Here is a 131,449-nt window from a genome sequence, read left to right as displayed (position 1 = left end):
TTCCAGTGAACTTCGACAGGATGTGATGAAGGCCATACTCGATGACCTGTCGAACCAAGTCCCTGCCCAACTTCAAGCTATTTTCGAAGGTATGTCCACCCTCCTCTCCCGTACTGATGATGCCAACAAGGGGGAAAATAAAGAGAAAAAGAAGGGGGATACAACGGGCAAGAAAAGGGCAGCAAGTGAACCAGCTGGACCACCTCCAAAAATACCAAGAATAATGAGTAAAGCAATGGAGGATGCCAAAAAGGCGGAAAACCTAAGGGTCCAGCGCACACTGGAAATGGAGAGAAGGAGAGAAGAGGACAGAGAAAGAAGAAGAAAAAGACAAGAACAACAGTCAGAAGAAGAAAGGAAGATAGATCTTCTCATGACAAGCTTTAAGTTTGGGAACAGAGAAGACACTGAACAAATTCTGACCCTGGAGATATTCAAGCTGCTAAAAACCACTGGGATATCTACACACAGCAATATGTCCCCAGAAGAATGCATTGCCTGGTGGAAAGATGGAGTAATTGATGGTGAGTTCGTGGGGGAAGCCTACAGGAACTACCGGCATCTAGATGTCACAGATGAATACTTAAGCCTGGTAAATCCGAAAGACTCCATCAAGACACGAGAAGCCATTAACAAGAAGAGGAAAGCCAACAAGAAGTAAGCTCCCGTGGTCCAAACTCCATCTTATTTCAATGTATTGATGTTTATGTTGTTCTTAACTCCATCTTATTTCAATGTATTGATGTTTATGTTGTTCTTGGTCTTATTTCTTTTAAACTTTTCTACTAAACTCTGCTTTGTAAACTTATTTCTTTTAAACTTTTCTACTAAACTCTGCTTTGTAAACATTCCCTTTTTAAACTTTTCTACTAAACTCTGCTTTGTAAACATTCCCTCTTATAATCATATATATATACTCTGCTTTGTAAACATTCCCTCTTATAATCATATATATATCTTTTGCTGGGGGTGTTGCGTGAGTTCTATTATTCATGTTTTAGTAGAGTATTTGTCAAACTTACCATATGCGCTGAAAAATAAAATCCATGTTGATTATTTCTATCAAATCAGCCATATAGAGTAAGTATAAGTGTTGGCATCATCAAAAAGGGGGAAATTGTTAGGAACATCATGTAATAGGTTTTGATGATACCAACTGTTAAGTAGAAATCCCCAAGTCTCGACACATAGGCAAAACGCTGTAAGTTCGACAAGTAAACCAAGAGCGAAAATACAACCGGGTAACTTTGAGCTCAACTCGGAAAATATTTAAGCTTGAGGGAAATTTGTTTGAACATCTTAGAAGTCTCGTGTGTTGTAATCATATAGACAGATCAGAAGAAAGCATGGGACAACACTGGAGGAATAAGGGTCTGCGAGACATCAACTAAGTCTCGAGACATAAGCAGAGTTCGAGAGGTAGGACCTCTCGATACAGTTATCCAGTTCGAGACATAAACAGAGTTCGAGAGTTAGACCTCTCGATATTTGAGTTCGAGACATCAAGCAATCAAGATATCAACCTTGGTCTCGATACACTAACAATTCTCCAACAAAGCTGAATGACGGTCATACTTAAAGTTTGGAGAAGAAGAATATCATGGAGATGGAATAATGAAGAGGTGCCGAACGTGAAGATTTCAAAATGGGCGGAAATGGATGACACGTCAGATTTCCACCACAAACGGTCAAAAGGTGCACCAATGCTGAAGTGGTCTGATTCCCTACAAACAAGGAATAATGGGAATATAAAAAGAGTAACTTTTACCAAAAGACGAAAGTGGAGCATGGACTCAAGAAAGTGAACTATGGAATATTCACTACAAGACAAAGAGGTTCAAGTTACAAGATCACCACTCCATGAAATATGCTGAAAATATGCAAGACCCATGATCAGCATGGGAGACAAATTTCAAACGGAATAATTTTCCCTCCAACGGAATTATTCCTCTACTCTCATATACAAGGACGTAGAGACACAGAAGAAAAAGAAAAAGGGTGAAGGGGTTCGAAATTCTTAAGAAGTGTCCGTCTAAAACGTTCAAGTGCAAGTACTTAAATTTGGAATATCATCCTGATATTCAAAAACAGCGAGAAAACGCATCTAAGTGTTTAAGAGAGTCACAAAGCTTACACTGTTACACATCTGGAAGGGGACCGAAGCTGCTCTACATCGAAGTTCATTCAACGATAGCTTGTGGTCAGATTGGAGCCTGTTACATTCAACTGTGACAACCAAAAACACCTTGCTTTGGATTAGGCAAGAGAGGTGGAGTAACCTGGCAGCTGTCCGAGTGAAAGAAACCTGAGGCTTGACGCGGGCTTGGTGATCAAAGGGCAAGGGCTCGAGAGGTGGAGTCACAAGAAGCGGGGCGAAAAACCTGAGGCTTGACGCGGGCTTGGTGATCAAAGGGCAAGGGCTCGAGAGGTGGAGTAACAAGAAGCGGGGCGAAAAACCTGAGGCTTGAGGCGGGCTTCGTGATCAAAGCTCAAGCGCTCGATATTGTACTAAAAAGGGGAAGTTTTTAGTGCAATCCTTCCAGGGAGTTTCTGGAAGAAGAGTGGACGTAGGCGGGTTGGCCGAACCACTTAAAAATCTCTCTTGCATTTACTTACTGCTTTTATCTCTCGCTAACATCTCGATTGCACTGCATATAAACGCACTTCTCGAACTAACTTAAACTCGTGCTAACTAAAAGGGGATAACATTTCCGCTGCGCATAAAACTTTGTCTTCACCTCGTGAGGTATCAAACCTAAACATCCTAAGTTCAATACACACGAGAGGTTGAAAAGATTTGCAAAATCTTATACAAGTCTATTCACCCCCCCCCCCTAGACTTGTACCCATCCCCTTGGGACCAACAAAGCAAATTAACCATGAATAAATTGATGGACTTCACTATAAGTTTATATAATTAAATACAATATTAAATATAACATAAAAGTTTATAAATAATAAACTATATTAAAAATACCCTCATTATCAAATTAAACATTTAATGCCAAAGATTTTGTGGTCTAGTGGCACCCGGTGTCCCGATTTACACTCCACATGGACATGGATGATGGAGTGAGTTCGAGCCTCAGTAGAGGCAACTGTTAACTTTTTGTGTGTAATAGATGCACATGACCGGTGCAGGGCCCAAATTTGTAACTGAAAATACAATTTTAGAAAAGAATGACATTACATTTTAATTTGGAGAATAATTTGTATTTAAATATGCACCAAAATGTTACGTTTAAATTACTTTTTTTTTGAATTTTTATTCATTATATTTGAAAATTATTTTATTACATTTTAATTTTTGTCATACAATACAATAACTTGAAGTCCAAATAGATCTGGGCTCAATTAACACAGTTATAAAAATTTTTATATCTTTCAGATATCTTTTGAGATTATACTTCTCACCTCTTTAAATAAATAAGATCCCTATTTTAATGAAAGTGTGTACTAGAAAAGATTGAGAATAGATTCAACTTTTGAATACTATGACTCTGTTACAATGTAGTATTTGTTCATAGCTACTTTCTCAACCTACTAGGCACGAAAAGTCAACACATTTGTTCATATGATTCAGAATACATTCAATTAAATAAAACATATCGTTGAATTCTCGGCGCATGACATTCCACGCCAACACATATGGTTCAACTTGGCTGGTCGACTGGTCGCCTCCTAAGCATCTTCTGGGAAGATACAAAATCCTTGAGTTCACTGCATCCTGACAATTACTAACATTTTCTTAATGTTTTTTCTTATAATTTTCTATTTTGACCAACCCAATCAATGACCATATAGCCAGCATAATTGCTACTAATTAATTAACGAAATTGGAAAAACCAAATTATTACGTTGAATTACGGTACGATGATATATAGTAAACAATAAGGTTTGGTAACAAAATTAAACGACAGCAGATAGTTTATGGTGATAATGTCAAAAACTGAAAAAGACATGTGGCAAAGTAGTCTTGCATGGCGCATGCATGCAAGAAGATGGAGAGTGCTTAATTGACTTTAATTAATTAAATTAGTTAATTAATCTCTAATCACAGTTTTAAACGTTTCTTGCATTCCTTAATCACATGATTTCTCATTTTCTTGGCGTACATATTTTAATCTCCTTGTCTTCACCTCGTGAGGTATCAAACCTAAACATCCTAAGTTCAATACACACGAGAGGTCGAAAAGATTTGCAAAATCTTATACAAGTCTATTCCCCCCCCCCCCCCTCTAGACTTGTACCCCATCCCCTTGGGACCAACAAAAGCAAATTAACCATGAATAAATTGATGGACTTCACTATAAGTTTATATAATTAAATACAATATTAAAATATAACATAAAAGTTTTATATAATAATTAAATACTATATTAAAATATACCCTCATTATCAAATTAAACATTTAATGCCAAAGATTTTGTGGTCTAGTGGCACCCGGTGTCCCGATTTACACTCCACATGGACATGGATGATGTGAGTGAGTTCGAGCCTCAGTAGAGGCAACTGTTAACTTTTTGTGTGTAATAGATGCACATGACCGGTGCAGGGCCCAAATTTGTAACTGAAAATACAATTTTAGAAAGAATTGACATTACATTTTAATTTGGAGAATAATTTTGTATTTAAATATGCACCAAAATGTTACGTTTAAATTACTTTTTTTTTTGAATTTTTATTCATTATATTTGGACAAAATTATTTTATTACATTTTAATTTTTGTCATACAATACAATAACTTGAAGTCCAAATAGATCTGGGCTCAATTAACACAGTTATAAAAATCTTTTATATCTTTCAGATATCTTTTGAGATTATACTTCTCACCTCTTTAAATAAATAAGATCCCTATTTTAATGAAAGTGTGTACTAGAAAAGATTGAGAATAGATTCAACTTTTGAATACTATGACTCTGTTACAATGTAGTATTTGTTCATAGCTACTTTCTCAACCTACTAGGCACGAAAAGTCAACACATTTGTTCATATGATTCAGAATACATTCAATTAAAATAAAACATATCGTTGAATTCTCGGCGCATGACATTCCACGCCTAACACATATGGTTCAACTTGGCCTGGTCGACTGGTCGGCCTCCTAAGCATCTTCTGGGAAGATACAAAATCCTTGAGTTCACTGCATCCTGACAATTACTAACATTTTCTTAATGTTTTTTCTTATAATTTTCTATTTTGACCAACCCAATCAATGACCATATAGCCAGCATAATTGCTACTAATTAATTAACGAAATTGGAAAAACCAAATTATTACGTTGAATTACGGTACGATGATATATAGTAAACAATAAGGTTGGGTAACAAAATTAAACGACAGCAGATAGTTTATGGTGATAATGTCAAAAACTGAAAAAGACATGTGGCAAAGGTAGTCTTGCATGGCGCATGCATGCAAGAAGATGGAGAGTGCTTAATTGACTTTAATTAATTAAATTAGTTAATTAATCTCTAATCACAGTTTTAAACGTTTCTTGCATTCCTTAATCACATGATTTCTCATTTTCTTGGCGTACATATTTTAATCTCCTCCCCCAATACATATATTTTATTCTCGTTTAGGGTATGAGTCTTGAATGGCAACTTTAATTTACTTTACCCACAGGCTTTTTGGTTCCATGCAACAATTCATAAACCTCAAGTTTTTCTTTTTATTATTATTATTTAAAGCTAGTCATGGACAGGTGCTTTGCAAAGACTATCGTACCCAACAACTAAATATAATTATTCAGTATTAATTAAATATTGACCGTGACAATATGAAGATTATGCTTAAAGTGGACAGATTTCTTGTGCGCATCGACATTTGACCATGTCTACTGAACCATTGAGTCCACTTTAACTAAAGCATGTGTGGCCAAATTTGCTAATCTCCATATATGACTCATAATCATCATCATCAAGCTTGTGTATTATTATTATTATTGTTGTTGTTGTATGCATGTTAATGTTATATGTACTATTTACATGTGTATGCACAATATAATATATGTTTATTCGTTAAATATAATATATACACACACTTTGGTAACATTATTATTTGGTTGAACTGCAATTGGAGCAATTTGAGCAATTCATCGCCCCATTGATAGAAATTTTAACTTGATTGGATCGAGTTTGAATTAGTGGCGCTATTTATATTCATCACATAATAAAATGATAGCCACATCAATACCAAATATATATTTTTATAAATAATAAATTAATTATAATTAATTGTTAATTATATATTAACTTTAATAAAAATTTATTTAAATATAAATTAGCATATTTCTTTTTAAGTATTCTAAGAACTTTAATATATCGCATATTATCAACTTAGCACATTAATTGACTATTGCGAATATACACACGCGCACATGGGCCACGCTAATATAATAAGTTTTTTTTTCTTTAAATACAAAGAGTTATAAAACTTTAAACAAACTACTATCATTTAATAATTTTCTTTTTTATAATCTATATTAGCATATATGATTGCAGAGGACCATGTTTGGTAGGTCAATCACCCATTTGCTTAAAATAGAAATCAAAATATGCTAATTTTAGTTAAGCTCAAGCAACTTTAATTGAATAAAATAAAATTTGAAGTGATGGAGTGTGGATAAGATGATATGGTTGTATTTCAATTTAATCCATTTGCTTAAAATAAAAATCAAAATATTCTAATTTTAGTTAAGCTCAAGCAACTTTAATTGAATAAAATAAAATTTGAAGCGATGGAGTGTGGATAAGATGATATGGTTGTATTTCAATTTAAGCAAAGGTCTGATCATATTCAATACTGTTGGATGGAGGCTTGAAAAGTCGAAATCTAGTACGTGACGTGATTGTTACGCAAATATAAAGAGATTAAAATACTTGTGATTAAATTGAAACTTATTAGTCACCAATAAATGTCACTCTGTTTTTCAATAAATGCACTTATCTATAGGTTTGCTTAGTTGTACTTTAAAGTTTAAGTCATTTATAAAAATACAATCTCTCTTTTTTTTTTTTTTTTTTTAATTCTAATTGCTTTAGATCTATTAGATCTTTTCAAATTCATAGCTCTTATTAGTTTCTAGTTTCGGCATGGGGAGTAGTTCTCATAGGATGTGCCTATATAAATAGGGAAACTAATCCCATGTAAATAGGGAGTTAATCCCATGTAATCACCACAAATTTAGGAGTTTTTTTTTTTTGGAATGTCTACGAGGTGTCCTGAGCAGGCCCTTCTAACAGGAGGCACCTTTAAGCCCGTACCATACTCAGACTAATCCCCGCTCGCACCGGGGTTAGCCACCTTAGCTTGTTAATTGATGAGGAATTTTCTCCACCAGACTTTGTTGAGTAACTTCAGGAACCTTTAATCAATATAAGCAGGCGCTCCACAAATGTAGCTCTGTATCTTTTCCATATATTATATTCAATAAAATAAAGATTGAACCAACATATGCCAACAATAAATTAATCAAGTACTGAAATTAATTAAACTAATATAATTATAATCAAATGAATATAATTATAGTACTTTAATTTATTTACGTACTAACAGAAACGGTTAACGGTAGGTATAGAATGTGTTAACTGAAGGTACACTATTTTTGTATCGGGGTTCATAATGGAATATGAGCCCTGGCCCATGGTATAATAATTGTTGCGATAGAACACATGCTTCAATTTAGTATCAGAACTAACCTCATGTCAAATGTTATGAGTTCGAATCTCCACGTCACCCACTCACCTACTATAGAGAGATTATAGTTCGCGTGTTGCTTGGAGCCTATCAAAAAGTAATCGACAGCATACGTGAAAGGACATGTTGAGAATATAATATATAAACATAAATGTAGAATCTAATTATCATTTTAGATAGTTGGATGAAGCAAATACTTCCATTCATCCAACTCCCACATGCATAGAAGAAGGGAAGAAACCTAGAACCCTGCTTTGGTCATTGATGCCCTGATGCGTTATACTTTTCCATTCTAATAACTTCTAGACGACTCGAATAGAAAAATTAGCTAGCTAGATTTTAGAAGCCGCCGAAATAGAAGCGAATAAGTGTAATTTAATAGGAAAGTGCACTACCTCATAAGTGGTTTTGTTTTGCATTCTTTAATAAGTCTATGATTTCCATAATTTTACTTCTTCAATTCTTTTCTTATTATTATTATTATTATTATTATTATTATTATTATTATTATTTATTATTATTATTATTATTAAGTTAAAATGAATTCTATTTGCTTTACACGTGTGGGTTTGTTGTCCAATGATGTTCCTGCTGCCTATAGCGATTTGATTTCACCATTCAACTTCAAAAACATTTCTAGAATAAGATCATCAATAAACAATTTTTACATAAAATTAAATTTAAAATCTTATAATTATCAAGTTAATTATTTAATCAATTTTGTTGAGTTGTCCCCACTTTAATATTATACTAATTATATAAGATATTGCTTTTTATAAAGTAGTTAAATAAACAAGAGGTTAAAAAAAACTAATCTTAACTAATCTTTAAATTAAGTTTAATTTGATTAGTTTATAGTTTTGTTTTAATTTGTGAGTATTTCCAATTAGCATCACTTGATGGTGGGTAAGGTACGCTAGTAAATATAACTACTCTCATTTATGCCCATCTTTAATTATTTTCATAACCCATTTATCTATACGCAAATTATATCATGCGCCAGGGTTAATCATGTTTGTTGTCAATTCTGATCTAAATTATGTGCTGTGAGCATAAATATAATATGTGCAGTCCAACTATCAGTTTAAGCTTTTAGTTGAGATGGAGCACATACTTTAGTTTGGTATCAGAGCCATGCAAAAGATCATGGGTTCGAATCTCCGCGTCACCCTCAAAAAGAGACTTCTACGTGTTGCGCTTGGAATCCACCGCACACGTTGAAGTCCAACTATTAAGCAAAGCTTAAGCTTTGCAAAGCTTAAGCTTTTAGTTGAGATGGAGCACATACTTTAATTTGTGCATACTACTTCTACGTGTTGCGCTTGGAATCCACCGCACACGTTGAGGGGGCTCACAATATGTGCAGTCCAACTATTAAGCAAAGCTTAAGCTTTTAGTTGAGATGGAGCACATACTTTAATTTGTGCATACTACAGTTAATATATTGTATACTAATTTGTGCATACTACAGTTAATATATTGTATACTTTCAATAGGTTGAGAACGTAGTTATGAACAGATACTGCATTGTAATAGAGTTAGTAGTATTCAAAAAAAAATATTGTATACTTTCATTTTACAAATTATGTAAATAACTGAATATAAATAATCTATTAATTGAAATTACATAATATGTTAACTTTATATATATATATATATATATATGGACCAAGGTTCACAATGGACAATTGTTATACCATGGAACATGGTCCCCTTACATTGTTGACTCTAGTTCAAAAGTTATGTAGAAGTTAATATATTGGCTCTGTTTGGTAAATAATTAGCCTATAAGCTAATTTTGGTCTATTTGACCATTATTAGTTATTTGACTTGGTTAAAAAATTAATATAAGTGATTGGTTAATAAGATTATTGTAACTCCAAAATACTAAATTTCAAAAGGCTACTCAAAGCAACCTTTTCAATTAGCCTTTTGAGAAAATAAATTATACCAAGCAACTATCAGCTAATTTACCAAACATTTTTCTACAATCAGCTAATATTATCAATTAATTATACCTTCTAACTCAATCAGCAAACATCCATTTACCAAACATGGCCATTATGTGTCTTCAGTTAATAAATTATGTGCTTGTAAATAAAGTCAAACACATAATTTATTAATTACTACATACACATATTGCAAGCACAGAATATGTTAATTGCATATTATTATATGCTTGCAGTTAACATATGATGTGTATTTAGTTAAATGTATATTTAATTTATAATCACATAACTAATTATACATAAATAACGGGTTGTTGTTGTGAGGTTTTTTTTTTTTAAGTGACGACCGATAAATACATGCCCTAGATAAATTTCAGTATCATGAATTCAGATTCGATCAAAAAAAATTAACTAGAGTTAAACTCGTAACCTTCCATTACCAAAATCATACACACGCACCCACGTAGGGCTCTAAGGAGATCAGATATTGTATATTCATAATCGAATGCCATCATAAAAGATTAAAAGAAACTTGTTTGTTTTTTGTTGAATCCAAAGTACATATTATAGCAAAAGAAGAAAGAGATTTCGTCATCATCATCATCATCATCATTGTACCCCTAAACCGTGGCACATTGGGTAAGCATATGACAATATACATACTAAAATGTACAGAACTCGCCCGCCCGCCCGGCGCTCGGCGGCGAGCATATCGTACGTTATTCGATCAATCCATTCACCTAAGCCACCACGTGCACCGATCCCGGCGCCGCCCACCGAACACGTCGAACACAATAACCTCCTGGTGGCGGTGGAGCTCGTCCAGCGCCGCCGCCCGCGGCGGCTTCACGTGATTCCTACAAAGCGGGCACGTGCTCCGCCCCGTCCCGAGCCACCTATCCAAACAAACCTTGTGAAACACGTGCTCGCACCTCAAATCCCTAACCTCTTCCCCTTCCTCAATCTTGCAAAGACAAACCGCGCACTCAACTTCCCCGGCGCCGCCCTCGAACCGCCGCACCCCCAGCTCCGCCCCGGCGCCGCCGGAAACCGCCGCCACGTCGATCTTGAACAACGCCGCCCCCGGCCGCGCCTGGCAGAAAGATTGCAGCAGGAGAAAATCCCACGCCCATTTCAACTGCGTCGCCACGAAAACGACGTAGTTTAGGAACGTCGACCCGGGAAACATCTTTATGGTTTTTTTGCAGATTAAAGTGCAGATGATCAAGAGGAAGAAGAAGGATAGAGCTTGGGAAGCTGGTCTCATTATTTCTTCTTTCTCTTTAAGGTTTGTGATTCTCAATGGTTTATCTCATGGTGTATATATATATGTGTGTGTGTATAGAGAAGGTAGTAGACCAGAAAGCACCTGGAAGTTGACGTCATCAAAGGATGGGAAAATGGAAAATTATATTCTTTTATGGACCACGTTTTTTCAAAAACTTGTGTGTATACATAGTGGATAATATAAAAAATATTAAATAGTGTTATTTTCGAGTAATTTAATGTACGAGAACTATGTCTGCCGCTGTACAACATGATTTTTCCTCCACCATGGGGGCTGTGATGACTTTTAATAAAGCGAGGCACCCACTCGTGCTTTTTGACTATTTTGTTCACGTCGTGGTCATTATTGTTGTTATTATTATTATTATTATTATTATTATTATTTGAGTAGTCAAGGAAAACTCGTAGCTAAAATTCGAGCAGTTCACAAACCACACACCAGAAGTAAATCGTAATAGGATGACTTTGTGTGACAAGTTTGACTAGGAGGTGTTTGCCAAATAGTTGTTAGCTGATTGGGTTAGTGGGTTTGACTAGTTGATAGCATTAGCTGATTGTAGAAAAGTGTTTGATAATTAGCTGGTAGCTGATTACATGTAAAATGACTTCCTCAAAAAATTTATCGAAAAAGTTGCTTTGAATTTTAACATTTTAGAGCAATAAATTGTTACAAAAGCTAAATAATCAAACTTGTTTAACAAAGCCAAATAGTTAACAGTCGTCAAATAAGCTAAAATTGAATGATAAGCTAACTATGTTACCAAACCGAGCCTAAATTAATTTTAGCAAGAATCAAATTTTTAACTTTTATGTAGGACAAAATTTATGTTGTATCGACTTGGTCAGTGTTTTCTGGGTAGGTTAATTTTTAAACAATGGAAAAATGTAAACAAGGGAAAAAGTGATGGGTTTGGTGAATAAATTCGTGATGGCATTCCTATCACGGAACTTCACATTCAACAATGTAATTCTTAATTTTTATAACTATTTTATGAATAGTGGAGGTGCAAAGAAGAAGGCCACATGCATATTTGAGTTTTTAAATTAACAATAATCAACTTATTCAATAAAATAATTAAGCTTATTGGTGAATTCATAAATTTATTTTCTCATACTTGTTTAACAACCAATACTTCTATGAAAGAATGTTGAATTTGATCCTTCAAACTTTTACCTAATAATCTGTCTCTTATGACCTGTTAACCGACCTCTCTAACACTTACCAGTATATAAAAATTATAATTTAATTAGTAATAAATGTATACTTTTATTTTCTTACAATTACGTAATAATTACCGCTATGATTCGACGGTAAGATAACATGATGGACTATATAGCATATCCTTATATTATTGTATACACTATATAGCATATCCGTATATTATACGGAGTAGATCAATGCATTTTTTGTTATCTTAAGAAAAAAAATAAAAAATCCTAGTTAGCTAGTAGCTAGGTGTAGTTGTAGTTCTATAATATTGGAGATGAAGAAAGTGAACTAACAGTGACAGGACATCTCAATTCAGAAAGAGAAAAATGAGACCATCTTTTTGAATTACCTAACGGTAGAAAATTGACGTTTTAAATTACTTGAATTGGGACTATATGAAGTGTTGAAAATTATTAGTTTGAATAAATGCAAAAGTGAAATTGTGACATGCAAACATTTCCATTTGTTGATATATATAATTTAACTTGCTCTCTGCTCTAATACCGATTAATTGAATTTAGGTCTTAGCTCTAACACAAGCTAGCTAGCTCATAATTGTAGTTTTGATTCAAGTCTTATATATTAAGTTATTTATTAGCACATATTCTTATCAGTAGTCGGTGTGGGATGCATCACTATAGTTGTGATAAAGAAAAAATTGAGTTTTTAACCACTTTAGGTATATGAAAAAATGTCCTTAGATATTACATACTGACCGGCCATCCATAATGGTCATTGTAAAAAATTAGACCTTGTTGCTAGACAATATCCAAATTATAAATTTAAATAATTGAAAGTAGAAGTGTTTAGTAAAATTAGTTGTTAAGGAAACATATAATTATTTTATTTTTTTAAAATACTCATGATTTTTTAAATGACAAAAGAATATATGTATATATACATTAATGATAATTTGAAAAATATATACTCTGTCCATCCTATTTTATATGTCTGGTTTGGTTAACGATACTTGACTGGATATGTTTAGAAACTACATTAAAAGTACTATTAAACACAAAAAAAAAAGTAATTAAACAATACTAAAGAAAATAAGCAAAGAAAAAGAGTTGATTTAACAAATGAATAATAAACATGACATATAAAATGAGACAAAGAGAGTATATATTTCTTGAACACCGTGATTAACTCCTTTATAATCCTGTGGACTTTTTGGAACAGAGATTTTATCTTTTTATGGAGAAGTGAGAGTTAGAAGTTAGAACCCAGTTCCTTTCAACAAAAAAAAAAAAAGTTAGAATCCTGTTTGGCTGATCGTATTTCATCTAACGTGTAAAAGACTGGAATAGAAAAGCGTGGAACATAATACAAAAGAGTCCCAATTATTGAATCAGGTCAATAAAAGTGTTCCCTTCTGGGCATGGGAAATGACAAGGAAAGTGCAGTAGCAGTACGTACGTAGACTCGACAATTATCTCGTACAACATTTATTAATTTTGTCTTGTATTATTACAATTACATAGATTTAAACAATATATATCTGTATAATAAATGTCTTCCATATGAACAAATGAACAATAATGCACTGTACCCCAATGAATTGAAGAAAATTCTCTGATGATAATGACTGGAGCTTGGTTTTTAGTGTGCCAAAATTAAAATCTGCTAGCTCCGAAGCAGCGATTCAAAGCAGGCAACCACTTGCATTGATTGTGACGATATCAAAGTCGTTTAAAGACCATTATGATTGTACATAGTTTAGTTTTGTATTTTGGAGTTTCGTCTTAAATGAACAATCCCGTGTAAGTTTAATTTTGTATTTTGAAGTGTCGTCTTAAAACCAGTCAATTTATCTCTAATTACTAATTAGCATTACATTTTTCATCAAAAGTATTATACTTTTATCGGAACCCGACACATCTCCTATGAGACGGTTTCACAGGATACGTTACTCACCATTTGTTAAGAAGTCAATTTTTTACTAATATGTTTAATATATGATTTTAATTTTGAAATTTCATTTCTTTGATAGACAAGTATGGTACTTACAAATACTTAATGCATCATTTCTTAATATTTAATTCTTAATTTCAGATATTCAATTTAAACTTATTTATTTACTTACTAGTAAAGTAGAATCATCTAGGGAGAAATTGATTTGAAGTTAGTTATTGCTATTATTACTTCAAATAATATATTGAAATTTATTTTTAATTTGCTGATATTAAATCTAATTTAATTTTCATAATTAATTATATTATTTCTTTTTTAGTAATTTTTTAATAATAATCTAGAAAATAGTATAATAACCACCCAAATTGTTTCTTTGAACAAGTTAAAAATCTATATATTGTGATGCTGATTATATTAAACAACATTTATTTTAACTTATATTGATCATATTATCCTTTACTTATTTGATTTAGTTTCACATTTGACATTGATTATTTGCGCAAAGCATGTGTTCTAACTAGTAATTAATATAAGAGTGGATTATGAAAATTAAACCACCCACCCACCTACCAAACTGCCATGAAGGTTTTTCTCTTTCTCTTTGACATTATTGAATTTGACACTGACAGAAACTAGACCTTTGCTTACTGAGTATAAAGAGCCCCCTCACTTTAAGAGGTTGCTCACACACTACTGCTGGTAAAACTCGATTCCGAATCATTGTTTATAAATTTCACCCCTGCTACCAACCGAGTTGTTCATACAGGCTGAATTTGCTTTATATATTGCTCTAATATGTTTTTCAAACCTCATTTACAAATCTTATCAACCAAAGCTCAAACTCAACTTGATGTGTATATATAATTTCAAATCTTAAAATTGCGTGCAATGAGTATTAAGATTCCTGTTGTGTTTTAACTTAAAAATATTTTAAAGACTACCAAATTAAGGCTTCAACATAATACTTAAAGGTGTCTAGTTGAAAAATTAACTTTTATAATCTATAATAAGTATGTTAAAAAATATTTTTTCGTAAATTTATTCACCCTCTCTGATATTTTACTCATTCAAAACCATCAAATTTGACCTAATAAACAAAACAATAATAAACAGAGTGAGTAGTTTTAATACATCAATTCAAATGTTATACAATCAATAATTTATGATTTTTTTTGGTCAAATACGTATGTTGAGAGATAATAATACATTTTTTTCCATCAAATTGGAATATTATACTCTTAAATTTTGGACTTTGAAGCGACACTGCACATGCATTTCTAGCTTGGATGTATGTAGTTTTATACTTTTATACTATTTTATTTGAATAGATTAATGAAAAAAAAAATTAGTTAAATTGCAAGAATAATCTAGTCATAAAACATAAAAATAAATAATTTTTTTAAAAAAAATGAAGACATGGAACTTACTCGAGAGAGTTTGCATGGATATGGAGACCAAGATGAGTCTGATATTATATTTTTTTTTTTTTTTTGTGTTTAAGAAAAGAAAAATTCACAACACATGCATGCATAATGTGCATGTAGATGGAAGAAAATTCATTGATATTGACTTGAGCTTTCTTTTAGCATACCAAAAACAAAAGAGGTAAACCGAGAGGGTGCTTGGAAGATTTAAACTCATAATCTTTAATTACAAAAATCATGTTTCTTCTACTCAGTCACTCTTTTGGAGTATATAAGATGAAGTTTTAGAATTTAATGATACTATAAGAAGAGTGTCATTTTTTTGTTGTTGCTATATACGACATTGAATAGATTTTACAACAAGATCAGATATACTGTCCCGCTGAATTTTCAAAAACAATTTCTCCCAATTTATATTCAATGTATAAAAATAAAAGCTCAATCATTTTTAACCTTCCAAAAAAAAAAAGTTCAGTGATTTTCTGTTAAAATAACGATTTTGCATTATATTGTCATATAAATTGTACATTTAATTTTATTTTAGTTCTATTTGTTGGAAATTATTTTAATCTCTATTTGATATGTCTAAGCAGCTGAAAGCAATTAATTATTAGGAATTGAAAGTTAAAAATTGTTAAACTACTTGCTGATTGAAAATAGAAGTGTTTGATAAAATTAATCGAGTAATAAAGTTAATAAGTGTTAAATAACAAAAAAAAAAGAACATAAGTATATATTAATGATTAGTATATATTAATGAAGTGCACAATTGCACATTTGCAAAATTGTACAGTTGGTCAAATCTAAGCCATTAATCTCAAGTATTCAATGACTCAGATCTGTTCACACGGACTCTATCTTAGGGAAGAGTGGACTCACAAGAACATTTAATATTTAATAAAAATAAATATGGTATTATATTAAATTCTATATATTTAATTTCAAATTAATTTGAGAATCTAATATGATAACTATTGTAATACATTTGTGTAGGTTGCATAAAAAAGTAGATATAAGTTGTGTTATGTAAGTTGATTTTAATAGTTTTAATTATTTAAGTAGGTGTACGAGAATTTAGAATGTTAGTTTAATAATAATAAATTAATAATAATAATAATTAATAATAATAATAATTATTATTATTATTATTATTAATTATTATTATTATTGATAGAAGAATTTGGTTTGAGTACGTATTGTGCCTAGAGCATCTACCACAATGGTTTATATGAGATTTTTTGTACACTTTTAGTTTAGGCGGAGGGGTGAGAAATATGATAGAGAAGAGAGGAGTGTTTGTAGAGGGAAGAGTTTTTTTTTTTTGGTTTTTTTGGTTTTTTTTTTTTTGGTGATAAAGTGGCCTGGGTTAGTTGCACTAGATTTTTTTTAAAAAAAAAAAAAAAAGAAATATGTTGGTGCATGTTTCGCGCACCAATAGCACCCACTAGGCAAGTCGAATAGGCGTCNTTTTTTTTTGGTTTTTTTGGTTTTTTTTTTTTTTGGTGATAAAGTGGCCTGGGTTAGTTGCACTAGATTTTTTTTAATAAAAAAAAAAAAAAGAAATATGTTGGTGCATGTTTCGCGCACCAATAGCACCCACTAGGCAAGTCGAATAGGCGTCCACCCTCTATGTTACTGTTATGTTTTTTTTTTTTTTGATAATTTTTTGGTTTGTTTGTTTGTTTTTTTTTTTTTCTGACATAAAATCACAGCAGTTTTGGGTGGCTCAAGACTAGAAGCTAGGGACTAGAGAGGAGTTGCAATTCATTTCCACTTAATTGCAAGAAGTGAAAAATTACAGAGTTTTGTTGGGCAGAATTGTAATTCTATGAAATTACAAATTAATCAAATATTCAAATATGAAGAATTGCAAATCCCACCACCCCTAAGAATTGCAATTCCATAATACATGGGAAGAAAGTTTGGAGTATGAAAACCAAATTGCCTTCCCTAAAATCATATATACATCTTTATTTGGGAATTGCAATTACTTTTCTTCAAAAATAAAATAAAATAAAATAAAAAGTAATTGCAATTACACGTACAGACACTTACTCATTCCCTTTCAATTCATATATATATATTAAACGTAACACTATAATAAAAATTTTCAGTAATTATATTACTTGCTACCAAATAATGAAATTTGAATTATTCCTACTTTATTCCCATATTGTTTATTGAAATTACATACTATGATAATTGATCTAAGAGTCCGCTTTGTGATCAATACTTTGAATTGAATTGGTTCGTTGTTGTATTAAATCAAATGTACATAGTGAATTTTTGCTTAAATAATAGGAGAATAATGGATTATGAAAATTAAACCACTCATGAAAGCGGCATAAAGCTTCTTTTACATTATTTTGTTTATATATTGCTCCACATCATATACTTCACAAACCTCAGCTCATTTACAGATCTCATCAACCAAAGCTCAAACTCAAATTGATGTGTATTATATATTTCAATTAAAAAAAATAAACCCTTAAAATTGCAACGGGTATTAAGATTGTTGTTGTGTTTTTACTTTAAAAAATATTTTAAAGACGGCCAAGTTAAGATTTCAACATAATACTTAAATGTCTTGTTGAGAAATAATTAAATTTTGTAATCTATAATAAATATGTTAAATAATATTAGTTCGCAAATTTATTCACCCTCTCTGATTACTCACTCAGAACCATCAAATTTGACCTAATAAAAAAATTTTAATACATCAATTCAAATGTTATACAATCAATAATTTATGATTTTTTTGTCAAATATGCATGTTGAGATAATAATACATTTTTACCATCAAATTGGAATATTATACTCTTAAAAATTTTGGCCTTTGAAACGACACTACTGCACATGCATTTCTAGCTTGGATGTATGTAGTTTTATGCTATTTTATTTGAATAGTTTAATGAAAAAAATTAGTTAAATTTAAACATAAAAATAAATTTTAAAAAATCAAAGCACGGAACGTACTCGAAAGAGTTTGCATGGGCATGGAGAACATGATGGGTTCGATATTAGAATTTTTGTTTTAAGAGAAGAAAAAATACCACTACATGCATGAATAATATGCATGTAGATGGAAGAAAATTCATTGATAGTGACTCAAATTTTGTTTTAGTATACCAAAAACTTCTATCCAAGTTGCACTCAAAGGAGGCAATGAATGATAGTGTGAGACCTTGGTAAGGTGCACGTGCAATGACTAAGTCGAGTGTGATAAGGATTATATTTTGGGGTGACGTGGGAAACTTTGGGTGACACAGAATAGGTAAATTGAGAAGGTGTTGATATATAAGAGTCGAGCTCATAACCTTTACGTACAAGAGTTATGTGTTAGAAAAATATATAGCATAAAATGACATTATAAGTGGTTATTTTGTGGCACAAATATATATTGGTACACTTTTGATTTGGATCGGGTCAAAGTGGATTCAGATTCTTCGTAGTTAGACGAAGAGTTTGATATATTGTACGCTCAAACCAAATAATGGGTGAATGAGAAGTTGATTTTCAAACTAGGCTCATTTGAGTTTTAAAAAAATGAAGGGAAAATGCTTTAAAGTAGTTTTTATACAAGAGTCTTTCTAACACTTACTGAATTGTATAGCATAGAGGTTTTCCCTTGCACACAGTGTGTGTGTGAAAATCCTAAAATGAGCTTAGACTTGAATGATGGTAGCTCATTTTGTGAGTACGGAATTTTGAGGTCAAGTGTTACAAGACTAATTTTATTATCAAATTAATGCCATGATTATTTGCTATTAATCCTATAACTCCTATATAACTTGTTGTCGAGTAGCAAATTTTACACAACAAAAATCTTCTTTTTCTCTCTCGAAGCTCTGCTCCTCCTCCTTTCTTAACCTCATGTGTTTATAGCCTTAATTTTGATGTCAGGGGTTACAAGACTAATTTCATTATCAAAAGAATGTCATGATTAATTGTTTTTAATCCTACAACTCCTATATATAACTTCTTGTTGAACAACATATTTTACACAATAAAAATCTTCTTTTTCTCTCTCGAAACTCTACTCGTCCTCCTTTCTTAACATTCTGTGTTTATAGCCTTATTCTTGTTCGCCGAGTTTCATTGTTTGAGTGCTCAAACTTGAAGTTGTAGCTTGTGTTATCCTGTGAAACCTAGGCTATAGCACTCCTAGCACCAAGGGAGGTAGCAAATAAGGTTTTAAGGACAGTGTACTGATTACACAACGACTCAAGCTTACAACATTAATTCCAAATTCATACTTCACCCTTGTGCTTGTTACTTTTTTTAAGAATATTATTTTCGTAGTAATATTTCGTAACATCATGTTTTGCTTACTTAGTCACTCTTTCAAGATAGTGTGATAATGATTATTCAAATGAGTTAAATATTTATAAGATATAATTAAGATAAAGTTTAATTTGATGATACTATAAATAGAGTCACTTTTTCTTTTTCTTTTGCTATATACATTGAATAGAATGTGGCATATTATTCCTCTAAAGCATCTCATCTCAATTTGGAGCAATCAATCATTATCAATTTACCAGTAAGGCAACACCTCACTATTAAATCACATTCTTGTCATCTTAAGTACCTAATTCCTGGCAAGACCTTGTGGTTTAGTGGCACCCGATTGCACTCTCATATAAAAGGGTGTGTTTAAGTCTTAGTGGAGACGATATTGATTCTTTATGCTTCACTGGATTAAGAAAGTAGTTATGAACAAATACTGTATTGTAACAGAGGCAGTAGTACTAAAAAAAAGTTCCTAATTCCTCAATTTTGTGGTGGGTGTGAACAAAAAATTAAAAAAAAATCTATTATTATTATTATTATTATTATTATTATTATATGTGCCTTGTACTTCCAAATGGTACCCTAAAGTATAATTTTCAAGAAATATGATGAAGCAAACTTGTCTTAAAGTTGCTATTTCCCTAATATTATGACATCATAATTGCAAAAAAAAATTTTGATTCGTGAAGAATAAACATTTCTGTTTAATATTTACAACATCTATAGTAATTTGTGCTTTCAAAATTAATTTAATTTTGTTTTGGACAAACAATATAAATTGATTTATTTACTTGTATTTTATTGACCAGAATCACAAAATAAATTTCATTCATCATGTGTACTCAAATAATTGTGGTGTATTTTTTTTTTTTTGTAAATTAAATAATAATAATTCGATTGTGGCAACAAGTCAGCCATTTCCTGGAACATGAATAAACAAATCCATCAACATCAATAGTGGAACCGTTTCATGGTAACGTAGTGCTACAGTCAAATGTTTGTTCTGATCTATGTGTAGGGGATGTGACTTATCGAGTGTCCAAGTTGACAAGTCCATCATTCCTTAGTCAATACTGATGGCCCAACTAAATTTCTAATCTTGAATGCGAGAAAGAAAAGGGAAACTACTATGATTGCATGTATTTAATTCAAGGGGCAAATTAGGAAAATACTACTCCTACTCCTAAATTCTACTTCAACTTTTACTCTCTCATAAAATAAATTTTGATGTTGACATTTACATTGGGACCATATGATGAAGGGTCACACTTGTGTGAGACTGTCTCACGGATCATTGTTCGTGAATTGGATCGGGTCGGGACGAATCAATATGTAAATGTCATACTTATATGTGCAAATATCATGCTTATATGCTCAAATATAATACTAATCATGAATATAATTTTTGTTACTTATAAGAGAAAAAGTATTACATTTTTCATAATAAGTAATGTTGGGTCGGGTCAGGTCGAAGCAACATGTAAATGTCATACTTATAATTTTTTTTGAGGTTTATTTATTAAAAAAATTATTAAAATAATTTTTAAAATAAAAATTAATTTAATTATAATCGGAAGAAATGGAAGGTAAACTACTATCATGTGAAATTTCATACATTTGGAATTGTCAGTGGTCTAATTGTACTTTTTTTTTTCATTCAATGGCCTAATTGCATTTTCAGGTTACATTCATCGGCTAATTTGAACCTTATCCTTTGAAAGTATAGTTGATAATTTGAGTAATAATTATGGTATGATTAATATTATCAAAGTATAGATATGATAAATTACTAAATATACTTATGGTAACATTTAATTAAAATCTAAATTAAATAAAGTTTATTTCTTATATTATTTGAATATATAATTCCAACCTACATTATTACCATGAATAATATAAGAAAAGATATTGAGTATGAATATGTATGGTAATAATAATGGAAAAAGACTACTACTACTGCTACTACTGCTGCGACTGCTGATGCTGCTACTACTGCTGTTGCGACTGCTGCTGCTGCTACTACTGCTACTACTACTGCTGCTACTACTACTGTTGCTACTACTTCTGCTGCTACTACTGCTACTGCTTCTGCTTCTACTTCTACTGCTGCTGCTACTACTACTACTACTCTACTGCGTGTTACTGCTACTGCTACTGATTCTACTGCTGCTGCTGCTACTACTACTACTACTCTACTGCGTGTTACTGTTACTGCTACTGCTACTACTACTTCTACTACTACTCTACTGCTACTGCTGCTACTACTACTGCTGCTGCTGCTTCTGCTGCTGCTGCTACTACTACTACTATTATTATTATTATTATTATTATTATTATTATTTAGGTCATTGGTTTTGGTAATAGGAAAAGACCATTATACCCATTTTATAAAGGGGAAGAAATTTTCGATTGATCTGGTAACTATAAGGTTAAATTGTATTCTAACTCTCCTCAATGCAACTGTTTGTAATTATTTGAGACAACCCAACCAAGTTGGTCTGGTAACTATAAGGTTATAAGTTTGAATTTTAGCGGGAGCGACTTATCTGTCTTCTTGGTTTAAACAGATCATGGGCAATCTAAGGTGGTTTACCTCATTGTGGTCTTTTGCCGACTAGGATCATAAGATTTAATTTATGCAATACCCACCATTGGATAGTGACTGCAAGTTTCTATTGTTACCTAAAAGGAGATGTGAAAATTTAGTTTTGAATCACAATTATTGTGTCAATATCACATTTTATAATCATCTTTTAATTTGACAATATTTCTTTATCACTTGTTTACTCACATATATTATTGCATTTGGTCATTTGAACATTAACTTTTAGAACAATATGATAGTTTCACAACTGTAACTTTATCTTTTGATGGAAAAAAACATTCATAAACAATGTAATAACTAATAAATAACAATTTAATAGACTTTTTCATTAAATCTTATTTCTTTTGAACCGGAATAGAATGCTAAAATTGTTTATTAACAGATTGACTTAGAAATTAACATCAATTGGATACAAATGGTAACATATGATGAAATATGATAACATCAGCAATGTTGTGAGAATAAATACAATTAAATTAATACGTAGTAATTAATAACTAAATATGATAACGTAACGTACACTAACCAAAAAAATTAATAGTAAAATTTTCTACACCTGAAATCATTGTGGTAAAATTAGTCAGCAACGTAATTTCTTTGCTGTCTACCAACATGGAAATTAAAGCTTTGGTTGTTGAAACTTGAATAATTAACCAGGGCAGTAAAAAGAGGCAGTATAACCAGAGAACCAACAAAAATATAATATAAACAATATAGTTAGGATTTAGGAAAATCACAAAAATAAATAAATGGCTTCTTGTCTACATTTAACATATTTTGTACCTGCAACTATCAATTTATATGTCTATAATAATTACCATGTTATGTGCCTTCAATTCGTTTATAAGTACAAAAACACACGGTAGTAATTACCATGTTATGTGCCTTCAATTTGTTTTCAAGTAAAAAAACACAGAAACAGTCAACTACATATATACACAATGTGTTAACTGTAGACACATAACTTTTGAAACTGAGCTCACAATGCAAGGTGGACTCAAGTCCATGCTCACAATTTTAAAACTCTATGTTCACAATTTTAGAACTCTATATACAAAATTATATTACTCAATATTCACAGTTTTTAAACTCTATATTCACAATTTGTTATATAGATTCAAAATTTGTGTTATACTATTGAATATAGAGTTCTGAAATTGTAAACATAAAGTTATGAAATTGTGAATATAAAGCTAGGAAATTGTGAACACAGAGTTCTGTAATTGTGAGTATAGAGTTCTGTAATTGTGAATATATAGTTCAAAAATTGTGAACATAGAGTTCTAAAATTATGAAATTGTGAATATAAAGTTAGGAAATTGTGAACACAAAGTTCTGTAATTGTGAATATAGAGTTCTGTAATTGTGAACATATAGTTCAAAAATTGTGAACATAAAGCTCTAAAATTATGAACATAGAGTTTTAAAATTGTAAACATATACCTGGATCCATCCTACAAGGTGAACCCGGGTCCAGGCATAACAACCGGCTCCATGGTATACCATCAACATCATTTCTTAAGTCTTCTGCTTATAACTCTCAAGTCTTAGGCATTATCCCTATTACCTATGAGTTTTCGAATAGTTCTTACAAGCTTGTACTTTGTTGATATTTTGTCCCAGTCGTTATTTATTTTATTCTGAACTACCCAGTTCCATGGTGGGAATATTTTATTATTATTATTATTTTTTTAACATCATGTTATGTTCAATAACATTAAAATTGTACATTAAAGAAAGAAGGAAAGAAAAGAATAAGACAATCTTGCATTAAAGGATGGAACATTGGTTTATGGTTAGTCCAATCAGCCAAACACCAATCATTATTGTGTGGACCATACTATCAAATAATGTACATTTAATATAAAAATAATGTACATTCAATATAAAAATAATGTACATTGTATTCAAGGAATATACATTATTTGTGTACTGAATGTACATTATTTTTATAATATAAAAATAATATACATTCAGTACAAAAATAATGTATATTTAGTACATTAAAAATGTACATTTTATTATGGTCCACAGGGCTGTGTGGACCATAATCAGCCTAACACCATGTTAGCAAATTAGGCCCAATGTGGCAATCCAAGCTCACCCAATAGTCTAGGGAATCATTTGGCCCACATAACTGTGTTGTGATAAATTAAAAAAAAATACATTATTTGTGTATATAAAGTAAATTATTTGAAAGTATATTATTTTGTATACTATTAAATAATGCACATTCAATACACAAATAATATACTTTTAGTATATATATTAAAAATATACTTTGTATTAAAAAATACATTATTTTAGTATTAAAAATGTACTTTTAGTGTATTAAAAATGTCAAAAAAATTTAATACAAATGGCAGGCTAAGCATAAAGCGCAGGCGCGAGTCATTGTCACTGGGTAATAGACAATAATTTAAGCCATAGCAACTCTCGCAATGTAACCTAACATTTAGTTCAATTGTCATCGAACTAGAGTTCACATTGCATTGTAAATTCTTATTTAAAATGACGTTCAAATTATCAATTATGTATAGTGTTTGCAGTTAACATATTATTACTTTCAGTTGATAAATAATGCATGTACATACTACAATTAAAATATTATATATCTGCAGTTAACATATTATGTACCTATATTTAATAAATTGTGTATCTTCAATTTATTTATAAATACATAATATGTTATGTGCATCAGTGCATGTATATAATTTAAACATCGTTTTGGATGAGGATCATGGTTGAAAAAAGTTGGTAGGCACTGCTCGAGAGCTTAGCACCCTTGTATTTATTTGATTTTTTAAAAAGTTGTTTAAAACTTTTAAATTTTTTAAAGACTAATAATTAAAAACTATTTAATATTTTAATAGTTAATGTTAAAATATTAAATGGTAACCTGAAAATCATTATAGTTTGAATAATTTAGGGTTATTTCGTTTAAAACGATATCTTTTTGAGTAAAATAACTCTTTAAAAAAATAATAGCTAATCGACCATCTAGGCAGCCTAGGAAGCCTAGTTGACACCTAGAAGGCCTAGGCGGTCAGGGCCTAAGTGGCCTAGTTAGTCGCCTAACCAGCCGACCACCTAGACCAACGATTATGGTGATACGCTAGGCGGTCGGCTGGCGCCAGTTGACGAGATTTTTGCAACACTAATCAGGATCGATGCATAATGTAAGGTGAATCTTGATCTGATCTATGGTATAAGTTTCCTATTTAGTTGGGTATACTCTTAATATACTATATACAAATACTAATATAAATAATACGGAGTAGATTTTCATATTGTACATTTGTACGCAAATCGGACTCTTGGCAAATGGCAATTGTACTGCTATTATACTTGTTTATTAGAAAAATTCTATTAGGAATTTAGTATTATTCTCACACACGTTAATAATACTCATACCACACAGATCTACTTTATTATTTCTAACTTCATTAATATAATTCTATTGTGACTTATTTTACGGACCAAAATTAGTATTTCAAATGGAATAGACCCATCACTAACTATTGTACGTGATTGTGAATTTTCATTTTTCCAAGTTTTTCTAGTAAAACATAACGTGCAGTGTTGTTATCTACAACGTAACGTGATTTTAATTTTTTTTTTTTTTCTGTTTGTTTCATGAAGTTTCTAGATAAAAGCAATACAATAATATAGTTTATATTTGCATCGTAAACATAGACACAAAAGTCCAATTTCTGAAATGGCGTGAATCTATTTTTTGAATGCTAGTATCTCTCTTACAAACTCCACTGAAACTCAAACTCAAGACATCTAATATGAGAGAATTACTTTGTGCAATTAAACCATAAAGTTTTGATTGTTGTTACCTGATAGCTAATTATATGCAAAATGATTTTTTTTTAAAAGTTGATTAAAAAAAAGCTACTTTCAGCGGCATTTTTGAATTTTAACGTTTTGAAGCAATATGATGTTACAAAACTAATTAATGAAACACTTATATTGACTGTTCAACCAAGTTAAACAGCTAATAGTAATCAAATAAAACTAAAATTGACTGATAAACTATGTTACCAAACCAGCTATGTATATCAGTATATGATTGAGATATTAAATTATAGTTTCAAAGATCGGACTACTAGAAGAATAAAATACTTCACACAAAAGTATTTAAATAGAGTTTTAACTACTCTCATTATAGTTATCATTAATACAATAATACTACTTAAGAAAACGCTACGACAAAATTGAAGTGTTTTTGTCGCTTTGAAATAATATTTAGGTTATTTAGTACGAGTGTTCTACTTTTCTTAACTTATAAGCCTGATTCGAATAAAACTTCATCTACTCATATTTCAAACGTGTATTAAAAGTTTTATTAAATAAAGATTCTCAAATTTTAAAATTAAGAAAAATATTTAAAGAAAATAAACAGAAAACGTAAAGAGTTAGTTCGATGATGAATAATAAATAAAAATATACACATGTAATAAAGGAAGTAACGTTTAATGTCTTAGGATGCTTTTGTTTTGTTTTTCTTCAATTTTATTATTAGCCCAATTTGAAGGCTTGGCAAACAATGTTAAAGATTAAGAATGGCTGGTTGTCCGATGTTAATTGATTGTGTTTTCTTGACTTCTTTTTAAACGGCAACGAGAAAAACTTACAGTTATTACTTGAGGGTGTGTATAGACAAAAGGATCATGAGGTAAACTAATTTAGACTAGCTATATATAGCTGTCTGATTCAAATTAAGAAGATCAAACTAGCATCTTAACATCAAATGAAATTTGTTTACATAGCGCTAGTCGTCCGGTTCAAAAAAATATATAAAAATAGCGGTAATAGAATAGAATTTTGGCCAAGGACCTTATAGTCCAGTGGCATCAAACCCTTCCCTTTATACGGGAGGGAGGTGGTGGGTTCGAGCCTAGGCAATACTAACTCTTGTGCTTCAATTGGTTGAGAAAGTAGTTATGAACAGATACTCCATTGTAATAGAGTTAGTAATATTCAAAAAAGAATGGAATAAGAAATGAATAGAATATGAATACTATTCTATTATTTGGTTCAATGATAGAATAGTATCTAGATTATTGTATTTGATTGGAGTACTAGAAAATATAAAAGGAATAGCATTTAAATAAACAAATAAAACACATAAAAATATATACATATTCACTCACCACAAAATAACAAAATACAAACATAATAAAAAAAATTATATTTCTTACTGTAAAAATTGAGTTGAATAACAGTATAATAAATCTATTCTACAAAATAACATTCTATTCTCAATGTATTTCACGAACTAAACTTAAAGTTAGGAAAAACTACAATCCCCTCAATGATATGCATTGCATTTTGTAATCTATATGCATTGCATTTTGTAATCTATCCAAACAAATGAAACAACCATGAATTCCACATATCTCAAACTTTCTCCGTAAAAACTGAACTGAACAGGGGTATAATAAATCTATTCTTCAGAATAACATTCTATTCTCAATATATTTCACTAACCAAACTTAAAACTAGGAAAAAATACATTTTCCTCAATGATATGTATGGCACTTTGTAATCTATCCAAACAAATAAAACCATCATAAATCCCACATATCTCAAACTTTCTCCACACCTGCGTTCCAAACACAAAAATCAAGAAAGTGTCACCCACCTGAATCAGCATCACAATCTCCCCATTACACTTTCCTGCGAAGTCCATAGAAGAAGCTTTTCTCATAATTTCCCTATCTTCCAATGGAATGGGAATCATATATTTCCCCCATTCCATTGATTTCTCCAAACCCCAAATCTCCAAACTGCTCAATTGATGATTAACAGTAACGGCGGCTAGCCGACCGGCCACCGCAATCCACGGCGAGCTCAAAATACGATGTCGGAGTTCACACGGAAAAGGTAACGTGCGAAACTCCTCGGCTCCGACGTTAAACGCAATTATTTCCCTTTTAACGGTCCAGTTTATTAAGTAGATAACGCCGTCAATGTGAAGAGTGGTTTCTGGATAGTTTGGGACGGCGGCGGAGATAATCTCCCTCCATGATTCATCCTCTCCAAGAGTTAAAACCCAGTGCTTCTTATTGCCACGGCCGTGGATGCAACGCAGTTCCGACATGAAAACCTTGTACTTTTTCGAAACCGAACCGAAACCCAAGGCCGCGCTGGCGAAGTTTTGCGAGATGGATGGCCGGACAGGATGGGTTCTTGGCAGAGAAACATGTTGTCTTATACTAAGGTTGCAAACCGCGGCTTCTCCGTCGTTGTTGGCCAGACAAATCAGGCCGTTAGTAGACCTGAAATAATTATAGTTAACTTGGACCACATAATAAAGATTATATATAATTTTTAAGAAATATAGCACTTTTGTTAGTTTGTATCTAAGTTACAGGATAATTGTAGAATTCGTCTTTAAAGGTTTGTTTTGCTCACTTTTCGTCCCTAAGTTATCATTAGCATTGCACTTTTCGTCTTTTTACTAACAAAACAGTAGGAATGAAAAGTGAGCATGGGAAGTTAGCTTAGGAACCAAAAGTGAGCATGAGAAGTTAGCTTAGGAACGAAAAGTGCAATATCAATGGCGAAAAGTAAGCAAGACCAACATTTAGGAATGAATTTTATAATTATCATATAGCTTAATTTTTCCTAATTTTTATTTTTGTTCTGAGTTATTAGGTAATTGTTGTTTTTATACATAATATTGCTTTTTTTTTTGTCCCTAATTCTTCCGGTAATTGTTATTTTCTTTTCATCCCTAATTGTTGTACAAAATGTCTAACAATTACCCCAGAATTAAGGATTAAAAATAACAATTATCTAAAAATTAAGGTTGAAAAGATTAATCAAGCCATGATAAAAGTTTATAAGGATAATATAGAGTATGGACTAAAACTAGAGATGAAAATATCAATTACTCAATAAACCAGTGACAAAAATTACAATTTCTCCTATACATAATATATTATACTGGAAAATCTTACCTTAAATGTACCAGGTTGTGAAAGCATTGCTGGTCCATGTACCGGGCACGGTTGGCTTGGAGCTTTCCATTGTTTTCTTCGGTCAAATTTACAGTGTAAAAGATTTGTTGACATGTTTTGGATGGAACACGCAAGAGGATTCTTGTCCCGGGACAGGTTAAGGAACGGTTCCGGTGCACATCAGCGAAAAACGAGTTATTAATAAGAGAGTAAAAGAATTTGGAAACGCACCTGAATTGTACTATAGACTTAACGGGAAGTCTACTGAAAATTTCGTAAAGAATGTCTTGTGGAAGGGAAGTTGCAGAGGTTGTAGAAGTTGAGGTATTCATGTCTTTTCTTGAGATTTCCAGAATTTTAAGAAGGGTTATTGTTGATCTTCTGCAAATCAATCGAGAGTTATAATTATATTAGAATTAGGCAACAATACTTGCCTAAAAATTAGTGCATTAAAAAACGATTTAAGGACACTAAACATAAGGAAATTAGTACGTACACGAATTTTTGGTCTTTTACTTGAAGTCACAATTTGTTTGGTCTTTTACTCAAAAGGTTTTAATAATTGCTTTTGTAGTAAAACACTAAAACTTATCGCCTTTGATGATAGGTTTAACGTGAAGTATACAGAATTTGTTTATATGGATTAAGAAACCACGGCAAATTATATTGTAAACCACGACGCTAAATGCATTCTAAATAATAAAAATCACTTTGATACCCATACCTTATACCTAAACCCACCCTTAATTTATATGATGATATATAATGGATTAGTGGAATACTATCAACACATGTGTCTAAGCTAGTAAGCAGGATCTAGATAGAAAACTTAAATAGTATTAAATAGTCAAACACTTTGTGCTCAAATGACATGTAATGATTCTTTTATATAGGAGGTTATGATATCGCGATATTGACTCTTTGTGTTTCAAACAGGTTGGGAAAGTATAAATGAACAAATATTACAATGTAATAGGATCAGTTGTATTAAAAAAGAAAATAGTATTAAGTAAATAAATAAGGAGTAATTGATACCTAAAGAAGATCTCAAAACGGTGGCATATGTCGTCCGGAGACTACGAAGCATCACCGCCCTCCGGCGAGCCCCCCTTTCTACCTCAAGTCTTGGAATCCGGCGAGAAAACAAAGCACAAACCAAACCGTTTCTTCACTGCAACAACCGTTGTATGTATATATATATATATATATATATATATATATGGTGGTATGTAAATTTGTTGTTTGGAATATTACTATTTGTATCTTTTTGGTAATTAATTGGCAGTTATATATTTATTTGGGAATCGTGTTGTTGGGGTTGTAAGAGTGGGTGATAATAAATTAATGTGTAGAAATGGAAAAAGGTTTTGAGGGAATAATTTAATTTGATACTTATTGTCGTGAGTTGTATTCGGTGTCCAGTCCAGATGAATGCATGTATCGATTCCTGGTAAACTTCTGTTCACACCAGTAATTTAAAGAAGAGAAAATGCTATTTTCCATCACTAAAGATGATTCTTAACTATTTTCGAAAAAAGATGATTCTTAACTCGAAAAGCAACATCATATCATTATATAATTCACCTTAAGAAGGGAAAACATGTACAATGTACATTAAGAAGGAAAATTAAGCACCTAAAGTTTTAGGCCGACGCGCTTAAGTTTTAACAACTGATGCACCTTAAGCACACAAATCACGCATCTTAAGAAGAAAAACCATGCACCTAAAGCTTTAGATTGACGCACTTAAATTTTCAACACCTGACGCACTTTAAGCCACACAGTACAAAAATCACTCACCTTAAAGTACAAAAACCACGCACCTTAAATTTGACCTAGATGCAAAAAGACCATTACCACTGCACGTCTTTTTTTTTTAATGAGTGTTAATCTTGGACGTTTATTTAGGAAACATCAATGGCTTAGAGTTAACCCCACAACCTGAGAGAGGCAACAACACGAGAACTTAATTATATATATACACACACACATCACTGACCTTGTGTCTAGTGACACGAAGTGTCTTTCTCAAATGAGAAGTCATGAATTTGAGCGCAACCAAAATAATTTTCCTTTGTTCGGTTCACGGTTAAATATAAAATTCGGTTCGGGTTTCATGTGTTTGTTCAAATAATTCGATTTACGATTGGATGTACTACGACCTAGCATAATAAGATTCGTTTTGCTGTGTGGTCTTGAGTGTCCAAAGGTTTGGTGGATGCTCTTGAAGTACTTCAAGATTTTGACAATCTTCCAAGTTGAGAATTGTTAACATAGGGAGATGACCCATTACCTTTTCAGACAATAGACAATCCACTATGTAGAGTTGTTCTAGTCTAGGAGGAAATTGAAGTTTTTGAGCGTCTGACATTTGTTCAATTTGATTTTCCATAATTTTGGAAAATGACTTAGTACCTTCCCTGGCAACAAACAATTAGTTGTATTTAATACCCCTAGGCTATGTGAAAATTCTTGAAGCACTTTGAAGTTCTTGCAAATTGCAATCCACCAAACTTAGTCTTTCTAGAGTGTGCAGAAGACAACGGTTAAAGGGTAGGATATCAATTTCCTTCCATTCTTGTTGGACCACCTTCACAACTTCATCGATATACTCTTAATTCAGACCTAATCAATATTTTCAATTTCTTATAAGATAGTGCATTTATTGCCTAATAAATGAATACTAACAACACAAGTAAAATTTACAATCTTAGCGAGTGCATCTTTCCACGCACCAATTCTATCAGCACCAAATCATTTTCCATGTTGAGTGAATGCATCGCCAAAGGCGCCTTTTTGTTTGCGTACCTAAGAAGGATCAACATGGTAGGTAGAATATGAGAAGAATCACTTGGTTTAACTTCTCTTTGCATTCCAAAATCTTCACGAGTTCATCTAGACACCAATTGGAGGAGGCTTAAGTTTTCGAGATTATTAAAATGGAAATCTTAGACCTGTTAATCACCTCTAAGATTTCAATGGGAAAGTAACCCCCTTCGCGGAGCTCTTCGTCATCCTTAAATGTGTAAACACTGCACATCTTCAAAGTAACATAAAGTTGATTTGTAAAGCTTGTTCGCGTGTCATCTCCTCTAAAATTCAGAAAAACATCATATTTGCATATAGTAATTGTGGAAGAAGAAGCCATCTAAAAATTCCCAAAACTAGGCCATATGTATGATGGAAATGGAGGTGCGTGAAGTGGAGGAAGGTTCTGGATGATGACAATGTTTATTGTATTCAGGAAAACTTACACATGAAGTGTGTGAAATGCATTGAGGCTTAGTGTTGCATTTCCAATTTTCCTTTTGCTCCCTTTGTGTGTTTCTAGCTGAGCTCAATTCAGCTCTTTCATCATTCCACTATATATATGATCAAGAAAATAATTTTATCATTCTGCGACGACGTACCTCCTCCACTTCATGAACTTAATTGAAAGGAGTTGTAATTGATGTGGAGTTGTGAACTCGTTTGGAGTGTTTTGATTCTTGGGAAAATTATAATTTATGCCCCTCCATAATATGTCAATTATCAATGTCACCCCTGAATTATTAGTGGTGTAAATGTTGCCCCTTAATTTTCAAAAACGGTACATATATTGCCCCTCCCGTGGTGTAAGTATTGTCCCTCTTTCGTTACGGGAGGGGCAATATATGTACCGTTTTTTAAAATTGAGGGGCAACATTTACACCACTAATAATTCAAGAGTGACATTGATAATTGACATATTATGGAGGAGCAAAAATTACAATTTTCCCATTGAACATTGAAGTTTAGCCTTATGAAACTTTTAAAGTTTTTATTATTTATGTATGAATACAACAATATTTATTATTAATTGCAACATGAATTCAAATAAATCAAATTCGAGCACAAACTCAAGCTCGAGCTTAAAATTGAGTCCGAACTCAAGCTCAAGATCGAGCTCGAGCACAACCATTCTTAACAAGCTTGAGCTCGAGCCAGCCCAAACTCGAGCTCGGCTCGTTTACACCCCCAGTCTCAAATTAAATTTAAAAAGTGTTTAAAATGTGCAATCTGGGAGGGTATTGAATTGGCTTGGAGAAAAGGTTTCAAAAAACTGATCGTGCAAAGTGACTCAAAAAGAGTTATCGATTGGATTGATGGTACGAGCACGCCTAGGGGTTCCATGCGCAACATTATCGAGAAGTGTAAGAGTTGGAAAAAGAACAACTGGGAAATATCTTTCAAACACATTTTTAGAGAGCAAAACATAGTGGCAGACACCTTGGCGAAACACATCAAAGCATCCAATACCACGTGGGTCGAGTGGGAGGAGCCCCCCATAGTGTGGAAGAGGCATTGTTATTTGATTTGAGTGTCGTTCCGTGTGAACGTCTTATCTCAGAGGAATGTATTTTGTAGAACTTCGGGCTTGACCCTCCTCTTAATCCAAAAAAAAAAAATGTGCAATTTGGGCTAAAGTTTGGCTAGTAATAGACTTAGGCTTTAGCAAAATTTTTGGACTTAGAGATTAAAATCATTTGAGCTGAGGGAATATAATTTGGCAAATTATACCGTGCACCACGGTGCACATAGCAATGTGCACCACGTACGTAAACGACGTCGTTTTGAGCATTGTAAACTAATCGTCCATTTTTTTCGAAAATCACGTTTCCCGTTTCAACCGATCTCTGTATTTATGTTAATATTTTGTGTATTCCAGGCAATCATTCTGTGTATTCTAGGCAACCGTTCTGTATATTCTAGGCAACCGTTCTATGTATTCATGTTAGTAACACATGTTGTGATGTGTTTGTGCATTCAAATGTTTAGGAGGATGAGTTCTGTGCATTTTGTGTCAATATTCTGTGTATTCATGTTATTAACACATGTTGTGATGTGTTTGTGCATTCGAATGTTAGGAGGATGAGTTCTGTGTATTTTGTGTCAATATTATGTGTATTCTGGGCAAACATTCTGTGTATTCTAGGCAAACGTTCTGTGTATTCTAGATAATGATTATGTGTATTATAAAGAATGAATTCACTGGAGTCATTCGCGTCCGCATCCACTGACATCTGTGTATTTTGTGTCAATATTCTGTGTATTCTGGGTAAACATTCTGTGTATTATAGGCAAACGTTCTGTGTATTATAGGCAAATGTTCTGTGTATTCTAGATAATGATTATGTGTATTATAGATAATGAATTCTCTGGAGTCATTCGCGTACGCGTCCACTAACATTGAAACGACGTCGTTTACGTACGTGGTGCACATTGCTATGTGCACCGTGGTGCAGGGTATAACGATTGATATAATTTGATACGAGTAAAATGACTTAGTAGGTTCGTCTAAGCTTTTGGGCCAAGATTTTGATAAATAAATATATCATTTAAATAGAGTTTTCAAAATAATAAATAATTATATAAATATTTTGTTTTAAATCATTCAAAATAAAGAGTTTATAATATTTTATTTACAGGCTCGTTATGCAAAATAATCGTAGGAATATAAAATATATTTTTTTATAGTTTTATTTTGAAACTTTATAAAATAGGAATTTTGGTAGAAAAGTATTTTGGGGTCTCACACTAACATACCCTAAAAATAATATCTCTATACTCACATTTGGGGACCGGTAAGCCAATGCATACAAAACATATAATTTATTTTTAATATACTGAAAGTCCATTAACATAAAATTTATTTTTAATATATTGAATATTCATTTTTAATACATTAAATGTTTATTTGTTGTGTATTTAAAATTGATTATTTGGTATAATACTTGAAAATGCATTTTCAATACATTAGATATAATCATTCACTTTGCAATACTAATCATGATCTATACTATAACTTGCCCCAATACATAGGAGTGGGCCTAGGCATGGGCATGGGCCTATTACATAAGAGTGGACAAATTATTGTCCATACAACTGTGTGAATCACAGTTCAAAACGATATTGTTTTGATATTAAAAGAATTTTCTTATTCTACACGTGTATTAGAATAATGAACATTTTAGGGTAAAATAATGTATTTTATGAGTTAGAATAATATACTTTATAAGTTAGAATAATGTATAGTCTTTTATGTGTTAAAATATCGAAATTTCTAGAATAAGATAATATATTTTATGAGTAAGAATAACGTATTTTATGAGTTAAAATAATATTTTTATGTGCTTTTTGACTGTGATCTACACAACCACTATGTGGATGATTGTACCACGGTCCACCTAATAATGATGGTATAAGAGTGGGCAAATTATTGCATGGACCATGGTCCACACAGCTGTGTGGACCAAAAATAAAAAGTACATTATTTTAGTATTGAAGGTACATTAATTTTTTGTACTGTAGGTACATTATTTTAGGGTACATTATTTTTGTACTGAAGGTACATTATTTGATATATACTGTCAAATAATGTACCTACAGTACAAAAATAATGTACGTTCAGTACAAAAATAATGTACTTTTTATTTTTGGTCCACACAGCTGTGTGGACCATGGTCCATGCAATAATGATTGATAAGAGTGAGCATGGGCCAATATGCGAATATAAAGAGTGGGCTTGGGGTTGGAAGCAAATATATTATAACAGAACTTGCTCAATGCATAATTTCTCTAGTCAAAATAATAATAATAATAATAAAACAGGCAAAAAGAACAATAATATCTATATGACATTAATTTCAAAAAAGTTAGTGGTTATCTTGCAACAAAACTAAATTCACCCTAGAATTGAAACACAAAACTATGAACTTTCAAATCTTGTAAGAGCATCCATATCAGCTAAGGTTTTTTCTCTCAATTTTTTGCAGACTTCAATATCCACCATCTCACTCAATTACAAATATATATCTTCCTCAAAAGAATGTTTATAAAATTAAATCTAAAATTTAAAAGAAAAAAAATTCTGACAAAATGCAAACTTTGCAGGAGAACAATTTAACAAACAATCTCACTCCACATCAACAAAAAAATCTATGCAATATTTTTTACGGTTCAAAAAGCCTTTAAAAAATCATTGATATGGTTGCTTTGAAAATTAAATAGTTCAGACATTCTCAATCCCCTCTTTTAGAAGGGTCAAATAAAACCAAAAATCATTCTGAAAATATAGCAATCTCGTCCACCACACCCACAACACCTCTCATATAAGAGAGCAAAAGTGAGTGATTAGGCACCCCACTAATCTCAAACCTCCTCCAAACCCCTCTCCCAAACGAATAAACCAAAACCAAAGGGCACATCTCCTTACCATGCAACAACAACACAATCTCCCCCACACTATTCGAAGCAAACCTCATGGAACTAGCTTCTCCGATCACCGCCCGCTCCTCCTCCGGCGGCGGCGCCACCGCGCGCCTCTCCCACTCCGCCGCCCTCTCCAGCGTCCACACCTCCATCCCCCACTCCGCCCCTCCCCTTGTAGGAACATTAACAAAAGCCAGCCGCCCATTCAGGCTCATCCACGCCCGCCCCGGCTGATACTCCGACGGAAACGCTATTAACGCCGTTAGCCTCTCCGTCTCCACATCCATCGCGGCGATTCTACTCGCTTTGATACGAGGAACCAAATAGACGGTCCCGTTAACGTGGATAACGGCGTCAGTGTACCCGACGGTGTGTATCTCTATCTCTATCTCTATCTCCCGCCATGAATTATCCACTCCCAGAGTCAAAACCCAAAGCCGAGTAAACATCCCCCCGGAATCATAGTACACTGTCGGCTTAAAAACCTTGTACTTCCCCGAAACGGAACCGAACCCTAAAACCGCCACGGAGGAGATTAGCCGGCCGGGGAGGTTCCGGAAGGTGAAAAGGAAGTCAAAACCCAAGAAACCGCAGCTGAGGTAACGAGTTACCGGATGACAAGTTCTGGGGAGAGAAATACTTTGTCGGGTTTCGAGGTCGAAAACGGCGTCGTGTCCCGATTCGTCGCTGAGCAGACAAAGCTTGCCGTCGGCGGAACTCGAGCCGGCCAGACATACTAAATTTTGTGTGTCCAAACGTTGGGCGGTGTCGGCTTGGAGGTTTCCATGGCTGTCTTCGCTGTAATTCACGGTGTATAGGTTTAGTATGGGGCGGATTCCGGATGGGAGAGAGACGAGGATTGTGAACGCGAATCTTGGCTCCGGGATGAGATCATAGAAGAATTTAGAGGTGCATCTGAATCGCACTGCGGATTTGGGAGGAAGACTGGTGAGAATTTTGAGAAGAATCTCTCGTGGAAGAGAGGTTATGGAAGTAGAAGAAGAAGAAGTTGGAGGGTTATTCATTATCTGTCTTTGAAGTTTGATCTTCTGCAAGTTCAATCGAGAATGGTGATTACAGCTTTTTGGATTGATGAATTTGATGTTTATATAGACTTAGGAGTTATGATATAGTCCGTAGTTGATATCAAGTAAAACATGGAGTCATTGTCTCAATCCTATTATGAATCTATTTGTTAGGTAGCTTGTTCATAAAAGGCTAAATATTTTGTTTGGCATTCAAGACTTAGACTGTGTCCTTGTCCAGAAATGTCAATTTGGCTAGTTCTATTGCGCTATAGGGTTTATCAATTTGGGTTATTATGTCAAATTAATTTGGTTGTCAAAGTATGATGAACAGATACTATATTATAACAGAGTCAGTAGTACTAAAAAAAACTATCATATAGTGTGATAGTATTCAAATTACCATTCCAAATTGGTAATCATATATTCGAACCCTCGATAGTGATAGATACTACAAGTAAAAAATCATGATGAGTATTTCAAAAAATATTTTAAACTTCCAATTATAATAAACTATGACATTTACACTAATAAATTAAAATTATACATAACTCAATCAATCTAAATCTTCATTTCCAAACTTCAACTAAAAACAATTAATATATTTAAACTATAATATAATAATTATAGTAAGTTGCTTTTCATTATTTAGTTTCATAAACATACTTTATTTTGTAATAAATTTATTAACATTTTATTTACAAATTTAATAAAATTACTACAACAACAACATATATCAATGTGAGCTTACAAAAAAATATATCAATGTGAATTCTAATTAATTTTGTATTTTGAATGTTTATTGCATTTCTATTTCTTAATCCAACCAGACATTAATATTACTGCTGCACTACTACTACAACATATATACACTAGCGTTTTACCTATGTGATTCACGAAATAAATTATATTATTATAAATTTAAATAAAAATTTAAAAAATGAAAATATGTTAAAATGTATAATATAATAATGTAGTTACACTTTTATATATATATATATATATATATATATATATATATATTGTCAAGTATTTATTTTTTTATCATACAAAATTAAAATTAAAATTTTGTATGCTTACTATAGTCCCTAACCATGTACATACATAGATTAATTTATAGAAAAATTTACATAATTAAATCAATTTATTCTTAATTGTACTTCATATATATTATAATCCCGACAATATGAATAATAAAAGAACGCAAAAAAAAAAAAATAAACGAAAAAATTATATTTAGAAATTTTTAAAAAATGTAAATTTTAAATTTTTTATAAGTAAATTTAAACTCTAATAAAATGTATTTTCTAGGGGTCTTTCTTCGTTGTTGAGGTTGAGGTAAGGGATTTTAAATTTTAATTCTTAGTTTAAGGTGAGAAATCTTAAATCGGCTGAGGCCCCTTTAACGTTCAGCGGCTTCCCTGCTCGGAAGCTAATAAAAGTGGGTCGTTGAAACCTCCTGCGTGGTAACATTACGCTGTTATCAAAAAATAAAATGTGAAAGTGCCTGAGCTCCCCTTATTCAATCTAAGCTTTATAGTAAGTAAGAGAATTCCTTTCCACGTAGGCATATATATCCAACGAAGTCCGTCCCCATTAACTTTTTATTAAATAAAGCAGCGACCCTTCCGCTATAAGGTCAAATTTAGACTTATTGGTTATTAAATAAAGCATCGACCTAGGAAGAATCTAAGTTCGCCTCGGGCTAGCCCTGTACTCTATTACTTACGCGCGAGGTTTGGAACCCCCTACTAAAGAAAGATACGGACCTTGCTGACCTTTCGGAACAAGGAAAACCCTACATAAGCACATGACACCCTTGAATAGGTAATCCGATTCTAGTTCTAGAGGTTCGGCTTTCAAGACAAGAGGTGGACGCATCAAACCAAATAGAGTGATTCTTTGTGTTCAGCTAATCCAATAGAAAATCATACATAAGACCCGCCCACCCTCAAATAGGCAAATTAGATTCCTCTAATCGGACACAAAAATAAGAAAACAACAAGCAGCTACAAAAGCAGCGAACTTCCTATAAAGATATAAGGCTTTTGGACTTGCTTGTTTGACCAAGGGAACGGATACAGCCTTAGAAAGAACTCCCCACGCAAGGGTTGATTTCTATTACGCCTTCCCATCGGACTCACCTCTTGAAACAGGATATCCCTGTTAGATATTCCCTATTGGATAGTAGTCTTTAGTCAGGAACAGATCCACGTCTAACAGCGTCTGCGGATCAAGCAGCTTTTTCGGATGGTCTAGGCTCAAAACCAAGTAACTAATCTGGAAGCGGATGTAAAGTCCAGGGAGAGATTGGAAATCTTCGATTCATAGATGCTGAACGGCAAACTGAGAACAGAGCTCCCGGCCGACTATTTCGGCTAACAGATCAAGAACTTAAACTTTAAAAGTTTACTCCTTTCCAAATGGCAGGTTAGTAATAGTAATGTGGGAAAGTGGACTAGTACTCCTAAAGTGAGATTCTCCCCTGATCTTCCCCTGGATTGGTGCCCCCCTTCTGCTATAAGGGAGCTGGTTCGGTTTCTTTGGCTTAGTTTGTATCTGTTGAAAGACGGGTTCGGGGAATAGATATAGATACCAGAAAGGCATTTCATATTTCCGTATCTATACATAAAGAGTAACGAATAAGTATATATATTTTCTCTATATGCATAAGGGAAAAGTAAAAGTCTCAGTCTCAAATGATAGATCTTAAAAAGAAGCCCTTGCTTGGTCTGTAGCGGCAGGGGGCTCTGCCCTTGCTGTTTGCTTTCTAGTGAGGGGTCCGGCGTGGGTTAGTTCAAGGGCTTGTCATTGGCTTCGGAGTTAGTCCCTAATCTCTCTATTAAGAGTGGCCCAGGAGATATTCTAAATCTGGCTTCCTTGGGTTAGGAGGGCTACCAAGAAAACGAAAGACTATCATTCCAACAAATTCAAGTTAAAAAGAAGAATTCTCCTCCAACTAGGCTAGGGCGTGGAATTCCCACGAGCAACGGAGCGAGCAAGCAATGCCATTGGAAATGACATGATCCCTTTGAGAAGAATAAAATCTCTAAAGCATGCCTTCGTAAACACTTTAAAATTCTTTCAGGCGATGAACACAGCTTAGGATTGATCCCCTCTCGGGGAAACTCCACAAGAGAAGCGAGGGCGGAACCCTTCACGTACCTGTCGGTCTCTAGGTACTCAAAAGAGGCGACTCCACTTTCTTTTACGACGGAGCTCGTATACTGAATTTCGGATTTCTCTTAAACTCTCTTCTTCTTCGGTTTTAGCGGGGACAGAGGCTTCGGATTCGGCTTTAGCTTCTGGCTAGACCGAGCGCTTTTGGTACGACCGAGCGAGCGTAATATTATATGTATGTCCGTCCGAGCGCCTTTTTTCACCCTTGTCTCAAACCTTTCTCCTTTTTACAAGCCGAAGTCTTCCCTGATGCCAATTGTATAATACATTGTATATGCACACAATATTTATTAATTTGTATTTGGATAAGGGGAACTCTTACATTGGAGTAGTTAAATACTTGACTATGTGTCTTTATTCTGGGATGCCAAGCTTTTATCGATTTGAGTTAGTCCTATCGGGTTGCCAGTCTTATCGATTTGAGTAAATTAAGTTTAAAATTCATGGCTTTAATAACATTACGACTGGATTAACTAAAACTTTTAACATATTCAAATTAGTATTCTAAAATTTCAATTTTAACAAACTATACAACATAAACTTATACATCAATCATTCAATCAATCTAAATATCCATTTCTAAATTTCAACTAAAAATAATTAATATATTTAAACTATAAAATAATAATTGTAGTAAGTTTTTTTTTAATTATTAATTCAAAAAAATATTCTGTAATAAATTTATTCAAATTTTATTTATAAATTTAATAAAAAATTACTAAAGATGAGCTTAGATATGAAATTTCCCATCAAAATTCATAAACGTTTTGTTATGGTAAGCTTTCTATGATCCCGGCCTTGAGAAAGTGAGAAGTATTGGTTTTATTTGACACACCTAGCTGAAAGCTAAAAAACTAGTAGTTAATAAACTAACTAATTGTAATTAAAGTATTTAGTAAAATTAATTGTTGAATTAGTTGATATATGTAAAAAACATAAAAGTATAAACATGCATTAGAATTTTGATTAATGAATGGTAGATGGTGTCATTTTTGTAAATCAATAAAGAAAAAGTAAAAGATGTGAAAAAATCAAAGAGCTTATTTTGAGATATCATTTCAAAATAAGCTAGCTTATTTGTAGTTTAAAATAAGTTATAAAATCTATCACACAGAGTTGTATGCAACAAGTGAACAAGCTAAGCATTGGGTTTTGATATTTGAGGGAGGAAGTTATTAGCTCAAGATAACTATAAAATTGAAGGAAAATATTTAATGTAAAAGAAAATGAAATAGTGAATTGCTTATATTTGGTAATATTGCTAATTGCTTTGAGAGTACAAGAATAAATATGTGAATAATCTTTTTGTCCTTTACAGAGTAGCTTGAATAATCGAGAATAAGAGAAATTATCACACAATTGCTTGAAAAAAAACCCAATCCTTAAGTTGGTCATAATTTCCAATTTTCCATAATATAATTCATTTTGCATTCATCGGACTTACATGAACATGAAATAAATAAACAAATAAAAATTATGTGCATAATGATTTATTGTACTGCGTGGTAAAATTCATAATTTTTCATTTAACATACCAAATTAAATAACACAACAAAACATGCAATAATATAATTTTATTATAACATTAAAAGATAAAATTATAAAATTTGGACTTCAAATTATCAAGATAGAACCTAACTCCATCCCTGGAATAAATAAAATCAAAATTCTTCATTCCAAAAAAGATGCAATCTCATCCCCCACATACACAATACTTCTCCTATATGAGGAATGAAATGAATAATTACAAACTCCATGTATCTCAAACCTTCTCCAAACCTCTCTTCCAAATGAATAAACTAAAAGCAAAGGAGACATCATCCTCTTCCTTCCAATCAAGAAGGCAATCTCCCCAATACTATTAGCCGTAAACTCCATGAAAGTAGCTTCTCCAATCATCTCCCTCTCCTCCAATGGTAGAATCACCGAGTACTCTATTGACCCCTCCAAGGTCCATATATCTATCCTGTCGGGCCAGGGTAAAGGAATCCCAGAGGCCAGGGATTTTCCCTTTTGTGAGTTAAGAATGTTAATGAAAGCTAGGCGACCATTCAACTTTATCCATGGCAACTTTATCCATGGCAGTTGATGCTGCTGTGTGGACCGACACTCGGATGGAAATGGTATGGACCTGATAAAACTCTCCGTTGCAAGATCGATTGCAACTATTTTACTCGAAGAATCAAATAGACTCTTGACCGGGTGAGAGTGACGAGTTATCAAATAGATAATCCCATTAATGCAAATGGCAACCCGGGCGTATCTAATGATGGCGAAGTCTATCTCCCTCCATGACTTATCCACTCCCACGGTTAAAACCCACAACTTATTCAACACCCGCTGGTAACCCGAATCATAGTACGCGGTGGACTTGAAAACCTTGTACCTTCTCGAAACCGAGTCAAACCCCAAGACCGCAGAGGACCAGTTAAGGCTCGACGGCACACGACTGGGCGGCCAACCAATAATGCTTGGCAGCCAAATATGCCGTCCGGTACTAAGGTCGAAGATGGCATTATCGTCCACCAATTCGCGGCTGAGCAGACACATCTTGTCATCGGCGGAACATAGTAAACCTAGTACATCCAAACGCTGGGCAATGTCGGCTTGGAGGTTTCCATGGTTGTCTTCACGGTAACTCACGGAGTATAAATTTGATTCGGATGGGAGAGAGACGAGGATTGTGAACTCGAATCTTGGCTCGGGTATGAAGGAATAGAAGAATTTGGAGGTGCATCTGAATCGCACTGTGGATTTGGCAGGAAGACCAGTGAGAATTCTGAGAAGAATCTCACGTGGAAGAGCGGTTATGGAAGTTGAAGGGTTCATCGTCAGTCTTTTTCAATCGAGAATGACGATTACAGCTTTTTGGGATATTAGGTGTGATATAGTGGTTGATATCAAGTAAAACTCAGAGTCATTGACTCAATCCTATTATAAATCTATTTCTTAGGGACTTTGTTTGCCCCATAAAATTCAGATTAAGGGGAACTTGTATTGATGTTGTCAACACTTGATTATATGTCATTATAGATCTAAGAATATTAATTGAGTCAGTCTATTCGATTTGAATTGTAAGATTTATCAGATTGAGTTAATTATCGTTAAAATTCTTGACTTTAATCTTAAAACTTTATAGCTGACACTAGTAATCAACATAAACTTATACATCATTTAATTAATCTAAACTTCATTTCCAAATTTCAACTAAAATTAATTAATATATTTAAACTATAATATAGTAATTATAGTATTTTTTTATTTTCATAAAAATATTTTATTTTCTAATAAATTAATTAACATTTTATTTATAAATTTAATAAAAATTACTAAAGATGAGCTTAAATATAAAATCTCTATGTACAATTAGTAATACTACATCGTCACCCATTTTGCAAGGGTTTAACTCACTGGTTCAATGGCACCTGGTGTCCCGGTTTACACTCCTACATGGATGATGGGAGTGGGTACATTGTAACAGAGTCAGTAGGTTTGAACCTCGATAGCAGCACTGTCGAATTATACCCAAATTGGACAGATCCCTATCATATCCCTTGTGCACACTGACATTTGGCCCTATATTGAATGTTTATTGCATTTTTATTCCTTAATCCAATCAAACACTAATACTACTACTACATATATGCATATATCAATGTGAATGGTAATTTTGTCTTTTGAATGTTTATTGCATTTCTATTCCTTTTTTTTTTAATTACATTTCTATTCCTTAATCCAACCAAATACTACAATGCCTTTCCTAAATGTATTTTTTACACGGACCCAACAATGAAATTGAATTCCTATTCTATTCCCAGTGGAATAGAATTTCTTTTCTCTCAATTTATTCCATGAACCAAATATATTATTAGTGGTAAGGTTTCTATTACCCCTTGAGAAAGTGAGAAATGTTGTATGCAACAAGTCAACAAGCTAAACATTGGCTTTAGATATTTGAGGGAGGAAATTAGCTCCAAGATATTTAATGTAAAAGGAAATGAAACAATGAATTTGTTATATTTCGCAATATTGCTTTAAGAAATTGAGAGTACAACAATAAGTATGTGAATAAGATAAAAGGTCCCTCTATAAGGTATGGATCAACCTATTTATATAATGAGAAGTTTAATGGCTAATTCAGTAATGCTTCTCATGATCCAAACATTTTCCAATAAAGTGAGTACTTGTAACAATTGTAATGATCGTAAGGGCTATTGATCAGTTATGTTTCTTCGACCTCATATGCCGACCCAAAAAACTAAATCATTAATTGTAGTTAGCTAGTAGTTAGATTGATAAAGAACCTTTTTTTTTTAGTACTACTGACTCTGTTACAATGTAGTTAGATTGATAAAGAATCTTTGAATCTCAATCCAATACAACGATGAATCATGGCGCTTTCATATAGGCGAATGGTTATTATTTTCACTTAAAAATTAACATATATTTATTATACATCAGGCTTACATGAACATGAAATAAAAAAAAAATAGAAATTATGAGCACAATAATGATTCATTGTAGTGATAAAATAATTCATATATAATTTTTCATTTGGCGCCGGCATAGCAAATTAAATAAAATACAACAAAACAATAATCTACTTTTATTATAAAATTAAGAAATTATAAACAATCAAAATTCAAATAAATAAAATTAAAATTCTTCAATCCAAAAAAGTTGCATTCTCTTCTTCTACATGCACAACACCTCTCATATACCAGAGAGAAAGTGAGTAACTACAAACTCCATGTATCTCAAATCTTTTCCAAACTTCTCTTCTAAATGAATAAAGTAAAACCAAAGGAGACATTATAGTCTTCCTTAGAATCAAGAACACAATCTCCCCCATACTATTCGCAGTAAACCCCAAGAAAATAGCTTCTCCAATCACCTCCCTTTCCTCCAATGGCAAACCCACTGTCTGCTTCTCCCACTCCATTGACCTCTCCAACGTCCATATATTTATCTTGTTCGGCCAGGATGTGAAAGCCCCAGAAGGACTAAGAGATTTCGCCTTTTGTGGGCTAAGAATATTAATGAAAGCTAAGCGACCATTCAGCTTCACCCATGGCAGCCACCCCCGTCGATATTGTGGGGACAGACACTCAGATGGCAAGGGTATGTACCTGATAAATCTCTCCGTGGAAACATCCATTGCAACTATTTTTGGTTCAATATTCGAGGAATCAAATAGATTCTTGAGCGATTCAGAGAGTCGAGTCCAGCATCCTGTCATTGATTCAGTAATGAGAGGAATCAAATAGATAATCCCATTAATGTGGACGGCAGTCTGAGTATATCCCGTGATGGTGGACGCGTCTATCTTCCTCCATAACTTATCCACTCCGACAGTTAAAACCCACAGCTGATTCATCACCCGCTGGCGATCAGAATCATAGTACACCTCGGAGTTGAAAACCTTGTACCGTTCCGAAACCGAGTCAAACCCCAAGACCGCACGGCCTGTCGACCAACTAATACGGCTTGGCAGCCAAATATGCCGTCCGGTACTAAGGTCGAAAACGGCGTCGTCCCCGGATGCGTGGCTGAGCAGACACATCTTGCCATCGGCGGAACATACTAAACCTCGTACACCCAAAGGTTGGGCAGTGTCGGCTTGGAGGTTTCCATGGCTGTCTTCATGGTAATTCACGGAGTATAAATTTAATCCGGGGGGTGTTTTGGATTGGAGAGAGACGAGGATTCTGAACGCGAATCTTGGCTCAGGTATGAAGGAATAGAAGAATTTGGAGGTGCATCTGAATCGCACCGCGGATTTGGCAGGAAGACCAGTGAGAATTTTGAGAAGAATCTCTCGTGGAAGAGAGGTTATGGAAGTTGAAGAAGAAGAAGTTGAAGGGTTATTCATCTGTCTTTGAAGTTTGATGCTCTGCAAATTCAATCAAGAATGGTGATTTCAGCCTTTTGCGTCAACAATTTTGATGTTTATATAGGGTTAGGTGTATACAGGAGTTGATATCAAGTAAAACACACAAAGTCATTGTCCTAATCCTGGTTTCTGTCCACAAAAGACAAAATCTTATGATTCAATATGACTCTCATACTAAGACTGTTAGGGATTAATCATGTATGGAATTAATATATTTTGGCTACCATCCTAATCAAATTTATCCAAATCTTAAATTCCTCTCAAATTTTAATTTGAAAATGATACATTTAGTTAAAGTTATGATGTGAACAATTATGTTTGTATTAGAGTTCACAAAATATGATTGTAGGAATACAAGAGTATATATACAAGAGAATCATAAGTAAACTAGGACTGAGAATCATAAGTAAACTAGGACTAAGACTTATAGTATGACTCTATATCATAAGTAAACTAGGACTAAGACTTATAGTATGACTCTATTATGTAGAGTAACTAGGACTAAGACTTATAGTATGACTCTATTATGTAGAGTCACTAGGACTAAGACTTATAGTATGACTCTATTATGTAGAGTCATAATACTCCCCCTCAAGCGGATGGTACGGAAGTAACCTGTAGCTTGTCACGTAAGAAGCAGAACCGAGGACCTGCGAGTGACTTGGTGAAAATATCAGCTAGCTGATCCTTAGTAGAAATAAAGTGCACCTGAATGTCTCCTGCAGCCACTCTGTCTCTCACAAAGTGATAATCAATTTCGACATGCTTTGTGCGAGCATGAAAAATAGGATTAGCACACATATAAGTAGCTCCAAGATTGTCACACCAAAGTTTGGGCACTGGAAGAGGTGAAATTCCTATTTCTCGCAGCAACGAGAGGATCCACAGAACTTCAGCACATACATCTGCAAGAGCCTTGTACTCTACTTCAGTAGAAGATCGAGCAACAGTCCTTTGTTTCTTGCATACCCAGGACACTAGATTGGTTCCAAGAAACACAGCATGCCCACTAGTAGACTTTCTATCCGTAGGACAACCAGCCCAGTCAGAATCCGAGAATGCATGAAGCTCACCTGAACTTGACTTTCGCAATCGCAGACCCAAAGACATAGTACCTTTAACATACCTTAACACACGTTTCAGTTGTTCCCAGTGTGCAGTGGTTGGAGCATGCATGTGCTGACAAAGCAGATTAACTGCAAAGGATAAATCTGGTCTCGTGATAGTTAGGTACTGTAGTGCACCTGCAATGCTCCGGTATTGTGTGGGATCATCATATGGATCTGTACAGGTAGATATTGTCTTTGAAGTCGTAGTAGGTGTAGACACAGGTTTGCAGTCTGTCATACCAGCTCGTTTAAGTATGTCAGTCATATACCTGCGCTGAGAAAGCAACACTCCATCTGCACACTTGACTGTTTCAATCCCAAGGAAAAACCCAGGCTCACCAAGATCTCTAATCTTGAAAGTACTAGAGAGCTTGGAGAGCAAAGCCTCCAATGCACCATGCTCATTGCTCATAACAAGAATATCATCCACATAAACAAGCAGGTAAACAGTAGCCGATCCACGAGAATAATAAAATAACGAAACATCAATTTTAGAGGCATTAAAACCAGCAGATAACAGAAAAGTGTGCAAACGAGTGAACCAAGCCCGGGGAGCCTGCTTCAAACCATACAGGGAGCGTTTCAACAAGCAAACATGATCAGGATGCTGAGAATCAACATACCCTGGAGGCTGACGCATGTAAACAGTTTCTGTAAGATTACCATTAAGGAATGCATTATGCACATCCAATTGCCTGACTAGCCAACCAGAAGAAAGAGCAAGAGAGAGCAACAACCTGACTGTAGTAGGTTTAACCACCGGGCTGAAAGTGTCAAAGAAATCTTGACCCGGGACCTGATTAAACCCTTTAGCCACGAGCCTGGCCTTGTAGCGCTCAACAGATCCATCAGCCTTCCTTTTCGTGCGAAACACCCACTTGCAGCCAATAATATTCATAGACGCAGTGGGAGGAACCAAGCACCATGTCTGANCAACAAGCAAACATGATCAGGATGCTGAGAATCAACATACCCTGGAGGCTGACGCATGTAAACAGTTTCTGTAAGATTACCATTAAGGAATGCATTATGCACATCCAATTGCCTGACTAGCCAACCAGAAGAAAGAGCAAGAGAGAGCAACAACCTGACTGTAGTAGGTTTAACCACCGGGCTGAAAGTGTCAAAGAAATCTTGACCCGGGACCTGATTAAACCCTTTAGCCACGAGCCTGGCCTTGTAGCGCTCAACAGATCCATCAGCCTTCCTCTTCGTGCGAAACACCCACTTGCAGCCAATAATATTCATAGACGCAGTGGGAGGAACCAAGCACCATATCTGATTCTGCAACAAGGCATTGAACTCCTGATCCATTGCCTCCCTCCATTCAGAGTGTTTGACTGCCTGAGTATAACAAGTAGGATCAACAGAGGAAACCTGCACAGTCAAACCCGCAACCGGAGCCACAGACCGACTCCTAGTGGCCATGGAGTGAGACCTCCCCGTGGGACGCACAGTACGACCACGTGGCCGACCACGAGGCCTCTTCTGAGCCACATCAGCAGGAGGCGAGGGAGCTACCACAGATGGATCAGCCACAGGATGAAAAACAGATTCAGCCCAAGGTCGTGCAATAGATTCTGATGGAGCCTGCAAAACAGACTTAGCACCAAAAGGAAACACAGCTTCATCAAACCGCACATGACGGCACACAAAAACTTTATTAGTACGCAGGTCCATGCACCTATAACCCCGAAACGAATCAGGATAGCCCAGAAAGACACATGGAGAAGACCTGTAAGACAGTTTATGACGATTATATGGCCGTAAGTGCGGATAGCACAGACAGCCAAAGACACGAAGAAAGGAATATGATGGCTGAGATCTGTGCACCAAGACATGAGGACTAGAGTTATGGAGAGTATGCGAGGGCATTTTGTTAATAAGGAAAACAGCAGCCTCAAAAGCAAAATGCCAGAACCGAGACGGCACAGAGGCACGAGCCATAAGTGCTAGCCCGGTTTCAACCACATGCCTGTGCTTCCGTTCCACACGACCATTCTGTTCGTGTGTGTACGCACAAGATTGCCTGTGACTAATACCAAGCTGAACAAAAACAGAATGTAACTTTTTATACTCAGCCCCTAAATCAGATTGAACAGCTTTGATTTTACGATTGAAGGCACGTTCAACTAAACATCGAAAACGCTCAAAAACAGAATATAGATCTGACTTTAATTTCATAGGAAAATACCAAGTATAACGAGAAAAGTCATCCACAAATAAAACAAAATAACGATAACCCTCAGAAGAGAGTACAGGAGCAGGGCCCCAAATGTCCGTATAAACTAAATCTAGCACATTCGAACTAACAGAGACAACACGTGGCAGTGGGAAACGTGCAGATTTACCCATTTGACACGCAGAACACACAGTATGAGAAGTTTTATTCGACTCACTAACAGAACAAGACTCCAAGACTCGATGTAAAACACGCTGATGTGGATGACCCAAACGATCATGCCACGTAGACGCCGAAGCACAAGCAGAAATAAACGCGGAAGGTGAACCAGAAGGAACCGGCAAGGTATAGAGCCCACCGGAACTATTGCCCCGTAAAAGAATTTCCTTGGTCCGAATATCCTTCACAACAAAGAAGGAAGGGTGAAACTCAAAAAATACCTGATTATCCGACGCAAAGCGCTGAACGGATAATAAAGAGGCAGAAAGACGGGGAACATGTAAAATATGAGACAACTTAAGAGACCTAGAAGGCGTAGAAATAGAAGCATGACCCACGTTACTAATAAGTAAAGGCGTACCGTCACCAACACGTAAAGTGTCGTTACCACCATATTCTTCAGAAGTAGAGAGGGCAGCTATATCAGGTGTGGCATGATGTGTTGCACCAGTGTCAGGCAACCAGGTATGAGCAGTCACGTTATTCGCCGAATCACCCTGATGAATAAAATTCGCTTGCGGAGAAACAACATAAGGCAACTTGTAACAAGACAAAGCCGAGTGACCAAATGAACCGCAAATTTGACACTGGATGGAAGAGCCTCTGCCACGGCCTCTCCCACCGCCACGTGACTGCCGACCAGAACCGCCGCCGCCGCGCCATGCAGAACCTCCGCGACCGCGAGCAAAACTAGAACCAGCACGGCCGAACGGTGCTCCGCCAGCCGAACGGCCTCCTCCACGACCACGCGACTGGCGACCTCCCTGAGCAGCGAAAGCCGCTGGTGCAGCACCTCCAGGCAATGCGTAATCATCACCGGCGATGAAGTCTTGCGCGCCCAGCAAGTCAGCAAGCTCAAGGAGCGTCACCGGATGTCCTCGAACCGCCAGCGAAGAGGTGACACCCTTGAACTCCGGTCGAAGGCCGCGGAACACGTACAGGTTCTGTTCTTCCAGCGTTACCTTTCGGCCGGCGAGAGCTAAATCTTCAACAATAAGCCGAGCTCGCCCGAGATACTCTGCCGTCGACGAATCTCCTTGCCGGAGACCATGGAGTTGGCTAAGCAAGTGAAGTTGGCGGGATTGAGAGGCGGAAGCGAGGGACTGCTCAATGGCATCCCACAACTCCTTCGATGTCCGACAGCCGACGGCGATGGAGAGCACCTCCTCGGACAGCGAAGAAACAAGGAGAGACAGCAACCCTTAATCACGGCGAGACCACGCAACAAACGCCGGATTCCGAACGCGGGCAGCAGCAGCGGACGAGGTAGCAGCAGACACGGCAGGGAGGAACTCCTCCGGGCAAGGACACGATCCATCAACAAGATCAATGAGATCATGGCCACGTAGAAACGGGAGAACCTGAGTACGCCAAAACAAAAAATTGCGGTGGTTGAGTTTGATGCTAATGTAGTGATGAGCAGAAGAGAGCGACGACACGGGAGCCGGCGCCGCAGAACTCACAGCAACATCTGAAACGGTCCGCTCAGAGGCAGAGCCGTCATTCGTAGCCATGGGAACAAGAACGAAACCCTAGCGACTGATACCAGATGAGAACAATTATGTTTGTATTAGAGTTCACAAAATATGACTGTAGGAATACAAGAGTATATATACAAGAGAATCATAAGTAAACTAGGACTGAGAATCATAAGTAAACTAGGACTGAGAATCATAAGTAAACTAGGACTAAGACTTATAGTATGACTCTATTATGTAGAGTCCTAATAGTTATCTCACATATCAATTATAAAATTTCATGATGGAAAAATGGTTATATAAAGCCCTAAACATATTAATTTGCTTGGAAACAACAAGATTGTCATAATACGCATACTACTACGCCAAAAGTTATAGCTATCTAATAGTGTACGAACAACTTTATTTTCCTCTACTTAAATAGCATTTAGTGTCACGTTTCAATCAGGATCTTGGATCGGACTCGGTTTTTCAAGCCATAGCCCAACAATATTTTTCCCAACACCTGCTAGCTTCAACTGCACAACATGCTTTCCAATTGTCAAGATCAAGTAACATTGTTTCCTTCAACATGCATAGCAGTCAGCGATCGATTTTAATGGCAAGATAGATGCTGGACTCAGCTCTTCAAGATGTCACCCAACAAAAATTTCAATGACGTCTTGAAAAGTAAGAATTGTTGCAGACAAAAAGCTAAACATTTGATTTTGATATTGGATGGAAGAAAATAGCTTTAAGATCGCCCATACTAACCCAACCCTCCTAGGCCGACCCTAAGATTGGCATTCTTGCTCTTGACTTTAAGTCAATATTAAATAGAGTTTTTGGACTCTAAGAACGTTCTTAACTTGTGTATTGTCAAATATATTTTTAGGTTCCTTCTTGAATGATCAAGAAGAAAATATTGATCACACAATTTCAGCTCTTGACTTTAAGTCAATATTAAATAGAGTTTTTGGACTCTAAGAACGTTCTTAACTTGTGTATTGTCAAATATATTTTTAGGTTCCTTCTTGAATGATCAAGAAGAAAATATTGATCACACAATTTCACCTCTTGACTTTAAGTCAATATTAAATAGAGTTTTTGGACTCTAAGAACGTTCTTAACTTGTGTATTGTCAAATATATTTTTAGGTTCCTTCTTGAATGATCAAGAAGAAAATATTGATCACACAATTTCACCTCTTGACTTTAAGTCAATATTAAATAGAGTTTTTGGACTCTAAGAACATTCTTAACTTGTGTATTGTCAAATATATTTTTAGGTTCCTTCTTGAATGATTCAGGAAGAAAATATTGATCACACAATTTCACCTCTTGACTTTAAGTCAATATTAAATAGAGTTTTTGGACTCTAAGAACATTCTTAACTTGTGTATTGTCAAATATATTTTTAGGTTCCTTCTTGAATGATTCAGGAAGAAAATATTGATCACACAATTTCACTCTTCTTCCTCGCCGGCAGAAGACCACAAGGAAGTAAACAGCCGCCTAGGTTACCTATGACTGACCGGTTCAAATCCAGGTGTTTGAGGATCAAACCTCCAACCTTTCAATTGTAAGTAGAGCACTCTTACCACCTAAGCTGTCCTTAGGGACTTTCACTTAATACTCTTGCCTTGCACTTACGTGGTCGTAATTTTCATAATTCATTTTCCATACATCAGACTTACATGAACATGAAATAAATAAATACTAGAAATTATGAGCACAAATATGCATGATTCATTGTAGTGGTAAAATTCATAATTTTTCATTTGGCATAGCAAATTAAATAAAACACATCAAAATATACATTAAGATAAATTATAAAAATTTTGCCTTCAAATTATCAAGATAAATTAAATAATCATAGAGCTTAACTCCATCATTGAAAAAAATAAAAACAAACTTCTTTCATTCCAAAAAAGTTGCAATCTCATCCTCCACATGCACAACACGTCTCATATATGAGAAACAAAGTGAGTAATTACAAACTCCATGTATCTCAAATCTTCTCCAAACCTCTCTTCTAAATGAATAAACTAAAACCAGTGGAGACATTATCCTCTCCCTTTGAATCAAGAACACAATATCCCCCATACTATTAGCAGTAGACCCCATGAAAGTAGCTTCTCCAATCACCTCCCTCTGCTCCAATGGCAAACCAATGGTCTGTTTCTCCCACTCCATTGACCTCTCCAACGTCCATATATTTATCTTGTCGGGCCAAAACGTAGGAGTCTCGAATTTCGCATTTTGTGGACTAAGAATGTCAATGAAAGCTAAGCGATCATTCAGCTTCATCCATTGCAGCCAACATTCAGATGGGAGCGGTATGAACGTGATAAAATTCTCCTTCGCAACATCCATTGCAACTATCTTTGACAGTTGAGAGAGTCCAGACCATTCTACTCTGGATTCGAAAATAAAAGGAATCAAATAGATAATCCCATGAATGTGGACGACAGCCTTGATATATCCGGTGATGTTGGAAGAGTCTATCTTCCTCCGTGACTTATCCACTCCGACAGTTAAAACCCAGAGCTGATTAAACAATTGCCGGCAATCAGTATCAAAATACACCTCGCAGTTGAAAACCTTGTACCGTCCCGAAACCGAGTCAAACACCAAGACCGCACGGCCGGTGGACCGACCAATCCTTGGCAGGCAAATACACAGTCCGGTACTAAGGTCGAAAACAGCGTCGTCCCCCGATGCGTGGCTGAGCAGACACATCTTGCCATCGGCGGAACATAGTAAACCTCGTACATCCAAACGTTGGGCAGTGTCGGCCTGGAGGTTTCCATGGCTGTCTTCACGGTAACTCACGGAGAATAAATTTAATTCAGGGGGTGTTTCGGATGGGAGAGAGACGAGGATTCTGAAAGCGAATCTTGGCTCCGGTACGAAGGAATAGAAGAATTTGGAGGTGCATCTGAATCGCACTGCGGATTTGGCAGGAAGACCAGTGAGAATTTTGAGAAGAATCTCTCGTGGAAGAGAGGTTATGGAAGTAGAAGAAGAAAAAGTTGAAGGGTTATTCATCTGTGTTTGAAGTTTGATCTTCTGCAAATTCAATCAAGAATGGAGATTTTAGATTTTTGGGTTGATGATTTTGATGTTTATATAGATTTAGGTGTGATACAGAAGTTGATATCAAGTAAAACACAACAAGTCATTGTCCTAATCCTAAACATTGGATTTTGATAATTGATGGAGGAAATTAGTTTTAAGATAACTAGTATTTTCGCCCGTGCGTTGCACGGAATGAATTCGTTATAATATTTTAAGAATATTTGGATCGATATACAATTATATAAATTATAACATCGAATATTATATAGCGCAATTGATGAAATTGGTTGGATCGATTATGTTTTATGATGTTTTCCTTGCTTGAATTAGAACAAATAATTGTCCAATTACCCGTACGATGCACGGATACATTTTATTTTATTATATATTGAGATAATAAAAATAAATACAAAATTATAAAAAATTATAATATTGAACGTGTACATTTATTTGATTATAAGATTAGTGCAAAAGTATTACTCAATTAATTGAATAATATATGACTTGTTTATCTACCGTTATCTTAAAAAGATCTATAAGTAATATGACTTATGTAATTATATTATTACTAAAATAAATATGAGAAAAATGAGAAATAATTTAATTATAATTATTATAAAAATAAATTCAACAACCAATGTTTAGCTTAATTACCATAATAATTATTAGACAATTATTATTAGTCAATTACACTAATATATGTGCAATTATACTTTTATACTTTAAGCATATTCATTTTCACCATATTACATTTACTTTTATCTTCCTCATTCAAATCCATATTTGAATGAATTAATTTTGATTATTATAAAAATCTAACAACCCATGTTTAATTAATTTTTTTTAAAGTTTAAATAACTTAAAGTTTTCAAAATGAAAGTATAATTATTTTTTATCAAAGTTTTAAAATAATTTTTGGTCAATTAGTAATATCATTTTCCTTTTCCGATAAATGATTTTACTTTAATTAATAGTGTTGATACATGAATATAGCAACGATATTACCAATTAATAGATATTAGTTAATTTCCATTTTACATTTTCTTAACAAATAAGCTTTATTAATTATTTGATCAATGCAATATTTAATTAATTGACTACAAAAGTTTGTGCGGGAAAATAAAATATGAGGATTTTTCTTTTATATATAGTATAGAAGTATAGATTATGATCTTTTATATTTTAAATCAATTAGTAATATCACTTTTTCTTTTCTATTTTATCTTTTCTATTGTTTTTGCGGAAATTTCACAAATAATGATTTTATATTTTTATTTTTATTAATAGTAGTCTAGATATAGAAGTATAGATAAGTATTCGAATTATTTTTATTATTATTGGTGTAATTAATAATAATAATTAATAAATTATTTTTTCTTATAAAATTACACAGAATTTGTTTCAATTATTTCTACAATTATAATGGTTTAATTATTCACAGAATTTGGTAAATAAAATTTTGTTACCAATTAAATTTTATTAATTTTTTTACCAATTAATTAATAATATTATCTTGTGCCGAAAATATGAAGGGAGAATTTTACTTTTATTAATAGTGTTGATACGTGAATATAAAAACGATATTACCAATTAATAGATATTAGTTAATTTGCATTTTACATTTTCTTACCTAATAAACTTTATTAATTATCTGACCAATAAAATATTTAATTAATTGACTACAAAAGTTTGGGTGCGAAAAATGAAATAGGAGGATTTTACTTTTATATATAGTATAGATAATACATGTAAGTTTAATTTTGTTTAATTATTGATGTAATATGTGTACCTTTAATCTCCTTTAATTATGTTGTAATATGTGTACCACTTATTTCCTTAATTGATTAGATAAAATCTGTAGTATTGCAAGCTATATTATGGCAAGTATAAAAAAACAATTTAATAAAAGTATAATGTGTGAATTAATTTCTTAATTACTGTAATTAAAGATTTTATTCAAAAGTAACTATTAGCATAATTTTATGTGTAATAATCTGTGAATTTGAATAATTTGCATAATTGTATGGACGTAATAATTTGTGGATTAGCGTAATAATATGTGAATTGGAACAATTATCATAATTTTTTAAATATCCTTTAATATGATTGACTTAATAGGTGTATTATCAATTTCCTTAATTGATTATATAAAAATATAAAATTTAAATAACGGAAAGTATTAATTCATTTATTTCTATAATTTTTAAGATTTTATATTATTCAAAAGTAATCAAAGGAAATGCACAGGTAATTGATATTATTTGCAGTAAAACAAATATAATCGTCATAAGAAGGAATTCTCAATGTTTAATTACCATAATAAATTTAGATGTTAAATACATTTGGTAATTACTTATTTAGATGGTATGGTTATTACCTATATATATTACCAAAATAAATAGATTAACATATGGATCAGTATTATCAAAAAATGATGAAACCTTTTAGGTTAGATATATTAGGAAAAGTATCAATTAATAAAAATATGATAGGTAGTACTAAAAAAAAAACCAAATTGGGAGGAAGCCTTTTAGGTAAGATAAAAAATTATATTAGGAAATCGATTATCAATCCTACTAATTTTTCTTAATACTATATTTGTAATTACCGTTATAAACAGATTTAATAGAAAAAATTAATTAGGAACTTATATTAAGCATTTTGAATTATTAATATTAATATTAGGAAATTATATTAGAAAATTATATTAAGAATTCTGAATTATTGTTATTATTATTATTATTATCTTAACACAGGATTATATCAATGTATAAAATTTATATTATTATTATTCATGCAATAGATCTACTTCTTCATCTCTGATTATACCATGCAAGGAGGATTACTATTTTTATCCTATCACAAAATCATAATAATATGCAAGAGTATAAGATAAACTTTTCAAAAGAAACACAACTAAGGGATAGGAATAGCAAATAATTTTACTACAACATATTTATAACAACAACCAAACCAAATTAAAAAAAGAAATACGCAGAAACTTCTCCAAAAAAATAACTTTTAGAAATAGAAAAATATGTAATTTTACCACACTACATAATTGTAACAACAACTGAATTAAACCCTTGCACGCCATTTGCTCCTCATCCATTGCCCTTTCTGACCCAATTGTTGATACTGGTAAAAACACTCAACAATCTTCATCAGTTCTTCCACGTCGAAAACCCCAATATGTAATTCACGACCTTGAACCATGTTTACCTTTTTCCCATCCACTCACTTGTAGTCAACAAAATCTTTCTTCTGCTTCACTTGTGGGGGAGAATATGGTATCCTCTTTCTCCTCTTCCTCCGCTAACCCCTATCGTTTACCCTAGATGACACCGATGAATGTTTGCGATTTACCCGTGCCGGCAACGACACATTGGAAACCATCTTTTTAAACAGATTCAAGTAGGTCGGTGCAATTCTTGGTGCATGCACCACCGTAGCTTTCTCAGAGGAGTTAGATGGGGGCTTCGTTATCGCTAGGAAACGATATATCACCAAATTGGATTACAAAAAATTTCAAAATAAATTGTTAACACGAAATCAGAAACTAAATGATGAAATAAAGGAAGAACAACAAAGCATAACCATGAAAATAAAGAAAGAAATCAAAGGATTTTCACTTACTCTTGAGTCTTGAGCTTGTCTATCGGAGTTGTGATCGGAAACGTATGAGACGAATGCCGACTTTGCCGAGTTCAGAAGTTGTGAGGGAACAATCTCTCATGCTCGGAACTTATATGAGAGAAATTGACATTAACTTAAATCTGTTGGAATAAAATTAGGAAGAATGATAGAGGTTTTAATTTTTTTGGGTAATTGGCAATAAATTTTATGGAAATATATAAATGGTTAATTAATAAAATAACCATATATATATGTGGAATAAAATTAGGAAGAATGCTACTGGAGTAGATGTTTTAATTTTCTTGGGATTACCGGATTATGTAAATAAATTTTATGGAAATATATATAGTTAATTAATAAAATAACCATAAAATAATTCTTAATTTCATTTTACTAAAATGCCCCTGAGTTTGGGCGGGAAAACTTGGGAGGAGGATATTATTTTTATATATAGTATAGATTATATAAGGAAAATATTTGATAATATTACTTTGAGGGTACAATAGTAATAAGTATGTAAATAAAACAAAATGTCCTTCTACAAAGGAGTTAATTCCCAAAATGGTCCTCCGACTATGGCCTTTTCTCAAACTGATTCCTTAACTTTTAATTGCATTCAAAGTGGTCCTTCGACTATTGAATTTTAAGCCAAAATGGTCATCCGTTAGTTTTGGTGTTAAGTGGGTGTTAAAATGAAGGGTAAAACTGATAATTCAAATTTTGCACTCCAATTTAACAATTTGTCACCCTATTTTCTTGCGCTTTGAGACCAGTACGTTGCTAGTATAAAATGTAAAGTAATCAAATTAGGATTTTTTTTCCTAAGGAGTTACCATTCAATGTGTTGGGTTTTCACAGGTTACATTATTGTAATCAAAATATTTGGTTATTCACTATTTTAATTTGTCAAACAAAATGTGTAGTTATTACTAATCATGCATTTCAAGAAAGGTATTCAACCAGCACTAACAAAACAAATATCCTGCTCATACAAACAAATATCTTGCTCATAAACATAGTTACTAATAATGCATTTCAAAAAAGTTATTCAATGATTTGTCAAACAAAATCTGTAAGACTAAAAAGTTATTCAATGATTTGTCAAACAAAATCTGTAAGACTAACAGCTTGCTCATACACACAAAACAAATATATATTCGGCCATAGAATATGAGACCGGCTGTTATGCGTGGTGACTGAGATGATGGCCGCACAAGGGGAAATCCTCGACCTGGAAGCACAGCTGGCCACAGTCGAAGCGGTAGAAACTGCTCTAACCAAAGAAGCTCAAGTCGGAAGAGCTCGAGAGGATGGTGGGTGAGCTGAATGAGACTAATCTACAATTGAGAGTGGTCACTACAGAGACGGAAGAGAAGGCTACGAACAGGGAAGAAGAGATGCAGAATTTGGAGAAAGAGCTGGCAGAGAAGGACGCACTGGTGGAAAGATTAAAGCTAGAACTTGAACAGACAAAGGAACTCAACCTCGCGGAGATGAAGAAGTTGAAAGAAGAGATGGAACTGCAAGAAAACCATAATTGGGACTAGTGTCGCTACATTAGTTTGCTGGAGACAGAGGTGAAGCAATTAATGGGGGAATTCGGCAAAGCCCGTGACGAAGTGGTGACTCTGAACCACAACATCGGGAAGATGAACCCAGAAGTAGACGAAATCATAAGCCAGGGCGACAGGGTTCTGGAAGTTCAGGTTGAGAACGTGTTGTTGAAATTGGAGCTCCATAAATGGCAATCAAAAGCCGCGGCAGCAGAAGTCGTAGAAGAACGATCTAAACACGAGATATTCACTCTAAATGGCGCACTTCAGCTAGCAGCCGCATCACAGCAAGAAAGCAGTAGTAGGAACGGGTTTTTGCTAGAATATGAACAGAAGAAAGAAGGGAAAATCTACCACTCCATTTACTTGCATCTTCTTTATTCTTAAAAAGTCTCACCATTTGGGGAAAATTACAGTGTTCTTCTTCGTAGGGTTCCTCGCAATTGACAGTGTTTCGCTAATTTGGGGAAATTCGCATCTTTAGTTAATTAGGGGAAAAACGCTGCTTTAGTAATTAGGGGAATATCAACGGCTGGTCAAAGGTCTGAAGAACAAAACATATAAAATGTCCGTTTTGCCCTTCTTTTTAACGGCAAGTTAACGTCAAATCTAACAGAGACCATTTTGGCTTAAAATTCAATAGTCGGAGGACCACTTTGGTTGCAATTAAAAGTCAAGGAACTGATTTGAGAAAAGGCTATAGTCGGAGGATCATTTTGGGCATTTTCTCTTCTACAAAGTAATAAGTATCTGCCTATTTAATAATGAGAGTTTTAATGGCTACTTCAATAACACACCTAATGACTCAAATGTTTCCCAAGCAAAGTGAGTACTCATAACGGTCATAAAAATTGTAATGGCTACTAGCAGTCATCGTTTTTCCAAGCTCATATGCTGACCCCACACCTAACCTAACCCTCCTAGGCAAACCCCGAGGCTGTATCATTGCCATAGACTTTGAGTTTCTTCGACCTAAAAATATTCAATAAGGTCCAATATATATATATATATGCATTAATATTAGGTATAGTTTTTGCTTGGACTCTCATAATGTTCTTTACAACTTTGTCTTTTCAATTTATGATATGTTTAGAAACTAAACAAATGATTTCAAAAGTCATTTTTTTTTATATTTTTCATTATTTGGCTATCAAGACTCATTTTGACTTTAGGCATCTCTATGGTACGGTTATTATATAGATTTCAATTAATACTCATGCCTTGAACAGTTGAACTTACGGCTATTGTCATAATTTCCTAATTCATTTTGCATTCATCAGACTTACATGAACATGAAATTATATAAATAAAAATTATGTGCACAATGATTCATTGTAGTCGTAAAATTCATAATTTTTCATTTGGCATAGCAAATTAAATAACCCACAAAACAATAATATAACTTTATTATAAAATCTGGCATTCAAATTATCAAGATAAACTAAATAATCATGGAGCTAGGCTTAACTCAATCACATCCCTGAAACGAATAAAATCAAAATTCTTCATTCAAAAAAAGTTGCAATCTCATCCTCTACATGCACAATGCTTGTTCTATTCATAAAAAAAATTGAATAATTACAAACTCCATGTATCTCAAACCTTCTCCAAACTTCTCTTCCAAATGAATAAACTAAAACTAAAGGAGACATCACCTTCTTACTATGAATCAAGAACACAATCTCCCCCATACTATTGGCAGTATACCTAATGGAAGTAGCTTCTCCAATCACCTCCCTCTCCTCCAAGGGCAAAACCACCGTCTGCTTCTCCCACTCCATTGACCTTTCCAACCTCCATATATCTATCCTGTCGGGCCAGGGTTTGGGGACTCTACAAGCCTTTTGAGGGCTAAGAATGTTAATCAAAGCTAAGCGACCATTCAACAACATCCATTCCACCCTTGACGATGGTGCGGGGAGTAATACTCAAATAATGGGAATGATATGGACGTGATAAAACGCTCCGTTGCAACATCCATTGCAACTATCTTTGGGTCAGTACTCGAGGAATGAAACAAATTCCTAGACAACACAGTGCGTCGAGTCAAATGTTCTATCATTGGTTCATGAATTAAATAGATAATCCCATGAATATGGACTACAGCAGTGGTGGATTCAATAATGGTGGAGTCTATCTCCCTCCATGACTTATCCACTCCCACAGTTAAAACCCACAGCCGATTCAACACCCGCAAGCAATCATAATCATAATACACAGCCGACTTGAAAACCTTGTACCTCTTCGAAACCGAGTCAAACCCCAAGAACGCATTAGAGTAGACACATGAGCTGGAAGACAACGCCGCATGGCCGGCCGGCCGACCAATCCTTGGCAGACAAATACGCCGTCCGGTACTAAGGTTCAAGACGGCGTCGCCTCCCGATTCGGGGCTGAGCAGACACATCTTGCCATCTGCGGAACATACTAAACCTCGTACATCCAAACGCTGGGCAGTGTCGGCTTGGAGGTTTCCATGGCTGTCTTCACGGTAACTCACGGAGTATAAATTTAATTCGGATGGGAGAGAGACGAGGATTCTGAACTCGAATCTTGGGTCGGGTATGAAGGAATAGAAGAATTTGGAGGTGCATCTGAATCGCACTGCGGATTTTGCAGGAAGACCAGTGAGAATTTTGAGAAGAATCTCTTGTGGAAGAGAGGTTATAGAAGTAGAAGAAGTTGAAGGGTTATTCATCTTTCTCGATCTTCTACAAATTCAATCAAGATTGGAGATTTCAGAGTTTTGGGTCGACGATTTTGATGTTTATATAGACTTATTGGGCGTGAAACAGAAGTTGATATCAAGTAAAACATAAAAAGTCATTGTCTCAAATCTCAATCCTATTATAACTCTATGTTTGGTAATGTTTCCAAAATAAGTTATAAGTTATCTTTGGTAATGTTTCAAAATAAGTTAGTAACTTAAAATAAAAATTACTTTGAAAAGCTAATTTAGGTAACTTTTAAAAAATATGTTAGTAGCTTCTTAATTTTTTTCCATCTATATCTTTATTATTTTAAATAAATGACATCTTTTACCACTTTCAATTAAAATCCTTTTTTCGCATTTTCTTTCCAATATGTTTGGTTGTAATTTCAATTTCAATTTACAGGGCGTTTGGTTGGAGTGAAGGAATTAAGTGGGAAAGGAATTGCAATTCCATGGAAAAGAATAACGTGGAATAAAGTGGGAGTTTAAATTCCAGTGCTTGGTTGGAAGGAATAAAATTACTAGGAATTTCAATTCCTATGTTTGGTATACATGAAAATTGAAAGGGAATAAGTAGTATAAAGTCTAAAATGCCCATTGTTATTATTATTATTATTATTAAATGACAAGTACACAAAAAATATAACATATTAAATTCAAATACTACTCATATAACGTATTTCTTGAACTAGACATATTGTAAAAAATATTTGAGAGTTTTGAGAAAACATACTTGATTAAGGTTGACCTAGAATGGTTATTGCTTGCTCAGGAACGCCTTTCTTGTTGATAGTTATCAAAGATAATACACGGTATTAGCTAAAAAAGATATGGGTAATTTTGTCTCAAGAGTATCTTTTTTTTATTCCTAAAATCCATGGAATTAAAATCCCAAGGAGGGGCATGGGATTCTAATTCCATGAAAATAAGGGAATTGCAATTCCCTCCAACCAAACAAAGGAATTTAGTTACCTTCGAAATTACGTGGGAATTAAGTGGGAATGGAATTTAAATTCCCTCCAACCAAACGCCTTGTTAGTGTTTTTGAAAATTAATTTTTGTATGAACTAATTTTATGAACTATAAATATTTTTTTTACTTTATATATTTTCAAATATATGTTCTTATTTTATATTTTATTAAAATATATTGGTTTCATTATTTTATATTTTAATATGTAAACAAACCTATTTAAATTTAAGACTAAATATTTAAATTTTATGAAAATAACTTTTTTAGTCTTTTTATATTTATCAGCTTATCAAAAAACTAATTTTACCAAACACTTTTAAACATAACAACTTTTCATATTTCAGCTTCTAACTTATATCTTTTCAGCTTTCAACTACCTTTTCATCTAGGTTTGTCAAACAAAGCCTAAATCTATCTCTTAGGTCAAACCTTATATCAAAATCTTCTAACTCAAGATTTAAATGTAACTCTCATACTGCAATTGTTAAAAGTTGATCATGTGTCTTGCTTATAATCTATGATCTTAAAACTAAGTTGTCTTGCGGACTATTTTCTTTTAAGTTTTTTAATACACTTAAAAGAAATTATTTGCTAATAATATGCGCAATTATTAAAAACAAATTAAATCAATGCAATAATAATAAGTCAAAGCGCACCAAATAATAATAATAATAATAATAATAATAAGTCAAAACCGCAATCTCAAGGAATTGAAATTAGTCTCCCAAATTGAGATAGGAATCTCAATCAGTCCAGTTCTATCAATTTCGGAGGTTTATTGGGTTATGTTGTATATTATTATGCTCGCTGGCTTGTTAACTCTTAATCGGTAAACTTGCAAACTATATTAACAGCATGTGAATAATCTCTCAAAGTGAGGGGGTTCCTAGTACACAGTAAACAAATGTCTAATAACCTCTGTGATTCAGCTGATGAATCACCATGATTTACATCCTTCGAGATGCTTAATCGGTCGAGGCGTGGTGGACCTTTGGAGTTGGAGATTCAACCTTTTGAAAAGAATAATCATAAAAGCCCATATATTCCTTTTCAGATTTAATTCAAATCATGCTTAATGATTTATATTACTATACCAAGTAAAATTTAAAAATGGAAAAGTTATCAAGAGGAACAAAATTATGGTAAAATTGAGCAACAATTACCATGAACAATAAAATATAAGGTTGTCCCTTATCCTTATCCTAACAAGTGAGCCCCTTTCAAGATGATGTGGAAGGTAATGTGGATTTTTTTTTTTTTTTGTTTTATTTTGTTAGCTTATGTGGCTTGCAAGCTTTCTATAATAGCAAGTTTGCAACTTACTTTTATTTCATTTTTTTATTTGTTATTTTATTATTATATTTATAATTATAATATAAAAGGTCAGTGAAACTACAAGTGAGAGAGTATTGCAATGATGTATATAAAATACAGGAGAATTTACAAATTTGATGATGTAAAGTGAGAGAGGATTACAGAGATAAAGATACTCTAAAATAGTGGTAATAAAATGAACAATCAAACAAGGATATACCGCCGGCGTCGTTGGCGTCCTCCCCCGATGCAGGCTACCGAACCACACCACAGTCCATCACGAACTCTCCGATGAAGCTCTACGTCGACAAGGCCGCTGCACTGGCTCACGAGTCGAGAGCAAGAAGAAGAAAAAAATATGGTAGGGGAGGGGTCCAACAAAATAATAGAGAGGATTTCGGCAAGTTCTTCTTTTCGTTCATTGATTGAATGCGGTAGCCTAACGTGTTGTATATTATTGTGCCCGTTGGCATGTTAACTCCGGTGAACTTGCAAACTATATTGTGAAAATAGAAAAGACATGAAAATAATAATACAGAGAACTAACAGAGAAAATAGAGACATGAAAATCACCATGATCTACTTTATTCAATCAACCCTTATACCCTTATATATATATTTCAATAATAAAGGAAGGAAATAAATAGGATGACCGTTACAAAATATCACCGTAATAATAATGTCCACATTAAAAATGTTTATAAGAGGTTAAAAGTTTGTGCTTCTAATCCTAAAAAGTCAGGTTGGAACATTTCCAAGTGGCAAATTATTCTGTGGACCCGGATTCACCTTGCAAGGTAGACCCGAGCTCAAAATACACAATTTACATACTTAATGTTCACGATTCAAATTGACAAGGAAATTAAATAACACAACAAAACAATAATATAGCATTAAGATAAATTAAACTCATTTTGAAAAAAGTAGTAAAAGATGACATTTAGCCTTCAAATTATCAAAGTAAACTAATAAGCTAAATAATCATAAATGTAACTCTATCTTCTAATTCATTTAGCATAATATATTTTCTCTTCGGTAACATGCATGGAAGCTTAACTCTCTCTTCTAATTCATTCCAAAAAATATGAGTTCTCCTGTAAAATTCATTGAAGCTTAACTACTCCATCTTCTAATTCATTCCGAAAAATATACTTATCTTTCTCTTTGATAACATGCACAAAGCTTCTTGAATTTTCAACATCATGTACATAGTCATTAAGTCCACATATCTTAAATTTTCTCCATACACGTTTTCCACATGCACATGCATAAATTAAAATTGAAGTAGACATACATACTTAGCAGTTAAGGTGGTCGTAATATCCCTAATTCATTTTTCATTCATCAGACTTACATGATCATGAATTAAATAAATAAAAATTATGTGCACAATGATTCATTGTAGTGGTAAAATTCATAGTTTTTCATTTGGCATAGCAAATTAAATGAACCACAAAACAATAATATAACTTTATTATAACATTAAGATACATAAATTATAAAATCTGGCCTTCATTTTATCAAGATAAACTAAATAGTCATGGAGCTGAGCTACTTAACTCCATCCCTAAAACAAATAAATAAAAATTCTTACTCCAAAAAAGTTGCAATCTCATCCTCCACATGCACAATACTTCTAGTATGCCTGGAAAAACCTGAATAATTACAAACTCTATGTATCTCAAACCTTCTCCAAATCTCTCTTCCATATGAATAAACTAAAACTAAAGGAGAAATCATCCTCTGACTTTGAACCAAGAACCAAGAACACAATAACCCCTGTACTATTCAGGGTAGTAAACTCTATGGAATTAGCTTCTCCAATTACCTCCTTCTCCTCCAAAGGCATAACCACCTTCTGCTTCTCCCACCGCATTGACCTCTCCAACCTCCATATATCTAACCAGTTCGGCGCTCGATAGCCCTTTTGTGGGCGAAGAATGTTAATGAAAGCTAAGCGATCATTCAACTTTATCCATGCTTCCCACCCCTTGAACCCAAATGGGAATTGTATGGACGTGATAAAATGCTCGATCAGGAATCAAATAGATAATCCCATGAATGTTGACGACAGCCCCGATGTTTCCAACGATGATGGAGGAGTCTATCTCCCTCCATGAATTATCCACTCCCACAGTTAAAACCCAGAGCCGACTCAACACCCACCGGCTATCATAATCATAGTTCACCGCCGACTTGAAAACCTTGTACCTCTCCGAAATCGAGTCAAACACCAAGAACGCATTAGAGTAGTCACAGGACCTGTAAGACATCGTCGAACGGCCGGCCGGAAAACCAAACATTGGCAGCAAAATACGCCGTCCGGTACTAAGGTCGAAGACAGCGTCGCCTCCTCTCCATTCGGGACTGAGCAGACACATCTTGCCATCGGCGGAAGATACAAAACCTCGTACATCCAAACTTTGGGCAGTGTCGGCTTGGAGGTTTCCATGGCTGTCTTCACGGTAACTCACGGAGTATAAATTTAATTCGGATGGGAGAGAGACGAGGATTCTGAACTCGAATCTTGGGTCGGGTATGAAGGAATAGAAGAATTTGGAGGTGCATCTGAATCGCACTGCGGATTTTGCAGGAAGACCAGTGAGAATTTTGAGAAGAATCTCTTGTGGAAGAGAGGTTATGGAAGTTGAAGGTTTCTTCAGAAGTTTGATCTTCTGCAAATTCAATCAACAATGGAGATTTCAGATTTTATTGAGTAAATAAATCTCAATGAATATAAACAGTGGCCTACTTTGTTCTAAATTTTCATGCTGAAAAATGGTTATATACGGCGCTAAACATATTAATTTGTCTAGTTATAATCAAACACTTACTTTTACTTTTACACTAAATGTTATAACTATGCCAAAAGTTATAACTATTAGCGAATGCACAACTTTCTCTGCAATCGGTTTCTTCCGATTGGATTTCGCGTGGGCTACGGCGGAGAGGCGGCTGGATAGCGATGATGGATCGGACTTGGATCTCAAACCCTAGCACGGCAGTACATATGATGTTTATATATATAGTAGCATTTTGTATGCAAAAGGCGTAAGAATTTATCTCTAATATTAAAATATTATTAAATAAAAAATTAAATAAATTAGTTTAAATTATATTTCACAATTTCTAAAATTTATAAATTTTAAGAAAATTGATTTTTCCCTACAAATTTTTCCTCTTGGTTTTCCTTATTGTTTAATAATAATGTACACCAATTTCATAACATTTATATTTAAAAAAAAAATCTATAATACTAAGCTAACACCATGACTCACCATCATACGGAGCTATTCTACTATCTTCTCAAGGTAGTTCCGTGTCAACGACTAATGGGAAACTTCATGGCGCACTTGATCCCTATATGGCTGAAGTCATGGCTTGAAGAGAAGCACTTTCATTACTTAAGATTCGTGGTTTCACTACAATCAGATTCGAGCCCGATTGTGGCAGCACTGTTGCAGCTCTAACTCAAAGGAACAAAGACCTTTCGTACTCAGTAGTTGTTGTAAATCAGTGGTATAACATTATGGCTAGCTTGGATCATATTAGTATTAGTTGGATTAAGAGATCGGTGAATGTGATGCCCCATACATTAATAAGGGCCCGCAGCAGACTCTCAATTTGACTATGATTTTTGGGATTTCATCCCTCCTTATTGTATTCATTCACTTCTCTCTCATTCAGTTTAATTGAAATTTGCCTTTTGTTTTTTCAAAAAAAAAAAAGAAAAAAAAAAAGAAAGAAGCTAACACCCACATATATTGATATACACACATAAATAATATATGTATTATATATTTATATATACATATGATTTAACATTTATAGATATTTAATTTAAATACAATCTATAATTAAATTAGTTATTATATGGTAGCTTTAATAAAATTATAATTAAAGTGTAGAAAAAAGATATAATGGATGTAGGTCAGTATCTCTATGGTAATAGTGATAGAATTATTAAATTACATATTTACCTTTTTTCTAAAAAATCTCTTATAAATATATCTTATTTGTCTCTCCTGACATACTTGCTATTGCATTATGATTTGAAGAAAGATAACGCCTCACCATTGAAATGATACACATATTTAGAGGGATCTGAATTAGTAGAGATTTAACATGCAACATCAGTTATAAGTCAAAAGCCGCAATCTCATGAAATTGAAATTAGTCTCCCAAATAAATATAACAAAGAAAAAAAACTAGAGAAGAAGGTTGAGATAGGAATGTCAATTAGTCCATCTGATCTCTAACAATTTTGGGCCAAAGTTGTCAGGTTGTTAGTTTAAAAGTTTTTGCTTCTAATCCTAAAAGGAAAATGATATACGTGCTCTCATCAAATATAACTCTCACGTGTACAAATTTTATTGAATAAATAAATGTGATACAAACTACAAAGTCATGCACCTAATTTGAAAATATTAATAGTCAAGGACCAAATGTAATACAAGTTAATTACGTAGTTATTCACCTGATTTGAAAATATTAATTGTTAATGACCAAATTTAATAAATGTACAATAGTCAAAGGACCAAAAGTGAAATTTATTCTGTACATAATCATTAAGTCCACATATCTTAAACTTTCTCCATACTCGTCTTCCACATGCACATGCATAAATTAAAATTGAAGGAGACATACTCCTAGCACTTAAAAATTTGCTTAGCACACGGATGGAAGAAATTAAGCGAGAAAGTTGAAAAAAGGATAAGGTGGAATAAAGTAAGAATTCAAGTTATTGGACATGAGAAGGGAAGAAGTGGTAAGATCACAACTTTTCATTTGGCAAGGAAATTAAATAACACAACAAAACAATAATATAACATTAAGATAAAGTAAATTCATTTAAAAATGTAATAAAATATGACATTTAAGTTCTGTTCGTCAGAGTTTATTTAGAAGCTTATAACTTATTTTAAGCTACTATGGTAATGTTTCTAATGAGCTAATAGTTTAAAATAAGAGCTTATTTTAAAATGCTATCTTAAGTAGCGTTTCAAAAATAAGCTAGTAGCTTCTTAACCTTTTAGCGTTTCAAAAATAAGCTAGTAGCTTCTTAACTTCTTTTTTTTTTTAATCTTTATCCTTCTGAAATAAGAGTATGTTGTATATTTCTCTTATTGATTCACTACACACTGATTACATATATATACATCTAAGGATGGAGACAAATGGGGACAATTTTCCTGAAAAAAATACACTAACTACACCCCTGGAAACACTCCAGGAAACACTCCAGATTTTGCTCCATAATATTTCACAATCCTTATTATTTCTTAATTTTTTTTTTCATTTTTATGCTTATTATTTTAAATAAATAAACGACATTCTTTACCATTTTTTTTTTAAATCTTTATCCTTATTATTTCTTAAATTTTTTTCATCTTTATCCTTATTATTTTAAATAAATAAACGACATCCTTTACCCTCCCAATTAAATCCATTTTGGCCTTTTCTTCCTCTTCCGCAATTCTTCACCGCCCAACAACTCCTATATATGCATACATTTTTTTTTTTGAAAAGCTCCTATATATGCATACATAGACCATGATTATGCTAATAGTTAAAGCTCTTTTGTTTTCAACTTCGGCTACCTTTTCATGTAGGTTTGCCAAACATAGCCTAAGTCTTCAAATTATCAACGAAAAAAAATTAAATAATCATAAATGTAACTCTATATTCTAATTCATTCATAATAATATACTTTCTCATCTTTTAACGAGGTTTTCTCCTCGCCCTGTGACCCTAGCCGGCAAAGAACCACAAGGAGGTAAACCAGCTTAGGTTAGCCATAGCTGACCGGCTCAAACCCAAGGGATTGAGGATCGAACATCCAACCTCTCGATTGTAGGTAGAGCACTCTTACTACTTGGGTTGTCCTTACGGACAATAATATACTTTCTCTTCGGAAAACTCCTAGCACTTAAAAATTGCCTAGCACTTAAAAATTGCCTAGCACTTAGGGTGGTCGTAGTTTCCATAATTCATTTTGCATTCATCAGATTTACATGAACATGAAATAAATAAATAATTATGTACACAATGATTCATTGTAGTGGTAAAATTCATAATTATTCATTTGGCATGGCAAATTAAATAACACACAAAACAGTAATATAACTTCTATTATATATAACATTAAGATATATAAATTATAAAATCTGGCCTTCAAATTATCAAGATAAACTAAATAATCATGGAGCTGAGCTCCATCCCTGAAACAAATAAAATCAAAAGTCTTCATTCTTAAAAAGTTGCAATCTCATCCTCTACATGCACAATACTTCTGGTATCCATGGAAGAATTTGAATAATTACAAACTCCATGTATCTCAAACCTTCTCCAAACCTCTCTTCCAAATGAATAAACTAAAACTAAAGGAGACATCATCTTCTTACTTTGAATCAAGAACACAATCTCCCCCATACTATTAGCAGTAAAATTCATGGAAGTAGCTTCTCCAATCACCTCCCTCTCCTCCAAGGGCAAAACCACCGTCTGCTTATCCCACTCCATTGACCTCTCCAATCTCCATATATCTACACTGGCGGGCCAGGGTGTGAGGACTCCATTGGCCTTTTGTGGGCTAAGAATGCAAATGAAAGCTAAGCAGTCTTTCAACTTCATCCATGCCCGCCACCTCTGATTATGTTGCGGGGAGTAATACTCACAAGGGAATGATATGGAAGTGATGAAACGCTCAGTCGCAATATTCATTGCAACTATCTTTGGTTCAGTAGTACTCGACAAAGTAAATAGATTACTAAACGGCGGAGAGAGTCGAGTCCAATATTCTGGTTCATGAATCAAATAGATAATCCCATGAATGTTGACGGCAACCCTGTTGTATCCCACTATGGTGGAGTCTATCTCCCTCCATGACTTATCCACTCCCACAGTTAAAATCCACAACCGATTCAACATCCGCCTGCAATCACAATCATAGTACACCGCCGACTTGAAAACCTTGTACCTTTCCGAAACCGAGTCAAACCCCAAGGACGTATTAGACCAGACACAGGAGGTGATAGACAACGCCGCACGGCCTCCCGGCCGACCAATCCTTGGCAGACAAATACGCCTTCCGCCGGTACTAAGGTCGAAGACGGCGTCGTCCCCCGATGCGTGGCTGAGCAGACACATCTTGCCATTGGCGGAAGATACTAAACTTGATACATCCAAACGTTGGGCAGTGTCGGCTTGGAGGTTTCCATGGTTGTCTTCACGGTAACTCACGGAGTATAAATTTAATTCGGGGGGTGTTTTGGATGGGAGAGAGACGAGGATTCTGAACTCAAATCTTGGGTCGGGTATGAAGGAATAGAAGAATTTGGAGGTGCATCTGAATCGCACTGCGGATTTGGCAGGAAGACCAGTGAGAATTTTGAGAAGAATCTCTTGTGGAAGAGAGGTTATGGAAGTAGAAGAAGAAGAAGTTGAAGGATTATTCATCTGTATGCTCTTCTGCAAATTCAATCAAGAATGGAGATTTCAGGTTTTTGGGCCGTAGATTTTGATGTTTATATAGACTTAGGTGTGATACAGAAGTTGATATCAAGTAAAACACACAAAGTCATTGTCCTAATCCTATTATAAATCTATCTTTTAGGTTTCTGTCTCACAAACAAAAGACAAAATCTTCTAAATTAAGATTCAATGCAACTCCCATATTAATATAATACTGTTAGAGATTAATCATGTATTTTGCTTAGACTATTTCTTAGGTTTTTTATTACACTTAAAACAATATTATTTGCTAATAATTTGTGCAATTAGTAAATACAAATTAAATCTGTATATATACAAGAGTCTGTTGAGCAGGTTGCAAAATCTAACAAACTAATAACTGTACAATCTGATTAAAGCTAATTATATTAAAGCTAACTCTAACTGATGGACTAGCTAGGCAGCTCTCCACTACTCTATTGTGCACCTTCTTCACGTGTGTTCTTCAGCACCACCATCCTTTAATGATTATTACAGTTGTAATGGCTACTAGCTGATCCCGTTTCTCTAACCTCATATGTTGACCCAACTCCTAAGCTAGCTGACCCCAAGGTCTACATCCTTGCCCTAGACTTTGAGTTTCTTTCACCTAAAAAATTCGATCCGGTCCAATATAATATATGCATTCATATTAGATATAGTTTTTGAATTGGAGTCTCAAAATGTTCTTAGCTAGTGTGTCATTTCAATTTATGGTATGTTTAGAAATTCAACAAATGATTTCAAAAGTCATTTTTCATGTTTTTATTATTTGACAATCAACAAAAAAATCACTCATTTTAACTTCACGCATCAGTGTGGTTATTATTTAGATTTCATTTAATACTCTTTTCCCAAAATTTTGAATCTCCAACCTTTAAGGGCCTCCACCTCGACCCGACAGAGCATGTGGGAGAAAGTAAATCACATTTACTTAGTGGCTCAACTAACAGGGCAAAATGCCAATGCATCCCACAGTGATTTCTTCTTATAGTGCTCATGTACTTGGTCTATGAAAACAAATCAACAAGAGTTATGTTTGTTTCATGATTGCTGTTGTAATCACTCCTATTAGTACTACTGTTTACCGTTTTTATCGAGCATATCTAAAGAGCACATTGAGAAATACAAAAACCACTTCAACTATTGCGGTGCTCGCATCCCACAGTGATCTCTTCTTTCGAGTATTGCGTATTGGTGGCTCAACTAACAGAGCAAAATACCGATGCATTTTTTCAAGTACTGTGTACTGTCTATTAAACTACTGAGCTAAACGTGTGCGGACTTCATCTAATACTCTTACCTTGCACTTACAGTTCTCATAATTTAATTTCCATAATTCATTTTGCATTCGTACATGAACATGAAATAATTAAAAAAAAAATGTGCACAATGATTCATGGTAGTGGTAAGATTCATAACATTTCATTTGGCAAGGAAATTAAATAACACAACAAAACAATAATATAACATTAAGATAAATTAAATTCACTTCGAAAATTGAAAAGTAACATAAGATGACATTTAACTTTCAAATTATTAAAATAAACTAAATAATCATAAACGTAACTCAATATTCTAATTCATTCGGAATAATATACTTTAATTTCTCTTCCGCAACACACAACATGCAAGCTTAAACTTAACCCCATCTTCTAATTCATTATGGAAAATACATTTTTTCTTCAATAACATGCACAAAGCTTAAATTTTCCATACCATGTGCATAATCATTTTTTGAAAACGCATGTGCATAATCCTTACGTGCCCATATCTCAAACTTTCTCCACACTTGTCTTCCACATGCATAAATTAAAATTGAAGGAGGCATTGTCATACATCGAATCAAGAACACAATTTCTCCAATACCATTCGTTGTAAAGCTAACGGAATTACCTTGCCTAAAGATTTTACACTCTTCCAATGTAAGGGCAACCTTGTGCATCTCCCACCTCATTGATTTCTCCAAAGTGTAAACATATATATTGGTCCTAAGGCCTTGTGCATCTCTCATCTCCCACCTCGTTGATTTTATATGAACATAAACATAGGCTAGTCGACCATTTAATTTCACCCATGATGAATAAGCAAATGAATTTTGGAGTACATAGGGAAAAGGTATCACCCTTAAATTCCTCTTCTCAATATCAAATATTACTATGTCTTGTTTATCCTTGCCGTTTTCTTTCTTGCAATTTATAAAATAGATAATACCATCAATTTGAACACTAGCAATGGGCTTGCCAGGGAAGGAGTTTATTGTCACCGACCTCCATGAATATTGATCCACCCCAAGAGTTAAAACCCTCAACATACCCTGGCATTGGCGGTGGGTATTATGATACAATTCTGATTTCAAAACCTTGTTCCTTTTCGAAACCGGATCAAAACCCAAGTCTGCACTGGAAAACGTTATTCTCCATGGGTCCTTAGGGCTCTCACACCCTGACCCGACACTTGTCTGGTTATTTCTTGGAAGAGAAATATGTTGTCTTGTACTAAGGTCCCAGAGAGTGATCTCTCCATGGATGTTGAACAGACAAAGCTTGAACTAACCAATCTTTTAAAACTCTGCAATTCTTCTGAGTATTGGAGACCGGTGGCTTGGAGCCATCCATGGCTCTCTTCAGTGTAACCCACAGTGTATAGATTTGTTGGATGTCTTGCGGATGGGAAGGAGAAGAGGATTCTAAACGCGAAGTGCGGCTGAGGGATTGAAGAATGGAAGAATTTGGAAGTGCACCTGAAAGAGACTGCAGATTTGGGAGGAAGAATGGTGAGAATTTTGAGAATTATCTCATGGGGGAGAGAAGCTATTATGCAAGTAGTGGCGTCCATCTTCTTGAATGTTCTGCAAATTCAATCAAGAATGCTAATTAGGGTTTTGTCACTTAAAAGCAAACGACAAGGATTTGCGTTACGGATCCACCGGAAAAAACCCGCATGCAGTACGTACCTCGACGGTGCTGCGATTGTCGGTTGCTTCCGATCGGATTTCGTGTGGGCTACGGCGGAGACAAAGCGGCGATGGACTTGGATCTCTAACCCTAGCACTGCACTACGGCATTACGATTTACGGCAGTACATAGATATCAATCTTATGATGTTTATTTGTATATATAGTAGCATTTTATTAAAATCTATATCAATATCTATACTTATTAATTAAAACAAAATTTTTCTTTAAGAAATTCTCGCCGTAATTGACAAAATTTGTAAAAAGTGATATCACTAATTTATAACTCTCACAATGGATTTGTGACTTAACAAAATTGTAATTCTTTCATTTTGCACGATTTCCCTATCGGTTACTCTCTCATTCACTTAAGAAAGAAATCATATTATAACATTTTTTAGATAAATTATAAAACTTTGTCTTCAAAATAAACTAAATAATTATGGAGCTTTAGCTTCATCCTTTTGAAATAAATAAAAACAAAATTATTCATTCCAAAAAAGTTGTAATCTCATCCTCTACATGCACAACACCTCTGGTATATGAGAGAGAAAGAGAAATTAAAGTGAGTAATTGATGGGTGTCGAAACCAACAAATAATAAATACTTACTCTTATGAATTGCACTAGCGATGAGGTCGTACCCACAGAGATTGGTTAGACTTATCTTTAGCAATAGATTTAATAAATAATGAAATGGGAATAAAAACTTAAATAGTAACAATAAATGGAAAATGAAAAATGATATCAAATAGCAAATAATTATCAAACAAATGTCAATGGCAACTAGTATCCAATCCAAGGCATAACATCAATTTAATTCTAACGAGACAAATATTGATTTGCAAGCCAAACTAACTTTACTCTTTACTAGATTGGTTATGGTTATTAACAAGCTCTAACAACATGTCTTTCCTTACTTCGTCGATAATCAAAACAAGCTCTTTGATTACTTCCCTAGCTAATAAACAACCCTAAACAAGCTCTTAAGATTTAATTTACTAACAGCATTAATCGAATTAGAAAGACTACCAATCCTAGCCAACAAACTCATAAGCTCGGTTCATTTAAGCTAGACTATATATCATCATAACACAAACTGAAAATCAGTTATAATCAAATTGTGCTATTTGCTACCAACATCAAGGTTCTAACTAGCAATTTAATAACTTGATAATTGAACAATGGGTCCTTTAACCAAGCAATAATTCATATATATGAATATAACAGAAGATATATAGATAATAAAGTCCATAATCCTCGAATTGGAAAAATAAGAACTCAGCAGGACATCGTAGAAAGTATTTACAGTATATATAAAATTCTTCTGTGAAAATCTGATGTTATACTGAAAGAAAAACATCCCTATTTATATTAAAGTTGGCTCAATTTGGTCCATTCATTCGTAGGAGAAGTTTGCGGAGCCGGGATCTTCGTTCGTGGAGGAAATTCATCGCAGCAGTCTGTCCGAATCACTCACGGTAATTTGCGGAAAACGTCGCAGCAGCAGAAATTTTCGAAAGACAATTTCGTTGAAGTCGTCGCCGCAATTGACGCCCACTTTGCTACGTATTTAACTAAAACAAAAGAAAATAAAATAAAGGGTAAAACAAAAGAAAATAAAATAAAGGGTAATTCTAACTTTGGGTTGCTGTTGTTATTCTACGTACTAAACAAACAAGATAAAACTTAAAACATAATAAAATAAAGGGGTGAACTTTGGGTTGCTGAATTATTAAAACAAATAAAACAATTTATTTAGGTTAAATTAAACATTAAACAATTTAATATAAAGAAACAAGATTAGTCTAAAAATATTTATTAAGCATAATTATTAACATAATTATTATATTGGTGTAAACCATAAAATAAAGTTAAAAATAAATATAATGTAAAATAAATAAAACTAAAATAGTGCTTATCAGTAATTACAAACTCCATGTATCTCAAATCTTCCCCATCCTCTTCCTTTGAATCAAGAACACAATCTTCCCCCTACTATTCCCAGTAAACCCCATGAAAGTAGCTTCTCAAATCACCTCCCTCTCCTCCAATGGCAAACCCACCACTTCGTTGACCTCTCCAACGTCCATATATTTATCTTGTCGGATCGAGCCATGATGTGGGAGTTCTAAATTTTGCCTTTTGTGGCAACATCCATTGCAACTATCGGCCGAGTCTTGCCATCATATCCAGGGCCGGCCCTGGAGCATGTGCAGGGTGGGCACCTGCCCAGGGCCCATCTCTATAAGGGGGCCCATAGATATATATTAGGCAAATTATGCTGTGGACCCAGGCCCACCTTGCAAGGTGGACCTAGGTCCAAAACTATGTCGTTTTTGTCTTTTTTTTTTTTTAAATTAGTAAACATATTGCTGTGAATGTGGAGGTTTCAAATTGTGAATATGGAGTATAGAAATCGTGAATATAGAGTTATGCATGTGTGAATCTGTAATAGAGTTAAGAAGTTCTAGCAACTTATAGCCCTGTAATGTGTGAATGTGGAGTTCTCAAGTTGTGAATATGGAGGATAGGACCTGTGAATATAGAGTTTTGAATGTGTGAATGCATAACAGTGGTAATATAGTTACTAAACATATAATCCTGTAATGTGTGAATGTGGAGTTTACAAAGTATGAATGTAGAGTATCATATAATCCTATAATGTGTGAATGTGGAGTTTACAAAGTGTGAATGTAGAGTATCATATAATTCTGTAATGTGTGAATGTGGAGTTTACAAAGTGTGAATGTAGAGTATCATATAATCCTGTAATGTGCGAATGTGGAGTTTACAAAGTGTGAATGTAGAGTATAGTGTATGTGAATGTAGACCCAGGTCCACCTTGCAATGTGGACCTGGGTCCACGGCATAACAACCCTATATATTAGTTTATACTTAGTATATATTTAAAAAAAAAAAAAACAAGTTAATTGTTTGGATGTCAGATTCGAGAAGACTATCTGACTTTTGAAAGAGACGTCGTCGACTTTAATAAACCTCGGACACCCACCGCTCACAACTCACACCGAGCCTTCCCAAAATTCGCAGTGCCTTCAGCCTTCGCAATTCGCAATTCACAAATCACAGATTCGTAATTGCAAAGGTATTTAAGTATTTTAATAATTTTATGAAGGCGATTTCATATTATGTATATTAATATTAATTAATAATTATATTATATTATGTATAATGTATTGCGGATTCGCAATTGCCGATTTGGCGAATTGCCCAGGAATGCCAGAATGCATATTATGTATATTAATATTAATTATATTATATTATGTATAATGTATTGACGTATTGTTGACTTGTTCAGTTGTTCTAATGGCTGTTTTGGATTCTAATTGCAGAACTTAGGAATTTAGTTTTTGATTGCAGATTAGGTTGTATTGTTGTTTAGGAATCCTAATACAATTTTAAATTCTAATTATACTGTTGTTTTAATGTTTAAGAGTTTGGAATAATTAGGAACTTTATTTCTATTTTAATTCTATTTATAAAATAAAATTGTAAGTTTATTAAGTTTATTATATGCAGGGAATCCGGGATTGAAGGCACATTTTTACCGTTGATTCGTTGGAAGATTTTTGATTGACTGATTTGGATTGATTGATTCACAAGTGCCAGGTGCTTTTGTTTCCTTTTTATACAATGTTGCCTAAAAATATTCATCCGGAATTGAAAATAGAAAAAAAAAACGAAAACAAATTGATCAAATGATAATGAAGAGGAAATTCAATCACCTGAGGAGGATTTTAGAGTCAATTATTTTTTAACTGTTGTGGATATGGCAATTTTGTAACTTCAAAATTGAAGTTATTGAAAATCTACTTAAGATTTTCAATGTGACAAGAAAGATTGAATGGTTTGGCAAATTTGTGTATTGAGAATGATATGCTAGAAAATATTAATCTTGATGCAATTATCATGATTTTGCATCGAGTAAAGCACGCAGAAATTTTTTGTAATGATTATTTTTGTATTAAAAAAATTGTTGCAAATTTTCTAATATTATTTCATGTTATTTGATATTATTATTTTTTAATATTATTAAATTTAAATCTTAGTTTGTTTCATATATGGACCTTTTTTTCATTTCGCCTGGGGCCTATAAAATGTTTGGAACGGTCCTGAATTCATTGGAATCAAATAGATAATTCCATGGATGTGGAAGACAGCCTGAGGATGTGGAAGCGTGGCTCCGGTATATATGAAGGAATGGAAGAATTTGGAGGTGCATCTGAATCGCACTGAGGATTTGGGAGGGAGACCGGTGAGAATTTTGAGAAGAATCTCTCGTGGAAGAGAGGTTATGGAAGTAGAAGAATAACATGTTGAAAGGTTATTCATCTGTCTTTGAAGTTTCATGTTTTGCAAATTCAATAATCAAGAATGGTGATTTCGGCTTTTTGGGTCAACGATTTTGATGTTTATATAGACTTATTAGGTGTGATACAGTTCATAAAAAGTCATTGTCTCAATATTATTATAAGGGCTCTGTTTGTTAATATTTTTAAAATAAGTTATAAATTTTGTTAAGCATAATAACTAGCTTAACCGTTCTCAGATTTCGAGTTTATAGCTTTTTAGCTTTCAGCTAACTTTTCAGCTAAGTTTGCCAAACATAACCAATGTTCCAAAAATAAACTATATACTTTGTTTTGTTCCCAAACTAAGCTATAAACTTGGATTGGTAATGTTCCCAAAATAAGTCAATAGTTTAAAATAATATAGTTTATTTTGAAAAACTAGTTTAAGTAACTTTTCAAAAATATACTAGTAGTTTCTTAACTTTTTACATCTTTATCCTTATTATTTTAAATAAATGACATCTTTTACCACTCTCAAATAAAATCCTTTTGGCCTTTTCTATTCTATATATTTGGTTGTAATTTTACCACTCTTAATAATATATTACTTTCTCTTTGGTAACATGCAGGGAAGCTTAACTCTTTCTTCTAATTCATTCAAAAATAATATGCTTTCTCTTTGGTAAAATTCATTGAAGCTTAACTACTCCATCTTCTAATTCATTCTGAAAAAATTTACTCTTTGATAATATGCACAAAGCTTCTCGAATTTTCAACATCATTTACATAATTATTAAGTCCACATTTTCTCCATACTTGTCTTCCACATGCACATGCATAAACGCATACTCCTAGCACATAGGGTGGTCGTAATTTCCATAACTCATTTTGCATTCATCAGACTTACATGACATGAATTAAATAAATAAAAATTATGTGCACAATGATTCATTGCAGTGGATGGTAAAATTCATACATAGCAAATTAAATAACACACAAAACAATAATATAACTTTATCATAACATTAAGATATATAAATTATAAAATCTAGCCTTCAAATTATCAAGATAAATTAAATAATCATGGAGCTGAGCTTAACTACATCCCTGAAACAAATAAAACCAAAATTCTTCATTCCAAAAAAGTTGCAATCTCATCCTCCACATGCACAATACTTCTTGTATCCAGGAAAGAAAATGAATAATTACAAACTCCATGTATCTCAAACCTTCTCCAAACATCTCTTCCAAATGAATAAACTAAAACTAAAGGAGACATCACCTTCTTACTTTGAATCAAGAACACAATCTCTCCCATACTATTCGCAGTAAACTTCATGGAAGTAGCTTCTCCAATCACCTCCCTCTCCTCCAAGGGCAGAACCACTGTTTGCTTCTCAAACTCCATTGACCTCTCCAATCTCCATATATCTATACTATCGGGCCAGGGTGTGAGGACTCCATCTGCCCTTTGAGGGCTAAGAATGTTAATGAAAGCTAAGTGACCATTCAACTTCATCCATGCCCGCCACTCCTGATGGTGCTGCGGGGAGTAATATTCGAATGGGAATGGTATGGACTTGATAAAACGCTCCGTCGCAACATCTATTGTAACTATCTTTGGTTTAGTACTCAAGGAATGAAATAAATGTCTAAACGGCAGAGAGAATCCAGTCAAATGTTCTGCAATTGGTTCACGAATCAAATACATAATCCCATGAATGTGGACAGCAGCCGTGGTAATGTATCCCCGAATGGTAGAGTCTATCTCCCTCCATGACTTATCCACTCCCACAGTTAAAATCCACAACTGATTCAACATCCGCCTGAAATCATAATCATAGTACATGGCGGACTTGAAAACCTTGTACCTTTCCGAAACCAAGTCAAACCCCAAGGACGTATTAGACCAGACACAGGAGGTGATAGACAACGCCGAACGGCCTCCCGGCCGGCCAATCCTTGGCAGACAAATACGCCTTCCGGTACTAAGGTCGAAGACGGCGTCGTCTCTCGATTCGAGGCTGAGCAGACACATCTTGTCATCTGCGGAACTTACTAAACCTGGTACATCCAAACGTTGGGCAGTGTCGGCTTGGAGGTTGTTTCCATGGCTGTCTTCACGGTAACTCACGGAGTATAAATTTAATTCAGAGGGTGGTTTGGAAGGGAGAGAGACGAGGATTTTGAACGCGAAGCTTGGCTCAGGTATGAAGGAATAGAAGAATTTGGAGGTGCATCTGAATCGCACTGCGGATTTTGCAGGAAGACCAGTGAGAATTTTGAGAAGAATCTCTTGTGGAAGAGAGGTTATGGAAGTAGAAGAAGAAGAAGTTGAAGGGTTATTCATCTGTCTTTGAAGTTTGATCTTCTGCAAATTTAATCAAGAATGGAGATTTCAGGTTTTTGGGTCGACAATAGATTTTGATGTTTATATAGACTTACAGAAGTTGACACACAAAGTCGTAGTCCTAATCCTATTATAAATCTATCTTTTAGGTTTCTGTCTCACAAACAGAAGACAGAGTCGTGGTTCTAATCCTATTGGATGTTGTTGAATGTTTTTGATCTTCTGAAAATTCGATCAAGAATGCAAATTAGGGTTTTGTAAGTTAAAAGCGAACGATCGACAAGGATTTGCGTTGCGGATTCACCGGCGAGGCGGCGACGGTCGGTTGCTTCCGATCGGATTTCGAGTGGGCTACGGCGGAGACTCGGCGATGGATCTCAAACCCTAACACCTTAATACATAGATATCAATCTTGTTTGTATATATATCTAAATTTAATAAGTCTCAATCAAGGTTATATTGATTTATGTCTCTCTTTCTATATGCTAAAAAATTTGTACATTTTACTTTAAATGTTGTACACTTCAATGTTATTAGACAAAATTGTCCCTACTACATTTTTGTTATACAAAACTACCCTTACACCGTTATAACACCGTTAGTTTTTAACTGCATCATTATTATCATACACCCATATCTATCATATCATTATTATTAGAGCTCACTTGCCACATGAGCTACCACATTGGGTTAATCTCAATTCCTTTATAACTCCATTGAATTAAGATCTCCCAAGTTAAGTTATCAAAGATGACCTCGTTAGATTGACTTCTCAATTCTCATGGCTCAAGTCACTACAAAGTAGACCATTAGACCAATTAGTCCATTGCTTAGATTATCCTAAAATATCTAAAGTGAAAATAAAATTAAAAAAAAAATAATATTAATACCAAACGAAGATCCCAAAACATAGCCCACGTGTCTTTCGGAAGCATCACCAACCCCCTCGGCGAACTCTCCCTTTCCACCTGAAGTCTTGCAATCGGACAACAAATCAAGAAATCACAACAAATCAAACCCGCTCTGAGCAACCATGGCTGCTAAGCAGAGTTTCGCTTCTCTTTCCATATCGCCGCCGTCGCATTCTTCCTACGCGCTCACCCATTGCCCGATTTCCCGGAAACAAGTTTCTTTCTTTTTCAACTCCCGCTCTCCAAACGCCAGGCGCAGGCCCGTTTCGCTTCGTTCCCAAATGCCCGATTCCGATTCCGTCAAGGCCGGCCCGAATGGATCTGGGTCCAGAAGCCCCGCCTCGTTGAGTCATGATTGCAGCGGCGCCGGAGCTTCGTCTTCCCCTTCTAATGCCATTGATTTTCTCACGCTTTGCCATAGTCTAAAGGTATATATACCCTGGGAATTTTGTTCTTTCGGATAACATTTTTGCTCCTTTTTTTTGGGAATCATCTAGTTGGGCTTTGTAGGGTATGTGTATGAACTTAATTAAAATATTAATGGGTAGAAAGGCTGTGGAAATGGGAGGAGATTTGAGGGGATTTTATTCAGAGAACTTTAGCTTGTTAAAAGATATGAATTGACAGAAGGAATCAAGGTATAAGGAAGGTGGTGTTCAGATGAATGTGAAGCATAGGTTGATCATCTTGATTCTTGGTTGTTGAACAAGAAAAATCAGAAGTCTCTGTTGTGTGGCTAATCATCAGATGCTTGGCATTACTTATCATATGAAAAAAAAAAAGTAAAATAAAATTGATTTGACTAAAAGTGTTTTCAAATTTGTTTGCTTAGTGATGAGAAATGAATTTAACACAATTCGTCCCCTCGGTGCACTCCCATTTTGTAGACTACAAAACGGAAGGGATGGATAAATCATGGGATCAGAGGCCCCGAATCCATCGCTGATCACATGTATCGAATGGCCGTGATGGCTCTGATTGCTGGTGATCTTCCTGGAGTCAATAGGGAAAGGTTGGACTCTTCGACTTGATTATATTAATGAAGGTTCTGATCGTTTCTCTTTAAGCTTATAGCTTATGAATATGACAGTATGTTGGTACCCTATCAGTTGTGGCTAATGAAAGGAAAAGGGTAGGATTGGATTGAAGTGTTAGTCACCTTACATTTCTTAACTTTCATTTCAAGGGCAATAAAGTGTCAAAACATCAGAGTTATGCGTAATTGTATATGCAAAAGTATCAATGCTTTGCTCTAATGAAATGCTGTAAAATGAATAAGCATCAAATTCTTCAGTGCCCTCACTTTACTGTAAATGTTTTACCTAATACCTGTTTCAAACACGTTCATCCAGCTCCAAAATCTTTGGATGTTTACGGTATTATTATTGAACAAGAGCATCAAGAACAAAGTATTTACAAACTTGAAAGGCAGTTTCACCTTTCATATATCTTCGCTTTTCCAATTTTGCTGCTTATAGGGAAGAAGCCTATAGCTACATACTTGAATTTGCAGCTTTTTAAAATTTGAGTTAGATCGGTGTTCACACATCTTATATAGTATAGTGTGTACAGTTTTCAACATACTCATACATCTTGAGTATTGTGATGCTAATAGTTGGATATTACTGTTTTCTCATCTTGTAATGTCTATTTGGATGCATCTTTAAAATTGCGATAGTATTGCCAAGATGATGTGCACTTAAGAAAGTCCTTGGTGATTGTTGAATGAAAGAACTCATTTATATTTTCGAACTCAAAACTCCCATAAGTTAATAGTTTCCTTGTTAGTTTTCTCTTGATTAATTCTTGTATATTGATTGAAGTAATGGTAGTTGTTTTGTTTCTTAATTTATGTAACAGGTGTATTAAAATAGCCATTGTTCACGATATTGCAGAAGGTATTTCTTCTCCTTTCTCCAATATTTCAATTTTCTATGTTTAACAAGCATTAATATTGTTTGCAAAAAAAAAAAAAAAAAAAAAAAAANAAAAAAAAAAAAAAAAAAAAAAACAAGCATTAATATTATTCTATGATGTCTTGTCATGAAAATAAATGATCAAGGGTGCATTATAGAGACTTTTGGCAAAGCTGAGATCTGGAGATAAACTATTTATTCCATGTGGTCTTATAACAATATAGTTCTTACATATCGGATGATCATCTAGCCTAATCATGGCTTCATCCTTCATTATGCTTTACAGGATTTTCTAATAATTTCACCTTAAAATGGAAAATGTGTATATCTAACAAAAGTATATGCTTTCAAATTTTCCCTTTCTACAATAGTTTTTAATTTTTTACACAGTTTTGAGTTGATATCCATTTATAATTTCTATAGCAATTGTTGGAGATATTACTCCATCTGATGGCGTGCCTAAGGAAGAAAAAAGCAGAAGAGAGAAAGCTGCACTGAATGAAATGTGCGAAATTCTTGGTGGAGGAATGAGAGGTAACATAAATGGCTAAACCTTCTCTTTTCTCCACAGAGAATGACCAATAAACGTTATTTTCTGCTTATAAAGTTTTGCATCTCTCTGTATATTGTTTCCAGCTGAAGAGATCCAGGAACTTTGGGCAGAGTATGAAAACAATGCTTCCTTGGAGGCCAATCTTGTAAAAGATTTTGACAAGGTATGCAATCACTTTCATCATCTGCTCGTGTCAAGACTGTCTTACGCGAAGATTCACATATATTAGGGGCAATAAAAGATTGCATTTTATCATTTTCATCTTTAAATTGACCAAGTGTCATTAGTTTCCTATATTTGACCATTTTAATGGGCATCCTCCTCTTAACCCCCACCCAACAACAACAATGCGTTATCATTCCCGTCCTTCAGTTTCCCCTTAAGTAATTTTTTAATCTTCTGTATCTCTGTTTATATTTGTTTTGTCCCATTTTTTGGTGTGCAAAATTATAATAGGAGTTTGCTTGTTCTAGTTCATGTTTCATTGGCATTCTTGCATCAATGAAAATTTTAACACTTTCATACTTCTCCAGGTTGAATTGATTCTGCAGGCTCTGGAGTATGAAGCGGGTAATTCTCAACTTCAACAAACTAGCTTTAATTTTTCACTGTTGAACTAGGTTACCACTAAATTTTATTGCGTTGTTTGAACTATTGCTGTGCTTTAACAACATTTTATATACTCAAAATGTATCTTCTTGGGGGGCAACCCGTGGCTGAGTTGGTCGGACAGTTGCCTTGATAACCACAAGGTTCCAAGTTTGACTCCCTATGGGAGCTGTCTATTGGCCTTCTTGGTTTGAGTCGGTTAGCTATGGGCAAACTAGGCTTGTTGCCTGGTTTACCTCCTTGTGGTCCTTTGTTGGCTAGGATCACAAGGCGAGCTTCACCCAGAACGTACCTTTGGGTAGCGGCTACTGACACTTTGGAGGACATGTATCTATGTTGGACATGTGTCTTAAATTGACATGTCGTGGCATGATACATGTTTTGAACACACTTTAACGTAAAGATTTTCTGTTCCACTCTCCTACCGTCCAATTTATTTGTGACTTGTTCCCTATAAATTCTTAACTCAGTGGTGGGAAATTTTTTTAGGAAATCTTAAAATGCTGCTGTTTAAAGCAAAGATAAACAGTAAACAATTCTGTATTATCTTCGATTGTTATTTCAACATCTTGAGAAGAAAAGGGTACTGGAAAAATATTTCCTAAAAGACGCTTCTGCATTTATTCGATGTGCCCCACTATGCATTTCTATCTTGTGGAAGATGCCATGTAATCATATTAGTATTGTCATGGTCTCTAAAGTCCAATATGGCAATATCTCTTATGTTTATTGTTCAATCCGAACCGTTTATATTAATCTGTGCTCGTCTCTTAGTATTTATCCTGAAAGATAATGGCAGTTTGACTGTCCTTGTTCGCTTTGCTGACTTGACATTTACGTTCTTGTGTTAAAATGTCTTCACAGAACACGGGAAAGTACTCGACGAATTCTTCCTCTCGACTGCAGGTGATTGAGTCTTTTTTGATGCTCCGTGTTTGGCTGTTTGCAGTCATATGTGCTGTGAACGTGCTATAACTGGTTATTTACCTTATATTTGAATTGACATGCAGGAAAAATCCAAACTGAACTCGGGAAAAGCTGGGCAGCGGAGATCCATTCTAGGAGAAATGCGAGATTGGCCAAAAGGCAGAACTGATCCTTCCATGCCTCCATTGTTCATTCGAGTTCTGATCGGACCTCTACAATTCTTCTCACCGTACCATTGTATGGACAAAACCTTCCTTTCTTTCGGGTGTTGACTCCCATATGAACCACCCGATTCTTCTCTTTAACCTTTGACATGTTTGCTCGAGTAGAACAGTAAGAAAATATAACTCAAAATCTAATCAAAAAAGATATCAACATGATTAGCGACATCCTATACTTTCGTCTTGAAACACTACTAGAAAATTCATGATTTGCAACAACGGGAAGTTGCAATCGAACGAATGTAGAAGACTTTGATGTATGCTTTACTTAACATCAACTTAAATAGAATGGCAGGACCCTCAAAGTGCTTAGTGAAGTGTTCTGATTACATTTGTTCTTGCCAGCTTCTTGGTTGATCAAAAATAGTGCTGACTTTAAGGATATTTCATTGTTCTTTCTTCTATGTTTCAGTGTTTTGATTTTAGTATTTTGGCGTTTATTAGTGTTCATTTAATATTGTTTATGAATAGGTTTGTTTAGTGTTCATTATTAATAATGTTCACAAACATGATCGTTTAGTGCTTGTTTAAGATGGTTCATGGTAAGATTCAATTAAGTGATTTATTTTAATCTTTTAAATTTTAAGATACTATTTTAATTTAGCCTAATTTTGTATAGTCGTTATCTTGTTTGTTTGGTTATTGTTCGGGAACATAGACTATTTCTTGTTCACAAACAAATTATGATAATGAACGTGTTTATCTGTTTGTTTGTTTAGCGTTTGTGAATGTATAATGAACACGTTTGCTAGCATTAACGAACACTATAGAACGTTTAACAAATGAACACGAGGAGGATTTCAAAAGCTTAACAAACAAACACGAACAACCTTTGTTTGCTGGTGTTTGGTTCGTTAACAATTTTATTTGTAATAAATTCAATCCTGATGTTGTTAACAAGAATAAACTCGTGAACTCCATATGTTTCACTCATTTGACCCCTTTCTATTTCGAGGCAAAGAGTTTTTATTGATGTTTGTATCGTTAATGATAGATTTCAAATTGAAAAAAGAAAGCAGTTCATCAATTGCTTACATGGACATTGTTGACTTTCTAATTTTTAAAAGGAGTCTTCACCAACCTTTAAAGTCAATCACTTGGGCATCTTTATATTGTGCATGTGGAGTCTAATAGTTATTATAGTGATAAAATTGTAATTTATAGTTTTAAATTATTAGTCTTTTTTAGTAAGTCTTTTTTGAATAAGTCTATAAATTAAAATTGTCAAAACTATTTCGTAATTATTAAAGCTTTTGAATGAATTTTTGCTTGTATAGATGAAAGGGATCGAAGTGTATAGTAAGATGGAAAAAAAAAACACGCACACTTTGCAATGGGAACAACCAACCACATGTATCTTTCGAGTGAGGAATAATTACCAGTTGACTAGCCTTACAATTTTTATTTTATTTAAAAAAAAAAAAAAAAAAAAAAAAAAAAAAAAAAAAACCTCTTTCAAAAACTCCATCAATGAATATGCCCTACCAACTCTTGTTTTATTATCATTGATTTATTTATTTATTTTATAGATATGTATGTATGCGTAATGCGTGTGAATAATAGTGACGATATGATATTCACAACTTGTGCGGATCAGTGCATAATGTACACTCTGTCGCAGCACGTGTTTTGAGGCAGAGATGGTGCGTTTGGACGGACTTTACTATTATTATTATTATTATTATTATTATTATTATTATTATTATTATTATTCTAAAGTTGACAGGGCAGGCCAGGCCAAAGTGGTGAGTGCTGGCTGACATATATAGCCACCGACAACTTGTGCCTCATTTCCGATTCTTCACTATTCCTAAGTTTCTTGCATTACTTACCAATTTCATATTTCTTGTTTGGTACCATTTTGATATATTTCGTCACGACATGGACATAAATGTTTCCTTTCATGAAAACAAATTATTGCGTGCCTAAAACAAATATACATGTGAGAAAAACAACACTAAGAGCGGGGACCTGGATGAGGCCAGGGGAACAAGGGACCTGGATGAGACTACCCGAGAGCGGGGACCCGAGGCCCAAGTCCTGGGTCAGGGGCATGGCTTCCGCAGGCGGTCGGCCCAGGGTGATCGCCATTCCGCCTCGGAGCCTGTCTCTGGGGTTGAGACAACCGGGTTTGGCCCAACCCCGCGACCCACCATGCTAGCTTTGACCCAGTCTTGTGACTCACCACGGACTTAGCTAAATTAGTTGGATTCTTCTTCTTATATAAATAGCGTATGTCTTAATTTAGACAACTCATGTTCTCTTATCACAACCTTCTTATAATATTCTTACATTAATCCATTCACTATTACTGCAATTCTCCTCGTTTACCATTTTACTCTTTATATTTTATGTGAATTTAGTTGATCCATGCATAACCCAAGTCAAGTAGTTCAATCAAATATAATACAAATATAACTCATAATATTTATGAATATTAACCCCAAAAATATAAACTTTTAAAAATATTTGGATGCGTTGATATTGAATTGTTTGGAAATTGGAACTTTGGGTCATGAAAAATGTTTTGAAGTATTATATCATTCTTAAAACTCTCGCATAACTTAATAAATTAAAAAAGAAAAAAGGAAGTAAGAGATTTTCATGAATATGACAAACAATGAACTAAAAATCAAAAATTAAAATCTCTTGTTGTATTTACTTCGCATATCTAATTTCATTTTCTATATTTTGTAAAAACAATTTCATTATGTGCTTTCTATTTTTCAAATGTAAATACTACCTAGTAAACATATTCTTTGTTTTCATTTCTCTAAAAAAAAAAAAAAATAGACAACTTCTCAATCAATAAATACAATATATTTTCTAAAACGACATTGTATTCCCTTGAACCAAACAAAAGCTTATAGCATTTTAATATTTACATTTCCTATTATTATTATTATTATTATTATTATTAGTGTATACGAGGTAAACTCAATTCTTGTATAATAAGTGTACAAATTAAGCAAAAGAGATAAATCATATTAGAAAAATCTTGTATGATGAGTTCTATCTAGAGAGTTTGATATATTATTTGATATAATATGAAGTATGAAGCAAACGTTACAAAATGCTTAGGACCCATCTCTCTCTTCTAAGACAAGCATGGCAAAAAAGGTGAAACAATGGGGCCTAAACCCCATTATTGTCCTTAGTGAACAGAGAAAAGTGAAAAACAGAAGATAGAGAAAAAAAATCCAATTTAAAGATAATATACAAAAAAATTATTCCAATTAATAATAATAATAATAATAGTTATTATTATTATTATTATTATTATAATTACAACAAAAACAAATAGTTTTATTAATAACACCAATAATTCGGGAGCAAACAAAAAAACACCAATAATTCAAACGGTCTAGCCATTATATAATGCTTTCGCATTTGGATCACTAATTAGGTGGTTGGGCGTTTAATTAGTCATAGGCATTAAATGTTTATAGTTTCATAAATTATAGTGAGAATAAATAAATAAATAAATAAATAAATATATATATATATATATATATATATATATATNAAAAAAAAAAAAAAAAAAAAAAAAAAAAAAAAAAAAAACCTCTTTCAAAAACTCCATCAATGAATATGCCCTACCAACTCTTGTTTTATTATCATTGATTTATTTATTTATTTTATAGATATGTATGTATGCGTAATGCGTGTGAATAATAGTGACGATATGATATTCACAACTTGTGCGGATCAGTGCATAATGTACACTCTGTCGCAGCACGTGTTTTGAGGCAGAGATGGTGCGTTTGGACGGACTTTACTATTATTATTATTATTATTATTATTATTATTATTATTATTATTATTATTCTAAAGTTGACAGGGCAGGCCAGGCCAAAGTGGTGAGTGCTGGCTGACATATATAGCCACCGACAACTTGTGCCTCATTTCCGATTCTTCACTATTCCTAAGTTTCTTGCATTACTTACCAATTTCATATTTCTTGTTTGGTACCATTTTGATATATTTCGTCACGACATGGACATAAATGTTTCCTTTCATGAAAACAAATTATTGCGTGCCTAAAACAAATATACATGTGAGAAAAACAACACTAAGAGCGGGGACCTGGATGAGGCCAGGGGAACAAGGGACCTGGATGAGACTACCCGAGAGCGGGGACCCGAGGCCCAAGTCCTGGGTCAGGGGCATGGCTTCCGCAGGCGGTCGGCCCAGGGTGATCGCCATTCCGCCTCGGAGCCTGTCTCTGGGGTTGAGACAACCGGGTTTGGCCCAACCCCGCGACCCACCATGCTAGCTTTGACCCAGTCTTGTGACTCACCACGGACTTAGCTAAATTAGTTGGATTCTTCTTCTTATATAAATAGCGTATGTCTTAATTTAGACAACTCATGTTCTCTTATCACAACCTTCTTATAATATTCTTACATTAATCCATTCACTATTACTGCAATTCTCCTCGTTTACCATTTTACTCTTTATATTTTATGTGAATTTAGTTGATCCATGCATAACCCAAGTCAAGTAGTTCAATCAAATATAATACAAATATAACTCATAATATTTATGAATATTAACCCCAAAAATATAAACTTTTAAAAATATTTGGATGCGTTGATATTGAATTGTTTGGAAATTGGAACTTTGGGTCATGAAAAATGTTTTGAAGTATTATATCATTCTTAAAACTCTCGCATAACTTAATAAATTAAAAAAGAAAAAAGGAAGTAAGAGATTTTCATGAATATGACAAACAATGAACTAAAAATCAAAAATTAAAATCTCTTGTTGTATTTACTTCGCATATCTAATTTCATTTTCTATATTTTGTAAAAACAATTTCATTATGTGCTTTCTATTTTTCAAATGTAAATACTACCTAGTAAACATATTCTTTGTTTTCATTTCTCTAAAAAAAAAAAAAAATAGACAACTTCTCAATCAATAAATACAATATATTTTCTAAAACGACATTGTATTCCCTTGAACCAAACAAAAGCTTATAGCATTTTAATATTTACATTTCCTATTATTATTATTATTATTATTATTATTAGTGTATACGAGGTAAACTCAATTCTTGTATAATAAGTGTACAAATTAAGCAAAAGAGATAAATCATATTAGAAAAATCTTGTATGATGAGTTCTATCTAGAGAGTTTGATATATTATTTGATATAATATGAAGTATGAAGCAAACGTTACAAAATGCTTAGGACCCATCTCTCTCTTCTAAGACAAGCATGGCAAAAAAGGTGAAACAATGGGGCCTAAACCCCATTATTGTCCTTAGTGAACAGAGAAAAGTGAAAAACAGAAGATAGAGAAAAAAAATCCAATTTAAAGATAATATACAAAAAAATTATTCCAATTAATAATAATAATAATAATAGTTATTATTATTATTATTATTATTATAATTACAACAAAAACAAATAGTTTTATTAATAACACCAATAATTCGGGAGCAAACAAAAAAACACCAATAATTCAAACGGTCTAGCCATTATATAATGCTTTCGCATTTGGATCACTAATTAGGTGGTTGGGCGTTTAATTAGTCATAGGCATTAAATGTTTATAGTTTCATAAATTATAGTGAGAATAAATAAATAAATAAATAAATAAATATATATATATATATATATATATATATATATGTATATATGTATATATGTATGTATGTATATGCACTTAACGAATAAGGTTCAAATGAGAACCAATAGTCACGTAGGAACGTGTGAACTAATATCATTCATTCTTCTATAATAAATGTAGTAGTATTTTTGTAATTACGACATAACATTTGAAAATGTTTGATAATATATTCACATATAACTAAGAGTTCATACATTTTCTTTCAAAAAAACTAAGAGTTCATACATATGAGTATCATAGATCCTGAATAGTGAATACACTATTAGATGTTTCTGTCGTAATTATAAAAATGTCACTAAATATTTTTATTAATTTATAATATTTGATCATCCTATAAATGGATATCTAATTCTTATCCAATCTTAACCCTACACTCGATAATTGATTTTTTTTAAAAATTCAAAATAGCCGAAGGAATAGAATAATTCAAATGGACCGACAAGGTCGTAGTCTCGTAGATTACGATACTAAAAGTTCATGTGGAACCCTTTGAGTCTTTGACGAAATCAAAGTTGATTTTTAATTTTTTAATATGCTAATTAAAAATTAAAAATTAATGATAATAATAATTAGATAAAAGTAGCGGAAAAAAAGCTGGATGTTGCTAGATTTGTACACTATGCGTCAGATTTATTTGTAATTTCGTAATTATGGTTACCTTTTTTTGTTGTTGTCAAAATTAAAAAAGGAAAAAAGGGAAAGGTGATTAGCAAATTATTGAAGTAGGACCACTGAATCCTAGACTCATAATTACATCGTCTCCAACTGATTAAGTGATTAGTGGGTTTAACATACGTAACGATACTATAAGTAAAATTGGATAGGTTACTTATTAGCAAATCCTCCATTTGGAAAACAGTTTAGTTAACGTGAGTTACTATTTATACTCATCCTTTAAAAGAGGTTGGAAGTTCAAAATCTCATTTCATACGAAAAAATAAACAAAGTCAGTACTTTGTCCCTTCAGGATATATTGTGGCTTTAAAAAAAAACTGTTTGGTTAACCAATTGTGTATTTGAACATGTGTTAGGGTTTGATGATCTTGGTTATTTCTTCTCCTTTCGGAGATTCATCATGTTTTGGTAGATGATTGTTTTAATTTTTCCCAACTTAAAGAGTGTCAGGTTTGATGAGAAAATAATTTTATATTTTTTTTGAGGTTCTGTATCTTGCTCGATCAAAGAAATAATATCATATACTAACAAGGATAATATCAGGAAACATAATCGATCAAAAACATATATCTTCAATTGTACTATATATTATTTGATGTTATAATTTATATAATTATATATCGATTCAAATATTCTTAATATATTATAACAAATCAATTCTGTGAAAATATTAGTATTATTAAAAAAAATTAGTCGACATAAAGTATAAATTATAATTTCCAACTACTAATTTTTTTTTTTTGAAAACTCCAACTACTAATTAATCACTTAAATACTAACTGTTAATCTATACCATATTTTAAAACAGTAATTGATAGTCCCGTGACCGTTTGTTTTTTGGCAGTATATAGCACTGTATAATTGAATAATTTATTTTATTTTTTAATGTAAAGTTCAGATTAATTTTAATTGGTTTTCAAAAAAAAAAGATTAATTTTAATTGGACAACCTCAGTCTAGTGGATTGGTCTTAATTTGAGCTTGCCAGCTATGATCAACTTAAGTTGATTTACGTCATTATGGTTCCTTTGCTAATGCGGGTTTTACTCAGACTGCATATTCGAAAAGCGGTGGTGAACTGTCCTATAAATTAAAAATTAATTTAGATTGAATTCTCAATTTTCACTTTTTTAAAGACTCTGATGGTATTCTAAATCCTATAATAATAATAATAATAATAATAATAATAATAATAATAAAGAAAATATGATATAAATGGTGCTGACCTAGTGACCAGACTTGTATTAAATGCTTTCTGCAGTTGCGTCTACTTTGCGCATACTTTTATTTATTTACGCATTTATACGTTTTGTATTTTCTTTTGGTAATTTTTCAAAATTATTAAGACTATACTTTTAAAATATAAAAGTGTAATTGTTAGAATACTTCTTTTTTTAGAAAAGATAAATTATTACTTTTTGCCAAAGGCCTTGTGGTCAAGCGGCATGAAGTGATTCTCTAAAGTGGGAGGTCATGGGTTGAGAAAGTATATGGATAGATACTACATGTAACAGGGTCAATAGTATTCAAAAATTTATTAAAAAAATCTGCAACAGCTAATTAGAAGTGCACTTGAGATAAGTAGTACTAATTGATCGGCTCAAACTAATAAGATTTAAAACTTTATAATTATCGAGTCAATTAAAATAAAGAACGCTAACTGATCGGGTCAACTAAAAACGACTTGATACCTTAGTCTTTAGAGTTAGAAGTCAATTATTTAACAACTTGACTCTGATTTTCACAATACTTATTACGGAGTATTATTTTTCTCTTCATATAAAACATGTAATAACCAACTTGTTTGGCCTGAGTGATCGTGCACTCTCATTTTTTAAGAAAGGTCGGTATGAGCTATATAGTGTTCAGACAAAGAAATGATAAAAATAAAAAAGAATGTAATGATATTACATCAAGAATGAGTGTATTTGCGCGGTTGTCATTTACTCATTTGTCTGCACTAGATTTTAGAGACCCCATTTTCCGTGTATTGGGTTTTGAGTGGCTGCTTGAGTTCAAAAGCATCATTCTCTGTTTTGGGTGACTGTACGATGCAGATTGGATGCGATTTGGATGAAGTTTAGCCTCCAATTTTGTTGTGGAGAGTTAAAGCTGAAGTCTTTCTCAGAAACTTCACCATTCGGATTCGCTTGAGTGGGCTATCGGATTTGATTTGCGCTACAGTGGCTGTTGCCTGTGCATTGGTGAATCAGTCGGCGCGAACAGGGTTTGGGTTTTTTTAAAAAAAAATTCTGAGATTTCTGCCCGGATTTATTGATTCTGCATTTTGCTCGCTGGCGTAGAGTTTACTAGTTTAGCTTTTTTTGGCCTGTAAAGTGTTTGATGATTGGTTTGCTTGAACTTTCCCGGACGCGTTTTATTGATTTGTTGTGAACTTGTGAATTGTGATGAATGAATGATGGGGAGGGGAGGTTTATTGATTTGTTTGGGTGTTGAATTGTCTAAAAACTTAGCTTGACTAGGAATTGTTGAATTATTATTGTGTGAACTTTAATGCATCTGAGAAATGGTTAGATTTGGTTAGGATTGATAGTGAAATGTCTGGTAGTTCTTCTCCTAATTCTGCCCCATCACCTGTTCCACCAATAGCCTCTACCCCACCACCGCAACCCTCACCTCCAAAATCTCCGGCGCCGGACCCCTCTTCTCAGCCCAATGCCAACGGTGGCACTCCTCCTTCTTTACCCCCACAGCCCCCTTCTGTGGCTAATGTGACATCTCCACCTCCAATTTCAGTATCACCACCCCCAATGGCTTCATCGCCGCCACCTATAACATCTCCACCCCCAACTAGTCCCCCACCTTCAATATCCAGTCCTCCACCTGCACCATCTGACCCACCACCACCACCACCATCACCGGTGGTGGTGGTGAACTCACCACCGCCTACGTCACCTGATCCTCCAGTTAGTTCGCCTCCACCTTCATCTAGTTTACCATCTCCACCTCCTTCAACATCTAATCCTCCGGTTAGTTCACCGCCTCCTCCAGCTACTAATCCTTCACCTAGTTCACCTCCACCCCGAGAGGAGCCCCCGAAAACTGGGGCTTCTCCACCGCCAAAGTCGCCTGTGATTCCAACTCCACCATCTACTCAGCCTCCAAAAAGTTCTCCGCCCCCACCACCATCATCTAGGCCGTCGGAAAATTCCCCTCCGCCACCAACCGCTGAGCGGCCTAAAAGTTCAACTCCAACTCCACCTTCACCATCTAAGCCACCCAAGAATTCACCTCCATCACCACCAAAATCCAAGCCTCCTAGAAGTTCACCTTCTCCTCCAGAATCAGATCCTACAAAAGCTCCACCCCCTCTGCCTGCATCATCGGTACCCCCTAATAACTCTCCCCAACCACCAAGTCCTGTACCTCCTCCACTTTCTTCATCAGCACTTCAACCACCAGGAGTAGTACAATTGTCACCTCCCCCATCTCCTCCTTCAACCTTAGTTCCTCCAAATGAACCTGCTGACAACAGTTCTACTAGCAATGCCAGTGATAGCCCCAATTCCTCAGGTGGTGGGGGCATTGGTACCGGAGGGACTGTAGCTGTTGGCTTAGTTCTTGGTCTTCTCTTGCTTGGTCTTGTTGGAGTAGTTGGATGGTGCATATGGAAACGTAAGAAAAAGGCTTCTGTAGTCAATGGTGGTTATATCCTGCCAACCTCTTTTGCCTCTTCTCCAAAATCTGGTAAATTATCTAAAGCTATTGTTATCATTTCTCACTTTTTAATTAATAAATATAGATGCTTATAACTTATAAGTGTCATCTATGCAATGTTATGTGCTTTAGTTTTTGTAATGAAAATTTATAAAAACTGTGACTTCTCTACAGATTCTGCCTTGTTAAAAGTGCAAGCATTAACACATGGTTTTGGAGGTGGTTCTGGCAGTGAGTTTGTCAATTCACCAAGGGAACATGGTGCATTTGGCAATTCACGGCCATGGTTTACCTATGAAGAACTAGTGGAGGCTACTAATGGTTTTGCCGAACAAAATCTTTTGGGTGAAGGTGGATTTGGTGCTGTGTACAAAGGATGCCTAGCAGATGGGTCGGTGGTAGCAGTAAAGCAACTGAAAATTGGTGGAGGTCAGGGTGACCGTGAATTCAGGGCAGAAGTTGAAATCATAAGTCGAATTCACCATCGTCACTTGGTCTCTCTTGTGGGTTACTGCATCTTGGAGAACAAAAGATTGCTTGTTTATGATTATGTTCCTAATGACACCCTTCATTTCCACCTTCATGGTAGATGTTATTTATTTTTTCAATTTCAAGAAAGGATTTGTCTACTGGATTGCTAAAGCTATGTGTTGCTGTTTCTGTTTCCAGGGAATGGGAGACCAGTTATGGATTGGCCAACACGTGTAAAGATTGCCATTGGTGCAGCTCGCGGAATAGCTTATCTCCATGAAGATTGTGATTAAACTTTCCCTTCTCTCTTTTAAGTATTATGAGTCATCTCATGTCAATGTGCGTGTCATTTATTTCAAAAATTGCTAAAGCACTGATATGGGCCTTCCATTTAAGAACAAATTTTTGTCGGTACATATGATAATGGAATTACTTGTTGCATTGGATTGACATATGACTTGATTCCATCCAAAAGAAAAGAAGAGAGAGAAAAAGGAAACACATAGTTTGTTTTAGATGCATTAGTGGCAACTTTTGCAATTGATCATTTTCATTTTGAAAATGTCACGCCTCTATAGCTTAAAATTTCAAGTTATGTCTATAATAACCTCTGCCCTATACTGTAATAGTGTCAATCCTTTAATGTGGACAAACCCTACTATCATGTTGACAAAGAGCTACAAAGTAACATAAACTTAAAGCTGCAGAAGTCACGAACATTTGTCGCTTACTCTAGAATGTAGATTGGTGATTACTTTGTATCAATAGTTATTCATTCTTTGTTGTTTGAACTTTTGAACTGCAGGTCATCCACGGATTATCCATAGAGATATCAAGTCTTCAAACATTCTTTTGGATAATAACTTTGAAGCTCGGGTATGCTTACCAGCCCTCAAATTTCAGATTTCATGTTTGCTATCTTTCATAAATTTGTTGATTTAAAAAAAATAAAAAATTTACAGGTTGCTGATTTTGGACTAGCTAAATTAGCTTTGGATGCAAACACACATGTTACTACGCGTGTGATGGGAACCTTTGGGTAAGCAGTCATCTATTATTATCTCAGTGCCAAATAAATATCAAAATGGAACCATTAGGAAGTACAATTCTATTTCATATCTGCATTTCATGTAAATCCTGTTATATCCTGATTAATGTATAAAAATAATAAATGGTTATTGAAATACTATATCTCCCCTCTCTAACAGCTTAAGCTTTCAGTTTAGATGATGTAGCACATAATTCAAGACTAATTTCTTTGGTTGCTTGGATTTAGATACATGGCTCCTGAATATGCATCAAGTGGCAAGTTGACAGAAAAGTCTGATGTTTTTTCATTTGGGGTTGTGCTTCTGGAGCTAATAACGGGACGCAAGCCTGTCGATACATCTCAACCTTTAGGGGAAGAGAGCCTGGTTGAGTGGGTATGATCATGGCCATAATCTTTATCTGTATTTTTGCATATCAGCTTAAATCATCTTTCATTCAAGTATACACAGAATTATTATGTGCTTTTCAGTATCCTGACTTTCGTATTGCTAGTTTGCTAGTTTTTGCGCCTTTAACTTGTTATGTAGACACTAAATAACTTGGCAGATGGGCCCAAGAAGTGATGAAACCCATTCTTAGGTAGCTGTGCTCTCAATTCTGTTTTAGGGACCTAAATGCTGGTTGAAGGTCAATCAGAACTTGACTCTAGAAAAGTTGAGAAAATCTTGTGCATCTACGTTTTAGAGGGAGCCTAGAGTTGGAGCAGATTCCATAGCCTGTGAGGCTGTGACCTGCTTCAATGTTCAGACTGCCGGGTCATATCTTCTAACTAAATTTGATAGGGCCAACTGTCAAAGTGGAGGGAAATGTGAAATGTCATTTAGTTAGTGGAGCAGGAAGTTTTTGAATATCTCATTCATAATTGTCGTCCTGGCTGAGTTTCACATCAGCCAAAAATTGTCATGCAACCAAATTGCTAGTTATTGGTTATAGTCTTGACTTGGTCTAGTCTATTAATTTTTCAGGCTCGACCTTTGCTGAGTCAGGCTCTTGAAACCGAGGAATTTCAGCACCTAACAGATCCAAGACTAGAGAAAAATTATGTCGATAATGAAATGTTCAGAATGATTGAGGCTGCTGCAGCTTGTGTTCGCCATTCTTCCACAAAAAGACCACGAATGGGACAGGTAACTATTATCAGTTATCACCAAAATATTTCCCTGTAACCCCTTTTGGCCGTATGTGTTAGAAGTTTATATCTCCGGTGGTATTGTTGCAAATTTCAGGTTGTGAGAGCTTTTGATAGTATGGCCATGTCGGACCTCACGAATGGAATGAGACTCGGTGAAAGTGAAATATTCGACTCCGCAGAACAATCCGCGGAAATAAGGTTGTTTCAGAGGATGGCATTTGGTAGTGGGAATTACAGTACAGATTTTTTGAGTCACAGTAGTTGGAATAGTTGATTCATGGTAAATACTGTTGAGGCAGTTACCGAAGTATCGACCACTGGGCTTGCCCCTGCAAGTTCATCTGTTGATAAGTGGATAACTAAACTCAATTGCAAGGTACATATTTTTGTCTCTGAGATCAAGCCCTGAAATTAGAATCTTGAACTTAGATCCATGAATAGATTTTGGAAGTAATTTCCATTTTTGCCTTTCTTAGACGAATTCATATTATTCTTTGCAGAGATTTTTTCCTGTAAGTAGCTGAAAATATTCTTGTCCATACATTCATTGTTTTACAATATAATCCTTTTTTCCTTCAAGATTGTGTTTGCCTTATTGGAAACTTGTACTCAACAACTTTTTTTTAAAAAAATAATAAAAATTTTATTTTTTTTTCTTCTGATTTTCATGTATTTATATATGTAAATCCAAAATGAAGTGTGTTATGAATAACAATATAGATTCCTTGGGAGCAGTCTATTGAGTTCTTGGTTTGAGCCGGTCAGCTATGGACAACCTGACTTGTTTACCTCCTTGTTCTTTGTCGGCTAAGGTCACAAGGCGGGTTTATTCAGTACGTACCCTCGGGCAGTGACTGCGGGTTTCCTCGCCACCCCAAAAAAAAATATAGATTTCTTTGTGTAGAAGATAAGCTGAATGAAACTTGTACTACAAGTTACTAGAGATGACAGCTTATGTTTCCTTGGAAAAGAATTATAGTTTACAGCTTTGTCAGAAGTCAAATGACTCATTGGGTCTGTCTTCTTTAGCTTATTGCTTCACACTTCATAAACCATCCAAGGAGGAGAAAGAACATATTCCTGAAGAAATGGCACCCATTAATCTCATCATTCACAATCTCCAATCCTCCCTTCTCTCCTCTCTTTCAGAATGGAGGATCGAAACGCTCTTGCTGCAGATTGCATTGTCATATCGTGCTGCTGCCAGTGCCTGATTCTGCAGCTCATCATCTTCATCTTGCTCAGGCTTCCATCCCGGATGATTCGGAAGACGAAACGGTATGTGAAAAGGCGGCTGAGAAGCAGGAAGCGGGCCGAGAAGGTTGTGCAGATAGAAGTGTGTGGATATGGAGATGGAAGCTCGAGAAGGTGTGGCGGGTCACCTGCTAGGGTTTTGCAGGTTGGAGATGATGGGTTCCCATTTAGTGACTGCAGTTTTGGGTGCTGTATGGATGAAGTTGATAGGGTTTTGGAGGAGTTTTCACAGAAAGGGGAATTTGGTTTTGGGAGCTTTTGGGGTGGTGATGTTTCAAAGAGAGTGTTTTCTTATTGTGAAACCAAACAAGAAGTGGATTATGATTGTTTTCATCATCATTTGTTAGAAACCTTTGGTTCTTTCAACTTCAAGCAATAGCCTTTCCTAGCATTCATTCAAAAACCTTGTCTCCATGAATATCCAATAATTACATCATATAGAATGGAAGATTATGATCTATAATGCATAAGAACTCTTCAGGGTTAGTGTTTTCAAGCATATTGAAAAACAAAAACACCATACCCTACCTTTCAAAAATGTTTCATATTTGACGGGCAATTCCAACAAAGTTGGTTGAGCAATTTACATGGTAATTATAGGGTTTCAAATTCGACTATTGCCTATTAGCTTTTTTGGTTGAAGCTAATCAGCTATGAACAACTTAAGCTGATTTACCTCATTGTGATCCTTTGTTCGTTAGATCACAAGGCAAGCTTCATCCATAACGCACCTTCAAATAGCGGTGCTGGCAAGTTTTTTCGTAAATTAAAGAAATGTTTCATATCCTAGGTTATGTTTTCTATTTCCGTGCTATCTAAATTATGGCAGTTTAAGACAAGAGAATCATGTTACATCTACTCAACTATCCCTTTCGGGGCATAAAAAATGGTTTGAGAAATAAAATGGTGCTTATTTATTGTGACAAAATGTTTACAAGAGGATAGTATTGAAAGAAACATCTAGGGTTACAAGGAAAACCAACCCCTCTCAGTCTCTTCCTCATGGAAAATTACATTTCCTTATCTGCAACTCATCTCCAACATCTATATAACTCCCAACAATTTTACACTGTAAAATGAAAGAATATATATAGCTAAAATTGCAAAACTTACAGAGATTGTCACCAATCTCCAACACCTAAGAAAACATGATACAGTTGAAAGGTGCTTCTATACAAACCTCTATGTATACCTGCAGAACCACCTACCCCCGCCCCGCGCTCATGTACAACGGGCAGAGTTCTTCGGGTTTTACAGTGTGTTGTTTAAGGTATATATCATGTTCTGTTCTGCCAGGGACAATGTGCTATCTCGTGCTGCGATTCCCGTCTTCCAATGGATTCGTTCTCGCGAGAGAACGAGCGGTGAATCCGACGGTTGTAGGCCTTATGGACCTCTGCCTGACCATGTTGCAGTACTCGGGGTCCTCGGTTTTTCCCTCGTACCTTAACCACTGAATCATCCCGTGGTACATTGGGAAGAACTGGATCTGGATCGCATTGTATGCGAAGTACGGGATCAGAGCGGCCAACACGACGAACAGGGTGACTATCCAGTACATGGGGGCCGGGGCGAGGGCCTCCACGAAAACTTGGTATGCAGTGGTCGAGAACGTTGTAGGGAGAGCGCCATAGATGAGGAGATAAATATACCACAGCGCGATTCCGCCCCAGATGAAGATGTGCTGGATTAAGGTGAAGTAGCTCACGGCGAGGGCCATTTGGCAGTTCACAACCCAAATGACGCAAGTGTACATTGTTGCCCCGACGACTGCATATCCAGCTACTTTTCCATCCTTCTTGTAAGATTGAGGGTCTATCGCGTTTATGCAGAGGAAAAATATGATCACAGCCGAGCAAACCCCGTTAAACATCCACCCAATTATTCGCTTCCAGCTGAAGAGAACATTCTGAACACCTTCTTGATAAAGTAAAGGAAACTGCAAGACCGAATACAGGTATAGGCATTCAGCGCCATAAAGAAGGCGGGAGGAAGAATAGAAACTTTCAGAATTGTCATTTTTTTTTAGTGACGAGGAAAATCCACAGCCACTACCCGAGGGTGTGCGTTGGGTAACCTCGTCTTGTAACCCTAGCCAGTGAAGAGGTAAACCAGCTTAGGTTAGCTATAGCCGACTGACTCAAACCAAGAAGGCCAATAGGCTGCTCTCACTAGGTGTTGAACTTGTAACCTTGTGATTACCAAACTAACAGTCTGGCCAATTCGGCTAGGGTTTCCCCCGGAATTGTCATTTTATATGCATGTCTTATGAGATTCTTTCACAATTGGTAGTCACATAACATTCTTGTTTCACAATTGATAATGTAGTGCTTAGTGCAGACACTGAAACAATCATCTATATTGTGCATTGAGAATTTGAGATTACATACCTTGAGGCAATATCGGGCAGACACATCTTGATCGAAAACCCCCAAGGCAATCACGGGGAGTGATGTGAAGAAGACGTTGTAAAGTGAGAGGAACCAATCATTGTATGCAGGTTGCCCGGAAAATGATGCATATGCCTCGTACAAGAACACAGTAACCCCGAAGGTGATATTTTTGTAGAAGAAATAGCATACCTGCAAGAGGAAGAAGGAATACATATTTAATCAACTCCACAATTTTTTTAGACAAGGATTGAAAAACTTCAATATGGAATAAAATCGATAATGTAAATTGTAAAATAGATTTACCATTGAAGAGATCCTTCTGTAACACCAATGCCCGTGCACTAAAAGCAAGCGCTCCAAAAATCGGAACTGAGCAATTGCAACATCACTTGACATGACAGCCTGCGTTTGCAAAGCCATAGAAAACGCAAAAATTAGGAAATGGGGAGATATGTTACATCTATCGTCGATAGAATTGAAGTCGCTATAATGTGACCATAAAAACGTCATAGATTCATACCTGCATTCCTTCAACACCGCTGATTCCAATCCCAATGTCTGCTTCTTGGAGCATTCCTACATCATTAGCCCCATCACCAATTGCCAACGTTGTTTTCCCCGTTCCAATTTTAACAAGTCTTGTTACCTGTAGATTCCCGAAAATGTTTCGAGCAGAGAAAACGAACATTAGAAATGCTTCTAGTTCAGCAAAGAAAAAAGGCTGCTCTCAGGTGGGAAAGAATCCGGGAAAGGGAAAATATAATCGATTCGATGAGGCACGCATCACGACTTACCAATGCCTTCTGTTTTGGCGATGAGCGACAGCATATGACGGAAGCACACCGAATTGCAAGTCCTAAAAACAAGTTTTCTAAGCCATCTTCGAGCGCATAAGTAAGGGATTTTCCATCAACAATCAAAGCAAACGCCTCGTTGTTCGATGAAGCAAGCAGAGCTTTCCCATCAGTAAGTTGCTTAAGGACACTTTTTCTTGAAGCCTATAGACATTAAGTTCAGAAAAACATACATATCAATACAGCATTGAGATTATCGTAACTAATTACAAATCTAAGGAGTATAAACGTCAATTTTCTTTATGTATAACTCGGGCTTCTTGTAAACATCAGCATTGTTTGTGTTCTCAAACAAAGGAAATGTAAAAACTAAGCATTTATTTACCTTGGCTATTGCTCTTTTGTCTCCCGCTTTCTCCAAAGCGATGATTTCGGGGGCATCCAAGTTTACAATTATCTGCTTCATTCCTTGTCTAAGCAAGCTACACGCATAACTGCAAAACAAAAACCAAAAAAAAAAAAATTGAATCAACTATACTGTAGGCAAATACTCGCCTAAAATAAGTAACACGAAAACTAAAAGAAAAGCATCATACCCAATATTAATGGCGGTTTCCATCTTATCTCCGGTCAAAACCCATATCTTTATGCCTGCTTGGGCAAGCTTGTCAATACACTCGGGAACCTGACAAAAATAGCAAAATATAAGTTAAAATTAACAATTTGTATCAACATTTTGATCTGTTAAAAAGCAATGTGGCGTCTTAAAACTCACCCCTTGTTGGAGTTTGTCCTCAACAGCGGTAGCCCCAAGAAGAATTAAGTCTTTTTCAACCCTCTCCGTTACTTCATCAATCATTGCATCACGATCGGCACTGACCAAGTTCTTGGCCTCCGTAAATTGTTCATTAAACACTCTATATTCTTCCTCGGTGAGCTCACGATAAGCAAGTATCAACGTCCTCAGGCCTGCATCAGCATACTCGTGTACATGCTCTCTCGTGTTTTCTTCAAACTCCCTTCCGTTTAGAGCAAGCCTTTCGAACATGACACTGCAATTAAGTAGACCAAACACAGAAATTTGAAGAGATTAGCGGGGATAACCTAAAAAAAAAAACATTAGAGAAGATAAGAAGTATTGCTAACCTATCGGCCCCTTTGCAGAGCAGCAATATTTTCCCGTCCTCATCTTGAACTATCACAGACATCCTTTTTCTTGCACTGTTGAACTCCAAAACATTCAAAATCTTATACGACCTGCAAGCGAGAATGGTTATGAGTTAGTATTTAATGTAAACACACAATTCCATTATTCAATAGTCCACCGCTTTAGCACAATAGCACGTCATATGTACTAACCTTTCAACTCTTTTGCGAGATGCGAGATCCAACTCACTCACCGAGACACTACTTTGTGTTCTTTTATTGAATTCAAAGCCAATCTCTCTTGCGGCAATCACAAAAGCCGCTTCGTCTGGAGACTCAGCTTCGTACGAAACCTTACGTGAAGCCTCATCAACTTCGGGTATGACAGTGTGACAGACTGCCAATAACCGGAAAAATTTCTGTATTACGTCCGATCGGGGCTCATTAATCCAGCTCCCACCCATGATTCGTTCGTCGTCAAAGTTGAAGCCTTTCACGGTTGATTTCCTCACAACATCTGGAGAATCCTCGAGCTCCCTACCATTAACCATCAAAGGCGATCCTTTTCTTCTAGCCATAGCCCTTTCGACTTCGGTAATACCACGACCATATGCAGTTCCCGCCACAGAGCATTTAACAAACTCCATGGAATTACACGTTAATGTGCCTGTCTTGTCAGAAAGTATCGTGTCGACTTGGCCAAGTTCCTCGTTCAAATTCGAGGTCCGGGCATTTGCTGGCTTGTCGGTTTCCTCATAATACATATTGATATCTTGATTAATGAAGATACTCTGAAGAACTTTGACGATTTCGATTGACACGTACAAGGAGATTGGAATCAAGTAGCTGTACAGCATCACGGCGGTCAAGAAGTGATAAACGGCAGCAGCTGGAGCCCGGTGAGGATCAAAGAAAATTTTAGCACTGTCCGGTCTTAAATACCATCGCTGGTGCCCATCATCCAAGTCCTGTCTAGTCGTAATCCCAAAGTAGATTGACCCAACGAGAGCGAAAGTGAACAAAACTCCGAATAAGAAGTATATGATCTTATCCATTTTCCTCTCGATTTTGCTTCTCTTCGAAGGGGGTTCAGTGGCATTTTGCATAACCTTCGTGTCATGACCAGTGAAGATAACTACCCCATACACGTACTCCGTGTTTCGTAACTTCGAGTCCCTCAGAAGCAGTTGTTGCGGGGAAACCGGGTACTGCTGACCTTCAAACTCCATGCTCCCAACAAATGTATACAAACTAGGATTAGGATCTTCGCATTTAACCATAGCCTTAAAGTCTCTGAAGTTCGAGTCCTCGTGCAAGGACGAAGTAACCTCCAACGCCTGTTTAAGCTTCAGATTAGTCTCCCCATCCAGATTCATCGTCTCAACATAACAGATCGCGTCCTCGTAATTGGACGAGAGCAAAAGAAGGTCAGCCGGGAAAAATTCATCCTTCTGCACCTTCACCACAGCTCCCACTTTCAAATACCTCCACTCGGTATCCTCAAACACACCCCCGCCTAGATGCACCTTAACTTTCCTGCTGTTCACCTCAATATCCTGAAAAACGAAACGTTTTCACACGCCTTAAAGACCTGGACATAACAGCTGTTTGTAGGCAAGAATGATCCATATAAGATAATAGTTATATTCCTTTGACCAAAGAATCACATATTCAAAATTCAGAAACTATGCACAAGAATTATCCCAAGAACCATCCAGCATCAGGTGGAAAAAGATTCAAAGAATCACTTTTCCTATGCAAAATGATTTTCAAGTAATTCCAAATTGAAAATAAAGTGAGAAATTTCCCATCATCAATTAAGTATCCCAAAAGGCAAGCAATCTTGACTTCCACTAACAAGCTAAAAACAATTCAGTTCCCTTAAAAGACTGTCTAATTGAGTAAATCCAAATTAATTGAAGATCCAGAATAAGAAATTTAAAGAAATCCTAAATATAAAACACTGTTTTTTTTTTTTTTTCAGAATTTAATTACATAAAAGAGTAAACTTAAATAAATACCTGTTGTTTTCTATGCCAGTCTTCAATGCCCTCTTTCACCATAGTTGCCCCAATAACTATGATGAGAGGGAGAATGGCAGTGACAGCAGTATAGGGAGCCAGAGGAGTGAAGGCCATGATGCCTGTGACCAAGAAATAGAAGTTTGCCACTCTCCTGAACTGTTCAAACAAGGATTTAGGCAAGAAAGTTGCAGCTGTGTACTTGGTAGTACTCACATAATTCCCAGAATAATTCCTAAAACTGGCCTCCTCAGCATCTGGTTCATTGCAGAACACCACTCTTGAAAACCCTGGTCCCCCTATCTGTGACTGGTCTTCTTTGTTAAATGATGACCTCCCACATCTGAATGAGTAGATCTTGCTCAAATGCAGCTTTCTTCTCCTGCCTGTCCTCATTTTTTTCAAGAATCTTCACTCCACTTCAAACCAAAACCAGTTTTCACACACTTGGTTTTCACCAAAACTCACTGTTTTTGCAGTTTCTCAAATTCCCAGAAGCCTAAAACCCCAAATATTCCCAAAAATCACACAAACCCTGACAGAAAAACTTCACCTGGATATAAGTTTCAGAAGCCAGAACAGAGGTCCAAGAACCACTCCACTAGAAATAGCTTGAGGAGACAAGAGGCAGAGACACAAACTAAAAGAGATTGGCTTTTATGTGTGTGTCTATGTGAGAGAGAAGAGAGAGAGAGAGGAGGGGTGGGGGGTGGGTGGGTAGTTAAAGATTCAGACAACCCAAACCCAAAATCAAAACCAAAAACAAAGCCAAATGGAACCTAGTACCCCCTGAATAACACAAAAAAGCTCCAATCTTTGCTGCAAAACCCAAAGAGATTTTCTTTAATTCTCAGCTGAATGAACAAAAGAATGACAGTGAAAAATGAAGAAGAGAAAGCAATCAAGAACCTTGTCCTTAAATACAGTACAATAATGTATATTCTTGTGTCATAAATGGTGGGAAGAATTTTCCTTTGGCACAAAAGCTTTGAACATTGACTTGATCTCCCTAACCCTCTCTCTCTAAATGCCTAATACCCTCTCATTGACTTCACAAAATTTTGATTTGAACACGCGCTAATGGTTTCGTCTCCAAACGAAACTTCCAAATCACTCACCCCACTATTCTTTCCAAAAAAAAAAAATCCCTTTTTTTCCCCAATAACTCAAATATATAAATATATACTATAAAATATTCAGAAAATGTAAATACAAGATCTTTAATATATATGAGCTAATGGTGACAATGATTGATGTGTATATTTTTGTAATCTGATCTACTGATCTCCCCCTTTGAATCTGAAGCTTTACAAAGGGGAATTCCTCACTTGCAGTGTTGCAGGTTAACAACAATTTTTTTTTTCTCTTTTTTTTTTTTTTAACACTCTGTATTTTTTTTTTCCTTGTTTGTAGATCTCTGGGTTTGGTCTTCTCCCTCTGTTATTAGGAAGTTTCACAGAAAGAAAAAGACAAAAGACAAAAGACTCTATGTTCTCTCCAGAATATATAAATATATATATATATATATATATATATATATATATATATATAGTTATATACCCACAATAGGCCTTTTTTGTTCCTTTTTTTTTTTCTACCAAAAAACAAACAGAGAGAAATAATAAAAAGAAAATAATTGTCTTTATCGGTGAAGTAATTATTAAAAATAATATATATATATATATATATATATATATATATATATAAAGACAACATTTTGGTCTGCTAAGATTAAAATGAAATCAGAGACAACTCAATTGGCTACATGTGTGAAGTTTGGGAATAAAAATCATAATCAAATCTCCACAACGATAAGGTGAGAGTAATCTCCTAAGGTAAGGGGCTTTTTGTGCACAATAGGTAAATGTTTATGCTCTATCGGGGTGGAAATTATTTATTGGCATTACTAATTTAAGCCGATCAGTTATCGATAATCTATGTTTGTTTGACAAGACCTTTAAATAGTAACGGCAAGTTTCTCTTTGTCACTTAAAAAAAATATTAAATTAAACAATAAATAAATAAATAAATGAAGGCATTGCATATACCGTGTGTATAGGCTAAAAGATCCGCCATGAGAGGCTGCTGCTGCGACGTGTAGAGAAGAGTCAAAAATGAGAATGATGATTGAAAAACACGTATTGAATTTTATTTGATTCACATACTCCGTATAATAAAATAATAATAATAATAGAAACTATATTTTATTTAAAAAAAAAAAAAAAGAAGTCAAAACATCTATTTTCCAATGTAAAAATAAAATTTGGAATGAAAACAACTTTTACATATTTTAAACTTTTCACGTTAAATTTAGTGTTTCATGTATAATAATTATTGTCATAACCGAAAATAATCGCTATTGTCACATACTTTAATCACATGTCAAAATTTGTCTTTTACTTAACTGTACTACTTGCTTACCAATTATCACTTATTATGCCCAATGATATATTACATTAATTACAATTATTATTATTTTGTCCTCGTTAAGTAATACTTGTTTATTTTCGATGTTATTTTTACTCATTTATCATACTTTTACCTACTTATACCCCATCTCTCTCTCTCTCTCTCACTCACATTAACATCGCATTTACTATCATTGTCGGGTTTTACCCACTAATTACCATTTCTTATTGTTACTATTACTTACCTTAGTTATCACCATCGCTCAACGCCATTATCACTTACCTACATCTGTATTTTCACATGAATAAAATAATTATAGATCTAAAGTAATTTAATATTTTATAAGTTTAAAAATAGTAAATTATAAACATATTTAAATACGTCTCGGATAATTTTTGTTTTATTTTTCCTTTCTACAATTGAAAATGTTGATTCTTTTATGTTTCATTAAAAAAAAAAGCTACTTTAATTTTGAGTATAAAATTCTTCTATTTTAATTTTAAATTAATTATTATAACGAAAAAAAATTACTTATTTGAGCTTTGAGATAAGTGTAAATAATTTTATTTATTTTTTAATAATTTGAGTTCTCGAAAACACATTCTCCATGCATGCACAAGAAAAGGATATATACATATACTTTGGTACAATGCGACAGAAATAACGTACAACGTAGGAAATTTGGAAAAAAAAAAATACACGTAGGATTATAGGATTCTCAATAATTCAGTTCTAGAAAGATACGTAGGATTATGAGTTATCCCCACGCCTACTCATAAAAGTAGCTAATTATTATTCCAACCAGGCAACCAACCCGGGTTCACACTAGAGATGTAGAGGAAGAAAGATTCAAATGGTCTCGAAATGAGTGATTAAATGTGTGAAGTATGATTTTGGATACTTAAAAGTTATGAATTCGATGTTTGTCAGAATTTTCTTTGTTGGTATGTCATGTAAGGTCTTCTTAATGCAGCTTATTTGTATTGTGTGATATACAAGCTACTATATATGAATGAGATTTAATCTCTTGCATATAATCAAATAATGACGGTGAGTTTTCCCATCACAAATAAAAAAAATAAAAATAAAGGTACATTGACCTAAATTTTTATTTTCCCGCTCAAACGTTTGTTAATATTAATTACATAATTTATTGATAAAATACTTAATAAAGCTTAAATAGTAAAAAAAAATGGTATATGGAAATTAATTAATATCTATTAATTGGTAATATTGTTTCCAAATAAGTCTACACCAATAAGGAAATAATCATTTATTTTATTCTTTGTGAATTCACGTTAATAACATCAATAATACGTTATTAACACACACATCCAGTACCAATAAATTTTTATACGCAATAATTATACGGAGTAGTATTTTAAGAATATGCTAGGGATCATGACCAAACAATTGATATATGAACAATAAATATATAACATATTCATACTCAAATGGTGTCTATTAAAAATATCATTAAATAAATAGGATAAGGAATGAAAATCAATTTTGATGAAATATATTTAATATTAATTTGTATAATATTAAATATTTAATAAATTTAGTAAATTGTTTTTTTAGCCAATACTACCTCTACTAAGGCTCAATCTCATAGCCTCCCATGTGTGAGAATTATTGCATTCCATTTGGGCACAAAGTGCTTGGTGATAAAACTTAATTAATCTATATATTCTATTAATTCTATTCTATTAATATTAATTCTATTATCTTATTATTAATTATTAATCTCTCTAACTATCTTTAAAAAAAAAATTCACCGTAATCTATCTATCTATTCTATCTATAAAAGTAAAATCATCATCTTCAACTTTAATAATTTATTGGTAAATAATTAATTAATAAAGCTTAATTGGTAAGAAAATGTTATATGAAAATTAATTAATATCTATTAATTGGTAATATTGTTTACAATTTCACGAATTATACCTAATTCTCTCGGTGGACATAAATTATACCGTAATTCTCACGGTAATATACTTTTCAAATTTACGGTAATCGCATTATTATTATGTATCCAGTTGCACGATTCAATAATATTTTACCTATTTTAAAATACTGCTATTTAATATATACTAATTTATAACTATTACTAATTTTAAATATTTAACAAAATTTGTAGTTTTGTAAATAATATCTAAAATCTTAAATTTTCATTATAAGGTTGGAAGTGAATCATACACCAAAAGTTTCACTTAGTATATCAACAATATCATCATCAACAATAGCAGATGAGATAAACAATGGGACACTAAATATCTGCACCATTAGTTAATTGTACGATGCTCCTGATGTGTGTACTTTTATCTTGGTGTCATTAGTCAATTGTACGATGTTGTGGTAATTTCTCTTCTCATATATTATTGTGATATAATAAACTATTTTTATATTCTATTCTTTTAACTTGGTAAATATTAGACAAAAAAAATTATATACACTTATTGCTTTTTTAAAGGAATTATCTTCTGGTGGTGATGAGGTCATCACACAAGTAAATGAACAACCAAAAAAAGATGTTGAAATTGATATTATTGAATCTGGATCTTCCAACCACAACATTAAGCGTACCTTGGATGATTCATTTTCATCAAATGTGGGGAAGAATGCCAAATATATTGTGAAGTTCGAGAAACCTTGAAACTGCAGAAGGTTTTAGGTTATTTGGATGACTACTTTTACAATTTTGATGAAATAGGTTTTAATTTGTGTTGAAAGATGCTTGAATTTAATTTTGACGACTATTTTTTTTTGGTCAAGTATTTGTGAATTTTTGTTGAAGAAGTTTTTGAATAATGTTGAATGATGTTTGTATTCTTTTTATATACACACTGATTTGTCGTATACCCTGCAAACTATTTTTTTTACACTGTTCATACACTATTTTCTGCACTACGGTAATTATTAGGTTCCTGCAATTATTGCTGGTATAACGAGTGATCAGGATTGATTTAATCTTTTTTGCAAGTTTACAGGTTGTAACAAAAAACTTATACCAAAAAATGGTTTGCATAGATGTAATGAATGTAATATATAGGAGTTGGCAGGGGGTGTTTGGAGATATAGGATGAAATTAAGGGTTTTTTTTTTTTTTTGAAATACTATTGACTCGATTACATGTAGTATCTGCCCATATACTTTCTCAACCTACTGAAGCCCAACAAAGTCAACATTGCCCCCAAGGCTCGAACCCATGACCTCCCACTTGAGAGAATCACTTCATGCCGCTTGACCACAAGGCCTTTGGCAAATTAAGAGTTTTTATTGTGAAAGGTAATGCACCATTCATAATTTCGGATAGGGAATGCACTGAATTGTTGGGTTTGACAACATCACAAGTAAAATGTTAGACAACCGGTACTTTATTTGTTGTTAAATGTTTAAATAATATTCTTGCAAACATACTGATAAACGAATATATGGTTTTTACTTAGGTACTTTACGAATTTTTTCTAATTGTGTATGAATTCATAGGTAATAAGACAACAAGTATTATGGGAAAGGTTGATAACCATAGATACTACAAAATGATACACATGATTTTATACCTTTATTTGCCCCACGAATCAAGAGTTTTTGTTGCTTAATTTCTTTACCTTGATACATTTAAGGCTTGTTTGTGTGTTATATTTGATCATGTCTAGTTTATTCACAAATGAGGAGCAAAGGAAGGATTTCCAGTCATCTTGGACCAGTTTTCGAGACATAAGGAATCCACCCCGGGCCGGAAAGGAGCAACAGAACACAAAAGGAGTCAGAAGAGGACCAGAGGGCCGCATCACGGCCTGCCTCATGGCCGTGATGTCGGCCGTGATCCCCACCACGGACAAGCAGTCGGCCACGCCGCATCATGGCCACAATCCTGGCCGTGATGCCAGCCGTGACCCGGCTGCTGTCCAGTATTTAAGTCGCGTTTTCTGATATTTTGGGGATCCGGAACCCTAGTTTTAGCTTAGTGCAGTTTTTACCTTCTTTAGAGTTTTCCATAGCATAGAATACAGTAGATTTACATCATTGAATTCAGTTTGAAGCTTGGAATCATCGTTCAGATCAGATTTACCTTGAAGAATTGTTAGTAAAGTTTGCCCTTTTATTCTTTGATATTGCAGCTATGTCTTCCATCTTTATTTCTTGCTTTGCTGTGTTTACTCCCATCATGAGGGAGTAATTCTTTTATGGGTTTGGATTAGGGGTTCATTGTTAATCTTGATGTTCGATTTATGATTTATTGCATAAAGAGATTGAATCTTTTACCTAGGGTTTATGTTGTTTTGGGGATTTCTTTGCACTAGTTATTGGTTTGTGGCCAGAATTAATTGCTAGTTTAGGAGAGGGATTCATCACAACGACAGTTGGGTGGAGACCTCGAGCCTTACCAATTTCAACCTAATTTTCCTGCTATGAAAGTAGAGGTAATTTTGGGGGCTTACAATGCTTAGGTGCTTAAGGTTACGATTGATGCATCACGACAGTGGGGCAATCTTAGCCTAATTCTCTTATTGATTACAAAAGTAGCTGAGTAGAATTCTTTTGTGCATTGCCCATAAATCCCTTGGTTAACTATTCCTTCCCCAATCCTGAGCTTGCTAGAACATCAAGGTTACAATCCCCTAATTTGGCCCATACCTTTATCATACAGTTTACACCTTAATCAATTGTTTTCTTTTACACCTTTCAGTATTTGTTGCTTGGATTCTATAAATTCATATACTCTAGTGCCTGGTAATTCACACAGTTACGTGCCATAACACCAATCCTCAGGGGAACAACATTACACCCTTTTTACACTCATCATTTGTGCTCATCACAAAACATGATAGCTGTAATTGTATAGAGCACAATTGTAAAGATTTTTGTATGTTTTATGTAGGTTTTGTATATAGGAACGAATTAAATGTATTTTTTTAAAATGTTAATAAATAAATTAGCTTATCCAATTATTCCAAGCTATACAATTTTCATCCGACTACCATATTATTTGCAAACATCATTATCTTACTCTAAGAACTCTAACTATAACGCGATAAAAAAATTAACCAAAATAATTACACAGATAAAACCCTAAGGATAAATAAAGTATACCCTAAAGAGCCAAATTAAGTTTAACATGTTTAGGCAGAATTATAACTCTTAATATATTATACAGCCCAACTGTTAGGCAAAATTACACAACAAATAAAACATGCCCACAAATCAAACGTAACATTCATGAAATAAGGTTAATCTATACACTTAAAAGAAAGCAAAGATAATCTATACATACCCGCTTTGGAGATATATATCTTATAATCAATGAAGTACATACTAAGGTCCTTAGATATAAAATAAGTATAAAAATTTACAATAACAATATATCAATAATGTGTAATTCAAAACAATTATATGTTTTCTTTTTATACAAAGATGACAAAATTGTTATATATCTACATAGAAAATTTATCATTCGTACAAATAATTATTTCTATAACTGAGTTGCTAGACAATAACGAGACAATTAGCCCAATTAATACAAATTATAAACATTGATATATAAAATGTTTAAAGTTTCAGCACCGGATGCATATATACATACACATACACACACACATTGGCTATTAATTGGGCAATTATTTGCTCAAATTCAACCAATGATAACATAAAAAAAAAAACATAATCGATCAAACTCAATTCTTCAATTGCACTATATAATATTCGGTGTTACAATTTACATAATTGTATATCGATCTAAATATTCTTAACATATTATAGCAAATCCATTCCGTGCAATGTACAGGTGAAAATACTAGTTTGCTATAATACTAAAGAATACTAAAGACTAAGGCTTGTTTGGCACTCCTAATTAAAAATTGAAAAACTAGAGCTAATAAGAGCATCCTCAATAGTAATAGTTTTTTTTTTTTTTTTGAGGTGCCAACTAGGAGAGAGAGGAGGGAAAGAGAAGAAGGAAAAAAATATATAAAAAGCACTTCTAACGGCAAAGGAAAAAAGTAACAAAGCATTTTACGCGCCAACCGATGCGTGCACTGCACGCGTCCGTCTGGGCACGGCCTGTGCGCAAAATGCGCACATCTGCATCTTTCTTCTGACTTTTCTCTCTCTTGTCTGCATCTTTCTTCTGACTTTTCTCTCTCTTGTGAGTGAGCCCACAAAAATCCCAATGCTTGCCGGGAGATCCAATGCATTCTCTCTCCTTCTTTTCTATCCTCCACTTCATCAACAACCGTGGCCTCCTCAAAAACTTAGCAGAAACCATTGATGGGAATGCTCTAAGCTAACTAATTGAAATTAAAGTATTTAGTAAAATTAATTGTTGAATTAGTTGACAAGTGTAAAAGGCATAAAATGATAAACTAAGATATTATGATTTTGATTAATGAAGGACAGATAATGTCATTTTTGTAAATTAATACAGATAAAAAAGAAAAAAGTCCAGAGCTTATTTGAAGCTCCTCATGTTTGACCAACATAAATCTTATAGCTAATTTCTAGGTTAAAATAAACTATAAATTCTAAAATAAATTCAACCAAATAGAATCCAATTAAAGAAATAAATGACGATACGTATTTTCACTAGCCTACAGGTCCCTAAATAAATTATACAGTAAACAAAGGTATAACATCTATGGTATGCTGAATTATTATAATTTACATCCTCCCATATATTTTATTGGATTGAGACGTGAGTGCCATTAGGATTGAGGATTCAATCTTTTGGGAACAATTATACAATAAGATGACCGCGGAAAGATTACGGATGGTCCTCTTAGAGCATCACCATCAGTGTATAATGAGAGGTTATTGCCAGATTTATTGTCATGGTGTCAAGAGAGAGAGGAGGAGGAGAGAGATTGGGAAGAATGCTCCTGCAAAATAAAGGTTCATAGTACAATTGCTTCTGTCACCTCACTGCCCTCGCGCACAACTGCACGCGCCCGCTGGGCGTGTCAGGCGCGCCTGACAACTGCAATTTTTTTTTTATCTGATTTGTTTTAATTTTTTTCCCTCTCATTCTATTTTTTCTTTCCTAATCACAGTACACTTACAAAAACTCTTTAAAAAATGTGAAATATCTACGCTGTACTACTAAAGATGCTCTTAGCCTTATACTTTTTTTTTTTTTTTTGAAAGGTCTTAGCCTAATACTTAAATGGATAAATTTACCTGAGAAGTTTCTATTTTTGTTATCTACGTACTTCGAGAACTTCGTGTGTTGTCAGGTGTGGAATGTAGACCGAAAGAGGGGGAAAAGTTGAATGGTAATTGCAACATTTTTGCATGGGTCTTTCTAACTTTCTTCTCTTTTCACGTCGTATTCCCGTGTTACACGGGTTAGACTTATTGTATAATTACTATTTTAAGGTTGTATTGTTACATCATTCTAGTAAATTAACAGAATTTGAAATTGAGATAGATTTAAAGTATATAATAACATTATTTAAGAAATTTCAAATTCATGAAAACAGAATATATATAATAGTTTTTTTTTTTTTTGAGTTCTACTGACTCTGTTAGAATGTAGTATCTGTTCATAGCTACTTTCTCAACCTATTGAAGCACAAAGAGTCAACAGATGCCTCCACTGAGGCTCGAACCCGGGTGCCGCTTGACCACAAGGTCTTTGGCATATATATAATAGTTTAATTTCAATGTTATCCAACAATATCGTTCATGGCTAAAAAGACTGAAATAGTAACTTTCAAAAGGGAGTTCTTTTTGTTAAATTTTGTCGAGTTGGAAGGTAGAGAAAAAAATAAAATAGAAATAAGAAATTTAGGTAGTCACCTCGACGCGGCTCAACCGCTTACTGAGTGTGCTCTATCACACTCACACGTGTCTCTTCTAAAAAAATTGTCCAAAATTGAGAAAAAAGTTCACATTTAACATTAACACCCCACTCTTCTCCCTCCTATCCCCGTCGCATGTGCAATACAAAAAAAATCCATTAATAAGAAATTGTCGTTAAGACTCGCAAATCACACAAGAGAGGTAGATTACATCAGGAATATAATTATTGGCTTTTAAGATGAGAAGAATGGGAATTTAATTAAATCATCAATGGAGCTACATGATCAATTGAACCATATTTCAATTGGACTATTCAAGTCTATGGGAGAAAATATTTTTGGTGAATTAATTTATTTTATTAATTTACCCAATTAATCTAATAATATGTTGATTAAGCCTAATCATCTTGATATCGTAGGGCTTATTACTCATGTTTTGCATGGAGAAATTAATTAAATTAAATCAAGTTTCGGGGGATGCATTTGATATTGTATGTCATTGCTACATGGATATTTTATGCTGAATTTTGAAGATAATTAATTAGAAAGTAAGATGGTTTTACGAAGATTTGATAAGATTTTGAATATTTAATTTTAAGTAATGTTTTTGAATAAAATTGTACGTCAGTTATTTTTTTTCCCTAATTTATATCAGTTATTAAAGCATAAAATCAGAAATACAAACGTAGTATATTAAATTATATCAAGAAATACAATGTCCAATTCTTATCTCAGTCATTTCTTCCACAAAAGGCATAGTTGTTGTTTACACGATCAATATACTTTGACAACAAATGCAACATTTATAAAAGGAGTAGCTTGCAAATATCACTAAAATTATAAAAAATAAAAAATAAATCACTACCCTCTTACAAAATCCAGAAAAGAGGATTGGTAAATTTATGCCAATGTTTACACAATCAATATACTATAACAATAAATGCAATGTCCATAAAGGAGTATCTTTTAAATATCACTAAACTTTTAAAGATATTATCACCTCCTTATTAATTTTTTTTTTTTGAAGAACAACCCTCTTACCTAATTAAGAAAAGATGATTGGTAAATTAGTTGACAGAGGAAAATATGCTTCACAATTACTAAGGCAAATTATAGTACGTACTTGAGGAAGCAACTTCGAACATGCCAACTTTAATATACACAATGGATAAAAATTTGAAGATGTCACTTAGTTACCAACTTCTTGTATGCACTTATGGAGATCTCCTCATCAAACAATTTGCCAATTCTTGAAGTGACATTATTGCATTCAATTATTATTGGTACACTAATTTGAAACTCGATTCCATTGATAGTTAACATGATATGGAGCATGAGTTCTTGAACTATATTTCTATAGCACAAGAAGAATCATAAGTTTCTTAGAGATTACTACTACTTGGTAATTAATTGAAAAGTGAACCCGGCCACCATTATTTATATCCAACAATGGAGATAGCTATTCTTGAGTTGCAATGAGAAAACTTCTCAAAGCTCTGCCATTGATGTGTATACAAAGTATGCATTTTGAACTCTCATATATATTTGAATTGTTTAGTCGTGCCCATGATATAGAATTAAGCATAGTAACTAGTGGCAGACCGACTACAGTTATTTACTGCCTTTACAATGAGGCAAGAATCATGATGTTAAGAGTGCATAGAGACAAACCTTTATAAAATATAAAAACATGAATACCAAAAATGTGAATGTTTACCCTATTACTATATTCACTAAAATTCTATAATGGGAGCAAGAATCATGATGCTACAACCCTTTATTAATTTGTGATGAAATTCAATAATTCATGGGTAATCAATAAAAATAAAGTAAAGAATTTTCATTTTTTAAAATGTCTTATAAATAATGAAAAAATGTATTTTTTTTTCATATGAAAATAATAATGAAAAATTTTATTTTTCTTATTAATTACAAATTGACACACTGCAAAAGATTTATTTTCATTGATTGTATAAAGAATCCAATACAAACACATCAACTAGAGAATATTAAGTAGCAATTATAGTAAAATCATATTTTCACAATACTAAAAATCAAATTTACCTAAGAAAAAATATGTTGATAAATTACTGAAATTCGTAGATTTTAATTTATCAACGCATTTTTATGTATAAAATACTTAAATTTATGAGTATTTAAATTGTACCTATTTAATATCATGCTATCGTATGAAAAATGTGATAGTACGTTTCTAGAACTTAATTAAATTATTATAGATTTTGAGGAAAAAATCTCACGAAATTCTTCTCCTTTTTTTCTTTCATTTAAAAAAAAAAAAAAAAGGAAGATCAAGATTCAAAGGGTCATGGTTGACTGAGTTAATTAAGAAATTAAAAAATGTATGCATAAGCTAACGTAAAACACAGTGTATATACGGAGTATTTTTAAATTAAATTAGGTTCTAGAAAAGTACTACAGTATAACTAATTTTTTAAAAGTACATAACTACATATAGATTACTCCGTATAATTAATTAATTAATTAATAATTATTTATTTATGCGTTGACTTCATTAAAGTTGGTCTGTTTGCTCTTACGTTTTTGACCCTTGATTTAAGGGTCTAAAGGAGAAGAGCCAGTGAAGTACAGACTGCTTTCAAGTCATCATCCACCAAATCAATAAGTTTATTAATTGTAATGCCAACACTCACTCTCTTAAATTCGTCACACATTTTCTTCTTAATGTAATCATTTATTTATTTTTTTTGAAAAAAATGTAATCATTTTTTTTTGAAAAAAATGTAATCATTTATTTTTTTTTATGATTTATAAATTATTACATAAAAATGAAATTTATTTAATGCGCATTCTCAAATAATGGTTGTAAATCATTTTTTCTTCATTACCCAATAAATTTAATTTTTGTATTATTTTAAAATGTAATTTTTTATGGTGAAGTATTTTTAAAATGATATTCTTTTGGGCTATGATAAATCACAAAAAAATTTCATTATTTTTTGTTCTAAATGATGATTATATATAAATATAATATTTGTCATTTTTCATTTGAAAAATTGTTATACTCAAAGAGTTTGATTCTTACTCGACTTTACCATAATGAGGAGCATTACTAGTTACTAATAGTACGTCCCAAGCTACTAGATTATTTGAACATATATATATTTTAATTTCTTTTCTATTTTTAATTAAAATTTGTTCTAAAAAGAGAACATGTAAAACATTAACAAATTTATGCACCATACTACAAATTAATCGATGAATAGTGATATAAAGAATAATAATGCCTCGAATGGGTGGCCAAGTGGGCGGGGGCTATCACACAAGGTAGTCCTAGTGCGACTTATCTCTTATGTATAATTTGTGAGTTATTACACATGAGCGAAGTCTATCTAGTTCAGACCATCACACAGTTGCTATGAGTTTCCCTCATTATAAAAAAAGGTCCTGAAATGGGTGACCAATAAGTAGGTGGAGTGTGGTGCATGAAAGTTACGAGTTTGATTTTTGATTCTTACCAACACTCTAACAATTGAGCTCGTCACAAATTGACTTTCCAGTGCAATTTACATCTCATGTGTTATTTGCGTGCTACTACATAGGAACAAAATTTATCTACTGCACATTCAATCTCGGGTTGTGGATGGCTACGAGGTTTCCCTTGACACCAAAAAAAAAAAAAAAACACCCCTTCAGCCAATCTCATTGCACAAGGTCTTCATAATGTGATTTACTGTTGGAAATAATTCTAAAAAAACCCAAGAAAAATGGAGCAAATGGAAAATCCACAATAAAATAAAATAAACAAATAATTCTAGGAATTTAAACCTACACAAAGGTTAGATAAACCTAGAATAAGGCGGGACGGAGATGAACGGACTTTGGGGTAGTTGTAAGCACGAGTCGAGTTGTATCTGTCCTTAAAACCTTATTTACCACCTCCCGAGGTGCTAAACGTACTACGATCCCTGCGTTCATGCGTTTGAGCACACAAACTTGGAACCCAGCGAACGAGAACGTGGGATGAACATAGGTGGCTTGAAGGAAGGTCGAGCAGAGTTTCGAGGTGGAAAAGTATGTATTTCGTGTATATGTATATGGCTTGAAGGAAGGTTGAGCAGAGTTTTCGTGTATATGTATATAGCATGTCTCGCCCACAAGTGCTAGCATAGCTGAGTCAAGCCTTTCCAGGCTCAATTTGGGATTCCCTGAAAGCGAGAGAGAACATCTATGCTATACAAATTAACAAGTCATAAAAGACCCTTGTATATATAGTGGGTGAAATCTTCTTCCCAAACCAATGTGGGACAAAAGGCTTTACTTAAAGTTTTTTCCATACAAATTCCATCTCTAATGGGTCTACTTTGAAAACCAATTTCTCATTCAACCATTATCCATTTTAAGCGTATAATATATCGATCTCTTCGTCTCACTACGAAGAATATGAATCCACTTTGACCCGACCCAAATCGGATGTGAACCCTACATATATTTATACCTCAGAATGACCACTTAAAATACCATTTATGCCATTTTTTCCAACATTTACCTCTCCTATATAATCTGCAAACTATTACATGAAGCGATTCATTACACAGTACACAACATTAAATAGTGATTACAGCTTCCCTAATAATTAAAATTAAAATTATATATCTAGCTCTACCACCTCATCAACTAACAACCGTCGGCAAGAATCTACTACATATCTCAATATAAATGATAACAATTATTGTATTTCATTTCCAAAAAATAAATAAATAAACACCCACGCACAGAGAGTTGTATGGCATGCCACATTTCACTAAGCACGTGTCTAGCTCTGAACTGCGAATGAAGCAAAGACGAAGCAGCTGCCAGGCTGCAAATTAAAGCAAAAAATAATCAATAATGAATAAATAAATAAATAAATAATATTGTGGAGTAGCTTAAAGACAACCTCATCGAATCAAAGAAGATTGAGAATTTAATGTTGAATCAGAAACGAGAAATTGCATATTAATGATGATATATTGCATGGGCCAGCATGCATATATATGCATAATATATATAATGCATTGCCATGGCGGCTGAGCTAGGGTAACATTAATTATGTTTGTAAATTACACACCAACGGATTGAGGATAAATATTTCTCGATAAAATATATAATATCACAAACAATTTAATTTTATAATTAAAGTAAAATATAATTTTTGATTTAGTGTATTTGATTTATTTAATTTAATATGACAAACAATTTAAGTTAGAATTTGAATGTATGTATGCAGCTTTATATTTGAATTATCAGTTATTTATCATGGATTGCGTTTGAATTGAGATGTGGTCTTTGATGATGGAAGTTGAGAGCAATTCAACTCTCTTTTAGTGATCCGATGAATTCACAAAGATTTTGATTAGTTGGGTCAGAATGAACAATTTAATTAGGGAATTGAATTGAAACACGTTAGCTTTCAAAGAAAGATTTAATTTGCATGTGTGAAGTAAGGCTACTTGACAAAATTTATGAATTCGTTTTAAACATAATACTTTATAATTAATTTTACATATAAGTTTTATTTATTACTCCGCAGTTTTTAGGATAACGTATATTATAATGCACTTTATTAATTTAATATTTTTTAAAAATAGTATTATGTTACTTGATGTAAACTCAAATTATTTAGGGTCTATTTAAAATATTCAGTACATGCAGTTAAAAATTTATGTATTTGTAATTTGTAATTATCATGTTATGGGTCTGTGCGTTCAATTTGTTTACATACATAAAAATGGTTATCTGCAAGTACAAAATGTATCAATTGAAGGTACATAATTTGAGGTTATTTTTGAACTAATAAGATCCACAATGCAAGATGGATCGACCTTAATTAGTCCATAATATAATTTGCCAACCATGGTCCATGCATGTATAATCATTGCAGTTTTGTTATTATTTAAATGGGGTTATGCTAACCCGATTAAACTATGGGTTAGGGTCAAGTTGAGTTGTGCTGAACAATAAAATTTTTGACTCATCCCTACTCACAAGTCACAATCCAATTTTTTTAAGTAAGTTTTTTTTCTTCATTTTTATTGTTTCAAAGTTATTATATTTATCAATTTATGTATTTATTTTATTACAATAAGTTAAAAGTTATTTATTTACATTTTATTATTATAGTTATTGTTAATTTTTGTAACTATTATATATTTTAATTTATAATTTTAATAATCATTATTATCATTATTAAAATAATTAATATTTTATATCAAATAACAATGTAATATATGTTCATTCATTAAAAAAAATAAAACAAAAGAAAAAAAGTATAATTTTTTATTTTCAACCAAATAAGAAAAGATTATATTGCTATCCTACCTTCAACCAAACACAAAAATGTAAAAATAAATAAATAAATAAATAAATAAAAATTTCAAGAAAATATTTTTTGAATTTTCAAACCCACCTTAATTTAAGAAATTTATAATTTCAACAACCTCATATATAGGTTGATCAGTTGATGTGATATACTTTACATTATACACGAGGCAAGCCAGGCCCCTACACCGGCCTATATCATGTCATTTTCTTCTTTTCTTTTATAAACATATCATAATGAAAATATTATGTCATAATTAGCTAGTAGTAATTACTATCTGCTGATATCTAGTCCGATGAAGGATTTCTTCTTCTTCTTTTTCGACAAATAGATAGCTGAAGTTTAGTTAGAATAAGGTTTATCAATTAAAAACATTCTCGATGGTCGCTAAGAGAGGTATAGTAAATGTCAAATCCTATACTTCTTAGACCATTACTATTGGTTTATTTTTTCCTCTTCTTTGAATTTTGGTTAGGTTTCATAGGTGGACGAGAAAAGACAGAGACGTTTGAAAGCAAATTAGGTTTTTTGTTTGTCTTCTAGAAAAGGCAAAAATTTTAAAAATAAAAAATAAAAAGTTGTGTGCACTGCACATGCTCATTGAGAGCGTTGGGTGATCGCACTTTTACTAAAAAACGCAATTTTTTTTTTTTGTCAGACAACGAGGTGTCATGATCAGATCCTAATTGTAGGAGACACTTTTAAGTTCGTACCATATTCAGACTAATACTCGTTCGCATCGGACCAACTCAATTAAGGGGTAAAGTGCTGACTAGATTGATTTTTCCATTCGAGAGGGGGTTTGTAATTTTGTACTCCTGGCCTCTCTTAAGGGACGAGAGTGCACAATCACTCACGCCAACCAAACTGATTTTTACTTGTGTAACAAAATTATCAATTTTTTTTAAACCAATATCTTATACTAAAAATAAATAGACGATTTTGCTAGCTTCTTGCAAACTTGTACTTTGTAGTTTGTATATATGACCTATAATTTTATCATTGTTAAACACTTAAACTTCAACTATCTTAACTAACATTACTAAATTATTACTAGCTTGATGGGACATGCGAAATTAATTATTCTTGGCTTTATTAGATCAAATAATAATTAAATTGTGGTTCGAAAATGGTGGCTTAGTGAATAGAGCATGATCTTTATATTATTAAGATCATAAGCTCAATTTTTGTGAATAACATCTAGGTCGAGTCTATCACATGGGTCTTTTTAGTATGATTTACTTCTCCTTCATGTGTAGTTTGTGAACTGTTACACATAAGTGAATTACTCAGTAAAGGCAAATTTTTTCCTAAAAAGAAATATAATTTGAAAAGAAGAAAAGAAGATAAATAAAAAAGAATAGAAAGCCTTGTGTTGTCACCTAAAGTTTGAAAGTCAAAAGCATTAGGTCCATGGCAAATTTACAACCACAAATCCATTATGATAACACCTCATCACGTGTAGATATTTAATTATAATTATCATCGAAAGAAATTAGACACAAGGGCATCTGACAAAGTGCAATGTTCATTAATCATTAAACTTGTCTGTGAACATCGTATGTATGTAAGTATATATCTGCCGCATGTGGTCTAGGTTGGTATACCTTCCTAGCTAGTTGAATTATTGAGCACAAGTGGCATTAGGTTTTCTCCCCATCAACAAATTTGTTACAGACCAGATAGTTTGTAGTTGCGACTAACAACGATATATGTTGTGCTATATATGGAAGAGAATTATTTGTTTATATTGCTTAGAAAGTGATTTTACAATTAGGGTGCGTTTAGAACTCAAGAAAATGACTTCTGAAAAATGTTTTCATTTTCATTTTTAGTGTTGGTTACATTCTAGAAAATTATCTTGGAGTATTTGGTAAATTTATCAGAAAATGAGATTATATATTTTAATTGTATACTAACAAACCAAAATAACCCTAATCTCATTAGTTTCTTAAAGCCTAGTTACAACTTCCTCCACCGTCATTTCTCACCATAGCAGACAACAGCCTGAGTTCCACGACTCCTCACCTCCACCATTGTTTCTCCTCCAGCGACACAACTACTCACCTCCACTGTTGTTTCTCCTCCAGCATCACAGCTTCATCACCTCCATCGCTCCCGACCGGTAGTCGCCACTCAGATTTTCTGTTTTGACTGCTGAGAAGGAGTGACGGGCGACAACGGGCTGCACTTTTGGTTGATTGGCTGCCGGACAATGGTGGCTGGTGGTTATGCCTTGCCGGGAAGGTGCCTGGATGACGGTGGCTGGTGGATGCAGATGATTGGCTGCTCTACTGCGGGATGACGAGTTGCACACTTGCACAATCGAGAAGGAGCGAAGTCAGCAAATGGAAAATAACTTCCAAAAAAAAAAAAGGAAGTCATTTTTCTGAAAAAAAATATATATTTTCCAATGGCTTTAAATTTTCCTCATTCCTGAACACTAAAAATGCGAAAAATAATTTCCATGTATAATAATCAATTTAAGTCTTTCTAGTCTTGCAATTGTCCACAGTCTCTAGGTATTCTTAATCTTCAAAATAGTTGACCTAATTCAACTCCACAGGTTGAGGGCCAGGGGTTTAGCTGCATTGTGCCAACCCCAAATTGGGGGCTAATTGATTTTTTTTTTCTTTTTTTTTTTGAGTACTAATAATTTTGTTACAATGTATATCTATTCATACATACTTTCTCAACTTACTAAAGCACAAAGAGTCAATGACCCCACACTGATGTTCGAACTTGAGACATCTCATTTGATAAGCCACAACTATGCCGTGTAATTAACTTTGAACTTTGGATCTCTTACTCAATTACCTCATCATATTTCATGTTACTACGTCTTAATTATACAAATTATTTCTCTACTTTCATATTAAACAAATTCAAAATTTATTAACTCAATGGATTTTCAAACTCATTTGGTAGAATTTAGCTATTATAGTGTTGAATTGGTAGCAATTGGGGAGTGAAAGAAACACAAAATTTAAAGTGGGATTGTAGCTAGCATTTATGGAGTTGTTAAATCATACCAAACTTGCTGAAACTTGGCGGTTGTATATTCATTGCAAGAATGCATTATATCCATTGGAATGAAATGTGTGGGGTTCAATGAAAACTCCACATCATATGGATATCCCTCCCACTCTTCTTTCTCGTGAGCAAGAAACCCTTTTTATAAAATAATAATAATTTCGGAGTTATCTTCTACCATGTGTAAACAAAATGAAGATTGATTTAAAAACCTTTTTTTGATGATAAGAGAAATCAATACCCAATACTTAAATTGAGAGTATGCATGAATGCACGATCTAAACCCTACTTTCATGTAATATGAAGACCTTGTACTGTGTGACTGGCTCGATAGCTGTGTAATAGAAAGATCCAGCTCAATTAAGAGAGTATTGACAAAAATCAAACTCATAACTTTTAAGTATGAGTTGAGAATCATGTTCCACCTATTCCTCTCCCTTTTGAGGTAGAAAAAGAAAAAAGAAAAAAAGAAAAAAAAAGTAACTTTTACTGATAATTTCATAAAAACTTTTATTTTGATTTATATTTGGAAAAAAACCAAACCATATATTAAGAAGTTGGAATAAATGTTCAATACAAGAAAAAATGATAAGGTTCCAAACTAAAAGACTAAGGACCAGACTGTAAATTTGCAGCTCTAGCAAGGGAGTGAGCTATCTATAGATGAATTGAAATGACACTGATTCAAAGTGTCTAAGAAAAGAACGGCATCCCTCAATAACACAACCAACATAAAAATATTTTGATTATACTTAGTCATACAATTTTAGTGATATTGCTATTTTTAATTGTCCGTTACAATTTTTATCCAACTGTCCTGCAACTCTGCAAGACTTAGTTTAATAATTTATGTATCACTCGGAAAGTCTTACAAAAATTGATCAGAGATGATAAAAAATTGAAAACTAGGACTCACTGGGCTGGGAAACCCAAGTATCCAATTGACGTTAACGCTTGGTATGTTTTGTTAATTTCACATTCTTAACCCCTTATTTTTTGTTAAAAAAAAAAAAAAGGATATTCACAACATATCCTCAACATCAAATGAATCTCCAGATGCTCAAGTGTATGAAAGTGGAATACCTTTTTAGTTGGAAAATGAAAGGTACGTACTGTATAAGAGAATATCCGGTACGACAAATTAAAATAAAATTCACGAAACCTCAATAATAATAATCCTAAGTAAAGACAAAAAAGGAATAATCAGTTTTTCTCCAGTGCATATTTGCAAATAATAACAGCCTAGGGCCTAGAGGTGTGAAACATGCACAAGTTGGTCCATCAATCCGAAGCTTGTCAGCATTATTCTCAGTAGAATTGATCAGAAAATTAATTTAATAACCATAAAATTTTAAATTCAATTTCTTTTTTTTTTTGAAAATAAATTCAATTTCTATTGAAAATTGCTCATTAACTTTTTGTGTTTGAAACTTTATAATTTAAACAGTGAGTTATGTCAATTTAAAAAATAAGACACAAAATATTTAATTCATATCTAACAAAAATCTTAAGATATTTAAGAGGTACGTACCTTCACTTTTTATTTTTTTAATGTTGACGATTTCATTAAAAAATAAAATTATTCAAACCTGGCTGGCCAAAGAATGAAGTACAAATTAAAAAAAAAAAAAACATATATATTTAAAGAATACATGTGTAAGCTGTACCTAATTCACTACACATGTATTAGTTCATCAGATTGAGACGATGGCTTATATCTAATTAAAAAACAAAAAAACATAATAAGTCGCAATCAAAGTTATATTCAGAATTTTTTACATATTTTTAGTGCTAATCATTTTGTACATTATATTTTTAGAGTTGTACTGTACATATTTTAAGCTGTACTATTAAGTGTTTAATAATGTACTGTAATAATTATAAAAATGTCATCAAAATTTTTTTAATTTTTTCTCTTATTTTTCAACCATTAATCAACCTGTGAAAATCCACACTTGTTGTGCTTGTTCTCGTATGATCCTAGCTTCCTAATGTGATAGAGAGCCAAAAACCTTATGGTTGAACAGTATAGTTGTAACTTCTCAAATGAAATGTCTCAGATTTGAACCGACCAATGCTACATTTTCATTTTTTTTTGAATACTATTAACTATATTACAAATGAAATGTCTCAAATTTGAACCGACCAATGCTACATTTTCATTTTTTTTTTGAATACTATTAACTATATTACAATGCAGTATCTGTTCATAACTATTTTCTCAACCTATTGAAGCACAAGAGTCAGTATTGACAATACTATCCAAAATAGCATATCCAAATTATAAGAAAGCCTATAGATGCCACAATAGATGCGACAATTGCGGAATTTACACTCTGCAAATTTAGATTTGTTCGAGTATGTAAAAAAATTGCGAATACAATCCAAGTAATAAAAGCCCAAGTTTCTTTTGGGTCCCAACTCCAATAAGATCCCCACGCTTCGTTAGCCCACACTGCTCCCGAAAGTATTCCTATGGTTAAAAAGAGAAATCCTAGACTAATAACCCGATAACTCCAAAAATCCAATTGTTGAATGAATTGGGTCCTATAATAATTCTTAGCAGAAAAAAAGAAGTCTTTTGAAAAAGATTTTCCCCAAATAAAAATGACTCAGTTAAAAAATCATTGCCCCCCGAAAAAAGCTAGAGAAGGGTTTGATGCCACTGGACCACAAGATCATTGGCGACAGATGCTACATTTTAGTCAATAGTACTAATATATATATATATATATATATATATATATATATATATAGAGAGAGAGAGAGAGAGAGAGAGAGAGAGAGAGTAGCTAAAATTATGGTAATGTCATGGTATGGCCCATGACAGCGACAAACATGGAGTAGATAGATTTATGGTTTTCCATGCACCCATATGTCGCATCAATTATTTGAGAGTGAATTGAGGATAGGATTCCAAGTCTAGTGGGTAACAATTTGGCATGCGCCAACCATGATTTTAATAATTAATTTAATCTTTATTTATTATTAAATACAAGTATTTAAAGATGAAATGCTTTATCTTTTTTTTTTTTGGGTGTATCTAAGATTTTTACAGTCGAACACAGTGACTAATCTCCTCGTTGAATTGTAAGCACTTCTTTGGCGGGTGCAACTGGCTTGGAGATATAAGACTGCTCCATACCCAATTCCAATGACCGTACTCTTGACCTTTCATTAAGGATGAATGAGTTCCTTGTCACTCAATAATTTTATAAGTAGTAACTAGTGAATAACTGTACTGAATACATAATTTTATTATTATTTTTTTTATATTTGAAACCACGTTATGATAGAACTATGCTGAAGTAGTATGACTCGACTAAGAAAGTGTTGGACAAGAATGGAGCTCGTAAATTTTTAGGTCCGAGAATTGTGCTCCACCATGCCTGATATATAGTTGAATAAGTACTTATACGATATGATGATAAATTGTAGCTTAGTGTGGGTAGTTGGAAAATAAATAAAAGGCTACGTTTTGAAAGGAACAGATGGTTATAACATGTGGAAGAGTATATATCAATGGGGTGCCCAATGCCCACTGCTCATTATCCAAATCATAGTACCTGTTAAAAGAGCAGTTGAAACGTTAGGCCATGAATGATGGGATCTTTTGCATCACTGCATGCATATATAAAAATGCTTATTAAATTACTATATAGTTACACCTAAGCAATTTTTTAAAATTGAAAGTTAAAAGTAATTAATTAACCATCTTCATTAGCATCCCTAAATCCTAAGGTTTTTATTAATTAATTAAGGAATCAATTTAGCTATGACATCATGGTACACGCCAGCTCTCATATTTTTAACATGTTAATCCAGAATGGCAGACAATGACTTTAGATCTAATAATGTATACTCTAAAAAAAAAAAAAAAAAAGAAGAAGATCTAATAATGTATTTTTTTTAAGGGTGAATGAAAAAATCGTGTGACAAAAAGGTGAAATCTCCTCTCAGAGGATGAATGTATTTTTTGCTGAATGCTTGCTCATGCATGAATGAAGGAAAAAATCTGTCTAACACTATTTGGAAATGTAGACTGGGTAAATTTCACTCATGTGTTGGACTAAATTATTCTTTTACCAACGTGAATTTCAAGCTGTAACCCAATCCGAGTGATCATGATCAACCATAGGATACCACTACTCAATCATTATATCTTCGACGGGATTTATATCACAAGATGAACTCCTAATATATATATATGTTTATTTTTGATATATTATATGTTCATTTTTACTATACTATATGTTAAAATGAACTTTTAATACACTAAAAATAAATCTACACGAACCTGTAATACACTAAAAATGAATACGTGGAATACTAAAAACTAAAAATAAACCTATAACAATGTTCATTTTATAATTAAGATGAATCTCAAAGTGCTCGATATAATTTGCTTACCAGTACTCAACTAGTTTACCTTCTAAGTAGGGCAGCAATTAAC

General features: G+C 33.8%; 12 protein-coding genes and 1 pseudogene across 13 annotated transcripts; 4 read left to right on the top strand and 9 right to left on the bottom strand.

The window, feature by feature from the left end:
* Window positions 1-10,058: 10,058 nt before the first annotated feature.
* LOC116026145 (RING-H2 finger protein ATL68-like) lies at window positions 10,059-10,921 on the bottom strand. The gene has a single exon (XM_031267600.1). The coding sequence runs from the start codon at window positions 10,916-10,918 to the stop codon at window positions 10,388-10,390; it is 531 nt and encodes a 176-aa protein (XP_031123460.1). The 5' UTR covers window positions 10,919-10,921; the 3' UTR covers window positions 10,059-10,387.
* A 16,738-nt stretch (window positions 10,922-27,659) lies between these two features.
* LOC116025881 (F-box protein At1g30790-like) lies at window positions 27,660-30,528 on the bottom strand. The gene is made up of 3 exons (XM_031267256.1): window positions 30,391-30,528; window positions 29,356-29,736; window positions 27,660-28,671 (listed from the first exon to the last, which is right to left on the bottom strand). The coding sequence occupies exons 2-3, from the start codon at window positions 29,685-29,687 to the stop codon at window positions 27,876-27,878; spliced, it is 1,128 nt and encodes a 375-aa protein (XP_031123116.1). The 5' UTR covers window positions 29,688-29,736; window positions 30,391-30,528; the 3' UTR covers window positions 27,660-27,875.
* A 5,906-nt stretch (window positions 30,529-36,434) lies between these two features.
* LOC116024253 (F-box protein At5g62510-like) lies at window positions 36,435-37,610 on the bottom strand. Its single transcript, XM_031265141.1, has one exon. The coding sequence runs from the start codon at window positions 37,608-37,610 to the stop codon at window positions 36,435-36,437; it is 1,176 nt and encodes a 391-aa protein (XP_031121001.1).
* Window positions 37,611-42,461: 4,851 nt separating this feature from the next.
* Window positions 42,462-43,619, bottom strand: LOC116024252 (putative F-box protein At5g42430). Its single transcript, XM_031265140.1, has one exon. It carries the CDS (start codon window positions 43,617-43,619, stop codon window positions 42,462-42,464), a length of 1,158 nt encoding a protein of 385 aa, XP_031121000.1.
* A 1,837-nt stretch (window positions 43,620-45,456) lies between these two features.
* On the bottom strand, window positions 45,457-51,007 carry LOC116024250 (putative F-box protein At5g42430). The gene is made up of 2 exons (XM_031265139.1): window positions 50,834-51,007; window positions 45,457-46,683 (listed from the first exon to the last, which is right to left on the bottom strand). The coding sequence occupies exons 1-2, from the start codon at window positions 51,005-51,007 to the stop codon at window positions 45,457-45,459; spliced, it is 1,401 nt and encodes a 466-aa protein (XP_031120999.1).
* Window positions 51,008-53,569: 2,562 nt separating this feature from the next.
* LOC116024249 (putative F-box protein At5g42430) lies at window positions 53,570-54,700 on the bottom strand. Its single transcript, XM_031265138.1, has one exon. It carries the CDS (start codon window positions 54,698-54,700, stop codon window positions 53,570-53,572), a length of 1,131 nt encoding a protein of 376 aa, XP_031120998.1.
* A 4,870-nt stretch (window positions 54,701-59,570) lies between these two features.
* On the top strand, window positions 59,571-60,306 carry LOC116024248 (annotated as a pseudogene).
* Window positions 60,307-61,368: 1,062 nt separating this feature from the next.
* Window positions 61,369-62,617, bottom strand: LOC116024247 (putative F-box protein At5g62660). Its single transcript, XM_031265137.1, has 3 exons — window positions 61,872-62,617; window positions 61,522-61,770; window positions 61,369-61,399 (listed from the first exon to the last, which is right to left on the bottom strand). The coding sequence occupies exons 1-3, from the start codon at window positions 62,615-62,617 to the stop codon at window positions 61,369-61,371; spliced, it is 1,026 nt and encodes a 341-aa protein (XP_031120997.1).
* Window positions 62,618-80,809: 18,192 nt separating this feature from the next.
* Window positions 80,810-82,027, bottom strand: LOC116024246 (putative F-box protein At5g62660). Its single transcript, XM_031265135.1, has one exon. It carries the CDS (start codon window positions 82,025-82,027, stop codon window positions 80,810-80,812), a length of 1,218 nt encoding a protein of 405 aa, XP_031120995.1.
* A 925-nt stretch (window positions 82,028-82,952) lies between these two features.
* Window positions 82,953-87,592, top strand: LOC116024588 (HD domain-containing protein 2). The gene is made up of 8 exons (XM_031265511.1): window positions 82,953-83,366; window positions 83,826-83,950; window positions 84,799-84,836; window positions 85,278-85,388; window positions 85,491-85,570; window positions 85,941-85,977; window positions 86,881-86,922; window positions 87,027-87,592. The coding sequence occupies exons 1-8, from the start codon at window positions 83,061-83,063 to the stop codon at window positions 87,110-87,112; spliced, it is 825 nt and encodes a 274-aa protein (XP_031121371.1). The 5' UTR covers window positions 82,953-83,060; the 3' UTR covers window positions 87,113-87,592.
* A 7,844-nt stretch (window positions 87,593-95,436) lies between these two features.
* Window positions 95,437-100,386, top strand: LOC116025246 (proline-rich receptor-like protein kinase PERK9). 2 transcript variants are annotated; one of them, XM_031266411.1, is made up of 8 exons: window positions 95,442-97,184; window positions 97,329-97,739; window positions 97,824-97,910; window positions 98,431-98,501; window positions 98,588-98,664; window positions 98,902-99,049; window positions 99,641-99,802; window positions 99,902-100,386. In XM_031266411.1, exons 1-8 carry the CDS (start codon window positions 96,035-96,037, stop codon window positions 100,079-100,081), a joined length of 2,286 nt encoding a protein of 761 aa, XP_031122271.1. In that variant the 5' UTR covers window positions 95,442-96,034; the 3' UTR covers window positions 100,082-100,386. The 2 variants fall into 2 exon arrangements, with proteins under 2 accessions (XP_031122272.1, XP_031122271.1); XM_031266412.1 differs by lacking the exons at window positions 99,641-99,802; window positions 99,902-100,386 and adding an exon at window positions 99,282-99,634 and having other exon boundaries at window positions 95,437-97,184.
* Window positions 100,073-101,620, top strand: LOC116025249. The gene is made up of 2 exons (XM_031266413.1): window positions 100,073-100,183; window positions 100,957-101,620. The coding sequence occupies exon 2, from the start codon at window positions 100,958-100,960 to the stop codon at window positions 101,438-101,440; it is 483 nt and encodes a 160-aa protein (XP_031122273.1). The 5' UTR covers window positions 100,073-100,183; window position 100,957; the 3' UTR covers window positions 101,441-101,620.
* Window positions 101,621-101,951: 331 nt separating this feature from the next.
* On the bottom strand, window positions 101,952-108,343 carry LOC116024536 (putative phospholipid-transporting ATPase 9). The gene is made up of 12 exons (XM_031265448.1): window positions 108,325-108,343; window positions 107,416-108,234; window positions 105,608-106,950; window positions 105,395-105,505; window positions 105,024-105,300; window positions 104,845-104,933; window positions 104,634-104,742; window positions 104,249-104,452; window positions 103,975-104,100; window positions 103,758-103,856; window positions 103,452-103,643; window positions 101,952-103,000 (listed from the first exon to the last, which is right to left on the bottom strand). The coding sequence occupies exons 2-12, from the start codon at window positions 107,809-107,811 to the stop codon at window positions 102,368-102,370; spliced, it is 3,579 nt and encodes a 1,192-aa protein (XP_031121308.1). The 5' UTR covers window positions 107,812-108,234; window positions 108,325-108,343; the 3' UTR covers window positions 101,952-102,367.
* Between the last annotated feature and the right edge of the window lie 23,106 nt (window positions 108,344-131,449).

The sequence above is a fragment of the Ipomoea triloba genome, chromosome 7, assembly GCF_003576645.1.
Source record: "Ipomoea triloba cultivar NCNSP0323 chromosome 7, ASM357664v1".
NCBI lineage: Eukaryota > Viridiplantae > Streptophyta > Magnoliopsida > Solanales > Convolvulaceae > Ipomoea > Ipomoea triloba.
This window is presented reverse-complemented; position numbering and strand designations above follow the sequence as displayed.

Excerpts from the sequence above, each read along its gene's own strand:
- LOC116026145 (XM_031267600.1), bottom strand. The coding sequence starts at position 10,918 with ATGAGACCAGCTTCCCAAGCTCTATCCTTCTTCTTCCTCTTGATCATC.
- LOC116025881 (XM_031267256.1), bottom strand. The coding sequence starts at position 29,687 with ATGAATACCTCAACTTCTACAACCTCTGCAACTTCCCTTCCACAAGAC. Across the intron at positions 28,672-29,355 it reads CACAACCTGGTACATTTAAG|GTCTACTAACGGCCTGATTT; the intron begins GTAAGATTTTCC and ends TAATTATTTCAG.
- LOC116024253 (XM_031265141.1), bottom strand. The coding sequence starts at position 37,610 with ATGAATAACCCTCCAACTTCTTCTTCTTCTACTTCCATAACCTCTCTT.
- LOC116024252 (XM_031265140.1), bottom strand. The coding sequence starts at position 43,619 with ATGAACCCTTCAACTTCCATAACCGCTCTTCCACGTGAGATTCTTCTC.
- LOC116024250 (XM_031265139.1), bottom strand. The coding sequence starts at position 51,007 with ATGATTACGCATTGCCTGGAGGTGCTGCACCAGCGGCTTTCGCTGCTC. Across the intron at positions 46,684-50,833 it reads GCGCGGCGGCGGCGGTTCTG|AGCATCAAACTTCAAAGACA; the intron begins GTCGGCAGTCAC and ends TTGAATTTGCAG.
- LOC116024249 (XM_031265138.1), bottom strand. The coding sequence starts at position 54,700 with ATGAATAACCCTTCAACTTTTTCTTCTTCTACTTCCATAACCTCTCTT.
- LOC116024247 (XM_031265137.1), bottom strand. The coding sequence starts at position 62,617 with ATGAATAACCCTTCAACTTCTTCTACTTCTATAACCTCTCTTCCACAA. Across the intron at positions 61,771-61,871 it reads GCAACGGAGCGTTTTATCAC|CCCTCAAAAGGCTTGTAGAG; the intron begins GTCCATATCATT and ends TAACATTCTTAG. Across the intron at positions 61,400-61,521 it reads GGAAGAGAAGTTTGGAGAAG|GGATGTGATTGAGTTAAGCC; the intron begins GTTTGAGATACA and ends TATTCGTTTCAG.
- LOC116024246 (XM_031265135.1), bottom strand. The coding sequence starts at position 82,027 with ATGAATAACCCTTCAACTTCTTCTTCTTCTACTTCCATAACCTCTCTT.
- LOC116024588 (XM_031265511.1), top strand. The coding sequence starts at position 83,061 with ATGGCTGCTAAGCAGAGTTTCGCTTCTCTTTCCATATCGCCGCCGTCG. Across the intron at positions 84,837-85,277 it reads TGTTCACGATATTGCAGAAG|CAATTGTTGGAGATATTACT; the intron begins GTATTTCTTCTC and ends TAATTTCTATAG. Across the intron at positions 85,978-86,880 it reads GGCTCTGGAGTATGAAGCGG|AACACGGGAAAGTACTCGAC; the intron begins GTAATTCTCAAC and ends ATGTCTTCACAG.
- LOC116025246 (XM_031266411.1), top strand. The coding sequence starts at position 96,035 with ATGTCTGGTAGTTCTTCTCCTAATTCTGCCCCATCACCTGTTCCACCA. Across the intron at positions 97,185-97,328 it reads TGCCTCTTCTCCAAAATCTG|ATTCTGCCTTGTTAAAAGTG; the intron begins GTAAATTATCTA and ends ACTTCTCTACAG. Across the intron at positions 98,502-98,587 it reads ATAATAACTTTGAAGCTCGG|GTTGCTGATTTTGGACTAGC; the intron begins GTATGCTTACCA and ends AAAAATTTACAG.
- LOC116025249 (XM_031266413.1), top strand. The coding sequence starts at position 100,958 with ATGGAGGATCGAAACGCTCTTGCTGCAGATTGCATTGTCATATCGTGC.
- LOC116024536 (XM_031265448.1), bottom strand. The coding sequence starts at position 107,811 with ATGAGGACAGGCAGGAGAAGAAAGCTGCATTTGAGCAAGATCTACTCA. Across the intron at positions 105,301-105,394 it reads CTCTGCAAAGGGGCCGATAG|TGTCATGTTCGAAAGGCTTG; the intron begins GTTAGCAATACT and ends ACTTAATTGCAG. Across the intron at positions 103,857-103,974 it reads GCGGTGTTGAAGGAATGCAG|GCTGTCATGTCAAGTGATGT; the intron begins GTATGAATCTAT and ends TTGCAAACGCAG.